This window comes from Miscanthus floridulus, chromosome 8, assembly GCF_019320115.1.
Source record: "Miscanthus floridulus cultivar M001 chromosome 8, ASM1932011v1, whole genome shotgun sequence".
Classification (NCBI taxonomy): domain Eukaryota; kingdom Viridiplantae; phylum Streptophyta; class Magnoliopsida; order Poales; family Poaceae; genus Miscanthus; species Miscanthus floridulus.
In genome coordinates, this window is record NC_089587.1 from 85594490 (window position 1) to 85738668 (window position 144179).

The 144179-nt window shown below is 45.8% G+C and overlaps 4 protein-coding genes and 1 pseudogene across 4 annotated transcripts; 2 read left to right on the top strand and 3 right to left on the bottom strand.

Moving 5' to 3' along the window:
• Positions 1-42377: 42377 nt before the first annotated feature.
• Positions 42378-44467, bottom strand: LOC136476874 (protein CUP-SHAPED COTYLEDON 3-like). The gene is made up of 2 exons (XM_066474845.1): positions 43790-44467; positions 42378-42887 (listed from the first exon to the last, which is right to left on the bottom strand). The coding sequence occupies exons 1-2, from the start codon at positions 44300-44302 to the stop codon at positions 42378-42380; spliced, it is 1023 nt and encodes a 340-aa protein (XP_066330942.1). The 5' UTR covers positions 44303-44467.
• A 3454-nt stretch (positions 44468-47921) lies between these two features.
• LOC136469514 (kinesin-like protein KIN-7I) lies at positions 47922-48966 on the top strand. The gene is made up of 3 exons (XM_066467681.1): positions 47922-48059; positions 48128-48265; positions 48826-48966. Exons 1-3 carry the CDS (start codon positions 47988-47990, stop codon positions 48964-48966), a joined length of 351 nt encoding a protein of 116 aa, XP_066323778.1. The 5' UTR covers positions 47922-47987.
• A 21329-nt stretch (positions 48967-70295) lies between these two features.
• Positions 70296-71267, bottom strand: LOC136476876 (uncharacterized). Its single transcript, XM_066474846.1, has one exon. The coding sequence runs from the start codon at positions 71111-71113 to the stop codon at positions 70601-70603; it is 513 nt and encodes a 170-aa protein (XP_066330943.1). The 5' UTR covers positions 71114-71267; the 3' UTR covers positions 70296-70600.
• Positions 71268-82940: 11673 nt separating this feature from the next.
• On the bottom strand, positions 82941-83644 carry LOC136476877 (uncharacterized). The gene has a single exon (XM_066474847.1). The coding sequence runs from the start codon at positions 83503-83505 to the stop codon at positions 83038-83040; it is 468 nt and encodes a 155-aa protein (XP_066330944.1). The 5' UTR covers positions 83506-83644; the 3' UTR covers positions 82941-83037.
• A 23572-nt stretch (positions 83645-107216) lies between these two features.
• On the top strand, positions 107217-110004 carry LOC136476872 (putative wall-associated receptor kinase-like 16; annotated as a pseudogene).
• The last annotated feature ends 34175 nt before the right edge of the window (positions 110005-144179 follow it).

Sequence of the window (144179 nt, forward strand, 5' to 3'; positions counted from 1 at the left end):
CGTTGTGATGGTACCACAGCCGACGAGTACAGGGTCAATCCTTCAACATCGGAGACCTAGTCCTCCGCCTCGTCCAGAGCAGCAAGGATTGTCTCAAGCTCTCCCTGCCATGGGAGGGACCGTACGTCATCGTGGAGGTGCTCCGGCCAGGCGCCTACAAGCTCAAAACCATCGACTGTGAGGTCTTCGCCAATGCCTAGAACATCGAGCAGCTATGTCACTTTTACCCTTAATAAACACACACTTTCTCTTATCAGTATCATTATCGAACTCCCCAACCTTTAGTAACACCTGACCCCAGTAATGGTGGGGGGTCGGGCCTCACTCGGGGGCTAATAAGAGCATATCTATCTAGTAGACAATCTCTGCGTCCGACCCTTTCTCACGATTAAGACCCAAAAGCGAAGTTTGTGGAAATGAACACTGAGTAAAACTGGTCGGACTGTGAGAAACCTATGGCTCGGCGGCTATGGCGCCTTTGCTTACTAGCGCAATCAAAGTTTTTTCTGCACCTCAGGCTTTTTGGCCTTAGCCACTAAAAGAATCGATACGCGTTTAAGAGTCTATCCGCCTAACAAACATTCTTTGTGCCTGATCCCCTATCGCATTAGGACCTAGGAGCTATGGTTGTAGGAACAAGCTCTAAGTATAACTGGTTGGACTGCGAGAAACCTACGCCCCGGTGGCTATGGCCCCCTTGCTCATCAGCATGATCAGAATTTGCTCACCCACACCCTAAGCGTTACGACCTTAACGACAGGATAGGGTCAGAATGCACTAACCTTTTTATACAAAAAGGGGAGAAGGGCTAAAAAGCTGTTTTGCTACAATGAAATTTAAGAGGTTGCCCATTTATTACAAGTTCTCCACCTTGCTTATCTGTCAAACTAAATTCTTGCACAGGATGTTCTCATCCTTTATCTCCATAGGTAAGTCTTGTCTCAACAGACAACACTAGTCGATCGAACGGCTTTGGCACTGCCAAGAAATGGGTAGGGAGTGGCAGGATGCCTATGCAGGTTATGCCGACCCCATCACGAACGATGGACCCAGATCTCGCTCGATCATATCCGGTAAGAGCTCCCCGAACCCATCACTCTGACCATCGAGGTAAATCCTATGCCTAGGTCGATCAAATGGCTCAAAGCTGCTGTCGAGAGATGGGCCACCCTTACTTTACATGCATTAATTTCGCTATCAAGCGTCCGACCCTCCTCACGTTAAAAAACTAGAGGCAAGGTGTGCGGAGACAACAACTGAGTAAAGTTGGTCGGACTACGAGACACCTATGCCTCGATGGCTATGGCGTCTTTGCTCACTAGCGTGATTAGAGTGTTTGTCCCCACACCCTGAGCTTTAGCCTCCACCTTCTTGGGAAGGGTTTGGAGGGGCCTACCTGTAGAATCTCCATTGAGGAGTGATCGGTAGGTCACCTAGATTGATCGGACGGCTCAGGCTACTGCTGAGAGACGGATAGGGAGTAGTGGGATGCCCCATGCAGGTTATGCTGGCTCCATTATGAACGATGGACCTAGACCCCACATGGACATATCCGGTAAGAGCTCCCTAAACCCGTCACTCAAGCCATCGAGGTAACTATACCGACCCCCACCTTTCTTTTTCCATTGAATGATCATTCATTCATCCATTCTCATGCATGCATTCATACATTCATTCATACATTCATCCATTCATTCATCCCATACATCCAAGCATTGCATATGCAATTGTTGCATCACAATGCTTCGCTGTCGCCTCACAAAGTGGTAGTCGTCTCATTCAATATGAGCGGCGACCGACCGAGGTTCGAAGGCAGGCCCATGAAGGGCTCTAGGCCACCACACTGTCAAATAGAGCCAGGGGAGAAAAACCGAGATGAGCCCTAGCAGGCCTTACTCGACCCCGCTCAGAAGCAGACAGGGACATCTCGACCTTTCTCATTAGTTTCTAACCTCGAGCTAAGCCCATAGAATCTCCATCGAGGGGAGGCCAGCGGGCCATCTGAGTCGCTCTCTAGAGTGATAAGGGTATCTGCTGGGAAGGCGGGTTAAGGAGTAGTAGAATACCACATGAGGGCTATGCTGACCCCAGTCAATGGATGATGGACCTAGATTCTACTCGAACATGCCCATTAGCGAGCTCACCAAGCGCAACACTCGAGCCATCTAGGCAAGTGTCATTAGCTCTAGCCCCTCTGGTTGTAGAAACTGAGGACGGGGTGACGCATGAAACATGGCCAACCCCTATCGAGCCCCATGAGGCTCGAGGGCTCGAGCTGCCTGACCCTAAATCAGGAGACCGAGGTTCAAAGGCTGGCCCGCGGAGGGCCCGAGGCCACCTCATGTCAAACAAGAGCTAGGGAAGAAAACATAGATGAGCCCTAGTGGCCTTCGCCCGACCCGCCTAGAAGTGGATAGGATCATCTCAGCCCTCTTATTAGATCCTAACCTCAAGCCAATCCCATAGAATCCCCATTAAGGGGAGGCCATCGAGCCACCTGAGTCACCCTCCGGAATGGCTAGGGCATCTGCTGGAAGGTGGGTTAAGGAGCAGTGGGATGCCCCATGTGGGCTTTGCTGACCCCGTCAGCGGATGATAGACCTGGATTCCACTCGAAGATACCCGTTAGCGAGCTCCCTGAGTATGACACTCGAGCCATCGAGGCAAGTGTCGTTAGCTCAGACCCTTCGGTTGTAGAAACCAAGGATGGGGTGATGCGTGAAACATGGTTGACTCCTACCAAGCCGCATAGGGCTCGAGGGCTCAAGCAACCCGACCTTAAATCAGGAGATCAGGGTTCGAAGGCTAGTCCACTGAAGGGCCCGAGGCCACCTCACATCGAACAAGAGCTAGGGGAGAAAACATAGATGAGCCCTAGCGAACTTTGCCCTGACCATGTCTAGAAGCGAACATGGTCATCTCAACCTTCTTGTTTGATCCTAACCTCAAGCCAAGCCCACAGAATCCCCATTGAGGGGAGGCCATCGGGCCACTTGAATCGCCCTCTAGAATGACTCGGGCATCTGCTGGATGGTGGGTTAAGGAGGAAGTGGAATGCCACATGAGGGCTTGGCTGACCCCTATCACAAACGACAGACTCGAGTTCCACTCGAACATGCCCGTTAGTGAGCTCACCGAGCGTGTCACTCGAGCCATCGAGGCAAGTGACATTAGCTCAACTCCTCTGGTTATGAAAACCGTGGACTGGGGCGATGATCACAAAGACGAGCCAACCCTCGACCTGGACCCCTGCTACTGTGTGGGGGCTCAAGGAAAGTTGGACTCACAAGGAGACCAAACGCGCGGTTGTAGAACTATAGCTCAGATCCTTCGGGAGGGGGTACGTGTGAAAATAAGAGACGCTTTCTCCTACTAGTTTCGCTATCCTCTCCTCTATCTTTAGTGAGACCCAACCCTAGCAACGGTAAGGGGTCGGATCTCACTCGAGGGGCTGATAAGGGAATAAATACACCCTTTCTAACACAGTCGTCCACGTTTGACCTCTTTCTCACGTTAAACCTAGTAGCAAGGTCTACGAAAACGAATGACTGAGCAAGGCTGGTCGAACGGCGAGAAACCTATGCCCTAGTGGCTATGGCACTCTTGCTTACCAGCGTGATCATAATTTCCCTCCTACACCTCGAGCTCTATGGTCTTAATAAATAGAAGGGTCAGGAACACACCAAAACAAAAGGACAAGTTTGTATAAGCATTACAAAAAGATCAGCACTGGTCCTCTGATTACAAAAGTGATCAACCTATTGAACTAACTGACTCCTCTTGGGGAGAACTATGCTTCTGATCCTGTCTGCCAGGTCCTACAAAAGGGGAGCCACCACTGTCTCCATCTCCTCTAGCTCATATCGTCTCCAGGTCGATGTTGTCCCCATAATGAGAACAAGCAATCACGAAGGATTGATTGACCCCAGTGCGAAGCACATTCCTCTTGAGCTGGCGCACCTAGGCTATGATCTCAATGGTGCGGGCCGCCAGCGAGCTAGTCCCCTCCGATCGTACCACCTCAAGGTCATCGCAGACCACTCTGAGGGCAGTGCTTAGGATACCGAGCTTGTCACTCTCCACCTAAAGGTTCCTCCTCACCTCGGCAAGGTCTATGGCTAGCCCGGCAAAGGCACTCTCAGCCTCTAGCTTCTAGGTCATCGTGGTTCCAAGCTTAGCCTAGAGGGAGCTGACCCTTTGCTGCATGTCGCCGCGCTCTTGGTAGGCCTAATCACGCTCGCAAAAGGTCCTGGTCATGCTCCTCGTGAGCCACTCCATGCTCCGAGCGAAGCCTCTCCAGGGTTTGGAGCAGCTCATCCCACTCCTAGCATAGCCGAGTGACTGCCATGGCATCTAGACTTGCCCTCTTCTCCAGGGCCACGAGCTTCTCCTCGGCTCCTAGCTTCAGCTCTTGTTCCTTCTCAACCTCAGCCAGAAGGTCAAGGATCCACCAGCGGGTCTCGGTGTCCTTCTAGAGCAGCTTGTCTCGCTCCTTCCTATCATTGGAAGCCTCCTCATCATCCCTCCATGATCTCACCAATAGGGCCTCGAACACCCTCTTAGCCTCGTTAGCATGACGACGGGCTTCAGCCACTCACGATCGAAGGTTGTCCGCCTTCTCGACAAGGGGAGTCAGCTCGGACACCCTCTATTGAGCGACAATAGGCCAAGCGGTCACCTCCCCACGTAGTCGTGCCTCCTCGACGAGGTGGTCCTAGTTTCCTTCTATTCATGAAGGAATCGAGACTTCCCTCGGCTGCGCAATAAGGGACTAAAAGGAGATGATGGTCAGAATACAAAAAACATACAGAGAAAGAAAAAAAGGCAAGAAGTAGGATCAAGCAAGTACCCAACCAGAAGGTATGACAACGTCATGTAAGGCACCTCGAGCGTGGTCCAGGGCCTCGAGCATGGACGCAATCCCCACATCGAGGCTCTCCCGCTCCATTCTCTTTGTGGCATCATCGAGAGTGAAGAGCTGTCAACGTCGGATCCTCCTAGACTCACCCACCGAAGTAAGGGCTCGCTCCTGCACAGGCGAGTCGCTGCCCACCAGCGTTAGGGCTAGGGATGGCTTCCCGCCGACCCCGATCACCGCCAACCCTCCTCGCTGTGATGTCCCTACTAGGACACTCCCTCCGATGATGGAAAGGGTCAGTGGTACGGACTGCTAACCCCTCTCCTAGCACCACAACCTTCAGGGACCCCTCAAGTGGCGTCCCCCTCCATCCATCCCATGCCTAGACTCCATCACCTAGGCCACTGATCACGTGGGTCACGCTGGATCCTTAGGCGCGGCCACGATAGCACCTAGCTATGACCCGTCTATCACAGCCGCCGCCACCTTCGCCTACATCAGCGGGGTTCAGTCCGGCTGCATCACACCCATCGCGGTCGGTAGCCCCATCTGCCTAGGTCGGTAGCGGTATTGCCACCATCGCCAGCTGCTCCACGACCTCCGAAGGTGTCCCTTGAGCCCCCGCGCCTGCCCATCCTGCTGAGGGCATGGGTACCACTGGGGGCAGCACCTGACTAGCCGGCGACACAGTCACACCAGCGCCGCTCCCACTCGAAACAGGTGTGATGCCAGCCAACGGCTATGGCCTCACTTGAAGGGCGACGTTCTTCTTTGGCACCAGCACCAAAAGATTATGTTGTCTCCCACCGCTGTAAGAAATGAAAAGCATAAGTCACAATGAACTCTGACTAAAATAGGGAAAAATAGAGGAGCTGATGACTCACCGCGGCGCCATCAGGTGGTAGATATGTTTGGGGGGTGAACCCCCTGATCTCTGCTCTGCCTTGTTAGGGCGAGGCCATTTGAGCCCACCCCCTGCTCTTAGGCAGAGGGGCTCGATTCCCTTGGATTTTGGGGCGCGATGGAGGAGCCACCCACCTCTGTTGGCACCTCAGGCATGGCGGTAGAGTTGTCCACCCCTGTTGACTCCTAGGGTAGGCCGATGGTATGGTTTGTCTCTGCCAACTCCCTGAACGTGTCCTCCCCTCTGTGGAATGGGAGGGGTCCTGACTCCTACAAGGATGTGTCAAAACCTGTTAGCACATCCTTGTTCTCTTGGTCGTCCCACTCGATGTCATCGACTACCTTGTCGTCATCCCTATTATCGTCATCATCATCACTGCTGGTGTCCTCCCCTCGCTCTCGCACCTACAGCTTCCACTGCTTCTTCTTCCTCTTGTCCTCCTTCGCCTTCCTCAGCCCCTTGCCCACAATGTGATTTGCCGCCCTCATGGACGAATCCCTCAGCAATGGCGCCAGGTGATCCATGAGGATGAGGTCCCTCGGCTGGTCCCGTCCCTTTCAAAGTTAATATCAAGAGGTCGAGAAGTGAAAGCTCTAGTTTGCTTTTGGTGAATTGATGAAACCCTAAGTGCTAACCTAGTTTATCAATGTGATCATGAGATAGGTAGCACATTCCAAGTGGTGAAGAAAATGAAGATCATGACATGATAATGGTGATACCATGGTGGTGATCAAGTGCTTGGACTTGACAAGAAGAAAGAGAAAAACAAAAGGCTCAAGGCAAAGGTATAAGTGGTAGGAGCCATTTTGTTTCAGGTGATCAAGACACTTAGAGAGTGTGATCACATTTAGGTTCAATAGCCGTACTATTAAGAGGGGTGAAACTTATATTGAAATACAGGTTATCAAAGTGCCACTAGATGCTTTAACTCATTGCATATGCATTTAGGATCTAGTGGAGTGCTAACACCCTTGAAAATGTTTGTGAAAAATATGCTAACACACATGCACAAAGGTGATACACATTGTGTTTAGCACTTGGGAGCAAGGGTTCAAAACTGCATCGGCAGACAGTCCGACTGTGCCACCGATGCCCTATATAGAAAAGACAGGGTTTCATAGAGTGCACCGGGCACTGGCCTTGGTAGGACCGGCGCGTCCGGTCATTGACAATAGTTGGGTGTGGTCTTGGTCAAATGACTGGATGCTGCACTATAAAGGTGACCGGACGCGCAAGGCCTGCGTCCGGTCATGTGTGATGTATGGTGAAGTAGGCGATGCTGGAGTTGGCACACGGGCGTAGAGCAGATCGGACACTGGTCTATGTCCGGTTGTGTAGCACCGGACACGTCTGGTCGCAAAACAGAGGCTCAGGGAGCTATCTGGAAATGACCAGACTCAGGCGTAGCAGTGTTCGGTCATCCTAGCAGTGCATCTGGTCATGACTTAACCATTGAGATCAGGGTGCTTAGCATTTGAAGCGAGGGATGACGTCGTGGCCATCCATTGACCGAACGTTGGCAGGGTGCGTCCAGTCGCCCCGATTTCTCAGTGAATAGAGTAGCCAATGGCTATATTCGTGGAGGCTCTCTATTTAAGCCCCATGTCCAGCTCAGGCTCACTCTCTTGGCCATTTACATTGACATAGCAACCTTGTGAGCTTAGCCAAAGCTCTCCCACTCATCTCTATCATTGATTCATCATCTTTGTGAGTTTGGGAGTGAATCCAAGTGCATTGCTTGAGTGTTTGCATCTAGAGGCACTTGGTGTACATGTTTTGCTGTGGTATTAGCTTATTACTCTTGGTGGTTGCTGCCACCTAGATGGCTTGGAGCAGTGAGGATCATCGAGTAGAGGTTGGCGATTGTCTCTGGCTCCGATCGTGGTGATTGTGAGGGGTTCTTGACCTTTCCCCGATAGAGAGCCAAATGGTACTCTAGTAAATTGCACGTGGCTTGTGTGATTCTCATCTTGTGTTGGTTGTGCGACACCCTATTGAGGGTTTGGCGTGTGATGCCAATTGGCATGTGAACCTCCAAGTGAGTGAATCGCCACAACGAGGACTAGCTTGTCGGCAAGCAAGTGAACCTCGGTAAAAATCATTGTGTCATCATTTGATTTTGAGGTGATTGGTATTCATTCTTATGATTGATTGGTTCATTCCTCTACTTGGCGGTATAACCATCTTGCTCTCTCTCTATCTACATTACCGCAAACTAGTTGTCAAGCTCTTTAGTGTAGCTAATGTGAGAGCTTGTTAGTTTGGTTAGTGTAGCTCTTTAGTTAGCCTTTGAGAGCACACTAACTTAGTGTAGTGACATAGCCATTGTGTGGATAGAAACTATATAAACTAGAATTGTGGTAGGTGACTTGCATTTTTAGTAGGCTAGCGTAACACTTACTTTGCCTGATATTTGTCTAACCGGTTTATTAAGTGTTGTTGTAGAAATTTTTAATAGGCTATTCACCCCCCTCTAGCCATTAGGACCTTTCAGGAAGTCAATTGAAGAGGAGGTATGAGGAGAGGAAACTTATGAAGATGACCTAGCCCTGGCTTCGGCCGCATCGGAGGATGTCTCAGCACCAAGTAGATGAAATCGAGGAGGGTGCCTGCATCATCCTAGAAAGGCTCCATCACCTCCTTGATGCATTGCACGACCTCGGAGCAGGGGAGCACTCCCTCGGCAAGCACCATTTTGTTGAATGATGCCTTAGGCGCCATCACGTAAAGTGGGAGCACGCACATCATCATCGATGCCACCCTCCTTGTGTGGTAGGCCCCAATGACACCTGACCCCTTCAGGCCGCACTCCTTTAGGATATGGATGGTGGTGATGTGGTCCTGGATCTTCTTCTTATCCTTCTCTGGGACACCCCACTTCCTCCATGACTTCGGGGCCTCTTCGATCAGGCACTCAGTGAACTCCGGCAAAGGGTCGGCGTCATCGTTCTTGAGGTAGAACCACTGCGAATGCCACCCCTTATTGGACATCGATAGACGCATCGATGGATACTCACTGACTCGATTGTTCTAGAGCTGGATGCCGGCGCACCCCATCAGCATGTGCAGTTCTTGCCTGCCACTCTTCTCCCTCTTCTTCTAGAGGGTGATGGCAAAGAAGTACCTCCACAGATCGAAAGTAGGGGCTAATCCCCAGGAATCTCTCACATAGGGCGATGAACACTGCCATATGCTGGATCCCATTGGGGTTGATATGCTATAGCTCAATCTTGTAGTAGTGCAACAAGCCCTCAAAGAAATTTGTGGGCAGGGGTCATGAACCCATGCTCATGGAAGTGGGCGAACGACACTATGTAGCCGTCAGGCTGCAATGGCAGCTCAGTCCTCACCGGGTAGCAGCCGCTCCTCGGCTGAAGTCCGCTCACAGAGAAGACCACAATGGATGAGACCTTCCATGTGCTAGAAGGTGATGTTGGAGCGGCACCACAGATCTATTGGAGGTGGGGACTGTTGGATGCAGGGCTCGATGGTGGTGGGGATGTAGAGATGGGGGAACCCTAGGCAATTGGTGGGGGTGGTCGTGGCTCTAGAGGCAAGGATGAAAGGTGTGGAACCCTGGGGGCAAACCCTTTTGGTTTTATAGGGGTGATGGATGCAAGGAAACCAACCGTCCACCTAGATCTCAGCGCCTGCCATGATCTGCCACAACATCCCATCGTGGGAAGTGCGCATGCAATCTCTGCCCACCCCCTCGAAAAATTCGCCAGACATTTTGCTTCTCCGAATGGGCCATGACTCATCATGAGTAAGAAGAATACGGATCTAAAAGCGTCTCTGTGGCCCACTTGGGCCCAGAAGTTCATAGGTCGGCCCATCGACGGGCTCGACAACCACTCCAGGCACCTCTAGGGTGAGAGGTGGAAAGGGATGGGCCCCGCTAGTGGCCAGTACCTGGGCACCTGAGCGCCACGGGCATCTCGGCCCATGATCGAGTCTTGGCCAGTTATGATCCATGGTTTTTCTTCAAAGAAAGAGGAAAATCATGGCATCGCTCGGCCCCTCTATTTTTATCAGAAAAAATGCTTGAGGGAAGACAACCGCAAAGACAAACCTGATCCTCAAACATGCCCCTGCTATGGGAACAGGGCTCGAGGAAAGGAAATCACCATCCCTAGGTCACATTGTGGGCAACAAAAAAAGGCCAAGGCCTTCAGAGTCTCCCCTATTTGGAAAAGCCTCCGAAGGACTTTTCTACTCCTCCATAGGCTCAAGGGCTACTGTCGGGGACCAATACTAGGGTACCCTAAAGAGGAGCTAGTAACCATCAACATTGATTCATCCGAGCGGTCAAGAGCACGACTATAGCTCCAACCGACCCCTAGGTGCGCACACTCCGCCTTGCTCGACCCCTGAGGGTTGGCTCTACCTCGGCCGACGCCGAGGCCATGGCCTATGTCTCGTCCTACCCCTGAGGGTTGGCTCCACCTTGCCCAACACTGAGGCCATGGGCTCTGCCTCACCAGACCCCTTGAGGGTGGCTCCGTCTCGCCTAACACCGAGGCCATGGGCTCCTACCTTGCCTGACCCCTAAGGGTAGCTCTACCTCACCCGACACCGAGGCCATGAGCTCTGCCTCGCTTGAACCCTGAGGGGTGGCTCTACCTTCGCCCGACCTCTAAGGGCAGCCTCTGTCTCACCAGACTCTAAGGCCATGGGCTCTGCCTCACCTGACCTTTGGGTTTGGGTTTTGCCTCATCTGAGCCTTGGGTTCGCGCTCCACCTCTCCTGGCCTCTAGGAAGGAACTCCGCCTCACTCGACCTCGAGGCCAGGGGCTCCGTCTCACCCGATAGAGACCCATACCACCGCCAATCACTCCAGGTCCAAGTGTACGAGCCTAGGGTCAAAGCTTTGATGCTATGGAAGAGACTTGGCACTGCCCTGATATAACTCGTGGCCGTGATGGGCCATGGATTCACATCAAGAATAGTGTCAGGGCAGTACCAGTACTAGTTCTAGCCTAACCCTCGTACTGAACACTGACAGGTGCGTCAGTTCACCATGACAGTCCACCAAGATGAAGTGGTGCGCCATGACCGGTAGACGACGCATGCACATGGCGCCAGTGATGGACAGGGCCATGATGGGAAGTTGTCCCTATTGATGTCTATAGGGTCGACGGGACCTACATAAAGGAGAAGAGGGACCCTAGTGGTTCTAGGGGACTTCTTCTCCTTATTTCCCTCCGTTGTAACCCCTGCTTTCCCTTGGCCTATAAAAGGGAAAGCAGGGCATCCCATTAAGGGGCATCAGAACTAGATCGGACCATCGATCCCATATTCGAGCACATCCAAGCTTGACTCAAATCTAAACTGATCAGAACTCATCGCAACACACCACCAAAGACTTGGGACCCATCCCTCTCTCGACCATTTGTAACCCCTACTACGAACTTTCAGTGCTAGTAACATGAGCATCAGCAACGAGCTGGATGTAGGGATATTCTACCTGAACCAATATAAACCTTGTGTCCTCTTAGCACACCATCCAGGACAGACATGCAATATTACAAATTTACTTGTTGGTGGCAACTCAAAACACCGACACGAAGCTTGTTATTATGAAAATGCTCAAATTTGGGCATCCGTCCTTTCCAGACATGGCACGTGTCCATTTCGCTCCCTCCCCGTCGTTTGGCTAGTACTCCTACTAGAGAGTACAAGTAGTATATATTGTACTTATATATTAAAAAAAGAATCACCAATCCTTCTTCTCTCTTCGTCTTCATCTGACACAAATTAGGCAGTAGCCAGGGCGTAGCTCCTCCTAGCGCCTCCTCCATCCTTTCGGCTTCCTCCTCCCCACCATAGCGCATTGCGGCTACTCGCACTGGCACCTCTTCATCCCTGCCTGCTTCCTCTGCCCCACCCCAGCGCCGTGCCCCGAGCTCATTGCTAGAGCCAGCTACTTTTTCATCTTCTCCACCATAGGCTACAATCCTACTACTAGTACTATAGTACAGTGAGGGGCGCGCTAGGAGATGGCACTCCTCAGCGAGGCCCCTCTTGGTGGTAGCCCTCCTCGACCTCCCTGCTCGACCAAGACTCATCGTTGCCACTCCAGCGCCTCTGCGTAGGGCGGCCTCCATCTGCTTCCTTTCCTCCTCTCCAATCTATATCGCAGTTCCCCACCAGGTAGGCCGTGGTCGCGTGGCGAATGCTGTGTTTCAGTGTTTCAAACATTTTTTACTTTTGTTTCAAATATTTCATCTGGATATTGCAAAAGTAAATCTGGATGTTGCATACGTTTTCAAGTGTTTCATACGTTTCAGACCTTTGTTTCAAATATTTCATCTAGATATTGCAAAAGTAGATCTAGATGTTGTATCTGTTGCAATGACAAAATTCACATACAAAATACGCATGTTGCAAGCCTATGTTTTAGGTGTTTCAGACATATGTTGCAAATATTTTAACTGGATGTTTCAACAGTAGATCTTAGTGTTGCACATGTTGCAAATGGCTATACATGCATGTTTCAATTGTTTCATCTGTGTTAGACGTATGTTGCAAATGTTTCATCTGAATGTTTCAAAAGTAGATCGGGCATTGCACATGCTGTAACAGGTCGGTGGTCAGCGGACAGCGACCTACCATAGGGCTTCGGCTCCTACCTCGTGCATTTCTTGTGTGGCGCGCCTCGCCCTCTCCTCTCCTCTCCCTCTCCTCCCTTCCCTTCCCTCCATCTTGCCATGGCAGTTCAAGCTCAATCAATGAGCGCATGGATGTCTGGCAGGCGCAGCAGTAGGCATGGGGGTGGGGGGTAGGGGGAGAGCGAGCAGGCATAGCAGGCATGAGCAGGCGCAGTAGGCGGGGTAGGTGCTACAGCTTGTGCATGTGGCAGGGTAGGCACAGGCGTCAAGACGGGTTCTAGCATTCGGACGCTAGCCATTCCCTTAATATTAATCCTATACATGCCGATCTATTCTGCTATTGAGTAGATCTGTATCCTAAAACCTGCTCCAATACGTTGCGCAACAAGAAAGCCCATTCCAACGCTTAAACCACTCCATACTAGGCCAAGAGGCTAAGCAATCAACGTGACATGGCTTGTTCATTTGGCTGATAAGCCATGGCTAAAAGTACTAGTTGACTGATTTGTTGTGAGAGAAAAATATTATTCCTTGACTGAAAAAGTACGACTTAGAAGCCTGAGCGAATAGGCCGTTGGATGGAGCCAATCGCGGCCGTGTTGGTGTCGCGCTTGGATTTCCCTGCCCTGTCCATCTCCAATCTCACCTTGTTTCCTTACGGTGGGGAGCCTATGCCTATGCGTGCCCAGATTATTTGGCTAGGGTTTTGATCTAGAGCCGAAGTTATGAAGAGATATGGAGACAGTGGGAGGAGATTTAACTTTTTACCATTAAAACAAATGGCACCTCCTCAAATAGCAGTTTAACAGGATGCCAATACATGTTCTCCAGCACCGAGAGAAAATAGCCTACAAATTTACCACTTTTGCTTGCGTGGCACACCAGCTCCTCATGCCAGCGTGGATTCAAGTCAGCAGGAATGTGTGCAATGTCCCTCCTACCCTTTTCCTCTCCACCCACGTAGCTGGCATTTTCGCCTCGTGCTCCTAGCGACCACGACAACTCGCGCACCCAGCATTGGCCACGCTGGTAGCCCCAGGCACCTACAGCGCGACACCTCATGCCCGACGGCGGTGGTGCTCTGGCCAGGCGGTGGCGCACTGCTGCCTACGCCCTGGCTCGGTGATGGTGCGCGCGCTCACACCATGCCTTGGCAGCTCGTGCCCTAGCGGTGCCCGCGCTCGAAGCCCAGAATGCGGCAGCTCGTGCCCGACGACGGTGGCGCTCCGGCTAGGCGGCGGTGCCCGCGCCTAGGCCCAACGACGACGATGACACCCACACCTTGCATGACGCCTGTAATAACCAGCTCTCTGGGCGGGTGCCCGACGCCATGCGCGCCACATTCGGCCTTGCCTCCTTCGCCGCCAACGCTAGCCTCTAGAGGTCGGCGAGGTCTGTGAGACTATGACCAAGCACCAAAGCGCGTACTCGTGCGCGTAGAATGAGCCGCGAGTGACGTGCACGCTATGAATGAACCCAGGGTGCGTGGCCACGCAACACGTGAGCGCGCACACTATGGGGACGTCGGAGGTCCCACCGGCATTGTAAATCAACCTGCTATCAGCGGACGCGACCTGGCCATCCACGACCACCAGCCCACACACGGCGCACGTGTCGATAGCTGTGGACACACGTAGTAGTAGCCGCGCCACCACGGCGACGCCCATCCGCACATTGCTCCATGGCCAACTTCGTCACCCTCCTGGTACTAACCACGGGCGAGGGCGAGGACGGCATCGCGTCGAGCTCTAGCTCGATGGCCTCGTGCATGGTGTCGGCTTCCCTGACCAACATGCAGTTCTGGCCCAGCGGGCATGCGTGCAGCCGCTCTAGCATCACCGCGCCGATCGCCTCTGTTATGGAATCTAGCAACCGGCGTCTGCATGCGCGCGACATGGGAGCTCCTCGTCGTTCGTCAGCTTCGTCGTCCATGGCTTCATCATTAGTGTCCAGCTGGCTGCAGACCTCGATGGCCTTGTCGTGCCAGCTGCTGTCCGAGGCCACTGACGGCAACCACGTAGCCACCGGAGGAGCTCCTCGCCATGTCATCGGAGGTGCGCTTGAGGGAGAGGGAGGGAGGATCGCCGCCGGGAGGGGAGGACCGCGAAGCTACCTGCTGCTCGAGCGCGAGCGTTGGCAAGGGAGGGAGGGAGAGAGAGAGTGGAGGGAGGGGAGAGGGTGCACCACAGGGAGGGTAGCACCGCCGAGCTACGTGAGAGAGGGAGAGTGGAGGGAGAGAGGCGCGCCGTGCGATGGAGAGATGGAGCCACGCCGTACGATGAGAAGGAGAGAGCAGGGGCGGGAGAGACATTTGACTCCCGTATGCTGACTTGGATCCCTGCCGGCGCGAGGGCTGGCGTGCCACGTGAGCAAAAGTGATATTTTTGTATCTGTTTTTGGTTTTTGCTGGTGAAAATGTAGCGGCAACTATTGAGATGCTATGGTGCCAATCTTTATAATGGTAAAAAATGAGGAGGAGGAGGAGGAGGAAGCCCCGATCCATTTATGTGGACGGAATGACGTCTTCTAGTTTCCTCACTCACGGAGACAAGATGACAACCCCAACTTCTCCGACCGCGCCACGCGGGCTGCCGCGCTCCGTGTCGTCAACGGCTTCATCGACCCCGCCATCATGCTCCATGGGCTGCCAGCCACGCACGACATTCAGGCGGTGCTCCGCCTCCACCTGCCCCCAACAACGCCACGTTCGAGGACGACCACCTCAGCGAGCTTCGGTGCCCCTACAAGGTCACCCGCGCCGTGCTTAGGCCCCCCGTCACCCTGCACTCATGGCCGACGCTGCTCTCTGCACTCCACTGGCTCACCCTCTTCGTCTCCTCCTCCTCCTCCATAGGAGACAACGGTCTAGTGGAAGCCTGTTTCGCTCGGGCGGCACCTCCTTCTTACTCTACACCACCCAGGCCTACTACAGCTTCATGTCTATGGACGATGACGCTGTCGCGGCCCTCGACAAGGAGTACACCTAGATGGCTGGGGAAGGATCTGCTGCAATAGTTCGTGCCCTAGAGAAGGAGGCCTAGGAACTCGAGACCGAGGTGAATAAGCTCACCTCGGGCCCCTCACGGCGGCAAGCATTGGAATTAGAGAAGGAGGTCATCATTGTCAATGCTCAAAAGTATGAGGTAGTGGCAGAGACCTGGAAAACTAAGCTCAACGAAAGTGAACAGGTGCTTGGGGATTTGGAGAAGGAGCTGGAGGCAAAAGTGTCCGATGTCAAGGCCACTACGGCTAAAAATCAGGATCTGTTGGGGCAAGTCGGTGCTCAGCCCCTCAATGTGAGTGATGTTAAGAGGATGCACAGGGAGATGAAGGTGGTTGAAGATGACACTGCCAGCGCCGAGAAGGGGACATCGGCACTAGAGGAAAAGGACTAGGAACCAGGCCCACAAAAGGTATGAACGTTCCTAATCCTCAATACCTCAACAAATTGAATAATGTGGACTGGACATGGACATTAGTATATAAGATAACTAGAGAATAACCCGTGTGAAGGGTGGACCTGGTGCAAGCGGTAGAGTCTTACCGCCTGTGACCGGAAAGTTCCGGGTTCGAGTCGCGGTCTCCTCGCATTGCACAGGCGAGAGTAAGGCTTGCCACTGACACCCTTCCCCAGACCCCGCACAGAGCGGGAGCTCTCTGCACTGGGTACGCCCCCTTTTTTAGAGAATAATTCGTGCGTTGCCGCGGGAACTTTTAAGTCAATTAGATTAAGTATTCTGTATTTGGCTATACAAAACAAGTGCTTGTTGAGTAAATGGCTTTTAAAATTGTTGAATGAGGATGGCATGTGGCAGGAACTTTTGAGGAATAAATACATAAAAGATAAGACTCTAGGGAGTTGTGTCAAAAAACCAGCAGACTCTCATTTCTGAAAAAGCTTGATGAATGTCAAAGACACCTTTATGGGCTTTGGTTCGTTCAAGGTGAAAGACGGGTCGCAAACCCGGTTTTAGGTAGACACTTGGTTGGGAAATAAATGTGGCAGAACCGCCTAATTTAATGCCTCATAGGAGTGCTTGTCTTCCATTAGACACTAAGCACTCAGGGGAGAACACTAGATTACTCGATTCCGTCGGACACACCCCAGGGGAGAACCCAAAAATCCACATTTTTACCACCAGAATCACAAATGAGAGAATAAAGCTTACATCATTCGTAACCATTTCTTACCTCACTTTTAATACAACATCAGAGTATAATATTTATTAATATAATAGTGGAATGAAATCATATTATTAGAGTTATAAATATTTTAATTGAACAGTGGAATAGAAACATGTGATCAGAGTTACAGCGGAAATGAATATCTATTAATGACAGGGTGAAGTATTGATATATAGGCTACGATAACAGATTATGAAACTTTTGTTTATAAAAGTATTTGGTGAGAGTTATAAATAACAACTACAATCACAGCGTAAAGGAAATCCTCGCTGAGCCCACCAGGAGGAATCCACACACAAAGGTCAGCTCTAGCATCCACCTGTCACCTGCAACAGGGGGAATAAAACCCTGAGTACTCAATTGTACTTAGCAAGACTTACCCGACAGGAGAAAAGAAAAGACTCCAAGGATATGCAAGGCTATCTGGTTTGTGGGTTGCATTTGCAAAAAGCATTACTGAGCGTGGGTCCTTATATTTGGTTCTTTATTAAGAGCCGCATTGGTTCATTAACTAACCATTCTATGTAAGCACCTGTGCTACTTTCAAGCAGGTGGTAAGCAATCAGATTTCCTTTGTCCATCTTCCATCCTTCATCTTTCAGTTCTTACTATGATGCTAAACCGTAGACAAGCCGTACCATATCGCTCGGCGATTCGTGAATCAATGCCCCCAGCTGGGTACCCCGAAAACACACGCCCCGCTTGTACTCTAGGCACAAGCAGGACCAACCCACCACTCTCTTGTCTCGGGTGTCCAGGTCCCCGTCCAAACTGGGACTCCAAGCCCCCGCCCCTGAGTCCCGGACTCAGTGCGGTGCAAGGACCTCCTCTACCAAAACAAAACCCTAACAGTCGGTCCGGAAAGAGCCGGATCCACGACAAGAGAGCAACAAGTCTTCTAAGCGCCCATACACAAGTATGTGCTCAGGATAATAAGTCTGTGACCTGCCTAGAGTCATATGCAATGATCAATCCTTAACCGACCAGATAGGGAAAAACGGTGTAACCAAGCTATGACCCGCCTCCGCGGCGACACAACTTCTTACACCCACCAATACCCAAACCATATCCCTGCCCGGTCACCATTTTCCTTTCCACCATTTTATATTTTCCAAGTGATAGTAATCCAATAATATATTTCCTATCTCTCGCGAGTGACAGGCAATCACTCGACTTCTACCGGAGTCCTATAGCATAGCATTCTACATGATCCTATCATACTAGTAAGACTCATAGGATAAAGATATATATATATGTAAGTGGGTTTCATTCAACTCCTTAAAACTTAATGCACAAATATAATTTAAACTGCAGAAAGTAGGGGTTATGCACCGGGGCTTGCCTGGGTAAGATATATTAAAAAGTTAGTGTCTGCATCTTTAGATCATCCACCATCAACTGGATAGAAGGTCTATTGCCTCATCTCTTGGAGAGAATACCATTACACCATCTTCGGATTCCCAATCATCCTTCGATCGATCCATTGATCCATCATCGTATCTATATGATATGCATGTGATGCAATGCAAAGATGTAATTAACCAACTGCAATCATGCCTCGTAAAATACGATTTACGCCTCTCAAGTTAACGTGCTAGTTCTAACGCTGGTCTATGTATCCATGTTGTCGAATGAGACGTTATTTCCCAACAACTATTTTAGTTATATAAACCGATGGTGTTTCTTTATTTTATCCTATCGATTTAATCATTATTCGAAATAAGACATCATTATCTAATTAGCAACTAGTTATTCCGGAGCTACAAAAATTACGGTGAGTAACTACTATTGCTAGGAGTCTACTATACAAATTTCAGATTCAACAATATTACCAATTTACCATACCAATTCCTACAAGTTCACCTTTTCGTAATATTAGTATTAATTATCTCTAATTAATTATATAGCTTCCTAAGAACATTATCCCCTATGTGAACAAATCATACTAGCAGGTAGATCACGATTTTAGAAGACTACAAAACTGGTTTGGCATTTTTATGATTTTTCTACACTTCATTCTCAATTTTTGAAAGGAACTAAATTAACAAAAACTAAAACAACGCAACAAGACTAGGCCCGGGCGGCCAACTCGGCCCGCAGGCGCACGGCGGCCCAGCAGCTGGAATGGCCGGTCCACGCGGGCGCTGCTACGCGCGCAGCGGCTGGCCCAGCGAGACACGATGGCCCAGACGCACAGGCTTCCGGCTGGCCCAGCAGCACGGACGAACGCGGCCCAGCGCGCGGTAGTGGCGCGAACGGCCCAGGTGCGCAGTGGCGTGGCCCAAGCGCCAGCAGCGGCCCAGCCAGGCAAGAGCAGGCCCGCCAGACGGCTTAGGCGAGGAACTCGGCCTGCGAGAGCAGACTGGCCAAGGCCCAGGCGGGGCACGGCCAGCGGTGACCGGCCGGCCCAACATGCGGACGCAAGCTGGCCCATGCGCGGCTAGCCCAACTAACCCGGTGAAAACGCAAAACAGACCCTGCGCTTTCTCGAAACTAAATAGCAGTCCAGCGTGTACTATTCGTATGAGTCATGTATTTCGCAATAAAGACCCTGCATAATATTTGGCTTGGATTCATACCCTTCACTCCCACTCCAACAACAGAGCACAGGCAGAGCAGCTCCGGCCGGCCACCAATCCCGGCCGGGAAGGCACGGCGGCTATGGAACGGCGTGGGGAAGGAGTGCGCGGCCGGGCGAATAGCGCGGCGCACCCGGCGGCATGGAGTTGCAGTCGTCGAGGAGTATGCGGTGGCGCGAGATGGCTCCACGGCTCCGGCGGCCTAGCGTGTTCGCGCGCATTAGCGGCGGTGGAAGCGGCCATGGCGCTGCGGTGCGACGGCGGCGCGTCGCCATAGCGGGCGCTGCAGGAGGAGCAGCGGCTACTGCGGCACGGCACGGATACATGAGCTTGGGCGTGCCTGTGGGTGCGGATGAGGTGCCTAGAGGGCAGCACCGCGGCGTAGCAGGGCCAGCGCGGGCCGAGGGCGCACGCGGACGGCGGCGTCGGCACGAGGCAACAGAGGGAGGCAAGCTGAGCGGTTCGGCGCTGCGGCACGGGAGGAGCTGATTAAGGGGCAGCGCAGCGTGGAGCAGCAGTTAGCAACCATCGGCAAGCGGCGTTGGCATTTGGTAGCCGTGAAAAAGAGAGCGGCGCGCGAGAGGGAACGGGGAGCTGCGCGGTACTCCCTCCATATAGGAAATAAAAGTCGTTTAGGACATGATTGTGCTTACCAAGGTGTCATTAATTAAGTGGTATTTTTCCATGTTTACCCTTATTAAATATGTCTGTGGGTGACTCCTAGACGAGAACGATTCGTAGCTGGACTGGTCAGGTGGGTGGGACTTGAGGCTTGCGGGCAGGGTTCGACTCCCTTGGCCGGTGTTTTTTTTGTTTTAACAAGATTTTGCATGGGTCTGTGGAAAAATTGCATGGCACTGTGAATGTGCGGGTGGGATGGTTTGGCGCGTCGGTAGGCTGGTTTGGGCGCGTTATCTTCGATTTTGGCCGCTGTCGCTCTTGTTTTCTTTGTTTGCTGCTATTTTTTCGCGTTTGCTTCGTTGGCGCTCACGGCATTTCAATTCTGGCGTGCACGAGTACAACGCTTGGAGTCCTACTTATTCTATTTAAGACGCTTCGACGCTTGGAGTCCGACGCTTGCATCTACTACTTGCACGCCTAGCTTCTTCCTTGCACGCCTAGCTAGCTTGCCTGCTTCTTAGCTTGTTGCTATCCTATACGACATGGCTTAGCTCTTGTTCATCTACTTCTTCCACTCTACGGCACAATGGCTAATTTCCTTCCTGCGTTTGATCTCAACGTTTGATTAGAAGACGATGACGACGGCGACGTTGCATTTGATCTCAACGACCCTCCGTTGGAACATGACAACGGTATTACTTGTTCGTCTCTTGTCCATTTTCTACCGTGCTATCTCTTCCTCTCAATCGTTTCTCATATCAAAAGGACTATTGTTACAGGATTTGATTTAAACTTGCCACTAGATGAATTTGGTGCAGTCGATTTCAATTATCTACAAAATCTCGATGGTACGTTATTTTTTCCATATTATTTACAATATGCACATGCCGTGGCTATTACTATTATGCACATGCCGTGACAAATAGATGAATGTGCTTGTTTTTCTCACTACAAATAGATGAATGTGCCCATTACTTCGATCACTAGAGAAGTGATCAGAGATTTTATGATCAACCAAGTGTTGCCTGCCATTCGAGCTAAGTGGCCAAGAGAGGATGTGGGCAAACCAATCTTCATTCAACAGGACAATGCACCTTCCCACTTGAAATTGGATGATCCGGATTTTTGTGAGGCCGCTAAGCTAGGAGGATTCGATATTCGCCTAATATGTCAACCACCAAACTCTCTGGATTTCAACATTTTTGACTTGGGTTTTTTTCGAGCTATACAAGCAATTCAATATAAGAAGAATGCAAAAACAATAGAGGCTCTAGTTCTAGCCGTGCAAGAGGTAATTTGCCCAAATTGTTCACACATGTTTCAATGTTTTCTTCCACAACAAATTTGCCCATTCATTCATTTCTTGCACACTTGTTTTGTAGGCATTCATGGAGTACTCGAGCCGCAAAGCAAACCGAATATTTCTAACACTACAAGGTGTTTTGATGGAAGCTATGAAGAAGAAAGGTTGCAACAACTTCAAGATACCTCACATGAAAAAAGAAACATTGGAAAGAGAAGAACGTCTGCCAACTTGCATCCCTTGTGATCCATCATTGCTACATGAAGCTAAGGCTACTCTTGCTGCATGAAAAAATTAGAATGATGCTAGTTAGCTTAAGTAGTAGAGTCATTCTCTTGTAACAATTAATTAGAACTAAATTTAGCCTGTGCTACTCTTGCTGCATGTAACAATCAAACCATATCTTACCGATGCTTTGGCATCATCCTTTCTCGGCAGCAACCAACCATAATGCTCGATGAAAAGGTCGCAGTCCACCTCGATGCGGCCGGCAATGGCGTCACTCATGTAGTCCGCGTGGATGAGACCGCAGCGACGGCATGGCCTGAACCGCGAGTGTGCACGATTCCATGCTTTGCGGTCCTCATGGACAAGACCGCAGCGACCACAAAGAAAAGCGCCCGGCGGCAAGGAATCCGGCACGATGGAGTCCGTCGCGATGGAGTCGGGTGCCATCTGCAAGTCCGGCATGGAGTCCGTCGTGATGGACTCGGCCTCCTTGGCCTCCGCCACCATCGCGATGGAGTTCAGCGTGATGGAGTCGGGCACCATCTGCAACTCCGGCGTGATGGAGTCCGGCACCGCCTCCATCTGCGAGTCCGGCACCACCTCCATCTCCAAGTCCGGCGTGATGACCTCCTCCGGTTCCTGTGACTCCGGCGGGATGACCTCCAGCGACTCCGGCGTGATGACCTCCGCAGCGACTCCAGCACGATCTCCTGCGACTCCTCCGCACCCGTGCCGCCAGACTCCACAACGAGCACCACCTGCGCCGCCGAACTCCATGGCAAACCTAAACACTAAGCCGCGGACGAGCGTGAGAAAGCGAGGGCGAAGGCGAGTAGCACCTGCGCGAGGGCGGCGCGTGTTTACTGCCTTGACGCAAGCGACGAAGCGGGCGGCGAGTGTGCTGGGAGTACTCCGTATTAACGAAGCGGGCGGCGAGCGTGCTGGGCATCGAACGGAGAACCAGCGGGCGCGTGGAACAAAGCGTCGCCAGGGGCAAACGCGTCCAAAACCAGCCCCTCAAGCCAGAACGACTTCCTTTTGCATGGATGTAGCGTCGCCCAGAACGACTTTAAATTTGTATACGGAGGGAGTACGTCCAATCTCATAAATGTGGTGTGGGACAGTGGCCTGTCACAATGTGGCCGGCAGTGACACGCCTGCTCACGCACAGAGCGTGAAATGGCACGACGCGGCAGGAGGTGACGCGATGAGACAGCAGCAGTAAGGAGTTGGACCGGCCTGCATGGCATGGTCATCACCGTGCCCGTGACGCTGCTGGAGTTTAGCTGTCCGCTGTCCACGCCAATCAATAATATACGAAGCGTGGAGATTTGGGAAGGCAGTTCTCACAGACAACACGGGAGTGGACCACGGCACGCGCTGCTGGATCGCTGGTTGCTTCTCGCTGATCTGACTGTGCAGTGTGGTGTCGTGGACCGGTGGTGATTGATGCGTGTGAGAAGTGACGGTTTCTGGCGTAAATGCACTGAGCTGAGCAGGGAGCAGGACCACGTGTGGCAGCTACTGGTACTTGTTGTAACGTGTATATATATAACGGTTTACTACTTTAGTTAATCCGTAACGTCTAGGCATAAGAAAATTTCAGCAAGCTCGAATTTAAATTTGATTCAAAAGTTATATGTATATGTATATTGTTCTATTTATTAATGGATTTTATTTTATTTATAAAAGTTGCTTTTCATGCTTAATCTAACATAACATACCGTTCGCTGGCATCGTCGTTTGACATTCCTAAATTATTTCTACGCATTGCGTATTTTAACTTGAGCGTTTATTTGAGCCCACGAAACTAAGTCACACATGATTCGCTTATCGTTTCACGTACGTTTTAAATTAAAAACTATGTGGAACTTGTTTCGAAAATTTGACTTAGGCTTAAATTACGGTGCTAAATAAGCTCGTAACACCAGGGGTGTTACAAACCAACCCCCCTTAAAAAGAATCTCGTCCCGAGATTCGAAACTGGAACCGAAAAAGGGGAAACACGATCACATTACGTAGATCAGGGATTATATGAAATATTACACGACTTCGAATACTAAACCACATGGAGATCTAGGGATACATGGTTACGAGCAACTTGATACATCCGAGATCTAATCCAAAAGTCGAGATAGACGAGGACAATGAAGAAACAACAAGATAATGATTATCCAAAACATGGCGTAGCACCAACAGATCCAGAAACAGTCGACTGAGAAGTAAAACATCGTGAATCCTAAGGCCAACTAATCAAGGGAACTTGAACTTCTTCGACGAACCGGATCCTTTCTTCTTCTCAGCTCACACCATCACCTCAGACAGACGAACCGAGCTTCACAACATCGCCTAGATTTCGTAGCTCTGCTGTGAAAGCGAGAGGAATGGGGATGAAGAAGAAGAGCAAAGACCAAGGGTAACTTATAGAGGCAAACAGAGAGGGGAAACAACACGTCGAAGGTGGATGCGGCAGGGATGGGATACACAGACGGTGCATGCTGTGGAGATAAGGTCGGAAACATGGCGTGCTTCCTGCGCGAGCGGCGGAGGGGGAAAATAAAGGAGAGTAGAGGAGGTCCGGCGGTCGTGTCACCAAAAGAAGAAAGAAAGAGAGAGAAGTGGGGGGGTCTGGTACGGGGACGAGGCGCGAGTCGGGAGCCGACCGGATGCTGGAAAAAGGAGCAACGCACAGTACACAAAGATGGCGAGCACTGCACGATGCCGTGGCCACGCGAAAATGAGGAACTAAAGACCCGATACAGACAATGTTCGTAGGGCACGCAGCGAAATGACCCAGCATGCGAAGCACGGTCAACTAAAAATAGGGTTGGAACATGACGTCCACTCTGACTTTTCTATTACTCCCGGCTATCCACTATTAACCGTCCTTACTATTCTTTTTCTTTCCTTTACTCGACCACATCTATCTTTCAAGTGGACTGGGACCATGTCACACTTTCTTCCTCCAAAACCATCTCCTCTAGGTTACTAGAGAGAACACCTCTGCATCAACCCGTTGTGGATTTCCCGTTTGAACACCTGAACATTTCCAAGGAGAATTTTTTTAAAACAAAACGGTACAACGGTGTAACCTGGTACAGGTACTTGGTCAACAACCTCGATACCAGCGTGTGCCGAGCAGCGTCACCATGTGGCAGCTGTTCCACAAGGAGCCCTCGGTGTCGTTGCGGCACCATAAGCTATTAACCAGGCAACTACTACCAACTTACACGCCATGAAGGCAGTGGGGTCATAGACCATAGAGTAAGGGGTATCGCAAGGGAAAAATTCAAACAACAAAGGTTTCCCTCCACAACAAGGGACAAGGAATTCAAATCCAACGACGGATTTGTTTTAAAAAGATTCAAGTGTTCTGTTGGGACATCCAAAGTTAGTCGATACAGTGTCCAATAACATCCAATCACGGCTGATCTGCTTGGCATCTGAATGGCAACTTTTCTTGTAACCCACTTGATATCACCCATGAAACTCTTAAGCACACCTAACGAACTTAAGGTAGATGAATGCAATAAACACAGCGAATAATTAAAATGCATGTTCGAACGGCCTTATATGGGTACAAATTACAGGCATTCAGGCTCACATTCATAGCATAGCATTCACCTACGGTCGAACGATCTCAACAACTACGGACGACAACAACGGCAAGAGTACAATATCGGGGACAGCAACGAAAAACACTACTACTACGGGCACAACATCCCAAGGCAACTAGTCTACATCCTTGTGGGACAACGGCTAAGCGAGAGGAATCAAGGGTTCTTCCTCTGACACTTCGGAGGGTGGAGGTGCTGGCGGTGCTGCAACACCGGTTCTTCTTCTCTCGGGCAGGTGGATAGGGATCCCTTCCAAGATCGGGGCATCCTGCCTTCCAACATCCAACGTCCTCCGTTCGGCCCTAGTGACAAGATAGGCCACTCGCAGCTGATGAACATGCCAATCTTCAACCTCCTTCAGAGCTTCCAACATGGCAGTCTCTCGGCTCTCAGCAGCTGTAGCACTGGCATGCGCTTCAGCGAGCTGCACCTAGAGCATCCGGTTGAAGATCTCAGCTTCCTCGGCGCGCTGAAGGCACGCCCTTAGCTCCAAGGCTTGATGGTCGTACTGCTCATCTAGAGCGAGTAGGTACGTGGTCAAGTGCACCATGGTGGGACTGTCCTCTTGAACATCTCGTCCTTGCAAAGCCTCCATGCGGGCCCTCCATGCCCGCCGATTCTTATCCAAAGGAGGAAAGAACCGCATGGGAGTATGAGCAATGGGCTCCTTATAGATCTGGCAGAGGTACCGCAAGGCTTTGTGGGCCACAACCTGGTAGGTGTCGACGAAGCGAAACCCGGTTGTGGTCACACTCTAGGCTTCAGTGAGGTCAGGGAACTCCTCACTCTTTGAAAGCTCTAGTTTGGTTTTGGTGAATTGATGAAACCCTTAGTGCTAACCTAGTTCATCAAGTGATCATGAGATAGGTAGCACACTTTAAGTAGAGAAGCAAATAAAGATCATAACATGACAATGGTGATAGCATGGAGATGATCAAGGGCTTAAACTTGAAAAGAAGAAAGAGAAAAACAAAAAGCTCAAGGCAAAGGTATAACTTGTAGGAGCTATTTTGTTTTGGTGATCAAGACACTTAGAGAGTGTGATCACATTTAGGTTTGATAGCCGTACTATTAAGAGGGGTGAAACTCGTATCGGAATGCGGTTATCAAAGTGCCACTGGATGCTCTAACTTATTGCATATGCATTTATGATCTAGTGGAGTGCTAACACCCTTGAAAATATTTGTGAAAATATGCTACCACATGTGCACAAGGTGCACAGGGGGGAAGGGTTTTATTCCCCCTGTTACAGGTGACAGGTGGATGCTAGAGCTAACCTTTGTGTGCGGATTTCTCCTGGTGGGCTCAGCGAGGATTTCCTTTACGCTGCGATCGTAGTTGTTATTTATAACTCTCACCAAATACTTTTATAAACGAAAGTTTCATAATCTGTTATCGTAGCCTATATATCAATACTTCACCCTGTCATTAATAGATATTCATTTCCGTTGTAACTCTATTCACATGTTTCTATTCCGCTGTTCAATTAAAATATTTATAACTCTAATAATATGATTTCATTCCGATGTTATATTAATAAATATTATACTCTGATGTTGTATTAAAAGTGAGGTAAGAAATGGTTACGAATGATGTAAGCTTTATTCTCTCATTTGTGATTCTGGTGGTAAAAATATGGATTTTCGGGTTCTCCCCTAGGGTGTGTCCGATGGAACCGAGTAATCTAGTGTTCTCCCCTGAGTGCTTAGTGTCTAATGGAAGACAAGCACTCCTATGAGGCATTAAATTAGGCGGTTCTGCCACAATAAACCTCTTAAAGATAAATTTTCTGCGTTGTTTAATATTGTAAGAAGAAAACAAGACTCTGTGGCACAGGTTCTTAGTTCATCCCCACTAAATATTTCTTTTCGCCGAAATTTAGTGGGTACGAACCTAAGGGATTGGCACAGAATTGTTGCTTCTTTACACGATGTAAACTTACAGGAGGAAAGTGATGCTTTTGTTTGGGCGCTATATTCATCTAGTCAAGACTTCTATTTCGTTTTGTTTATTCGTGTGTTTGGCTGTAAGTTGGAGACTCTTTACAGCTCGCGTGCTAGCCTACGGGCTGAACTTTGTAATAATTGGTCTGATTCTATCGGTAGATAGATGAAGCCGGATATAAACTATCCTTTATTAAAAAAAAGATTAAGTATTCTGTGCAAAAAGAACCATAAAACCGATTACAGATTAAATGTTTTACACCTCGATCTGAAAGGAATGAAGTATGTGTTACTCCTAAAATCGTACAAATCTACGATCAGGGCATTCCTCCTTTGATCCTGTCCTTCGATCCTCCCTGTGGGACCAAATGGATAAGCTGATTAATTAGCAGGGTTCTGGGAACATAAATATTTTAGTGCAGTAATTTTTTTTTTTGGTGAGGAAGCCGAGGTTATGGATTAGTAGAAGATGCAAAGAACTTGGGTTGTGTAGGCAATAGCTCCAGTGATGGAGGTGTATCAATCGACGGGCTGCTGTGAATGGTTGCCTGGTTGTGTCAGGTGCATGGTTGAACCATGCTTGCTCGTAGTTTTATAAGAGTAGCACAGGGTGGAGATGGTGGGGTTTTTACATCAGTTTCAAAGGGAGAGTTAAATGCAGTCTCCTTGGCTTCTGCTGCTCCTTTATTAATTGCCTAGTAAGTAATGAATGAGGCTTAGTGGGAAGCCGTTTCAGGATTAAGAATTGATATGGTATTTCATTGCACATAGTATGCATTTGCACGCGAGTAAGGTGAAACGGAAAAATTGCACATTTGCATGTGCACGCCGGAAAGGTGAAGCGGCAAAGGTTGGACAAATGCAATTTTTTTCCATTGACAAATAAGCTCTGCATGCATGAATACGATGATGACGTGGATACATGAGAAGCCAGGTAAATCCTGTAGTGGGGGTCTCTTATTTAGGTACAGGAGATAGACAGCGGTGGATCCACGAAATATTTTAGGGGGGGCTGAACAACACTGCTGCTCGATCTTAAGTCTCAGCCCCCTACACTATAGAACTTTGCCTAAAAATTCATGGGGGCTCCACGGGGGGTTCCTGCTCCGATATGGGTAGGGGGCTCGAGCCCCCCGGCCCCACCGTTGGATCCGCCCCTGGAGATAGGAGATTTTGCCGGACAAACAAATTGAACTAGGTGGAATATGAACCAAACAATTAATCCTGTATTTTTTACACTGAAACTTATTGAATCACTGATTTTGAAGTCCAGTGATTAATTTCCAAGAATTTTTCGGGGAAAAAACATTTAACTAAATTTTGGGGCTTTTGAATAGCCAGCTGACATCATTTTGTTTGCTGTTTTTGTGTTTCCTAAACAATAAATCAAACAGGGTTAAAATGTTTTTTTTAACTGTGGTTCTGTTGTTTGTATTTGCTCTACTAGCTCCTTTTGTTAGTTTGGTTTGTATTACGTCCTCATTTTTACACTTGTGGGCCACTTTTCAGGTTGAAATCTGGTATTGATTTTCAGTACATGATACATGCAAAAGGATCTTCTCCTGCTGAGATGCTAGGTACTTACAAAACAGTACTGAAACAAGGACTGGTGGCTCACGCTGACGAGAACAAAAGGATCCGTCTCTCAAATCTTGAAGAAGTAAATGATCTACAGAAGCAGATGCAAGGAAATGTTAAAGTCCTAGAGGAGGAAAGGAATAATATTTCCAGTCTACAGGCAACAAATGATAATGTCAGTTCATCCTTTCAAGCACTACATTACATTTATAGCCTATAGAGTAAATGTGATATGAAATTATGGTGTCCTTCCTCTTTTATTTGTTATGTTTATTCTGAAATTACTTTGCAGTATTGGGCAAATGATAGAACGCATCACACTATTGGAAAGACCTGCGCTACAATTTTCTGTATATGGTTAATGGTTATTGACCAGACTATTAAAAACATCATCAGGGAATGCTAAAGTTCCCAATTTTTAAAAATTTTGTTTACTTCAGCTATATATTTTAGGTGACCAATTTTTTCTAGTGATATTGTGATGATATATCAACAAGAAAATCAGTCAGATGTTGATGTAGTTTCTAGAGTCAGTTGGTTCAACTTGATAAAGCTTTACTTCTGGTCCTTTTAGTAAATTATTAGCTGGATTAACCAGTAATCAAGCCTTTTCGAGCTGATATTTACTAAAATCAGGAAGAGTAGTGCTTTCTGCTTTGTACAATTGGGACTGGGCCCTGGGCATATTCATACATCAAATTTGTGGTGAAAAGGTCCTAAGTATTTGAATCAACCCATCATGATTAATTGGCGCTGTTATTGGAAATTGAAGCTTGGATTTTACACCATGGATTATACTTTGATGTGCTGTGATTTGACTTGAGGGTTGTGATTAGAGAAGCAAGACAGTGGGCATAATGCCATCATCAATTTGTTAAAAGTTAGGCAATGTCATGCCCACCTTTTATCTCAATTTTATATTTAGGCATGAAACTTATGGTGAAGTAAGCACGAATAATGGCTTCGACTTGTGAAAATTCATTTGTGCTGTCAATGTAAATTGGATTTTGGATTTATGTCTTCAATTATACTGATGTGTTGTGATTAGACTTGGGGGCTATCTTACCCCACTCGCTTTTCATGGTGATTCTAAAGTCTTAAACAATTATCGATATGCAAAAGTGCTTGGCCTGTCTTTTACCATACAGCTCAAGTTAACCTGGACTCTTTTATAGAATAATTATTGCAAAATAATAAAGTTGAACCTCTTGTATCTGCTTGTTATCTAGATGGTTGCTCGTTTGAATTTGCTGGATCGTGAAATGACAAATGATGACTCAAGATTCACATATGAGGCTAGACAAATGAATGATGAGTTGGTGAAAAAGAAGAATAGTTTGATTTCTGTTGAAATGCAGGCTGATGATTTTTTGAAGGTACTTCTTACCTTTTGTTTTGTTAATAGAACACATTCCTTTATTAGTCTAGCACATTGGAATCAGATAACTCAAACGGAATTTGATTTGATAGATATCGGAGAAGAGGCACCAAGATGCAAGACTCAAAGCTGATAAAGAAACTCAGGCAGCTGCTAATGCGCTGCGGGAGCTTGTTGATTCCATGGCTGAACATAAAGGGTTCATAGGAACAATAATTGCTCAGAGGAGGAAGGACCTCCATTAAGCTGAAGATTATATAGCGTCTTTGGCATCTAGGTAATGGCTAGAGGAAGTTTGGTTCATTTGTTGGTGGTGCCTCTATTTTGGTCTGTTGATTGTAGCACTCTTGCTGGGATGAGCTTCACCTGTGGGATACATGTTCCTGTACCTGGTATAGTATATTGGAAAGGCAAGTAGATTTGTTAAGGTAAGTCAAGTGCAATTGTGATTTTGTGTTGCTATTAGAATGCAATGACTGCTACCTTACAATCTGTTGAATCCAGCTGTTCAATTGCCAACACTGCTAATATGAAAGCTACCTTACAATCTGTTAAATCCAGCTGTTCAATTGCCATTATTGTCTGGAAATTCTCTGATTATGCATGGCCTATGCCTGTCCAGTGTGTGTGTGTGTCCATGCCTCACTCAAATTAAATTAAGACGTCAGACCAGTCTTCATTCTAGTATTTGGAAGCTTGCTCTGTGGCACCTACCTAATCTCTATCTCTATCTCTTCTATCTATACAACTATCTATACAGACTGACTAGGACCCATCTATCGCCGCGCGTGGTAAAGCCGCCCGTGGGATTCCCCCCTCCGCGTGATGTGTGGATTAAAAACTACGCCGCCTACTCTCCTGTCAGCACCTCCAGCTTGCTGCCCTCTTCTGCCGCGACCTCCCGGACGCCGCATCCGCGGATCTCTTCGACCCTGTCCCCTCTGCCGTTGAGTGCGCTGCCGCCGCAGCGCTTGGCTTCTCTGTCTCGAGCCTCGACGATGGCACTACAACGCTGATGCCCATTTCAGAATGGAAATTGATGGCTTGCAATAGGATCTAAATGTTTTGCTGGCATTGCCCTTCCGCAGCATGCGCTCCCACAAGTCAGCTCCTTTGCTGATGGGAGAGGCGCCATCGATTTGATTAGTACTCATCTGTTAGCATCCTGTTAATTATAAGCAGAGTTGGTTGTGAATGTGTGTAGTACTGGATGGTAGATTAGTGGTACAGTGGTACTCTTTTCAATTCAGACATTGTCGTATAGAAGCAGAGCAGTTTTTTTTCCTTCATCGTGGTGGTGTCACTTCCTGTGTGGGATATTATGTTTGACTTTTCTTCAAGCTCTTGATCTCGACTACTGAAATTTGCTGCATAAATTAGATGGGCTATTGCTTTCATTCCTTAGCCTTCATTGCCCCCAAGATGTTCGATAAAATTCTTGTAACATGGATTTCAGGGTTTGTACGGTGGCTGCAATATGCAATTAGTTGTCATATTACTGTTGGGTTTATACTCTCTCCGTTTCAAATTATAAGTCGCTTTGATTTTTTTGGTACATCCATTTTGTTATGCATCTAGATATAATAGTACTGAAGTTTGATGCATTATCCTCTTTCAGTTACCTAGCAGTGCTTTTAATTCCTTTTGTGATAAGATGACAAATTGTATTCTTTGATGCACTGTATGCTTTAGGAGTGATCGAGTGCTTGTACTCACAATATTGCTGTATTTTATCACCTCATTCTATAGCATGTCACTGCTTCACTTTGCCTACCAATTATTCACCTCAAATTTACAAACCAAGGATGTTTCTTCCCTGTGGTTCCTCCGTAAGTAGGTAAAGGGTGAACACATGGAAAAGGGAACTGGGGTGTTCTGACATATGTTTCTGAAGATACCTGCCTGCCAGGCCCTAGAGTTAGATGTAAATAACTTTTGAATGTTTCTAAATGCTGGAAGCATCTTTGTTGAATATAACCAGACAAGGTTTGTGAGCTTTTCCAATGAAGCTTAGGTAGGTTTCCTGTGAACATCAATAGCTGCATGCTTCACGTTTGAAACTTCTTGTTTATCTTCATGAGGTGGTGCTGGTTATTATGCTTTGTGAAGTATATATATGATCTTTGTATATTTTACTAGCTGTATGTATACTCGTGAGTTATTCGGTTCATTTCAAAGTACTTAATCACAATTCACGAGCTTAAGTTATCCATACAATTAAACCTCCATGTTTTGTAGACAGTGAAATATTCTCGTTCCTCCATTGAAATTCCATTGATCCGCTAATTGTTTTGTTGGTTGAGAGAAAACTTCATTGGATCCAATCAAGGTAGTAGTTCAAACGCGAAGTATTATGCTTGAGAACCACCTCTGGACGCAGTCTTATGTTTGGAGTTTCATTTTCTTCAAGAAGAGGTACCGTACTACCACACCATGCACATTGCATGCGACAGTTGAACAATCCTTGGTACAGTTTCAATGACAATAGCCTGTTCGTTTGGCTGTGGCTCGTCGTAAACGATCGTAAATTTCTAGCCAAAACAGTATTTTCTCTCACACAAATCAGTCAGCAGTACTTCTTCACGAATCAGCAACGATATGAACCAGCCAACCAAACAGACTAATGCAACCGAGTCTGCACAGTGGATGGAGCTGGTTTGCCATGTACAGTAGGCGTAGTACTCCATAGCTTCAGGCGGCGATGGCGCGACAGGTCAGTGGCCGGCGGGGGTTGATGGACAGGACCGACAGTTCGTAACTAGCCGAGGGCGGGGGCCGGCCACGCCACCCACATGCAAGCGTTCGCGCCACTGCCGGCCGGCCGCCGACAGCAATTTGACAAGAAGGCGAGGGATCGCCGATCGCGACGCGACCATCGCATTCAATTCTATCGCCTTGTTCGTTCTCTTGTCGTTTCGTTCGTCGCCTGTCAGCCTGTTCGGGAGACCGTATCGTATCGTGGATTATTTACTGCTGGCTGGTTTGGTGTGAGAGAAAAACATTGTTCCCGGCTGGAAATTTACGATCGTTTACGAGCAAGCGAACAGGCTGTGTATATCCACTCCTGCACTGCACTACACTGCTCGTAGGAGTGTACTGGTTGTTGTTGATAGGTGTAAATTAAAACCGTGAAAGCCAAGGGGTAATTAGCTAGCTAGCACTGTACAGTAATGTTAGTAGCTTAGTTTCACTTCCAACGTGAACCTCACTGTATGTTTTTCAACGAAGGACATGTCACTTCAACGGCTCAACCGACTAGAAATACGGGGCGGATCTACGGTAGACGATAGGGGCATAGGCACCTACTAGATGACTGTCAATTTTTTTTCCCTTGTCGTAAGTTTGACTATATTTCTAAAAAAAAATGTGTGTAATATTTGTATCTTCAAATAAATTTATTACGAAAATAGATTCAACAATCTATCTAATAATATTAATTATATATCGTAAATATTTTTATATAAAATTAGCCAAAGTTATTTCTCGGGAAACGAGAACGATAGTTATTCAGGGACGGAGCGAGTAAAAAATAGTGATTATGATCAATTTCTCACAATATACATGTCTCCACAGAAAAAATCTTTACACCTATATATTGCCCTAGCTTTGTTCATACCTGTACATAACTTTTACATACATGACTACATCAGTGCTTTGCAAGTCTACTGATGGATTTATTTGCACCTGTATCTGAGTTTAAAAAATTTTGTTCGGTTTCATGAAATTAGAAATCTATCTCGTGCCCGAAATGTATTTTTTTGTATGCACATCTCTGCACTCTGATTTCACCCCGGTCCACTCGATATGGATCATGACTTCTTCCTCGGTGTCTCAGGTTCGTACCTCCGCGTCTTTCTTCTCAAAGGGAAAGTGGACTGTATATATTTCCTCCGTTCTTAAATTATATAATTCTTGTTCTTCGATAAGTCAAATATTTTTTAAAAAACTAACATTTACAATACCAAATAAGTATTATTAGATTAATTGTAGAATTTATTTTTATAGTATACCTATTTAGAGTCATAAATATTAATAATGTTTTATATAAACTTAGCCAAAATTAAGAATAACAAGTATTATTACATTTGTCATGAAATGTTTTTAAAACATACCTACTTGGAGGCTTAAATACTGATACGATTTTTCATAAACTCAGTTGACCATAAGTTATTTTGACTTCGACCAAACTCACAATTTCATCATTTCAAGGCTGGAGATAGTACCAACATATAACTCAAAAGAGAGGTTTTTTCAGGAAAAACGTCAACATCACACCCCACATAGACTCTGTCGCCCCGTTCGCTTGAGCTACTTTTCAGTCATGGAACAGTATTTTCCCCTCATAATATTTTAGCATAAGCATCAGCATAAGTCAAATTTCAGCATAAGCGAACAGGACATCGATACCATCCTAAACTAATTATGTGTTCAATTTAGTCTCAACTATTTTACTTTGTCCAATCTACTTATCAACCCCCTATTAAGATTTGCTTTTATATTTTTCTCAAGTTATAATTTTGTATGATAATGGCTAGCACCATGACTTATGTTAGAAAATGCAATATGATTTTTCATTATTATTTTTTGTATGTCATGGCATCCGGTAAAATTGATAATGTATTTCTTCTAATATAAGTTACAAGGGACATTGCCACCTCACAAAATTTTAAACTCAAACTCAACTCTGTTATTCATTCAACCACTAGGGCAAAGAAATACGAAAGAATTCTTTGGATGAGAGAACCGAAATAGGAAGATGATCCTATCAAGACAACACCCCTCTCCGACCACCGAATAGACTTGTTTCACGGGTTTGGTGTGAACCCTCTTAGCCCGACAGCCCACAAAACCAAAACAGACCAAACTGCCACTATGGTATTGGACCCCTTTGCTAAAAACTGGCAGAACCATACCTACCCTTATCTCTCGATCACCATGGCATGGGTTCATCACGAGGTGAGTAAAGCAGAGACATGTGACACCATGCTCGTCGACAACAAGCAGTAGCGGACCCAACAATTGATTATAGCATGGGCAAGTCTCACTGTGTTGATTAGGTCACGTGTTTTGGAGCTCCTAGCAAAACATATTGCGATGGAATGCAAGAGTGCACCGACATCGGAACCCGGGAAGGCACCTAGGGTCGCTGGGCCTTGGGTTCGTCAGTGACAACAAGGCGATCGCTCTAGACCCCGGTGGTGGTGCCCTCATGTACGACCCTCGACATCCACGCCATTTGTTCCCTACCTACCCATGTTGTGCTTAAGTACCTCATCCTTTCCCCTAGTCATTGATGAAGGCATCAACATAATTGATAGGCTCAAGAATACCTCATGGACCTAGGCCTTCCAGGCTCTCATCTACACCGTCGCAACACCGCCAGAGTCAGGTAACTAGAATGGGTGCTCCCTCTCGCCTCTGTTGTCGCCGCCTCCTAGCATGCATGACAATGACCACGACCTCACCAGCATCGGCAGCTCACGAGTATGGTGTCTGCATGTAGGGACAAAGCCTATGTGATGGCATTGTTGATATTGGGCTACTGACCCAATCTATCTAGCAAATAATCAAAACAGATTAAGCCATCTATACTACTAAACCCAACTCGTCTAAACTAGTCCTCAATGGTTTGGTCTTCAATTCTATCAAGAACTACTTATAACTGTCTTAAGTCAACTATTATAAGTTTGATGATGTCAACTAGACCGCCTAATAATCATCGTACAATAGCTTCATGTCCATTTTTTATTCGGAACGCCTAGCGCTCGGATGGGACGTCGGGGCCAGATACGGCTCCGACACTTGTGCCTTCCCGCGTCCACATCGTGCCCAATGCCCCATGTGCCGCCTCAGCACCCGCACCCCGCATGGGGAAACCCACATGGGTTGACCCACGACTGGGGTGGTTGACCCACGTCTGCGCCCCAGCAGCATCGACAACCACTGGCTATGCCATGCAATGCCCCAATCTACTTTTGCAATATCCAGATGAAACATTTGCAACATACATCTAAAATAGATGAAACATTTGGAACATACAATTGGAACACCATTGCAACACGGGCAACATCCTGATCTACTTTTGAAACATCCAGATGCAACACTTGCAACATACAAAAGAAGACAGATGAAACACTTGAGACATACGTTTGAAACATTTGCAACATACGTGTACAAAAATCGGATGAAACATTGGGATAGACGCGTGCAACATATGTGCACAACCATTGCAACATATGCAACACCCCGATCAACTTTTGCAACATCCACATAAAACAATTGGAACATACATATGAAACAACTGAAACGCTTGAAACATGGGCTTGCAACATGTGTGAAAAAGCATCCAAAAACACTCAAAACACAACATCGTCGCGCGGCCATGACCTACCTAGTGCTGGTGGGCAACTGCGGTGTCGTAGGCTCACCAGATGGTGCACGCCCGCACTCCACCGCCATGAACGTCGTCGGTCGCTGGAGAGGAGGCGCTGCCGGATCTAGGGAGGGAGCCGTCGGCCGAGGTAGGAGAGGGTAGCTGCTTGCTGGAGCCCATCGGCCATGTGCCAACAGCTTGCTCGAGCCCACTAGCTAGATCTGGTGGGACGCGGGGGAGGGTCACGACCGCCATGGAGTGGAGGAGGGGACGCCATGGTGACTGCCAGACTTGAGAGAAGATGCACATGGAGGAGGGGGCCGCTAGATCCATGGAGGGGAGGGGAGGCTATGACGCATTGGAGGGGACGCCATGGCGCTCGCAGCAGTGATTTTTTTGAAGAATGAAGACTATAGGGTCCGTGTAGGATCTCTGGTTGGCCTAGAGGAGGGTGAACAGGCTTGTGAAAACAAACACTCAAACTTTTATCAAATTCACCCTACGACACTGCTGCTCTAAAAGGCGACACTGTCGGGCTAGAACAACGGCACTACCACACCTACAGACAACTTCGAGTCACAGTTCAAAATCCATGAACAAAAACTTAGATCGGAGAAATTTCCTAGCTTACGGCAGGTATGACAATCATAGATCAAAAGCTAGAAGTAGTAGGAACACCACACACAAGTAGATCGACTAAAAACCCTAGAAATTACCTCAACTACAATATATCATGCAAGTAATGTAAATCAAGCACAAGTGACACAATAATTTATTACATGGTTCGGCTCGCCACCAAGGCTTGCCTACCTTCACGTTGTTGAGGTTAGCCACTAAGGCTTAGGGCTTTACAACTCTTCCTCGTTCTCAAGTCAAGAGACTTAACTCTTGAGATGAGGGGTGAGTTTACTAGCTTCAAGAGATGGTTACAAACCTCCCAAGGCTACCACACAAGTTGGATAGGAGCCAAGCTACAAGAGTAACAAACACAACCGCTGACCAAAACGTGAACCAAATGCTCTTTAGAGTTAAGGAATCAATAGAGCTACTCTCTAATCGAGTTTTGGACCCTTTTCCCTCAAGGATTGATGAAAAAATCAATGGATTTGTTTGGGGGCTTGAGGTCAACAATGGAGGGAGAGAGAGAGCTCCTTTTTTGTTTTGGACAAGATTGAATGAGCAGGAGCCAGAAGAGAGACGTTGGAGAGGAAGAGGATGGGTATAAATACCCCCTCAGCCCCAACGGTCAGTGTCGCGGCTTAAGTGCGGCAGTGCTGCACTACGGCAGCGCCTCTCTTCAAGTGCGGCAGTGCTGCACCACACAAGATAGCAAGGGTAAGAGTGAAGTGTAGACTATCTTGGCTGTGAATCTGAGGATGTATGTGTATGTTTGATCACTTGGTAGCACATATTAACTTAAGCATTGTGTCCCCCTTTATAGTACGGTTTTTTTTATACTCAAATTCAAAATATAAAAGAATTTAAACCTCCTTTGAGTTTGAAGCCATTTATATTTGTAATTGGGGCCTCCTCCATTTCGTGTAGCATCCTCGAACATGAATTCTCTACTTGTCATCTCGATAAATCTCATTAGTTCTCTAATTACGTGGTCATTATCAAGAAAACCTATAATTAGGGCTTGATTCCACTTTCAGTACTTTCAGTCCGTTCCAGAGTGAGCAAGAGGCTACGACTATATGGGGCTCAGTGCGGGCAGGGTCCGTAATAGAGCGGTGCGACTCGCGCGAGGTCTGTTTGGATGGACGGACAACCGAACAGGAGCATTACCGTTTTCGATTTCATTGTGTTTGTTAAGCTCGATCTTGGCGTAACAAGTCACGTACAGTGGGTTGGTCAAGACCTGAGCTAACAAAAGAAGCTTAGTGGATAGAGCCTGGATAGAGGTTTCGGTGCTTACAAAAAAATTCTCAGCTCATAACGTTCTCTTATTTATATCTATATCTATACCTAATAATAAAGAGGCAAATTTTTCTGCCATTTTTTCGTCCATCCATTTTGTTCGTCCACTTCCCCTTAACTACCGGTAGTCGAGAGTTTCTTTCGTCTGGATTTATATATATAACACGTGCTCATACGAATTAGAATAGCTATTGTCTAGAGCGATACAGAGTCCGATTCCAAAACGTATTGGGTTGTGTATGGTCTATGTTTAACCAAAGGTCCATACTCATGAGCAAAAAAAAGTCCATACCCAATACGATTACTATATATAGTAAATTTGATTTTTTTTCCTTTTTCTATTCTGTCATCTATTTGGCCTTTTTCATTTTTTAGATTATCTCCAATCAATTACTGTATCCGATCCGTTTTTTATTTTCGTATTCATTCCACTTCTTTTTCTGATTTCCTCTTTTTGTTTTTTCTTCTCCTTTTTCTTTTTTTTTCTTTTCTAGACTATCAAGTCTGTTTCATGCCCTTTCCCATATTATTTTGCAGGTCATTTTTGTTTTCTCGATTCTCTCATGATTTTTCTTATAGACATAAAAATAAATAATAAACACAATATTATTGATATTTGGATCCTTCATCCTTCCCTAATCCTTAATAATCAAATATTCCTACTACTAAATTATTGATGTAATTTGATTAAGAATAAAAGTTATTCTTATTATAACCAAGATCAGCTAATGGTCTAATTAATTAAATCATGAACAGAAATCTTGGGTAGTTTATTGTCCGATCTAACCGGGAAGCGGCAACAGGGGTTGCGCTGCTAGCAGATATGGCGCTGCGGGAGGCGGTGGCGGCGAGGTGGCCACGACGACCTGTTGGGGGTGGGGAGGCGAGCGGAGAAGAAGAAGGGGGTGGGGAGGAGGTGGCGGACACGGCGAGGTAGCTGCCGCCGGCGGTAGCGTCGGCGAAGCGAACGTAGCCACTAGGGCGGAGTCCTAGCGAGCGAGGTGGGCTGCCTGCAGTGATTCCTCTTTTACACTGAACTTTCCGCTCTTTCATGGATAATTAAATATGTTTATATATTTGATTAAAAATAATATATGTTTATATATTTCTACTTATTTTGCACAGCATAAGAAATTTGCTAATTTGGCTGGCATTATTCCAAATTGCACTTTTATAGACGGTCTATGTTCTAATATAATTATTGCTTCATTGCTGATGGATTAAATACAAAATATACATGTTTTTAGTAACTCAGTAGAGATATAAATTTTGATTTTCTTCCGTTGTAACGCACGGGCATGCTTGCTAGTAACTATAAATGTGTGGGCAGTCCGAGCCTGACCAACTTTACCCGTTGGATGGTTGTGGCATGGATTTCTGGGCCCAAAACAACTGGACCTTTTCAAGCTCAGCCTGGCCCGGTCCAAAGTCCCAAAAAAATGCACGGGCCGTTGGGTTTGCCGGTCTGGGCTACTGCGACAAGCCTGGTAGCCAGGCGGCTGACAGCAGCAACTGGCAAAGCGCGCGGCGGACGCAGAGCAGCAGCGGCCAGCGGAGATGCAACCGCTGCCCAATGCTTCAGAAAGGAGTAATCAATCCCGGGATGCCCGATTAGGGGTCACGTCGGGGCCGTCCCATCGCCTGAGGAGAAGGAAGAGCAGAGCACCACGTCATGATGCGTCCATGCTTGCTGCTGCATGGCTGCACCTCGCACTAGCATCGCCACCGGCCGGATCCCCTCCCCTTATTCCTATGCAAGCCTACGCCTACGCACACCATCACCAGCAGCTGGCCTGGCTCCCTAGTGCTAGTGCTGGTGGTAATAGAAACAGCTTATTGCAACCCGTCAAATCATCCCCTCCTGCTCTGGCCTGGACGCGTCGCGGCGTCGTCCAACGACGAGCCGGCCACGGCCCGTGGCCATCCATGCACGCAGCGGCGAATGCACCTGCACCTGCATGCTCTGCGTCTCGTCGTCTCTCCTCGCTCTTCACGTCGTCTCCGTCCATCCATCCATCACTCATCATCACACACACACTACTGCTGCTTGTTTTTTAACCTTAGCTTTCCTTCTTTTGTTAGCTCTTCCACGACGACCTGGCTCCAACTGCATGCATTTGTATGCATGCGTGAAAGAACGAATAAATGGATTTCTGCACGTCCATACTCCATAGCAGATGTATACGCAGATCGATCAGGCTGGCTGCTGCGGGTGCCGGAGCACAGCACTGCGTGTGCACGCACACGCCCTGGCCTCGAGAGATCTCGCACCAGAGACCAAATCCTCACCGCACTGTGCGAACAGAGCCTTGGTACATGCACTGTTCATGGCATATACTGATGAGTGTACTGCAACTGTGCTAGTATGAATGACTGAAGAAACAAATGCACCAAATACACAGTGGACTATACATTTTGACGGAGTACGTACACATGGGCTGGCTAGAGCCAAGCCAATAAATATTTGAAGCATTTGCGATGGATATATACACGCATGACATGAGTGCACATAGAGATTGAGAGAGCAACAACCAACAAGTGCAGTAGTCTACACTCTCCTGTTTGTAACATACAGTACATAGCTTTTTCTTCACGATCGTGCCTTAACATATTTTTCATTAAGCAGAAGAGAATACAACGACACAACTACGAAAGAACCCTCGTAGCACAGAGTTACAAAGCACCACCAAGGAGGTGGCAAGCAACCTAACAAACCGACCCAATACAATAGAGAAAGAAAAGGCGGTAAGAAGATGACTCTCCCCCTCACATACAGAACTTCCCAAGTTCACCCGACTCAGCCTTATAGTATGTATGACCAACAAAAAGCATTAGGAGAGCTAGCCAAGGCAGAAACATCCTAATAGCAGACAACTTTGCAATATCTCACCGGAGACGGATCGGAGAGACGGTCGCTTGCCTGTGTAAAGACTATCCATTCAAACATGGACTCACTAGCGGAGAGGGGGGAGCCCCCCACCCCAGCGGCGAATCTAGACTAAACTGCTGCCGGGGTCGCACAGATTCATGAACTCAATTTGATGGGGTCGTAGCTGGCCGGAATACGCGGGGTTCCACTGATTCGTACAAAGTTATCGGGGTCGCATGACCCCGACACATGCACTGTGGCTTCGCCGCTGCCCCACCCCCACCACGGTCCCTACTGCCCCACCCCCACCACGGTCCCTACTGTCTCTATTGAATTTTTTTTAATTTGACTAAATTTGAAGAAAATTAGTACTGCTACCTTCCCCACCCTTCTCCAAAAGTACATTAAAAACACATTTTTGGCTCCACTTTTGTATGGAATTCTTACGAAACACTAGATCAGATAGTTCCATCTACACTTGGTGGAGAAGGGGAAGAGCAAAGATGGACAAACATTTAAGAAGGGATTTTGATGGGTTGGCAATTTATTTCTGGCGGAACATTTGGAACGAACATAGCAGGAATACTTTCCATCAAATTTCAAAAGACCCAGATGGTGTCGCCCAATGGCAGAGCTTCTCATAGGCCAATAGGGGCCATGGCCACCCCTAAAGTTGTGTAAACTTCTCATTAGGGCACCGCAATGGGTGACTCATAAGCTAACTACAAGCATTTTTTTTCATATTTTAATACAAGAGAGTGAAAAAACCTAGCTCTCTGCATGATTTAGGTTCGAAGCTCTGCCACTGACATCGCCTACTTAATCAAAGAGGTAGTGAAACAATATCATTTAGCCAAATCAGCCTTTTCTTAAAATGTGTGATATCTTTTTCGTCTCTTTTTTCTCCCTTCTATTGTGCTACCTGGGCCCATATGATAGGTGAAGGTTGAGCCAGCAAGATGTAAAGTGGTTTGTTGTTGTTGTCCAATTTTATTTATCTTCTAATAAAAAATACCCAAAAATGCAGTAAAACTCTTTGCCGTCCTTTAAAAAAACATGCTTAACGAGACGAAATTGGGACCAGGATATATCATTGCATGCTAAACAAACAGACATCTCGATACATTTTAGCTAGTACCATGCACACTTTGCATGTGGATGGATCAACACAGTACGTAGTACAAGCTAAGCACTGTTCTGATGATCCAAATGCATGCATGCAAGTCATAAGCACACATGATTTCATAACAACGACTAATGATGCTACCGAATATAAGATACTATGTCTAATAACTACAAGTGCTTGTCGAAATATGACACTTGGAAACTGACGCTGCAACATTACAGGCCAGGTAAACCGATGGATCATCAGTGTTCAGTAGGGTAACCCTAAGGAACCAACGGTCCGGATCATGCGCCCCTGGGCGTTGCAGCTGGGCCCATCTCATAAAGGAACCCACCACCGTGCTGCAGGTAGGCCTCCAGCCAGGTAGGTGGCGGTGGCGGTGGCGGTGGCTCCTGTGGACCGGCGTTGACCCCGACCTGGGGCGGCGGCGACAGGGCCAGCTTGCCGGCGACGATGGGGGTGAAGGGAGGGAACGGCGGCGGCATGGGCAGCACGGCGCTGTTGCTGCCGTTTGCCGGCTCTGGCTGCATGCAGGCCGCCGCTGCTCCGGGGAAGACGACCTTGCCATGGTTGCTCGGCGGCAACGGCAATGGAGGCGGCTGCATGCTGGGGTGGCCGTGGTGGAAGGGGATGCAGCCGCTAGGGTTTGGGAGGGGAGGCGCAGTGGGGTCCTGCTGGAAGCAGAAGCTGGAGGGGTCCATTGCCATGGGAAGGTAGTAGGGGCTCTTCACCATCATCAGCTTGCTGTACTGGTCGCCTGCCTTGTGCAGTATCCTGCAGATCACCCATTCCTCCTGCATGTATAAAAAGATTCAGCAATTCATCAGTCAGGAGTAGGAGTATAGACATAGAGTATACTAGTAAAAGATTATTTTCTGTCGATTGTGATCCATATCCAGGGCACAAGATTCATCAATAGTGTATCTGAGAAGGTGATCTCTAGGCATAAAACACAGAGGTAGTACATCAGTGTATATAGTATTTATATTTTTCTGAAATTTCAGAGTATATAAATGTCCTGCTGAATGAACAACTTCTGAAGATGGCACATTTGTTTTACAAATTAAAAAACGGGAACCCACAGGAGCAGCACATTGGATGCTCATGCTACTAGTTTATCTTGGGGACATTCTATTCATTGTATTGTACAGCGGAGATTTGGAAGGGAGGCATGTCAGTGTTTGGAGATATGCCAGGTACATCCATGATCCATGCTGCTGCGGCTGAAGCTGGGCACAAGAACTGTGGTTGTTGTACCAGTGCATTATCATGCTTACACCAGCCAGTGTAGTGGCATTGATGAATGCACAGGAGGAGTACTCCTGCATAAAGCACACATCTATCAATCTGCATGCATATGTCACCCCAAGCCCTCTCCTTGTACTGCTATGATGCATACGGAGGTATCATGCATGCCACATTCATTGCAGCCAGGATATCTGCGACTCCTACTTCTTGTCAATGATATCACATCTCTACTACTGTCACACTGTTGCGTTTTCACGGCATTCATTCAAAGAAGAATCATTGAAAGCAGCACAGAAAAACTGAAAAGATCTGCCCTGAAACCTTAAGGAATCCATTCATGCGGCATGGAGTAATATAGCTACTCTAGTTGCGTCGTTTTAGTTTCAGAAACTCGAGAAATGAATCTGCCCTGAACAAATCGGTTCATTTCATGTAGGAGTACACATACCTTGCAGGGGCGGCGAGCGGCGGCGAAGTCGCCGTCGAGGCGGTACTCGTGGAGGACCCACTTGGTCTTCTCGCCGCGCGGCGCGCGGCCCTTGTAGAAGACGAGCGTCTTCTTCATGCCGAGGAGCGCGCCGGTGGCGGCGTTGAGCACCTCGCGGTCCTTGCCGGTGGCCTTCCAGTATCCGGCGCCGGTGGCGCGGTTGGTGCGGAGGCCCGTGGGGTACTTGCGGTCGCGGAGGCTGAAGAAGTACCACTCGCGCTCCCCCATGCGCGCTGCGTCGGGGAGCTCCCACGGCTCGCACCGGTTGAGGTCCACCTCGGCGATGTCGATGCCGCAGCAGGCGCCGTTGAACACCTTGGCGGCCAGGTAGAAGGTGACCAGCTCCTCGTCGGTGGGGTGGAACCGGAACCCCGGGGGAAGCCCGTGCTCCCCTCCCGCCGCCGCCATCTCCTCCCCGAGCAGCTCCCACAGCGCGTCGCCCATGGCCTGGTGGTCCTGGCGGTGGTGCTGCATACACGGTGCTATGCAGCTAGCCACGTACTGAGAGCGATCTGCTGAGAACGAAGCAGGGAGAGAAGAAGGATCCAAAGGGGGGAAAGAGATTTGCCCGAGAACCCTATACCCTTGCCAACCTCACTCTCACTCTTTTCTTCAAGATGATGAGAAGAAGCTCTGACTCTAAGCTGTGGTAGTGTGGTGTGGTGTGGGGGGAGAAGCCAATGCAAGGGGTGCTCTTTATAGTGGGGAGCTTGCTAGGTAGCACCATGCTCCTACCTCCATGAGGACCATGAACATGAGAGCTCTGCTCTCTCTCTCTCTCTCAAAAATGGAAAGGTTGAAGGAGGGCGATGGACATGGTGGCACCTGGCATGGGCCCAATGAGGAAACTTGATGGAGCTTAACGCCTTAACGGGAAACTGTTGCACGTCGTAGCAACGTCCTAGCTAACACCACCGGCTAGTTCCAAGCTATACTACCTATGAGTAGCTAGCTCTAGCTGCTGCTGCTTCTGTAAAGTCTCAGCTACGCCCTGTGTGCACACAGCAGTTACGTACGTTATGCGTGCATACATGAGCATACATACATGCATGCATTGACGCAACGCAACTTTTGAAGGCGCCGTGAGGAAAGGACGACGACGAGGGAAAACGTACGTACTCTACACACGCATGCACGTTCATTCATCGCCGTGCAATATAGGTACGTACATATGTGCATGTGTGATACAACACGTATAGTACAGCCGTCGTGCTTGAACGGGGAGCGTGTACCGGCATATATCTGAACAGACGTATACACGTGTGCGTGCATGCATTCGTATAGGCAGACAGCGACGTATGTGTGTTCCGGATATTGAGGGATGAAGGCAGTAGGGTGATGAACATGCATGTACGCAAACTGTGTACTTCCCTTTTTTCGGGGTACTATGTAGTGTCTACTACTGCTTGCCATGCCGATACTAATTAATAATCCTTCGCGCTCGATTGGGCATGCATACGTACTCCTGTATCACTGCTGGAAAAACGAATTGTTCCGTGGATGATAAATTTTTCTGTGCGTTTGTTTTGGTATGCTGTGGGTTTTAAAATATCCCCACAGAAAAATATGAAAACCCACAGAATAATTATATGATTTTTCTGTGCGTGACAATACACACACGGAAAAAATCAGCACTCACAGAAAAATGAAAATTATTCTGTCGGTTCTTTAAAAACGCACAGAAAAAAGATATGTACGCACAGAAAAAATGTTATTATTCTGTCGGTATTTTAAAACACACAGAAAAAACGTACACACGCACGGAAAAAAACCAAGATTTCCTAACCCTAACCCGCCGCGGACTCGCTCGGCTCCTCACGCACGCACGCTCCCCTCCCTCCCCTTCTTCTTCCCCGCCGCAGCCCCCCCACACTCCCCTCCGCTCCTCCCGAACCCGAACCCACACCCGCCCATCCTCCGCCCCCTCCCTCTCCCCCATCTCCCCTCCCTCCCCTTCTTCCTCAGCGCGGCCGGTGCCGCCCCCTCCCTCTCCCCCCTCCCCTACCTTCTTCCCGAGATCCGGCGCGGCCGGCGTTCCCCGGTGCGGCCCCTCCCCTCCCGCTCCCCACCAGCGAGATCCGGCGGCCGGTGCCGCCCCCTCCCTCTCCCCCCTCCCCTACCTTCTTCCTCGGCGCGGCCCCTCCCCTCCCGCTCCCCACCGGCGAGATCCGGCGCGGTCGGTGCCACCCCCTCCCTCTCCCCCCTCCCCTACCTTCTTCCCCGGCGCGGTCCCTCCCCTCCCGCTCCCCACCGGCGAGATCCGGCGGCCGGTGCCGCCCCCTCCCTCTCCCCCCTCCCCTACCTTCTTCCTCGGCGCGGCCCCTCCCCTCCCGCTCCCCACCGGCGAGATCCGGCACGGCCGGTGCCGCCCCCTCCCTCTCCCCCCCTCCCCTACCTTCTTCCCCGGCGTGGCCCCTCCCCTCCCGCTCTCCACCGGCGAGATCCGGCGCGGCCGGTGCCGCCCCCTCCCTCTCCCCCCTCCCTTACCTTCTTCCCCGGTGTGGCCCCTCCCCTCCCGCTCCCCATCGGCGAGATCCGGCGCGGCCGGTGCCGCCCCCTCCCCCCCCCCCCCCCTCCTCCCCTACCTTGTTCCCCGGCGCGGCCCCTCCCCACCGACCAGATCCGGCGGCCGGTGCCGCCCCCTCCCTCCCTCCCCCAACGGCGAGATCCAGGGAGGGGGCCCGGCGGCGGCGCACCCCAGGCGGCGGTGGGGACGGCTGCGCGGGCCAGGGGTGAGCTGCAGCCACCTGGCCGAGAGCGGCAGCGGTGCCGATGGTGCGGTCGTGGTGTCGGCGTGCCTTTTTTATTTTTTTATTAGAGCTTCTGTTAGCTGTATAATTAGCGAGTAATTTAATTCGTGCTTTGATGCTTTGCTTCCGTGCTGCTTGAGAATTTCCTAATTGTTCCTAGTGTTTTAGTAGTATGATATCTGGTTGTTTTTGTTCAATCAAGTTGAGAAAAAAAAACATGTTCAAATTGTTATCCGGTACTTGGACTTTCAGTATAACATATCCTTGATGGTAAATTAACTGAACAAAATTTGCAAATGTTTGCTCACTACAAGTTAATCTGTCATCATCTGTGTGGATTGATATGCTTTGCTCTTTTTATAGACAAAATCAAACTTCATCTGCAGTGGTTGGGGTTCACAGTTTGTGGATGCATATATAGCATGTCTTTCTTTTTCCAATTGTTGCTTTGCCTATCAGAACTATTATGTCAGCATATGCCTCTATGGTAATGCTTGCCTTGCTCCATTGCGTTAGTAGTAGTTGTCCTATAGATGTAGCTGCAGGATCTTGTTATTCTTATGATAAAAAAATCTAGCACCTTTGGATGGTCAGATTGGTGACGCCCGTGGAAGTTACTAGTATATATCAACCTGATCAATCATTTTGATATGTGATATTTGCGGAGCTGAGATGATATGAAACCCCAGTCTCGTGCCACGCCGCTCTCCCCTTCCCTAACTATGCCTTGTGACTTTTTTTGTTTTGTACTACTCTTGAGTGGCTGTGATGAATCAAGTTTCCATTAGAGAACTTCTGCACTTTAGCACCTTATGAGCTGGTACTTGGGATATTTTGTTCTGTTTGCTGCTTAACTAGGATGGCTTGTACCAGTACAAGCAACCAGTTCTGTGGCCAGTTCAATTCCCATTAGAGAGAGAGAATTAAATTAAGTTCCAGGTGCCTTTGACATACTGCTCTCTAATGGGTAAATCTGAGCCATTTCTCGAGTTCTTTTGCTCTTGTTATTTTGCTCCAGGTGAAATATATGTAGTTCTTGTGCTTTTGACATACTGCTCTCTAATGGTCTGGTAAGTCAAATTGATCATAACAATTGCTGGGCTCGTTGGGTACTTGGTTTAATGCGGGTGTATCTTTCTGCCAAAGTTATTACAGTTTATGTCTACTTGGTTGAAATTCAATTACATCTTACTTGGTTGACGACATTAATGCACTTAATCACAAGGCACTGTACTTACTTGGAAATTTCTTGTCAGGATCTAGAAATAGATGGTGATGTGGAGTTTCTTATTTTGGCTAGTGATGGGCTCTGGGATGTGGTGCCAAATGAGGTTAGTATGCCATATACCAAATTTGGTACACGTATCTGCGTTATTTCTTTTGAGTAATATCCCTGTTATGCTTTTGATATGGATGCGGAAATTTCTTCTTTACAAGAAGCCCTAGTCACTTCAATTGCTGAAAAGGACGATTTGGGAATGGTAAAACTCTATACTTTTATCCATTTATATGTTATGTGAAATAATTTCATTTTCTAAAATGAATGCAGCAACTTACTGATGCCCTTTTGGACATGGAATCTGAAAGATCAATTTGGACAGCAAAGGAGAAAGAATACCTAGAAGCTAATCATAGATTGAACATCTGCCTTGATGAGAACCACAAACTTTCAGAAGATTTGATAAAGGTACCTTTGATAGGGTTGCATGTTTTAGTTCCCCTAATGTGTACGCATTGGGAGTATGTTCGCTGATAAATATTAATGCTTTAGTTTGAACACATCCAATTTATCTTTAGCTTGGATTGGGAGTATGTTCGTTTGCAAAATTATTGTACAAAAATGAAGCCTGAAGTTATCAGCGATCAATGACATTCGACATTCATATTGGATTTTGCTAGCTAGAAAGTTTTCTTGAAACTGATTAGTAAGCTTACGTGGAAAAGATTTACTGATATAGGGACAAATTGATAGTAGTGCCTCCACTGGTTATTGCTTATTCAACCATTAAATGCTCACGAAAATGCATGCATACCTGGCATAAGCTCCTGGCATGTGTTTGTATTTTAGAAAAGAAAAAATCATGGATGTGTGGATCACAGTACTTTCTCTAGTCGTGTAGACATGCATTGATGTTTTCCTTGACACAATTTTTTCTTGTGCACATATAACAAAACTAAGAGTCAGCAGAAGCTTCACTCACTGTTTCTTTCCTTGTTTGCGCTGATTGGTGCATATGGTTGTTCCAGCATGCTGTTGCATTTGTGAAGGACGAGGATAGCCCTGAGGCTGCAGCCCGGAAGCTTACGGAGATCGCCTTCAGGCGTGGGAGCAACGACAACGTTACATGCATTGTTGTAGAACTGCTGATTTGTGTATTATTTGAATGATGAAACCTTGTTGGTCATGCATAGAAATTACTGTATGAAAAATATATATTTTAATATGCTGTTGCTACTGTTTTAAAATAATTTTTTTGTGTGTTTAACTCCTTTTTCCTGTGAGGCTGGCTATATAGAAATATTTTTTTTTAATCTGGGCGAAATCAATTTTTCTGTGAGTTCACTTAGACCGACAGAAAAAAACATGTGTTTTTCTGTGTGTTTATTTCTTTTTTCTGTGTGGATTAACACACAGAAAATTTAGTTTTAATCTGGGCGAACGTAATTTTTCTGTGCGTGTAACACCCACAGAAAAATTGTTTCTGACGGTGAACCCACAGAAAAATTTGATTTTTCTGTCATTATATTTCTGTGGGTATTTTTCTGAGGGTACACCGTCAAAAAAATATTTTTCTAACGGTATTCATATTTTTCTGTGTGTTTTCGCACACACAGAAAAATGCAAGATTCCAGTAGTGTATGCGCTATTTAGCATAGCGCCTCTTGTTCGTCCTTCGTGCCATGTTTAACTGTTTTGGAGCTACGACAAACAATACTAAACTGCTTAAGATATAACTATACACTAGTAGAGAACAGACCTTTGATCCTCGATCAAAATGGGCTCTAGTCCCAGAATTTTTTGCGCCCGGGACTAGAGATACCTTTAGTCCCGGTTGGTGGCTCCAACCGGGACTAAAGGTCCCTGCCCAACGGCTACTGCGCCAGACAGAGGTGGCAGGGACCTGTAGTCCCGGTTGGAGCCACCAACCGGGACTAAAGGTATACTTTTACTCCCGGTTGGTGGCTCCAACCGGGAATAAAGGTCTACTCTCGGGCCGTGGCTACGCCCGGGGTTGGAAAGTTACCTTTAGTCCCGGTTGGATCCATCAACCGGGACTAAATGTTCTCCCTTTATAAATCGGCCGTCTTCTCCTTCCTCCCCGAGCCCAAGCTCAGCACATTTTGAAGCTCACTGCAGTAGTGTTCTTGCTTCCTCCCTCCCTCCATTGTTCCTCCATCCATTCTTCGATTCCTCCGTCGATTTCTTCGATTCCTCCGTCGATTCTTCAGTTGTAAAGGTTACCAATCTCATACTCTCATTTTTTACCATTTTCTTATGCCATTTTGTTCACTATATATATTTATGGTTCTTTATTGTGGTTTTTTTTTTCATTTGTAAGCAATTTGAGCTCAAAATCACTTCAAGCTTGCATATTTACATGAAAGAAGGTTAAAGTATATATAAATATAAAGTTAGAAAATAGTTAGAAAATTATAGCAAATCCTTACTAGTTGAACTTGCGGACCGTGTTCAGGTCGGCGAGGATGTTCTCTACCGAGCGGTAACGGACGTCAAGGAGGAGCTTTGATTCTATGAGGGAGAGCGACAACGGTCGTGGAAGACCATGTTCCCTTCCTCGTAGAATCGGAGCTCTTCCTTGACCAAGTACGGTGCCGTCCGGTGGAGAAATGCTCGTCGAGCTGATCACGTAAGCAAGGTCAACTAGTACGGATGGTTATTTATTCACATGTACCGATATCGTCGCAGTAGTCTGTCAATCACCGTACCTAAACGTAGTATATATAAATATAAAGTTAGAAAATAGTTAGAAAATTATAGCAAATCCTTACTAGTTGAACTTGCGGACCGTGTTCAGGTCGGCGAGGATGTTCTCTGCCGAGCGGTAACGGACGTCAAGGAGGAGCTTTGATTCTACGAGAGAGAGCGACAACGGTCATGGAAGACCGTGTTCCCTTCCTCGTAGAATCGGAGCTCTTCCTTGACCAAGTACGCTGCCGTCCGGCGGAGACATGCTCGCCGAGCTGATCACGTAAGCAAGGTCAACTAGTACGGATGGTTATTTATTCACATGTCCCGATATCGTCGCTGTAGTCTGTCAATCACCGTACCTAAACGTAGTAGTCTGTTATGTGTGTACATTCCCATTCTTCTGTTAATTTGCGGAAATATCATATGAATTACTTACCTGCCGCAGTAAAAGACGAGAACACAATGACCATTAAAAATATCATTGTTTAGAGATCTAGATAATTTTATAGTTTGTTAATTTTATTTGTTTATAAAAGGAGGAATTTATAGTGTATTAAAAAATGAGTATAGAGAGTAGATGGCAACTGCTTCCGGGTCCTCGGCCTCTCATGGGTTTCCAAAGCGACTTAGGCCGGGTCTTCCTCTCATTCCATGCGGCAAGTGTCGTGATGAGACGAAGATTGTGATGGAGTACCGAGTGAAGAAGGAGGGTCCCAACAAGGATCGTATCTTCTACAAGTGTCCGGATCGCAATGTGAGTTATTTTATCGTATTTAATGATTATGGTTAGTTTATACCTATTTTCATGATGGTTGTGATTAAAGTTCTAATTTTTTGTTTTAATTTCAGTGGAATGGCAGTGGACGATGTTCAGACTTCTACTGGGAGGAAGAGTATGTTGAACTCGTGCAAAAATATCTTGCACAACAGCCAGATAAGGCGGCTAATGAGGCAGTGATCCAGCCGAAGAAGCCCAAAGATGTTGCACAATCGGGGGATCTGTCTGTTTTAGTTGAGATTGGTCGCGAAATCCTTGTGCTCCTGAAATGTATTTTAGCTTTAGTTCTTTTAGTGGTAGTTGGGATTGTCTACATTGTAGCGATGCTTTCATAAATTTGTATCTTTTGTGGTGGCACGCATGTTGTATAAATAATTAATTATGATCTAGGTTTTAATATGATATTTATGTCATGTAATGCAGATGAGACGTTATTGGATGTATAATGCTGATCGCCGCTCCCAAGAGTTCATTGACGGCGTGCATTCTTTGTTACGTGCGGCCAAGGCAAACAAACGCGATGGTTTCATGTGCTGCCCATGTGCCATATGTAAGAATACGGTGGAATATCCTTGCTCAAGGACTCTTCATTCACACTTGTTCAAGTCGGGTTTCATGTCAAACTATATTTGTTGGACAAAGCACGGAGAAACCAGTGTTGTAATGGAAGAAGGTGAAGAAGAACAATGGGATGACAATGATATTATTCCTGATGGTGCGTGCTTCAATGATACTGCAATGGGAGAAGCTAAAGAAGAGGTAGCCGTAGAAGATGAGCCGGCTGATGATCTTTGTTAGGTCATTCATGATGCACAAAGAGAATGTGAAAGTGAAAAGGAGAAGATCAAGTTCGAGCGGATGCTAGAAGATCACAAGAAATTGTTGTACCCAACTTGTGATGCAGGGCAGAAAAAGTTGGGAACCACACTAGAATTGCTGCAATGGAAGGCAAAGAATGGTGTATCTGACAAGGGATTTGGAGAGTTACTAAAAATCCAAAAGAAGATGCTTCCGAAGTACAATGAATTGCCCGCCACTACCTACGAAGCAAAACAAGTTGTCTGTCCTATGGGGCTAGAAATAGAGAAGATACATGCATGTCCTAATGACTACATCCTATACCATGGCAAAGAGTACGAGAAATTGGATGCATGCCCGGTATGCCATGCGTCGCGGTATAAGATCAGGCGAGATGACCCTGGTGATGTTGAGGGCGAATGTCCGCGTAAGAAAATCCCTGCCAAGGTTATGTGGTATGCTCCTATAATACCACGCTTGAAACGTCTGTTCAGAAACAAAGAACATGCAAAATTGTTACGATGGCACAAAGAAGACCGTAAGGTAGACAATATGTTGAGACACCCTGCTGATGGGTCCCAGTGGAGAGCAATCGACAGAGAATTCCCGGAGTTTACAAATGACGCAAGAAACTTAAGGTTTGCTTTAAGTACAGATGGTATCAATCCTTTTGGAGAGCAGAACAGTAGTCATAGCACTTGGCCTGTTACTCTAAGTATCTACAACATTCCTCCTTGGTTATGCATGAAGCGGAAGTTCATTATGATGCCTGTGCTCATCCAAGGCTCGAAGCAACCTGGCAATGACATCGATGTGTACCTGAGACCACTTATTGACGAACTTCTCATTTTGTGGAATAAAGAAGGTGTACGTGTGTGGGATGAGTACAAACAGGAACACTTTGATCTGCGAGCATTGTTGTTCGTAACAATCAATGATTGGCCTGCTCTAAGTAATCTTTCAGGACAGTCAAACAAGGGATATAATGCATGCACATACTACTTCGGTGATATTAGAGGTGTATTCTTGAAAAAATGTCAAAAGGTCGTGTACCTTGGCCATCGTCGATTTCTTCCTGCAAATCACCCCGTAAGAAAGAAAGGCAAGCATTTTAAAGGGAAGGCAGACCACCTGACCAAGCCTCGCAACCGAACCGGTGAGGATGTACTCGATATGGTCAATGATGTGAAAGTCGTCTTTGGAAAAGGACATGGAAGCCAACCTATTCCGAAAGACGCTAACGGTCACGCACCCATGTGGAAGAAAAAGTCCATATTTTGGGACCTACCCTATTGGCAAGTCCTGGAGGTCCGTAGCTCGATCGACGTGATGCACCTGATGAAGAATCTTTGTGTGAACCTGCTAGGCTTTATGGGTGTGTATGGAAAGCCTAAGGACACATTTGAAGCACGACAGGACCTGCGTTGTTTGAGAGAAAGAGATAACCTGCATCCAGAGAAGACAGATGATGGACGCCATTACTTACGTCCTGCTAGCTACACTCTAAGCAAAGAGGAGAAGGAAATCATGTTTGAATGCTTAAACAACATCAAGGTACCATCTGGATTCTCCTCGAATATAAAGGGTATTATAAATGTGCCAGAGAAGAAATTCTATAACTTAAAGTCCCATGACTGTCACGTTCTCATGACGCAATTACTTCTAGTTGCATTAAGAGGAATTCTACCTCCAAATGTACGTCTAGCCACTGTGAAGCTATGTGCATTCCTCAATGCAATTTCTCAGAAGGCAATTGATCCAACTGATCTAGCTAAACTACAGAATGATGTGGTTCAATGTCTCGTCAGCTTTGAGTTAGTGTTCCCTCCTTTCTTCTTTGATATTATGACACACCTCCTAGTTCACCTAGTCAAGGAGATTTTCACTCTCGGTCCTGTGTTCCTACACAACATGTTCCCCTTAGAGAGATTCATGGGAGTCCTGAAGAAATATGTTCACAACCGTGCTCGCCCAGAAGGAAGCATCGCCAAGGGCTATGGAACAGAAGAGGTCATTGAGTTCTGTGTTGACTTTATTCCCGACCTTGACTCGATTGGTGTTCCTAAATCGAGACATGAGGGGAGACTAAGCGAAAAGGGGACACTAGGGAGGAAAACATATATTGGTACGGATGATGATTATTTCAATAAAGCGCACTACACAGTTCTACAGAACTCCTCTTTGGTAGATCCGTATATTGAGACACACAAGGATCTCTTACGATCCGAGTTTTCAGGGAAGACTGAAGCTTGGATTACGCATAAGCACATGGAAACTTTTGGCGGTTGGTTGTGAAAAAAATGTCAAGGTGATGAGAGCATCCATGAGCAACTGTATTTATTGGCTATGCAACCATCATGGCATATCGTCACATACAAAGGGTACGAGATAAATGGGAACATATTCTACACAGTAGCCCAAGATAAAAGGAGTACCAACCAAAACAGTGGTGTCCGCATAGATGCCACAGACCCGAATGAGAATAAGCAGACATATTATGGACGCATAGGTGAAATATGGGAACTAGAATATGCACCTACTTTGAAGATCCCATTGTTCAAGTGCCAATGGGTCAAGGTGACCGGAGGCGGGGTAACAGTAGACAACGAGTATGGAATGACAACAGTAGACCTTAGTAATATTGGGTACAAAGATGAACCATTCGTCCTTGCCAAAGATGTGAATCAGGTGTTCTATGTCAATGATATGTCTACCAAACCAAAAAGAGGGAAAAACGATAATGACTCAACCAAAGAGCCAAAGCGTCACATAGTTCTTTCAGGGAAAAGAGTCATCGTGGGAATTGAGGACAAGTCGGACATGTCAGAAGAATATGAAAAGGATGACCGAATTCCGCCCTTCAAAGTGAACAAAGACCCTAGCATCTTGGTAAATGATGAGGACACTCCATGGTTACGAAGCGATCATAACCAAGGGACATACGTAAAGAAGAAGTTCACTGCTGTGCCCACTTGATGATATAGTGATTTAATATAGTGTGTGTTTGAGATATTATGTAATAATTGTGAATTCAGATGTTTATTATGTCATGTTTCAAATTAAATCAATGTTTGATTTGGTGGGATTTCTCTCTCAAAAAGGTAAATTAGGATACTGAGTGATGAAAAATTAAAATATTAACGTTAAAATGATGTGAAAACAAATTTCCTGTCCAAAACCAATAGTTTTAATAATTTTAATTAAACACTACATTTTTGCATTAACGAAATAATAAATATTAGTTACATTATGTTTTATAATTCTAACAAAAAATAAAAAAAGTTAGGTTATCGATTTTTCCTATGTGCAATAAACAAAAAGAAAATTCATATTTTTAACAAAATAATTTTATGCCTTTTATTTAATTTACTATGTATTTAACAAAAACTATTGCATTTCTATTGTATTTAACAAGACTATTGCTTAAAACAGGCGAGAAACGAAACTGCAGGCCACCTTTACTCCCGGGTGGGAAGCCCACCCGGGAGTAAAGGTGGGCTGCAGTTTCGTGGCCCGCCAAAAAAAACCCTTTACTCCCGGTGCGTGTTACCAACCGGGAGTAAAGGTATACCTTTACTCCCGGTTGGTAACACGCACCGGGAGTAAAGGTACCTTTACTCCTGGTTGGTAATACGCACCGGGAGTAAAGGGTTTTTACTCCCGGTTGGTGGCTGGCACCGGGAGTAATTCTCTCTGATATATAACATCCTGCGCCTGGCGCAGATCGATCCGCTCGTCTTCTTCCTCGTCGAACACCGCCGCCCTCTTCTTCCTCGCGCCGCGTCCGTTCGCCTTCCGTGACACCGGCGCCGCCGTCTTCTTCCTCGTGCGGCCTCCACCGCGCGCGCCCGTGCCCCTCCTCCGCGCGCGCCCGTCGCCCTCCACCGCGCCCTCCTCCGCGCCCGAGGCCCTCCACCGCGCGTTGCCCCACCGCGCCCGAGGCCCTCCACACTGCCGAGCTTGATCGAGGTGATATATTCGTCGATCTCTTTGTACATTCGTCCGAGCCCTCCACTGCCGAGTTCTAGATCACGTCGAAAACTACAACTTTGGTGTAAGCCATGTCAACGCTCGAGGTCGATTAAAAATTCCAAATTTTGAATCACAAAATCTAGGAACTAAAAATGAATATTTGGAACTCTAAATGATTTTAAATAAAAACATATCTTAAGGCAAGTTTTGAATATTTGGATATTATATGGATAAATTAGCAAGTTTAATTAGAGTGTCAAAAACTGCATTTTATGGTACAAAAATACATTTTAAGATCACTGGGACCTGAACTCATGACAAGTATAATTAAGGACCACCAATGAAATTACTTTAGAAATTAATTAGATCGATGTAAATCCATGGCTTGTATAATAAACACGCTATATATTATTTGAAAACAACGCTACGAACCATCCGCTAATGAACTTTCGTTACAAACTCCTCAGGATGGCAACCATTGTCATTGTCACTAAAGCTGAAAATGATCCAGCCCATCAACCGCCATATATTCATCACTATATGATATGCCATTATTCCAAGATGCAGTTTCAATAGAAGAATTTTTTCTATCTTCATAGATCAATGTTTGTTAACAAAATTTTATCCAAATATATTCATGTAGGGTCTTTTTTTTGAAGGATTTGTTGTAGGATATATAATGGTCAAATAGGAACTCAATTTTGATACCCAGTTTGTAAACTAAGCTTTTTTTAGTTTATCAAAAATATCACATGTGATGATGTTAGCAGTTTTGGTTGGACTTGCATGCATGGCTACAGACAAATGAAGGAAAACTTCAATGTTTCTTCATTTGTGAACTTTGAATATACAGATATAATATATTAATGTTGCTAAAGTAATATGAGCATTACATATTTTTTTCCGGGAAGACTATCTTCAAACTTTATATCATAGCATCAGAGATCGCCTGTAGAAGAAGAAAATAAATTCTTATCATTTCGAAAATAGTAATGGTTATATGAGCAATAAGACACATATACTTACATTTCATAATGACTTATACTTACATAGAATTTTCTCATATGATGAATGACTACATGGTTCACATGGTACATAGGATCACAACATCACGCACCGACACCGCCCCGGCCCGCCTCACGTCGTCGTCGTCGTCAGCACGCCGGCCCGCCTCACGTCATCGTCGTCAGCACACCGGCCACCGCGCCGACACATATATATACGTCATTTGTATTCATATGCATTTCGTCCATGCGTTTCTATGTATACGGCGGAGCACCGCCACCCTCGTTCACCCATGTGTACAGACATATATACGGCGGAGTGGAGCACCGCCACTCTTATCACACCGCCCTATCTCGTGCCCTAATTCACCCTAGTACCGACGTAGTTCGTCCTAGTGTGGCGAATTGCGTCCGTGACCGAGGGGCAAGATTTAATAATGCATATTGTTTGTAGATTTTACGCATGTAATAAGCAAAGATTTGACGTACCATATATTGGTTTTGTTTTTTGAAGCTAGATGGCCGACCCGAGAAATATGGATGAGGAGGAGTTGATGATGAATTTGATCAACACTGGCACTCAAGTTGCCAGCGATGATGGTGCTAAAAATAACGTGCAAGAGGATGCAGATGATGGGAGTCAGTACTTAGCTCTTGAACAAAATGAGCAACAACATATTGGCCAAGTATATATTTTTTATTATTAGCTATATATATTATAATATGTCTTATGTGTGCTCATGACATTAAAAATAATGTTTATGTTTTGTAGCCCTCTGGATCGACATCAACAACTACAACGAAGAGTAAAAATGTTCGAGGTCCCAAAAAGCCATTGGAGGGTCGCTTCATCATCTCGGAGTTCAATGTGGATACAGGAGAACCAGGGGGGCCGAATAAAATGAAATTTGTGCACCACTGTGGTTACCTTGTACGGGACCGGCTCCCGATTAGTACCCGTGAATGGAAGAAGAAGACCAATGCTCCTCATATCAGTTTTGTCTCTGATCGTGACAAGGCGTTAATTTGGAATGATGTCTTGGTACATTTCACGCTCCAAACAGATGGTTATGATGATATAATAGATGGTGATGAATTGAAGGAGCGAGTTAGGGATTGGGCAATGAAGAAGATGGCCACCCAGTTTCAGACTTGGAAGAAACACCTATACACGACGTATGTCAAGAAGAACATAGCACCAGATTTTACTGTCCCAGGCCCGATCTCAAAGCAGAGGCCCTATTGGGATGAGTTTGTACAGTACAAGACTTCGGAAGAGGGTGTGAGTTGGGTGATAAAGAACCAACGTAATGCCCAACAGAAGACATACCACCATACCTTGGGATCAGGTGGCTACCCGACTGTCATTAAGAAGTGGAACAAAATGGAAGCGGACCTTCTTACCAAGGGTATCAGACCAGAATCACTCGAGTGGGGAGAACATGCAAAGAATTGGTTTTTCGCTCATGGGGAAACACTAGACCAGGAGACAGGGAAGTGCGTTTATGGCGCAAGACTGCAAGAAGCAGCAGAAAGATTGTTTTATGCTCAGAGAGCTACTGCTAGTGGTGCGTTCAGGCCCAACAGAGAGAAGGATGAGCTGACATACGCCATCGGGACTATTGAACATGGTGGCCGAACTAGAGGCAAAGGAAGTGTCTCGTGGGAGCATGGATTCCCTTAGGACAGACCTTCCTACAGAAGTCGCCAGAGAAAGAAGGAAGAAGAGGCACAGCGGCTCCAGAGGTTGGAGGAAGCGGTGCATGAAGCACAGGAGCGGGAAAAAAACCTTGAAGCGAGAATGCAGGAGGAAATCAAAAGGCAAGTGCAAATAGCAGTGAGTGCAAGCAAGCAGGCATCAGAGCCAGGAATCAACATTAGCCAATCTATTCAGTTGAAAAGCAGCTGCGCTTCCACGGAGATACCAAATCAAGGGGACACAGGACTGCGCTTCCCTGTGGATGACGTCACTGAACCTTGTACAACGTGTGAGCTACACATTCCGAAGGAGAATTCCACAATCAAGGTGGCTATCGGTCTTGTTAATCCTATCGACCGAACCAAGACACCAAGGATTCATGGGAATATAATCCAAGAAGGATATGCTACCATCTCGGTAGATAAAGCTGAAAAAGGTTTTAGTGATTTGCCTCTTGACATTCCTGGAGGTGATGGCGAGAAGACTCTAGGAGAAGCGGAGAAGACATTCATTCTATGGCGCAAGCGCTACATCATCATTCCAGGGATGTCGGCTCCACCTCCTCCTGAACTACCTCACCATAGGTACGTGCGGATGAAAACACTACATCATTAATTTATATTGGCTTAAATAATTAACAATCTACTCATAATAATATGTCATTCCTTTTTTTGTAGCAGATCCTCCCCCAACCTAAATCTAATTGTTCAATCGCCAGATTATCATAGTGCTCTGTACGATGACATTGTGTTGGAAGACGAGGCTGCATCCACACCATCTCCAAGGAGGTCTCCAACGCCGCAGCCGCCACCTCCAAGGAGGTCTCCAACGCCGCTGCCAATACCTCCAAGGAGGTCTCCAACGCCTCCCCCGCCCCCGCCTACCAAGAAGCCTAGCAAGAGGCCAGCCCCTCAAACAAAGAACCAGTCCCCGCCTGCAAAGAAAGCCACCGTGAAACCAAGGGCTATTCCCAAAATAATATCTGAAGAGAAGAAAGAAGGAACTGATGCATATAAAAAAGACATGTCTAGATTCTATGACAAACTTAAAATGAATCAAGAAGCAAGGAGAAACCCAGAGAAACCGTACTTCTTCGTAGCTCCGGATATTCTAAGAAAAAAGGTGACTTCTTACCAGCAACAACAGCGGGAATCTCGTAAGCCGTCCAAATCAACGTTATCAGACTATGACCGCACTCTCACCAAGTCAATTGAGGCGGCACAGAAAAAGAAGCGGGCAGGGAAAGGAGTTGCCCAACTCGGACAACAAGCGCACCAATCAATCCCCCCGCTAGTTGTTGGTAATGAATATGGTTCGAATTTAGGATTAATGCATCAGGCAAACATACCTCCGGATGTCGATTTGGATCACCTTGGTGAATTTCTTGATGAGACTGGTCTCGACCTTTACCAGATGTTTGGTGATGGAAACATTGAGAGTGCGGCGGAGGTTGATATTTGGAAGAAAAAATTTGTACTAGGCCAGAGTCTATACAACCCTCAAGCCTTATCTGATCTGGGGACGCAAATGTACCTGCTAAACAAGTGGTACATGCAGGCGTCTACCAGTGGAGACTTCTGCGTTGGTGTCAGAATTAGAGACGAACATTGGTTCCGTGGCGATGATGTTATGTATGTTGACTTTGCAGAATTTCATCAACTATGCCACCTGACCACTCTGGACAAAGTTATCATTAGCTGCTATTGCCTGTAAGTAATAATTCTTTCGATCTATTATTAAACTCATCATATGTGTGTATATGCATATAAATTATCCTAACAAGTACTATATATATGCAGATTTACAATGACAGAGCTCAGAAAGGAAGGCTGCAATGAAATTAGTTTTGTTGATCCCCATATAGTATTCAAAGACCCAATTACTCCAAAGACTAATTGGAAGTCTGAGTCAGAGAGTAACATCATGAACTTCTTAGTGAACCAATGCCACAAGAAGGATATACTCTTTCCCTATAACTTCAAGTGAGTGTTAATCATGTCGATCATAGCCTTAATGGCTCATATGTTGATTCTAGTTAATTAATGAGTGTTATGCGTTATATCCTATAAACACATGCAGCAATCACTGGATATTGATGGACATCGATCTGGTGAAAAGTCACTTGATAATCTATGACTCGATGAGAAAACCATAACAAGACTACCAAGATATGATAGATATTATCCAGAGGTAATTTCGGGATCTCTAGCAACTATATATACACACAAACATGATGATTAACTATATCTGATGACGTGGCAAATTTTTTATTGGGCAGTGTTTGGAAAACCTTTATTGAGAAGCAACACATGGAAAAATGCAAAGCGCCACTGAATGTAATCCCTTTGAAAGTAAGTCCCCTGAATCGCATCATCTTTATTAATTAAACATATAGCTTTCACCGGATCACCAGATTGGATGACAAATCTTTTTCTCGTAAAGTGGTGTCTGAGGCAGGAACAGGGGAACAACTACTGTGGTTACTATGTTTGCAAGTTTATCAAGGTGCTCTCCCAAAGAACTCCTACAGAGAGACTCAAAGTACGTTAAAAATACACTATATATTCATTTAATTATTATTATTGATTGTGTTACTATGTCTTTATATATATATATATATATATATATATATATATATATATATATATATATATATATATGTATGTACATATATTAATTTATTTTCCTTTAATTCAAACCTGTAGACTCGATGGTTGGAGGAAAAGGTCATATGGCAAGACCAAATCAAAGCAATTCAAGAGTCTATAGCCGGATTTTTTAATGAGCAGGTCATCGATTCCAAGGGCGAGTTCTACTTCGACCCAACACTGCCATTGAAGCCAAGGTAGAGGATGAGAGGAAACTTGTTATGTCACAACAACTATAATGCAATCTTTTGTAATATATGCACATGAAATAATATAATATAAAATACACATATGCATGCATGCATGTAAATATATATATGATGCATGCATGCATATATATATATATATATATATATATATATATATATATATATATATATATATATATATATGCTTGAATTGTGTGATTTAATACGTTCATTATGCTTGAACCGAAACATACTATATGCGCGTATAAATGTATAATTAGCAGCGTACAATACAACTTCGAAAACCTATTTTGAAAAGAAAACAAAAAAATGAAAAGAAAAGAAAAAAGAAAAAAAACCTTTAGTCCCGGTTCGTATTACCAACCGGGACTAAAGGTGCCGGCCATCGTGGCATGTCAGGAGGCACCTTTAGTCCCGGTTGGTGTTACCCACCGGGACTAAAGGTCCTCCTTTAGTCCCGGTTCCTGACCCGGGACTAAAGGACCCCCTTTAGTCCCAGATGCTTGCTCCCGGGTGGGGAACCGGGACTAGAGGGGGTTCCCCACCGGGAGTAAAGCTCGGTTCTCTACCAGTGATAGGCGTACTACGGTAACCGCTTCTCTTATCTCTCATGGCATTCAGGCGGCTTTCAGCCTGCTATTATATTTGCTCTAACACACACCGCTGTACAAGTATGTACTTAACTGCTTAACGTAGTCTAGTAGTAGTAACTATAGGCCTAAGCTAGTTGCACAAGTACTGCTGCCAAGTTGCATGCACCACCTTTTTGTTTGCACCATGAAAATTTCTGAAACCCCACACACGGGCCATCCCCATTCCACTCACATGCACACGTTTGTGTACGGTGTTACATGGTGTGTCTTGGTGCGTTTGTCTCTGGTTGCGCATTTATTTTGGACTACCAGAAGAAGGAATGGCAGGTCCTGCTGCGGCACGCATCGGGGTTTGGGGGAGGACGGTGGTGCTGGTGGACGCGAGTTTGCATGAGGGCGGCAGTAAATTTCCTCCTGCTGCCGTACGCCGGCCGCGGAATCCCAGTCCTTGCTTTACCATACCAGCTCGATCCCTCTCAAAGTCTCAAGCTGTCAAAACTCAGGGTCCATGCTCCTCCATTTCACAGCACTCTACTCTCTAGCTCTAGTTGGAGTATAGCTGATGGAATGGAGGCAATGCATCAATGATCGATCCATCGGTTCTATTCTATGACAATGCATCAATGATCTAGCAGCTCTTGCAGTTGCACATACACTTTAGAATCTCTCCAAGAATGTTTAGAGGCCGTCGGCCGGATCGGAGTGTGTGTTCATGGAATCATGGCGGTCGATCCATGTTGTTATTCTTTTGGATCGAATCATGTCCCTGTTTATACTGTATATACTAGGCCACTGCATGAATGAATGACAAGAGAGAGTGACTAGCCCTGGAATGGTGACAAAAAGGCCTATGCCCTAGAATAGTGTACTAGTTCTAGTCCTCATGCTTACTACTACTCCATATAGTACTACTACATTGCGTTTCCATGATCAGACGACGATGCTTCATGCCCGGTTTTGCATGCCAGGGTCCCAAGGGAAGGGACGGAGGAGGAGGTACGCTCCAGCACAAGGGAAACTAGGGTGAGGCACTGCGACTCTGTGCCGGGCGGCCGGCCGGGCCGTGTGCCAGTCCACAAAAGTTTGGCGCCCCCGAGGAGGAAGAAGACGACGACGAGGACGACGACCTGATTCAGGCCTTGTTTAGATGGCCTCAAAATTCCAAGTTTTTTCACTCTCTCTCCATCACATCAATTTTTGGACGCATGTATGGAGCATTAAATATAGGTAAAAAAAATAACTAATTGCACAGTTTGGTTGTAAATCACGAGACGAATCTTTTGAACCTAGTTAGTCCATGATTGGATAAAGTTTGTCAAATACAAATGAAATATGCTACCGTGTCCAGATTGCAAAAATTTGCAATCTAAACCAGGCTTGAGAGAGGTTGGAAGAAGCAGAGGGGAAAAGAAAGGTGGCCAGACGTGATTCAATTCTTTGGCCTCATTCTGCCTGCACCGCGGCCGCCCGGCGCTACTTCCGAGACCGAGAGGGCTAACCTGGAGTAGCTAGGACGACATGCGTGCGTGCGTGTGCGTCCGTTCCTGAATGGTGAATGGTGAAAATATTTTAAGGTCTTTAGCTAAGCTAGGTGCAAAAACATATGACCTAGTACTGTGTAGGAGAGAGTAGGAGGCAATAATTTGCTAATGCTTGCCCCAATCATTGGCGCATTGCCATTGGCCGTTGCGTCGTCACAAACTGGAGGAGTACTCATGGTGGATCGATGGAGCTAGTAGCAAGGATATGTATAGCTAGGCCATGAACTCCGTAGCATAAACAAACCTAGGAGTAGTAAAGAATTCAGTGTCCAACTGCGTGGCATTCCACTCTAGAGAACTGGTACTAGTCACTCCTGCGTGGCAACAAGTACCAGCCAAAGCCTTCCAAACCAAAGGTGCTAAACTTGCATGGCAGATATTTGCATTGGCAGGTATGCATGCAGTACCCTTTATTTGGTATATAAAAAACTTGCCATATACTATATTGTGGTAAAACTTGGCTCGTAGTAAATGGTTGTATGATGTTTGGGCCACAACGGTCGGAAATGTCCAACTGGGTGGCATACTGGCATTCCTCTCTAGAGAACTGATACTTATCACTCCTGCGTGGCAACAAACATGAAAGCCTTCCAAACCAAAGGTGCTAAACTTGCGTGGCACAAATTTTCATTGGCAGTCATGGATGCAGTACTTTTTTTTTGTTATAAAAAAACTTGCCATATATACTTGTGGTAAAACTTGGCTCATAGATAACCGGTTGTAACGATGTTTGGGCCACAACAGTATGTAGGAAAATGTCCGACGCCCTAAAGGCTAAAGGTGCAGCAGTAGATTGCAACCAAACACCGGCATGGTAGGTGTGGCATGCCCCTGACTTGCGGCGTAGCATGTTGGTTCAACCAAACAGCGTGTCCTCAACCTTTTCATCCAATCGTCATTTCTAACGACAAGTCTTGCACTACGTACCTCACGTTGTTTCAAGCGCCTGAAAACTCAGATGTTGCGAGCACGCTGAGGCCTTATTCATTTCATCCCTAAACCCAAGGGGGTTGGTGGGGATTGAGAGGACTAAATTCCCTGCAAGTCAAATCCCCTTCAATCCCGTCCAATTCCCTCTAATCTTCTTGATTTAGGGATGAAACGAACATGGCCATGTGTTAGGAGAGGAGGGGCTTCATGCGTGGATCGGAGGATGAGCGGTTCTGGCTTATACTAGAAAGGTTGAAGACGGTGCTCTAGTAGTTTGGCAACTGACATGTCACCTAATGAAAACGCTAAAATCAGGCCAAACCTAGGACGTGTTTGGATCACTTGCTTGAGATTGCTACGCGTAAGAAACCGAAACATGTTTGGTTTCTTTACTTGTCTGTCTCGTTTCCTGTGCAAGCAGGGTTTTTCTTGCTAGCTTGGGAGATCCAATTTAGCTCGCCTATGCTGGCAAGACTAATCTTGTGGAGAAAATCCAGTGAGCCAACCAAGCATCCGCTAGTTTAATGGACTAAAGGTGATCTGTGTTTTATAAAAGGGTAGGAACTATCGTGTTCCTACAGACGAGGACGGTACTACGGTGGCTTCTCCTGTAAGTACAGCCGACCGTGCAAAAGGCAGCGTCCGAACAGGAACAGTAGTGCGCGAAGAAAACCATGGGGCACACGGGTGAGCACGACTGCACGAGCATGCAAGAGAGAAAGAAAGATCGCAGGCGGACAGCCAGAGAGCCAGACGACGTACTGCAGCTAGCCTGCTGCAGGAGGATGCAGGGCGTGTACAGTGCAAATCAGGCGCGCACTGTTGCTCACTCACTGTTGGCGCTGCTGGCCCGGCGGGCGGGCGGAGGAGGACGAGATCCAGCCAGGAACGCGAAGGAAAGCCCATGGCCATGGGGCGCGAGGCCGCGGAGTTTGTTGGGTGCAGTGCGGCGGGGCAGCCTTTAATCCGCCGCGGCGTCGCAGGCGCCAAACTGCCACCACGCCCACCAGGGCCATGCATGGTCCATGGGCGGCGGCAGCAGCAGCAGACCTAGCAACTACTAGCTGCCCTCTGTGCGTGCTGCGTGAGAGAGAGGTCCCACGTCCGTCGCAGGCTGTGGCTGGCTGCTACGCCTGCAGCAGGTCTCGCAGTTGATGGGCAGCAGGCATGGCCACGTGCGAGAGCGGCGGGCGGAGGTGACGACTCGGGGGCCGCCCGCGGCAGGCCAGGCGAGGGGACGGACGCTCGTGCGCTCGCGCACGCGATCATCCAATCGTCCCACCCTGCTCTACTGCTGCCGCTCCAGCTTTCTCGCCATGCGCTGCGCGCTGCCGCAGTGCCGCGGCGTGCCGCAGCCCATCCCATCCGGCCACGGGCCATCCCGCTCGCCTGCCTCGTCTCTCCCCCCACACATGCCCTGCCCCCGCACAGCACTGCGCGTACGTGCTCCGTGCCTCCGTCCGTCCGTCCTAGCTGCAGCAGCGCCGTGTGCATCCACGTCCACGCACACTTTGCTCGAGCGAGCCAGCCTGCCGCCTGGCGTACTAGAGAGGCCAGGCCAGGGGTTGGACGGCAAGCAAGATCTCCGACTGCGAGTCACCCCGTCACAGTACCTGTACTACGTGTCTGCCGTCCTTAACCTGTAGCGCGCCGCGGCAGTTCCGTGTCCGTGTGGCACCGCTCAGACCACTGCCGGTACTGGTGGCTGGGTTTCCTGCCTTCCGGCCCCGGCCGCCGCCCAAACGCAGCGACGTGCAGCCAGCCTCTGAAGCGCCGAACCCAGCAAGCAACCCTGCCATTCGTCTGTGCTTTCTTCTTCTTCTTCTTCCCTCTGTTCTCTTTATCTTTCTGTTAAGTGCCTGTTTAGTTGCACTTCATTTTGCAAAAATTTTCAAGATTCTCCGTCACATCGAATCTTTAGACGCATGCATGAAGCATTAAATATAAATAAAAAATAAAACTAATTACACAGTTTAGACGAAATTCACGATACGAATCTTTTAAGCCTAATTAGACTATGATTGGACACTAATTGCTAAATAACAACGAACGTGCTACAGTACCATTTCGCCAAAAAATTTGCAAACTAAACCAGGCCTAAATGTAAAAAAAGTACTGACAGAATCGCAGAACGGATAGGACGACGCCAAATCTTCGTCTTTTCCATTCGAGTCCGTCGCCTAACAACAACAGAAGCTAGGTTTACTGCCTGATCAAGTGATCATCCTGCTCCCAGCATTCATGACACTCCGACTGCGACTGCGAGACCGATCGATCGAGTGCGAAACCAACAATGCCAGCAGGAGAGGCGAACTGGATGCAGCAGATCGATCATCCAAGGCAGAGCCGCAGAGAGACGGGGTGGGGTGTCTGCGTGCGTGGCGCAGCGCAGGTCCTGTCATGTTGGCATTCAAGGCTCGGAAGCTTTTGGAGCCGGGATGGAGGGATCGCTGGCGGGCAGCCGTGTCTGGCCGCTCAGGTGGATTGGGGGGAGAGCTGCAGGAAGGGAGGCCGGAGACCTGCCCCCTCTGCATGGCGCCCTGCTACGCCTGTCAGAGACTGCAAGTTTGAAGTTTCTTCTCGCATGCATGCATGCATGCGTCAGGGAAGACGTGCGCTCAAAACTTTTTTAAGGAAATTAAGTAGTACTACATAGGATTTAGGTCCCGTTTAGATGCGAATTTTTTTTGGCTTTTGGCTACTCGTTTGTATTTGGTAAAAATTGTCCAATTATGGACTATTTAGGCTTAAAAGATTCGTCTCGCCAATTACGGGCAAACGTTGCAATTAGTTATTCTTTTTACCTACATTTAATGTTCCATACATATGCCGCAAGATTTGATGTGATGGGAAATCTTAAAAAATTTTAGATTTTAGGTGGGATCTAAACAGGGCTAAATGATTGGAGTGCTAATACTACTTCAGGCCGCCTGCAGTTTGCAGGCAAATCTTCTGTGAACGTCGTCGAGAGTCTGGGAAGTAGCTAGTGCATCTTGCCAAATGGACTACTGCCTACTGCTGTATTTGTGTGCCACTCACATTCGTTTCATGTGGCAACCCGAACACCTAAAAAAACGAACCCCTTTTTATTCCTTTAAAAAATGAAACATGGAGAAATTCGTCTTGTGTTTCATGTGGCGTGATAGAGTACGTCCTGATTTTTATTTGACAAATGACACCCAAGGACAGTTTGTACTTGATTTATATCACGGAGCGACCAGTGCCCGAACAGCAAGACGTTGCTCCCGTGCCTGCGCCCGACGCACGATCAGACCCGCGCTCAACGCACGCCCGGCGCTCGACGCACGCCTGGACCCGCGCCCATCCGGATGGAGCTTCCCACGCTTGCGCCCGATGCACATAGAATGGAGGCCCACGTCCCATCCCGCTCGACGCTCCGCGCCCTCTCCAATCGCACTCCACACCCCGGCATCCTCCGCGGCATCCCGTCCCCACCGCTCTCGTGTCCGTGGCCTCCATCTTCACCACACCAGGAAGCCGCAACAGCTGGACCACTGAGGGCTGAGGCTTCCTCCACACCTAAGATCTACTTTTGCAACACTCAGATGAAACAACTACAACATACGCCTAAAACAAATGAAACATTCGGAACATACACTTGCAACATAGCTATTTGCAACATATGTAACATCTAGATAAAACACTTGCAACATACGTCTAAAAACAGATGAAACACTTCAACCACGCTCTTGAAACATGCCGTATTGCCATAGCAACATATGTAACATCTATATCTACTTTTGCAACATCCAGATGAAACACTAACGTAAATTTAAAAACATCTGAAACATTTAAAACATACGCTTGAAACATACGTGTACAGCCATAGCAACATATGCAACATCGAGATGAAACACTTCAAACATACGTCTAAAACAAACACTTGAAACATAGGCTTGCAACATGTTTGAGAACACCTGAAACACAGCGTCGCCGGCAGTCATGACCTACCTGGTGGGGAACTATGGTGGCGCGGGCCTCCCCTTCCTGCTGACGGCATGAGGTGGATGGGGCGCAGGCACAGGTGCAGGCGCATGCCTCCCCTGTCACCCCTTCCGCGACACGCGAGGTGGATGAGGGTGTGGGCACGAGCGAGCAACGACGCGTGGGCGGGCAAGGCATAGGGCGCACAGGGCCCAACGGTACAGGCGATGTGGGCGGGGTGCGTAGAGCAGTCTGTCCGGACGGGATGGACACCCGTGGCATGTCATTATTGTTTATATGAATAAGAAGAAAATAAGAAGCAGTGTACAAAAGACCATGCTGAAAAATAAAATTGCAATATAATTTGACAAAAAGTCTTCTGATCCACCACATCTACCGCAAATCTTGCTGGTTTATAAAGTGTACATGCCCGTCTATAGAACCACTGCATACAAGCATTGGAGAGGACATGCCCAGAGCGGCTGGGAGCCCAACCAAGATATGCTCATGTGCCACCATTCATCTACACAACTACAAACATTATAAGTCCTTCACCAATACAAGATGGCCCAAAGAGCCAAGGAATTGTTATTCGAAATAACGTCGTCATTAGCAAGTGTTTGGTAGTAGTCCTCTAGACTTTTCTGGATGATTTTTTTCTTCTCATTTCCCTAGATCTAAATACATTTATTTCTAAAGCTTCTAGATATATTTTCACGAGCTCTAAATATTTTACTTGGATTCTTCATATCCCAACCTATTTATATGATTTTTGTTGAAAGATTTATATGGTTAGAGACACTTTCAATGGTTAGAAACCTTCAAGTATATTTACCAATTTTTTTAACCTAATAAAAGGAGAGAAAGCTTCCTTCAAAACCACTTAAAAACCGGGCACGGAGGTAATTTGAACGGTTTTAGACTTCAGAGGTTTTAGAGTTTGTGATGAGGACAAAAATCCTAGTACGATGATAGCTGAGGGAAGTAAAATGTATGTTTTCGTCTTTTCGAGACTTAACGTTGGACTGCCAGTTGCGCCTGCCTAAATTACAGTAATAGGCCTATTTTCCCACAACTGGGCTACTGTGAGGGTCGTCAAAACGGGAGAAAAGCGACATATTCTGGATTGTCAATTGTGGCCTCTCCCAACCGGTGGAACGGCCCGTGTCCTCGGCTGGCCCCCCCTCCAGGCCTCCATTCCACGTGCTGACGTGCGTGCCCACGTCGGCGAGGTCGCGTGCCACCATCCCTCCGCGGTCCGCGGCCTCCGCACAGTCGGGCGGGCGTCCGGTTGCTGTCTCGGCACCGATCTGGCCGGACCGAGACGGGGGGCTGTGGTAGCTGTAGCCCTGTAGCTGCCATGTCGCGCTCCCGCCGCTGCAGCGAAAGGGACACTGATGCCGAAGCGGATCTGAATCTGAACATGCACCTGCACCTGCACCTCACAAGTCACGAGAGGACGGATGATGATAGGAAGAAGATGAAGAATCTTCTCTGCTCTGCTCTGATCATCTCGACTGCGTCGGTGCTTCAGATCTCACAGATGCTTGCCGCGGTTCCATTGCTCTGGACCGCGTCGAAAGGAATTACGACAGATCATTTTCATTTGCCTGCCCGTGGATCGGATCGGACTGGATCCGTGGCGTGTTCTTCATTCAAGGAGCAAGACTGAAGCAAAGTGGCAACGACGGCCAAAAACAACGAAAGAACACTAGTTACATGTTCGTGGTCTCCTGCTCGCGGCAACGATCGATCATCTTTTTTTTTTCCCGAGATCGACCGATGCCATCATACACAACATCACCATACTGCAATTTAATACTATACTATATGGATTCCATGTACACCACCACAAAATCATCAATTGCTTTATTGCGGCAGCTCGATCGATCACGGCAAGCAAAGCAACAACAGTGCCGTGGGTGGCGGATCCGCCCGCCATGGCTGTCCCACCTCCTCCTCGATGGCTCGACATTACGCCTCGCCGTCGTCGAAGTTCTGCTTGTAGCTGATGGAGTCGTACCCGAAGTCCTGCGGCGCGGCGGCCTTGAGCGGCCGTCCGTCGCGCCCCAGCAGTCGCCGCGCCCCGGCGCGGAGCCTAAACAGGACGTGCCGCCACCCACCGCCGGCGCAGCGGCACCTGCCGCCCAGCGGCCGCGCCTCATCGTCGTCGAGCTCCAGCCCGCGAGGTGCGAACGGCGCGGTCACCCAGCCGAGCCCCCACTCCCACCACCGCCGCAGCGCGCCCGCCGCCGCCAGCGCCTTCACGGAGGGCATCGACCGCGCGCGCCGGAACGCCGCCACCGACGACGACAGCGACAGCGACGGCGGCGGCCTCACGTGCACCGAGAACGAGGACATGCGCCGCCGCAGCCCGATCCCGCCGCCCCCCGCCTTGGTTCCCGCGGCGCCGGGCGTGGTCACTGGGAGCTGCTCGTCCTCGCTCCGCCGCGGCTTGATCGTCTCAAGGATCGCGTCAGTCGCCATTGCGCCTCGACGACCACCGCGGCGTGGATCAGGGGGACAGGGGGAGAGATCTTGGACGCGGAGGTTGGCCCTGGTTGGTAGGCGAAGGGGTGAACTGCTGGCTTCTCAGCTCTGCCTGGGAATACTGGGTGACTGAAGAGCTGCAGCAGCTGTGTTCCTATCGTGCCAACTGGATATTAGTTACACCAAACCATGTGTATTTAGTACTATTGTAAACTGATGCTACTACACGTGTAGATTTTTTTTTCCAGTAGTAAGAAACGAACTTAAGCGTTACAAAACACGGGAAAATATAACATCTTTTATCCCAAAAAAATATGCAATTCTAGAATCGTGTCAAATATCTGAAGTTTAACTCAAATTTTGTATAAAATGATACCGATATTTATCATATATAAATAAGTGCTATTATAAATAGATCACAGCGAGAACCAGACTGGGATTCAGCGTCATTACGTGGTCTCTAAAACAACAAGCTGTTCCTACTAGTACATGCGTAAAGCTTGTGTTGCAGCATGCGTAACGGGGAGAAAATTTAGAGAAAAGAGCCGAGGGCAGGCTATAAACTACGCTAACTTCTGACAGAGTTTCTGAATAGTTAAACAAGCGCCGTTGGTCGTTAACTTCTGAAGCAGCAAGGTGAACAAGCGCGAGCTCCAGTCTCGCATCGCATCGACGCATGGCATGGCATGGCATGGCATGATGTCTGCAAGCGGGGCGGCAGGGCGTGTCGGCGCCTGACGCAGAATACCGAGGACGTTGGTGGGTCGTTGTTGTCTCGCGGGGAGCCGCGCCAGTGCCCGTGACCGTGCCCGTGCCCGTGCCCGTGCCCGTGCCCGTGCGTGCCCAGCCAGACGTGCCGCCCACGCGGTCCATGTGATGTGCCCATCCACTCTACGCCGGTCCCGGACGGACCGGGTGCGCCGACGCAGCAGTGCCGGCCCTAGGTAGGGCACGAGGTGCGAGGATCGAGGAAGGAGAGGTTTAAATCCAGGTATATATACCTCCAGGTCATATAGTTTATTAGGCATTAGCAAATTAATAAGAAGAGAGACATAGAACTGGTCAGGCGGTCCAAAAAGATAACATCGGTATTTCTTTTCTAGTTTCATTTCCTACGGCCCTCGGGTAGAGAGGAGGTGAGGAGTCACGCTGCACACAGCATACTCTGATCGTGAGTTCACGACGTGCGCCTTACACACGCGGAGCTGGTGAGCCGCGCCGCCACGAAGAGCTAGACTACCGGAGACACGGACACGGCGCACGAGGACGGCGACCAAGCAGGGCTCTACGACGATGACATCTTAATTCTTGGCTTTTTATGAATTACGATCACCGATCAGTTGTTTAGGCCCAAGATATTTTTTTCTTTTTTCTTTTTAATCCAAATTAATTATTTGTATAGTATTCCAGACTTCTAGTGCTTTGTACCCATATAGTCATATTTTTCTTTTAATTTAGGTGTTAGAATTTTAGAATGTTACCTAAAAAACATTTATCATGGGTGAGAAAAGAAAACAAATATATTGTTTTTTTATTCTATATTGTTCCTAGATAATTATCATACGTCTACAAATATATTGCTTAATCTATATTGTTTTCCAATAATTATCAGACATGTTAAATTAAAAATATGTTATTGAATTGGCTTCGTTTTGCAAGTAAAATTAGCACCTATATATTATAAGATTTTATACATGGTCAAGGAGTGTTGCGACGAGATCACCGAAATGCCCTTAAAATCGTAGGACAGGCACTGACGCAGCTATCGCCGGGAAGGAAACAAGCAGTCACGGCTTGTGCGTCCCGTGGTGTAGCCACGTCCCGTGGTGTAGCCATGTGCCCATGTAGGAGCAGTATACGTACTAGGCGTACATATACCCTCTCGCAACAAAACAAAAAGATTTTACGAAACGTTGAACTCCCTACTAGGAGAATTCACATCGTTTAGACTAGGGTGTACAGTACCCTTTTTTTAATATCATATTGTTTCAGTTTTACCGAGGAAACATAGGCCGGTTTGATAGGGCTTTTGTCTCAGTTTCACAAAAAGAAACTATTTTTAGCTCTTCCTACAAGCTTTATCCTAAAAACTGTTTTCCAGATTTCCCTCACATATAGTTTCCTAGATGAAGTTGGGTGAAACCGAAAAATCTAGGGAAAGGCTAGCGCACGGATGTCCGAACGCCCACGGCGCACGCCTGCTTTATATGGGGTCCCGCAGCGCTTGATGCCCTGTGCTCACTCCGTGTCCCACGCTCGCTTCCATCTGATCTACACTCGCACGGTTTCCCACGCCTGCCGTCGTGCCCCCTCCACATCCACGCGCATACAGGCGGGCCCAGCAGCTGCAGTAGGCGACAGATTTATATAGGGTCCACTGCAACATGTGCAACACCAGATCTACTTTCGCAACATCTAGAAAAAACATATTTACAACATACGTCCGTAACAGTTAAAACGCTTGCAACACACGTATGACACACGAGGGAAACATGTGTGTAGACATTACAAAACATATGCAACATCTAGATGAAACACTTAAAACATATGTGTAAAAACATATGCAATATCTGAATGAAACACTTGCATCATAAGTATGAAACATATGCAACACCTAGAAAAACACGTGCAACATCCGTCTAAAACAGCTGAAACATTCAGAACAGACGCTTGCAACATACGTGTATAATCATTGCAACATATGCAACATCCCAATCTATTTTTGCAACATCCACATGAAACACTTGCAACAAACACCTGAAACACTTGAAACATACGCTTGCAACAGATAAAGAAAGGGAGTGCGAGGTACAGCCGGAGAAGCCCGCTCCGGGTTTGGCCACTCCGGATCTCGTTATGTCACGAGCTGAGGTCAGGCGTCGTGGCGACGCCAGCGTCCACACAGTGGCCATGACCTCCTAGTGGGGAACAACGGTGTTAGCAGCACCTTGACTCAGCGAGGGATAGTGCATGATGCGCAGGGGCGAGACTGGGCATGGCGAGACAAGGCGGGAGTGGGCGCGGTGGGGACGGAGCATGGCGCCCGCGGCAGACGTGTGAAAGGTCCTTATGTGGTTTTGGTAATTGAGTGACAACCTAGGTGGACTAATTGTGTTTATGTGAGATACACAGGTGATTAGTCTATAGGTACATGTGTGTGAGCAACATATGCCATGAAGGTGGATATGGCTCAGAGATATTGCAAAGCTCACACATGTGATGATGAAGGAGCTCATTGCACATGAGACATGATATTGAGTCATGTGATCAAGGTGGAGAAGATCAAGACATGACTTGGCTTGATAAACTGGTTGCAAGCGTGAAGGGCAAGTTGGAGGCTTTGGAGCGATGGACTGCGTGGCAGTGAAGCTTGAGCAAGACTTGGCGCCGATGGATGAAGGCAACGGTGAAAAGCAAATAAAATTAAGATCGATGAACCAATATAATCATGTGATGATATAAAGTGAATCATATCATTTGGTGATTGGTTGGTGCATGTGTTGCATCAACAATGGAGGAGATGGAATGGAATGCGCAAGGCAAAGGTATAACCTAGGGCATTTTATTTCACCGGTCATAGATGTGTAGAGAAGTTGATGATCGGGTTTAGGATAGATGGCCGTACTGTCAAGAGGAGCAAACTTGTTTGCATATCAGTCATCTAGTGCCACTCGAGTGATCTAACTTTGTATCGTCGCTAGGATCAAGTGGCGTGGCAAGTTGAGTGGCTAATCCCTAGAAAATATTTGTGAAAATATGCTAACACACACGCACAAAGGTGATACACATTGTGTTTAGCACTTGGGAGCAAGGGTTCAAAACTTCACTAGCAGAGTGTCTGTCTGTAGAGTGCGAACACTCCGACGGTGCCACCGGCGCCCTGTATAGAAAAGATAGGGTTTCACAGAGTGCACCGGATGCTGGGGTCCTGCGTCCGGTCAGTGGCAGCAGTGAAGACATAGGCGTCGGTCTTTGACCGGACACTGAGTGGGTGCATCCGGTCCCACTGATGTGGCAATGCAGAGAAGAGGAGAAGGACCAGACGCTGATGCTCCGTCCGATCATGACCGACCGGATGCGTCCGGTCGTAGTTGAGCATCTCTGACACCTTACTAGAAGTGACCAGGCGCTGGGGTCCTGTGTCTGGTCATACACTGTGCTGCGTCTGGTCACAACTTAACCATTGAGGTTGGGCGCTCAGTATTTGAAGCCAGGGATGACGTGGCAGCCATCCGTTGACCGGACGCTGGCAGGGTCCGTTCGGTCGATCTGACTGGAGCGTCCGGTCACCCCGAGTTGTGCCCAGTGAAGGGGTACAATGGCTCTATTTTCGTGGGAGCTATAAATAGAAGAGGTCTCAGCCTTGGGCTAGTTACTGAGCACCTTGGGGGACTTTGTGTCCATGCTTGAGAGTGCTTGGGAGCCCTCCATCTCACATATGCTTGATAGTGATCATTCAATTATGTAAGAGAGCGATTCTAGCGCGATTGCATCATGAGGTTGCATCGAGTGGCACTAGGTGGTCGTCTTGCAAGTCGGTGGTGCTTATTACTCTTGGAGGTTGCCACCTCCTAGACGGCTTGATGGTGGTCTCCGTCGAAGCCCGCAAGAAGCTTGTGCGGTGCTCCGGAGAAGAGCTTTGTGAGGGGTATTGTGCTCGCCCCATGGGAGCCACGAAAAGCAACTCTAGTAGAGTGTGTCATTGAGCTACCCTCACTTTCGGGGTAGGTTCTTGCGGTGCCCAACACGCGGGCTTGGTGGGTGATGCCAATTAGCTGTCGAACCACCAAGTGAGCGGTCGACACAACGAGGACTAGCGTGTTGGCAAGCACGTGAACCTCGGAAGAAAAATCACCGTGTCAACTTTGTTCTTCCCGTTGGTTTGCAATCTCCTTTCACAAGCTTGTAATTACTTTCACATACATTGTGCTTGTGTAGTTGCTCTTGTATTTAGTTAGCTTATGTAGCTCACTAGTTACCTTCTTGCTTGTGTAGCATAAGAAGTAGCTCCCTTACGTGGCTAATTTGGTTTGTGTAATCTTGTTAGTCATATTGCTTAGTTTGTGTAGCTAAGTATTTGTGCTCTCTAATTTGGTATTGGTTGCCTTGTTATCGAGTATTGCTAGTGAGCTTAGGAGCTTTGTGCTTTTGCTTACTAGCATGTGTAGGAGCTCACTCATTGCTTAAAGTACTAGTAGCATAGGTTTATGTGACCTTGCTTGTTGAATTGGTTAAGTGAGCTCTAGCTAGCCTGATATCTTAATTGCTTAATTAGGATCTTTGCAAGGTGCTAGAGAACATAGATAGAGGGGTGTAGTCTTGGCTAGACCAATAGATTTAGTTCCATACTTGTTTCGATTAGCCGGCGCGATTAAGTTTTAGAAACAATTATTCACCCTCCTCTAGTCGCCATCTCAACCTTACAACATGTGAAAGGTCCTTGTTTGGTTTTGGTAATTAAGTGACAACCTTAGATGGACTAATATATGTTTGAGTGAGATACACAGGTGATTAGTCCACAAGTACATCATGTGTGAGCAACCTGTGCCATGGAGGTGAAATAGCTTGGATATGTTGCAAGGCTCACACATGTGATGAAGGAGCACATTGCATATGAGACATGACATGGAGTCATGTGACTAAGATGGAGAAGATCAAGACAAGACTTGGCTTGATAGACCGGTTGCAAGCGTGAAGGGCAAGTTGGAGGTTTTGGATCAATGAACCCCGTGGCGGTGAAGCTTGAGCAAGAATTGACACCGATGGATGAAGACAATGGGTGAAAAGCAAGTGATGTCAAGATCGATGAACCAACAAGGTCATGTGATGATATGAAGTGGATCATATCATTTGTGATAAGTTGGTGCATGTGTGGCATCAGCATTGGAGGAGATAGAATGAAATGCGCAAAGCAAAGGTATAACCTATAGGGTATTTCATTTCACCGGTCATAGGTGTGTAGAGAAGTTTATGACTGGATTTAGGATAGATGGCCATACTATCAAGAGGGGCAAACTTATTTGCATATCTATCATCTACTACCACTCGAGTGATCTAACTTTGCATCGTTGCTAGGATCGAGTGACGTGGTGAAAAGAGAGAAAAATCCTTTGACAAAATATTCATGAAAAGGCTAACACACATGCACGAGATGGTGAACACTTGGTGGTGTTAGCACATTTGCAAAGGTGTTGAAAATGGAGAAGAAAACTGTGCTAAAGTAAACGGAGGAGAGCACATGCATTGCAAAGAAAGAGAGGGAGCCTTGTGTGTGCTTAGCCTTTCCTTCATTGTATGCACTTTGAGAAGGGTAAAATTAGACAAGCATTGCATGCACTCTAAGAGAAGGAATGTGTGTTTGCATGCTTGCTTTGTTGACCTTGACCAAGTGAAAGGGTGCACCGAGTGAAGTGAAAGGAATGTGTGGCTGCATGCTTGGCACCGCCGTGTCTGGTGTGCATCGCCATGCATAGGGCGGTGCACCGCCCTAACCTGCCCGGTGACACCGCCAGGGCACCACCCTAATTTTACACAGACTAGCTATTTCGGGACTTCGGGAAAATGGGCACTGCCACTCCCTGTCCGGTGGCACCGCCCTATTTTTAGAGAGTGGCAAAAAGTGGTTTTGGTCACCGCCGTGTCTAGGGCGGTGCCCCACCGCCCTATCCGGTTCCCACTGACAGCCAACGGCTAGTTTGAAATAGCCATTGCATTTTGACCGTTGGGCGCCGCCACCCTATGTCCGGTGCCCACACGTTGTCCGGTGACCTCGGAGAAATGTGTTCCAAGGCTCCAACGGTTCTTTTTGGCTTGGGGGCTATAAATAGAGGTGGAGCTCGAGCTTGGCTGAGGTGGAGCACCTTGGGGATGTGTTTCCCTTGTGTGTGCTTGGTTTAAGAAGCCTCTAACTCACTTGTGCTTGCAAGAAATGCGAATCCATTGCGAGTGAGTGATTCTAGTGCGATTGTATTGTGAGAGTGCATCGAGTGACACTAGATGATCAAGTTGTAAGCCGGTGGTGCTTGTTACTCTTGGAGGTTGCCACCTCCTAGACGGCTTGGTGGTGGTCTCCGTCGAAGCACGCAAAGAAGATTGTGCGGTGCTCCGGAGAAGTGATTGTGAGGGGTGTTGTGCTCACCTCGTGGGAGCCACGAAGAGCAACTCTAGTTGAGCGTGTCATTGAGCTACCCACACTTGTGGGTAGGTTCTTGTGGTGCCCAACGTGTGGGCTTGGCAGGTAATGCCAATTAGCCACCGAACCACCAAGTGAACGGTCGACACAACAGGGACTAGCATGTTGGTAAGCATGTGAACCTTGGGATAAAAATCACCGTGTCATCCTTGTCTTCCCGTTGGTTTGCATCTCCTTTGCACAAGCTTGTATTTACTTTTCATATACATTGTGCTTGTGTAGTCGCTCTTGTAATTAGTTAGTTTGTGTAGCTTGCTAGTTACCTTCTTGCTTGTGTAGCATAGAAGTAGCTCCCTTGCATAACTAATTTTGTTTGAGTAACCTTATTAGTTACATTGCTTAGTTTATGTAGCTAAGTAATTTGCGCTCTCTAATTTGGCTTATGTAGCCTTATTATTGAGCATTGCTAGTGAGCTTAGGTGGCTTTGTGCTTTGCTTACTAGCATGAGTAGGAGCTTCCCCATTGCTTGAAGTACTAGTTGCATAGGTTTGTGTGACCTTACTTTTAAAATTGGTTAGGTGAGCTCTAGCTAATCCGACACCTTTGTTGCCTAAATAGATCCTTTTTAAGGTGCTTGAGAACTTAGATAGAGGGGTGTAGTCTTGGCTAGACCGATAGTTTTTATTCCATATTTATTTCGGTTAGCCGACGTGATTAGTTTTAGAAAGGACTATTTACCCCCCTCTAATCCGTTATCTTGACCCTACAATGTGGCATGGCTCGATGTGGGATGGGGGCACCGCTGCGCAGTGCCGGTCCTAGGATTTTAAGGGCCCTCCGATGATCTCGTTGCAACGGCCCCTCTTGACCATGTATAAAATCTTATAATATATAGGCGCTAATTTTACTTGCAAAACAAAAGCCAATTCAATAACATATTTTTAATTTAACATATATGATAATTATCGAGGAACAATATAGATTAAGCAATATATTTGTAGATATATGATAATTATCGAGGAACAATGTAGACTAAAAAAACAATATATTCGTTTTCTTTTCTCACCCATGATAAATGTTTCTTAGGTAACATTCTAAAATTCGAACAGCTAAATTAAAAGAAAAATATGACTATATGAATACAAAGTACTAAAATTCTGGAATACTATACAAATAATTAATTTGGATTAAAAATAAAAAGGAAAAAAATACCTTAGGCCTAAACAACTGATCGGTGATCGCAATTCATAAGAAGCCAAGAATCAAGATGTCGTCGTTGTGGAGCCCTGCCTAGTCGCCGTCCTCGTGCGCCGTGTCCGTGTCTCCGATAGTCTAGCTCTTCGCGACGACACGACTCACCAGCTCCGCGTGTGTAAGGCGCACATCACGAACTCACGATCAAAGTGTGCTGTGTGCAGCGTGACTCCTTGCCTCCTCTCTATCTGAGGGCTGTGGAGAAAGGAAACTCTGAAAGAAATATCGATGTTGTCCTTTTGGACCGCCTGGATAGTTCTATGTCTCTCTTCTCATTAGTTTGCTAATGCCTAATGGACTACAGGACCTGGGGGTATGTATACCTAGACTTAGGCCCCTCCTCCGCTTGAGCCATCGGCCGTCGCACCTCATGCCCTACCCTAGGGCCGTCACTGCCGCTGCGAGACGGCTTGGGGCGGGCGGATCGTGCGGTGAGTCACGACAAGCAAAGCGAGGAGTTAGAGATTTCTGTCGGCTATCGTAGTGTAGATGGAGTAGATGTAGGAGAGAGCAGAGATGGGCTGGCCGATCGCTGTGCTAGAGCGAGCGTGGAGCGGAGCATTCAATTTTTTTTAAGATTCCGAATATATGTTTTGCGGTATTATCGAAAAAACTATTCTCCCAGTTTTCCCTCTCTCTCTACTATGTTCGGTTTTACCAAACGATTTTTTTAAAATTAGTGTTTTATAAAATCAAAGAAAAAAAAGAACTGCTTTACTACTCAAGCTGATGAGCGGCCCTAACGGCCTAACTAAACGAAACCAATATAACGCAGAAATGGGGGGAGACGTCTTTGACATTTTGGGCCTGGCGGCGACCTTTTGAGTAGAGGAAGAGGACCAACAACCACCTGACTTGCCTGAACTGACGAAGCGAAAAACTCACGGGCCATAACGTCCCCTATATATTGGCCTGTCTAATGGGCTACGGCCCACGGATTCTAATCCCTTGCATTCTTTTTTCTCATTCATATGCAGTATCGGAATTCCAGAAAATCCCCCCCCCCCAACTTCCGGTCCAAATAATTTGATTTAGCAACATGGGTTGCGTAGATAGTATGAGTAGCTAGTTTTTTTCTTCATTTTTTTTTCTTAGAAGCCATTTCTGAAAAGATATCTTTATTAAAGTATGGCATCGACAGATTTTGTTCAACTTGCCTCTAATAAAATGATATTGATGTTGCGAATTGATCATAAATCAGTTGATTAGGTTCCTTGTGGTGGAACCTGCCCACCTGGGTTTAAATCCTCGACTTGGCACGGGTGCTCGTATTTTTCTCGATTTATTTATTCCAGGATTTAACGTCGCTATGCATTCAGTGGTAGGCAACGTCCCCGTCGATGGCGAGGTGCATGTGGAGGCGCCTGTGGTGACTTCGTGAATTTCAAGATCTCCTGGCTCAGTCCTTTCTTTGATCAAATACATAGGGATTGGAGTACATAATTCATCGCCACATAATCGTTCAAAACACAATTCCTGGTGTGTTAATTAAACCATCTCTTTTAGCAACGGTTGCAAACTGAGTGAACTTGTGTATAATGATAATAATGGATTCTAGGTTCTTTTCACACCACATTTAAACTTTTATGTAGTTAGTACTAAAATGAATTTATTTGGTGCAAATTTGTGAAATATGTTTTCCCTCCACTCCCCCCTTTCCCCCTTAGGGTAACTCACTAACACCAAGAGGCACTTCAAAGTGAGGCCTCAAAAGTCAAATATTGTGCGTTGTGCCATGGATAGTTAGCTGAAAAGCTCCCACAACTGAAGCCTAATAATCTAGATATCCAAACTTTGGAATATGCCACATATGCACTAGGTCCGCTTCGATCCAATTGAGCGTGTCTTCTCGGGGCGCCCACAAACACTTTTGCTCATCTATGCCCCTCTGTTTTCCAGCCATCGGTAGCCAGCAACAACTAAGTGCATAGGAGCCATGTACTTATTGATTATGAGTTCAGTTTATAAGTTTGATCTTGTTTTGTTGTCTTCAATGTCGAGTTGCGGAGTTGAGGCTCATAGAAGATTAAGCTGACATCTCATGCGATACCATGTTCTTCTCATTCTTGAACTTAACTCTAGAATGTTGTGTCCTATGCTCACTTTCATTTATATGCATCGAATGTTTCTTTGTGCAAACAATTTACCTATGTTCCTTACCTTTTTTAAGCTCTATGCATACTTCTTTGTTTTATTTTATTTTAAATAGGTCTTAGTATATTCCTTTACTCACAGTGTCAATGATAAGTTGTTGCAATTGAGGCTCTATTTATGGCTACTTCTTGCCTCGGGAATCCAATGCAGACGGGGAAATTTATGATCCATATGCCATATGCATGATGGCTGTGGCAGACCCTTGTTTTTTTTCGTGACCATACTTGAGAATGTTTTTCATTAATAGGGTAGTGGCATGACCCTTATGTTATACGAAAAACTAAACGATAGCCTTCTGCCATGTTTGTGTTTTGATATGATCTAAGAACCTCTTTATGTAACACCTTGATGTTGTGTCCAAACTTGTAAAATGTATGATACTTGATTTCTCTAATTTCTGTGTGTGGTGGGACACATGCGTGATCTGCTTACAAGGATGCATCTGTTCGGCTGATGGTTTCTGCGGCTGATAAGCCGACTGAAACTGATTTGTTGTAAGAGAAAAAAAACTGTTCCATGACTGATAAGCTAGGCTGATAAGTTCAAGCAAACAGGACTAAACAGATGATAGTTCGGTTTAATGTAATTAACTAGATGGTCCTCATAGTTCTGGCGCTACACTTTGTCCATGCATATGCAATTGTGCTAATGTGCAAACAACTTTTTAAAACACCTCAATTTATAGTGTAAAATTACTACTACTAATTAGTATGGTATTTGAACTATTTTATTATAGTTTATGCAACTTTATTAGCACTCTCTCCGTTCGAAATTATAAGTCGCTTTGGCTTTTAAATATTTGAATTGAAAACCTATCATGTTATTTATTGCTTTGAATACTGGATTGCGTTGCAAAATGTACAATTATTTATAATATGGTAAATGAATTTTATTGAAAACGCATAAGAAAGTGTGGCATACCTACCTTTGGTAACCCTCCACTGAAGAGTATATACGATGCAAAAGTCATCACTCTGTCTCGATCGATCAACATGCCGTGGTAGGCCGCAGGCGATGAAGCAGGACAACAGCAAGGTGGAGATGCACGAGGCATAAAAATGTTTTCACTAGTTCTGCTATGTTTTGAGTAGTTTTCATTCGCATGGCAGCATGGAATTTGTGCTAATATCACTTTCCACACTGGCGACTAAACGAACTCTGCTTCTTCTTCGTCGATGAAATGACGAAGGGCAGTGAACCTGCCGTTTGTGCATAAAAAAAGTGTTTTTCCCCACTATGAACAAGCACGACCGGAATATTTTCACATTCGATCGAAGAAAGTAATTAAATGTCGAACAATCCAGATGAACACGAATAGAAAATTCTGAACAACGCATCCACGATCCGTCCACTTCCAACACAGAAACAGTTATCAGTTAGCTAGTGGATGGAGCTCGGAACGGAGTCACCGCCGGCGGCGTTCACGGCCGCGCCGCCGACGCTGGCGCGGGGGAAGAACGCGCCGCCAGGGCCGGCCCAGGACACGCCCTCGTCGGCCTTCCACGCCCCGTCGTCGAAGTTGCGCGCGTAGCTGGCGGAGTCGTACCCCACCCCGGCCCCCGTCCCGGCTGCCGCGCCCGCCGCCGCGCTCCTCCTGCCGCCGCCCTTCCTCTCCGGCGCGGCCACTGCCGCCGCGGCGCCTCTTGCGCAGAGCCCCGGCCACGCCAGCCTCCGCGTGCGGCCGGCGCCGCCGCCGCACCAGTACCGCCGCCTCGCCGCGCAGCTCAGGCGCACGGCCGCCCACCGCAGCAGCACCCACGCCCTCGCCCGCACGCCGCCGCCGCCGCCACGTGGACGCTGGCTCTGGCTCCCCTGCGAGAGCAGCCGCTGGTACGTTACTCCGCCCATCACGAGAGCTTTGCACGCGCCGTGCTGCAGCTAGCGCGAAGCTGTCTTGACGCGGTGCGCGAGCTGGGAGATGCGGGCGCGCCACCTCGTATCGTAACGGCGGGAGAAGCGAAGGTGGCGTGCCGCCTGTGGCTGTTTTGTTTGCGCGCGTGCAGTGCAGGGGCAGTTTGTGGGTTTCCGCGTGGTGGACCGCGCCGCGCACCGCACGACGGTTTGGGCCGGGCGGTGCAGGTCCGTCCGTCCATCAACAGATGCACATCGGAGGCTCAGGGCCCACATCAGCACCACCGATTGTCTCCAACTACCATTTCTCCCTGGTCCACTTCAATTTTCTCATAAAAAAAGTTATCCTGTTTTCATCTCAAAAGATATATACCTTATTTCTTAGGTGTGGAACCATTTTAGCTTGTTAGTTTGTAGCTCAAGTATGCTTCACAGAGATAGGGTGCAGATATACTACATCCATTGAGAAAAGAATGTAACTTTAGTTATGTCTTTAAACTTTCTAAAAGCTGACCAAACTTATAAAAAAGACCATATATTTTATGACCAATGCAGCGGCAATTATATGGTATCATAAATAATATTTTTTATATAAATTTGATAAAAAAATCAAAATAGGTTAACTCATCATTTTGTTAGAATTGTACTATTCTTTTGTGTGTGCGTGTATGTAAACGTATTCTTTTGTGTATGCGTGTATGTAAACGTTTGGTTCCAAGGTTTGCAAAGAAAAAGGTCTTTCATCTCGTCAGCTGCTGCACCTCTGCCCCCTCCTTTCGGAGTGGCTAAGGCTGAAGTCGCAGCCATGGCTCAGATTGAGATGACGAACGATCTGGCTACTTTCAAGCATGAATGAATTCGACGTACTTCCTCGGTCCTAAATTATCTGTCACTTTTAGTTTTTATGCCGCAAGTTTAATTTGATTTGTAGAAAATATGTGCAACATTTGTTTCTCCAAATAAATTTATTAAAAAACTAGATTCAAAAATCTTTCTAAAGATATTAATTATGTACCACAAATATTAATATTTATTAATATATATTTTGTCAAAGTTGTTTCTCGAGAAACGAAAATAACAGATATTTTGGGACGCAGAGAGTACCTATACATATCCAAGATGTTGTTCTCGTCCATCAGGACGGGACTTTGCTGGTATCAGGTGGTGATTAAATCCAGAAATAAAGTTTAGGGATGTCACACCGGATGTCATATGGGGATGTCACATGGAGTGTTTAGATACTAATAAAAAAATAAATTACAGAATCTGTCAGTGATCCGCAAGACGAATTTATTAAGACTAATTAATTCATCATTAGCACATGTTTACCGTAGCACCACATTGTCAAATCATGGATTAATTAGGCTTAAAAAATTCGTCTTGTAAATTAGTCGTAATCTGTTTAATTAGTTATTTTTAGTCTATATTTAATACTCTATGTATGTGTCCAAATATCCGATGTGGTAAGAAGTAAATTTTAAAGAAGGAACTAAAGCCTAGTAAGCTCTGTCAGGAATCAACATTTCATTCATAAGCCTGCAACTGATAGAGCGGCCGGGGACCACTGCCACCACACTCTCGATGGCACTGGCATGCATGTGATTTGAAGGCCCGTTCGGCTGGTAGAATTTTGACTGAAACTAGCTGAAAAATACTACTTTAGCTGAATTGTTCTGAGAAAAAATACTATTTTAGCTAAAAAAAAGTTAAACAAGCTAAATATAGGGTAAGCCGAATATGACCATAGGTTATTGGATGGAGGCTGCAAGGCTGCAACACGATGGAATCTGGAAATTATTGTGACCGTGACGATGCGTGAGGACGGCCGGCGAAGTCAGCACCAATAATGCTGCAACTGCATCACACATCATGCTGTAGCGTCGCCTCGCCATGCGAGGCTTCCCCATCTCTTCGTCTCCATGGAGACAGCTAGCGGAGCTATCATGATTCCTCCATTGAGCAGTTAGCAGTAGCTGGCATGCAAAGGCAAGTCTTGTAAGCAAGCCTTCCATGTCGTCTTCTCCATGGAGACGTAGCCATCGACAGTGACGAACAGTGTCTGCTGCTCTCTGAAAGAAAGCATGGTCAGCTGATCGGTTTGCAAGCTGCCGGTTGTTGCATGCTCGTGTGGGGTGGGGCCACGTGCTCACTGATGTGGCCAAACGAAATTGCTTGGGTTCAGGTTTAGACCTAGCAGCCCCTTCAGATTGGTTGAGAAACCTGTTTGGATTTATGTTTCGGATTCAGACACCCCGAGGTATCACCGTATCAGGCAGAGTGTCAGCCTTTGGTTCAGTTCACACACGGGCATTCTGATTTAGGTCCGGTTTAGATTGGGGTTAGGAATCAGTATTTGTCATTGTAGCACTTTCGTTTGTATTTAATAATTATTGTCCAATCATGGCCTAACTAGGCTCAAAAGATTCGTCTCGTAATTTACAATCAAACTGTGTAATTAGTTATTTTTTTATCTACATTTAATACTCCATGTATGTGTCCAAAAATTTGATGTGATGGAAAGAGAGTGAAAAAACTTGCAATCTAAACAAGGCCTTATGCAAAATTCACATGAAAGAACATCAATATTTATGGCACCAAATAGTTACAATATTTTTTTCTCGATCAAGCCATAGCCCGTTTTTTATTAGGAGGACAGGAAAGTTTTAAAGTTACACGACATAGAAAAGATCTGGTTGTTCCAAACCCACTGGTAAGACGCTAGCGTTCAGGACCAATCAAGAGTATCGACAAGCTAGAGGTAGACCCTAGCAGCTACGACACATTCAAAGGACTATACGGCAATATAGTCTAAACGTGGGTACAACAAGACAGCGTTAGGAATGCTTAGCCTACTCAAACCACAACGACACCGGTGCCTCACAGTACCCGCCGCATGGCTCCCTGCTTACTAGGGGACAGGGCCCTTTGAACGTCCGCTGAAATTCTTCGAAGGACGCCTCGTCAGGGCCCTATCAACCAAAAGCCCGGTCTTTTCATGAGCACCTTCCTTGGGCCTCTGGCTTCGGTTCTCGGAACTTGCTTTTGGCAGCTAAACGGGCGCTGCGCTTGGGGACGATGCCATCATCATCAGCAACCTTGGGATCCTTGGTGATGTGCAGCCTAGGTGGGGACGAAATCAGCGGCTGCTGGAGCGGACGTTTGAAGGCTTCGATGAAAGACTGCACAATGCTTCGTCCTCCGAGGAAGCAACAGCAACACGCACAGGAGATGCAGGCCCCATTGCCGGGGCTGCAGCTGTTCGGATGACAGGGAGCGAGGCGACGAGCTCCACTAGCATCGGATTATCCGCAATGTCCCGACCGGCTTGTCCCGCGTCGAGGCGCAGTGACAACTTCAACGGATCTAAACCGGAAAGGGTCCCGCAGGGCATCCCAACACGACGTGGCTTACCGTGGCCGGAAGGTGTCGTAGCTACAGCAATAGTGTTAGCCATGGCCACCGTCTGGCAGCCTGTGTCAACTGGTGAACCCTTCGGTTGCTCTTGCACCGCAGGAAGCTTATGCTTTCACATGCGCTTTTTCCGATGCCTTCGACGTCTGTGTCGGTGACCACGGACTAACGAGGCCAACGCGACACCACCGGAGACCAAAGAATCGCCATGGGTCGCAGGCCGAGCTGCACCCACAGCGTCGCCGTCTGCGACGATGGAGGTGTCAGGTTGGGAGCCGCAAACAGAGCGACGGGCCTGATGACCACCGTTGCCCATGGCCACCGAGCCACCATGGCGTGGTCGGTTGCAGTCACGTGCAAGGTGCCGAAAGCACCGGCAATGCAGGCAGCGTGGAGGCAGCTGCAGGTCGTCACCCGATGCGTCGTGGAGAGGCAGTTGAAGCACTTGCCGCGCAGCTCCTCCGGACGTGTTGGAGCAGTGTCCTTGGTCCGGCGCGACCTTCCGAAGGGTTGCATGCCAACACTTTCTGCCATCCATCTGCATCTTGGTGCAGAGAGGCGGCGCCGAGAGAAGGTGGGCACCCGCGGCCCAAGTCTCTAATGGACCGGCAAGCGCCGGACGCCATCGTTCCTGCTGCGGATGGGTAGCCCATGGATAAGCTGCGGACACGGCCGACGACGCTTGCTCCGCGCAGCCGTCTCGCCGCCTCCGCCTCGGCCGCGCGTCCCCGCGGTGGCGCCGTCAGGGCCTTGGACCACGACGGAGCGTAGTCGTGACCGTACAGGCGGAGGCAATGCCAGACGAGGCTGCCGGTGAACGACGTCGAGGTAGGTGGGAGCCTTAGGTGAACTGTCCTCGTCGGAACAGTCGAAGGAGTCCTCGGCCCAGCGGCGGTACTTGGGGCGGCCCTATGAGTCACACCCCGGAACGAACGGAGGTGGGAAGGGGGAGAGCGAAGAGGAAGCAGGCAACGTCTCCGGCGCCGAGGCAGACTACCCTTCGCAGGTGCCCGTGGGTCCCCCGCCTCCATCTCCGAGGTCATTAGTGCAGCCTGCGCGGCGGACGCTCCACGGCTGTTGGCCACGCATCCCACGCTCGCAGCTGCGGCAGTCGCGCATCCTCCCGCACTGGGACTGCCCGTGCAGGAACGAGCCACTGAGGGCGCCGTCGACGAGGTAGTCTCGCCGGAGCCGTCTGCCTCGGGTCCCTCGCATGTGACCACGACGGCCGCGGAACCGCCCGCGTGGAAACATTCCGCGGACCCAGATAATACGCCAACCGGAGGAAAAAAATAAATATTTATTGAAAATGACAATGAGAATCATCATTGACTTGGAGTTGGCGTGTTCGCGTCCTATTTGATCTCAATAGGAAGACTAAATTCACGAGTCCGCATCCTATACGAATTTCTCGTAGCTCACGCGTCACGGTTCAGTTAAAAAATCATGACCCTAATGCAACGCATGAGCATATATGTATAAGAACAAGGGAGTAAACAAAAGAGAGATCATGAGTTGGCAGAACGAAAAAGGGATTTACACTATTTTTAAATACTTAATTGTACAGAAATGCTCTTATTATATCCTTGGACGTATCTATCAATCTGCTTTACTCGTATTATTGTTTCTCCAGCAAAGTTCCTCCTGGCATACATAACAAGAGAATTATTCATCATGGTTTATTTTTCTCATCAAGATGCACGTATCCTAACTACATCGACCCAACGAATACAATGCTGACAATTATAAAACCTAACCACTACCGATAGAAGATTAGTAAGAATCGATATCTGGTCAATCTGCATCTCGCGCTCGACCACCATGAGCAGCGGCAGGCACGTTATACCGATTTTTTTTTAGCCTTTTTTTGAAATTTTTTTCACAAATATGTTTCTGTAGGTATGTTTTTAAAATCTGGACCCTCGGCGTCATCGTTGGTAGCGTCGAGCTTACACGTTTCGGCGCCATAGATTTTGGGGCATAGGTCTTGGGCTTGACGCATATATGGCGGTGACTTGGCAGGCACATTGACGCCGTAGATCTTGGCGCCGAGCTTGACGCCGTGGTTATTGGCATCAAGCCATGTCTTACGTATGGACCCTCCCTTCCTTTCTCTCTTCCTCTCTCTCTACCGCTCCTGAGCCAGCATCGCCAGCGCTGCCGCACCGCCGTGCCCGCCGCCACGCGTAGCCGTGCCCGCGCTGCCTCGTCCGTCCCGGCTCGCTGCGCGCATAGGCGCTCCGTCCGGCGACCCGGGGCGCGACACGGCCCCTGCTCCGGTCCCGACGTCCGCGTCCGGTCCTCCGCGTCCCCGTCCTGCTCCGATCCCGTCCTCCGCGTCCCCGTCCTGCTCCGGTCCCGACGTCCGCGTCCGGTCGCATTGCCGCATTGACTTGGATAGGTAAAATTTTTGAATATGCATTGTAGGTACTTAGTTAGCTTAAATTGTAGTGCTACATTGATTATTTGGTAGTTTCTAGTAAATTTGATGATGTATGTAGTGGATTTAGTTAGTGAGATAGATATAGTTAGATAAATATAGTTAGATAGCTAGTGACATAGGTACATAGATATAGTTATTAGATAGCTAGTTGATTTAGTTAGTGAGATAAATATAGTTAGATAGCTAGTGACATAGTTATTTAGGGTGTAGTTAGTTAGTATCTATTAGAGAGGTACTATATAGCAGCTACTTTGGACTAAACGAACTGTATTTCAATTTTTGTTTGAACTACTAGATGGACAACCTAGTGAGTATATATCATGGAGGCACCGTGGAAAGAGATCACTATGAATATGTTGAGATGCAAAATGTGCCTGTGTTATTCAATGAGAAGTCATCATTTAGTGAGTTTGTTGCAAGGGCTTGGGAGGAGCTACATTGTCATGAAGCTGATGATGATGATGGCATCACAGTGGAGGGCGTACTTCACTTAGGTTCCCCTCCCAACATCCTAAGGAAGATGATCCCAATTGGGTGTGCAGATCAGTGGGAGAACTATGTGAGATCGGCTATGAAGTGCCAGTTCCAAAGTTTGGACGTGGTTGTGCGTCGGGTGTTAGTTGATCCTATCCCTCATGGGTTTTCCCCACCAATAGGTCAGTAGGCACACTTCGACCCTCCCGTCCCGGAACCTGATATGGATGTGGAGGTTGCACCTACGGTTCCCGATGCTCAATCTGCCCCTAATGAGCAAGTTGGAGATGCTTGTCAGACTCATGATGTTGTGGTAGATCCTCCTTGTGAGATCCTTTAGACACAGAATCATCCGAGTAAGTGTCTTATCCGCATGGTTATTGGGAGCTTACCTCTTTCCTTACATCTATTTTTTTTATTCTTTTCTCATTTTTCTACTTATGTTGCAGGAGACATTCCTAACAATGTGGATGTACCCACTGTTGCTGCGCAAGTGCACTATGGAGATGGATTCCGTGGCTCCAATAGTGTTGAAATTATGAATGATTTGGAGCCATATAAGATGGCAAGGGCTCTTGATTCTGATGATGATCATCCTGTTGGAGAGCTGACAGAGAGTGATGTTGAGATGCTGAGGCATATCTTTCTAAGCCACCATGATCCAAGAGTTCATGAGTTCAGCGATCTTGCTCATTCTGATCAGACGTGTGCAGAAGGATGTGATGATGAGCTCCTAGAAGCTCCTAAGGCCGACCCTAACATGGTAATTGAGAAAGGTAGGGTATTCAAGGATCTCCCTGCATTGAAGAGGTGGTTGTAGGCATTTGTAGTGATATGAAAGAGACCTTATAGGGTCTTGCATTCATATGTGGAGCGCCGCTACACAGTTGTGTGTGACAAGGAATGCTACCCATGGAGGATTTATGCAAGGAAGCAAAAGGTCACCAAAAAGTGAAAGATTATAAAAGTTGTCGGGCCACACAATTATGCTGACCATGTGCTGACACTGAAGCATCGGCAGTTGGCATCTACCCTCATTACCAAGCGGTTGATGGGAATATTGTAGGGAAAACCCAACATGAAGGTTAGGACAATTATCAGGATTGTTGAGGCGTTGTATGAAGGTTATGTGATAACTTATGGTAAAGCTTGGAGGGCTAAGCAATGAATGTGGAAGATGATATATGGAGACTGGGAGGATGTGTATAAGCAGCTGTCAGTACTTTTCAATGCAATCAAAGCGGTGAATCTAGGCATGCATTATGAGTACATCCCAAAACCAAATGCATGGAAGGATGGGAGGTAGATATTCTTCTGTGCTTTTTGGTGCTTCCCTTAGTATGTTGAGGCCTTTAGGCACTATTGTCTCATCTTCTCCATTAATGGTACGTTCTTGATTGGCAAATACCAGGGCACATTTCTTATAGCCATATCATGTGACGCGAACAGCAAGTTGGTTCCTTTGGCATTTGCTTTGGTTGAGAAGGAGAACAATGACAATTGAGGATGGTTCTTGAGGCTAGTCCAGATATATGTGGTTGGGCCTGGTAGGGAGGTTGGCGTCATATCTAATAGGCACCAAGGCATACTTAATGCCGTGCGAGAGCAGATAGAGGGGTATGCACCTTTGCACCATCCTTGGTGTACTCGACACCTTGCTGAGAATCTACTCTGGAAGGATGGTGTGAAGAATAACTTTGATATGTTCTAGGAGGCTGCTCGACAGCTTGAGGACATGTACTTTCAGAAAAAGTTGGAGCAGGTCAGAACTACATCAAATGCAGAAGGTAGACAATGGATCACAGGTTTGATGAGGGATTTGGACAAATGGACAAGAGCTCACGACGTCGGTGGATGGAGGTATGAGTTTCAGTGCAGCAACATGATGGAGTCATTCAATAAGTTGCTATTGGGGATACATGGTATGCCCATGAATGCAATCGTTCAATTCACCTTCTACAAGCTTGTTGCCTGGTTCAACGATAGACACATACATGCATTAAAGTTGCAGAGTGATGGAGAGATATGGACTCCAAAACCAAAGGCACACCTAGAGAAGGGAAATGAAAGGGCTGGCACACATGAGGTTACATATTTTGACCATGCCATAGGGACTTATCAGGCTGAGCATAGGGGCGGTACAACGTCTGACGGTGAGGTCTGAGAGTCAAGGATGCATGTGGTAATCCTCCAAGATTTCACATGCACTTGTGGTAAACCAAGGCAGTACCACTTTCTATGTTCTCATTTGGTGGCAGCAGCTAGGCATCACAACTTTAATATTGAGAGCAGGATACCTCATGAGTTCAGTGTCAACACGCTTGTGCACACATGGAGCCCCCGCTTCGTGCCTTTCTGGGACCCTAGAGAGTGGCCTTCATATGATGGGCCAAAGTACATTGTGGATCTAGCTTACCATTGAAACAAGCGTGGATCAAGGAAGAGGACGAGACATAGGATGGTTATGGATTAGATACCTGAAAGGACGAGGTGTGGGAGAGGAACCCCATTTCTTACTAATCCTGAGCAGTACGAGTGCGGCAAGTGCGGTAGACTAAGACACAATTCATGCACTTGCCATTGGCAGATTAGTGAGGTATGACTATTGGTTGTTTTCATTATTTCATATTTGTCGTATTCATTCAATTAATTATGCATGTCTCAATCTATGCTTGTAATTATGTCAATTACTTGTATATTTCTAAGTTTATGTTTCATTGTATATTGAATTTCTATTTCATTGACTTTTTTTGTAGGATGGCGCAATTCCACCTGCTCGACACGGTGTACAAGGAGACCCACCGAGGACATCTCATAGCGGAGGGGCAGATAATAATCTCTACGTCTTGTTCAAATTTTTGTGAGCGTACATGTGTTCGTGAAGTAACGGGAGACTATGTTTTATTCCATGCAGGACCTTCCACTCCTTCGTCCTAGAACCCACAATGGGTTCTTGGACATGCAGTACGACAATAGATACACTCCTTTCCTGCAAAGAGCTGGCCTAGATGTCATCTCTTTTTAGGTTCGTTATGGGTTATCCAAGTTCAACTCAGCGGCCATAACTACGTTGGTTGACAGGTATTATCTTCAATCATTGCCTCCATTCATGGCCATTTGTTCATGCGCTTTCCTTTTTGACATGTAATCTTGCTTTGTCTAAAATGTAGGTGGCGACCGGAGACTCACAACTTTCACTTGCCTTTTGGAGAGATGATAGTCACGCTCCAAATGTTAGAAGATGCTAGGTCTGAGGATTCACGGCAATGCAGTGACTAGGTAGTGTAGGTCAGAAGGTTGAAGAGCATGAGTAGAGTCCTTCCTTGGGCATGAGGTTGGCGAGCAAGGGGCTCATAGTTCTAGAGTTCTAATCTCCTAGCTTCGGCAAGAGTTCGCACAGTGCCCTGAGGAGGCAGATGAGAAGATAGTTGGGTACTACTGTAGGGTGTGGATCCTAGACCTGTTTGCCTGCATTCTCTTCCCCGATGCCATAGGTGACACTGCATCGTGGATGTGGGTCCACTGCCTCACTGACTGGGACCAGACAGGTAAGTACAGCTGGGGCTCTATAGTGTTGGTTTTTTTTACCGGTAGCTTTGTGAGGCATGTCGTCGGACTTTGTCCTCATCGTCACTTGGTGGATGCGTGTACCTGCTCCAGTTGTGGATGTGGGCTCGTCTACCAGTTGGCTCCTTTTTTGCAGCCTCCTCTCCATGTCTCTTCTCCATCATCTCCTTGTCCTCTACCTCCCACCTCAACAGTTTCTACATCCATTCCTTATCTTTAGGCTTGATCTTAGTGTCGATCCACTGCTCAAAATCATAGAGCGGTGGAGGGGTCTACAAAAAATACATGAAAGGATCAAGATGCCCAAGAGGGGAGAGGGGTAAATTGGGCTAATTCTAAAATTCTTTCAATAATTAAACCCTACACTTAGCCCACTTCACCCCTTATGCCTAGAATGTGTTCCTATAGTTCTACCGCACAAAAGTTTTACACCCTAGGTTCCAATCCTACTCTAGCATGGCAATTGTAATAATGTAAAGACAAAAAATGAATTGCTCAAATGTAAATGCTTAAAGTAAAGAGAGGAGAAGGAACACGGTGATATTTTGCCGAGGTATCGGAGAGTCGCCACTCCCCACTAGTCCTCGTTGGAGCACCCACGCAAGGGTGTAGCTCCCCCTTGATCCGTGCAAGGATCAAGTGCTCTCTATGGGCTAATTCTTTGACACTCCATCACGGTGAATCGCCCACAACCGCTCACAACTTGAGTTGGGTCATCCACAAGCTCCGCTGAATGATCACCAAACTCTTGATCACCACCAAGCCGTCTAGGTGATGGCGATCACCAAGAGTATGAAGCAATAACTCTCACTTGACCACAACAAGTCTAATGAGAAGGATGGATGTACACTTGCTACTCTTCTTGCACTAATGAGGCCTTAATATTGGATTCTCAAATCTCAATCACCTCACTAGGCTCTTGCTCTCTTTTGCACTCTCAAAGGTGTTTCTTAGCTGAACAAATGGGCAAGAGAGCTCCCTTAGACGAGTGGAGTAAGTATTTATACCCCCTCATTCAAAACATAATGTTTAGAGGTTGAGTCATCACTCTGCGGGGTGACCGGATGCTTTGGTTAGGGTGACCGAATGCTCTGGTCAGTTATCCCCGCCACTATGTAGAAAGAGCCGTTAAGTTCTGACCGGACTCTGACCTACGTCCGGTCAGCACTAACCGGACGCGTCCGGTCATGACAAATGCTCTCTGGAACCTTACTGATGTTGACCGAACGCTAGCACCCAGAGTTCAGTCACTTTGCTGTTCAGCGTCCGGTCAGTTACCGGATCTTGACCAACGTCCGGTCGGCACTGATCGGACTCATCCGACCAGGAATCTCTCTCTAGAATCTCTCTAGAGTTGACCGGACTCTAGCACCCAACGTCCGGTCACTTTTCACTCAGCGTCCAGTCACAACCAGACGGCTCTAGTTGATCAAATGAACTGATCAGACTCACCCTTTAGCGTCCGGTCACAACCAGATCAGCGTCCGGTCAGTCATTTGACCCTCTATTCACTTCCAACTCGAAATCATATGTGAATGAAGTTTGCTCCAATTGATCTTAGGGCTACTCCAGAGCTACCTAGTGCTAGATTTGACAAGTGTGCACCACACCTAACTCACTAGACTCACCTAGGTCAAGCTACTAGTCCATACCCCCTTAATAGTACGGCCAAAGGAAAAATAAAGTCCTAAACTACTCTAAGTGTCTCTTCAACACCAAATGACACTTAGAACTAGTCCATCCTTAACCTTGTCGTCCATCCTTTGACAATCAAAACGATTTCCATCGTAGGGGCATGACAACCATGATTGCCCAATCAATTACAATTGCCATGACCTAACTTAAATTGCCTCTACAAAACACATGTTAGTCATAGTAATCTCATATTATCATTAATCACCGAAACCCAACTAGGGGTCTAGATGCTTTTAATCTCCCCATTTTTAGTGATTGATGACAATACAACCTCGAGTATGTAAAAGAGATGAGGTTTTCAACATGCTTGGTTCATATAAGCTTTTGACAATAAGAGCAAAGGAGTTAGACATGCTTATATGACCCAAGCTAACATGGTGTACTCAATTGATATGAAATAAGCATGAGTACAAGAAATAAAGCTCATTTGAATCAGAGTAAAACGCGGAAGCAAGGCAAATGAGCATAACCAAGTGACATGACATATATATAAATCAAAGTAGAGAGCACACATGTCAGATAAGTATCACAATCACACGTATGTATTTCAATGCAAGAAAGTAAACGTGAATGCATAATGTATCACACATAAAGAGCCAAAAGAAATAAATCATATCCTCCCCCTAGATGTAACGCTCCCCTAGATGTATCGCTTCCCCTAGATCTAACATACTTGATCCCTCTCCCCCTTTGGCATCAAGCACCAAAACCTAAGGGTCGGATGGTGGGGTAGGAGCAGACGAGTTGGGCGCTGAGGTGCGGTGAGAAATCTAGAACTGTGCAGCATCATCCTCTGACCCTGAGCTCTAAGTGGTCTGACCCTCTATCACTGGAAGTGAAGCTGAAGTGGTCTGGGTCTGCTCTGGGACTAGCGCGGCCTATGACTCTAGAGATATCACTGTATTCGGTGGCTCTAATGATGCAACAGATGATGGGAGCGTCTCAGTAGTCCTAGTAACTGGAGCAACTATGGTAGGAGTAGGAACTCATAGCTCTGGCAGTGTAGGCTACCCTGTAAGCTCGCTAAAAGTGGCATCGAGGCTCCTGGAAACTGGGGTGTCGGTCTTAAGCATCGAGGAACTCTGAGGCAGAGTGAAGCCCGTAACAATAGGTGTGAAGTGAGGACCCTAGGCTATCACTGGCAAAGCAAACCACTGGGACACATGCTCTATAGGTGAAACAAACTAAGTAGTTGGCTATCCCTAACTTCGAAGCCCACTGGGCTGTACAGCTGGAGTCACTGAAGTGGTGGTAGGCTGGCCGATCTGAGGTGTAGAATGTGGTGGAGCAACCCCAATAGCAGTGATGACATGCTGCATAAAGCCAAGTAACTGCTACTGGATTAGGAGCTACTGCTGCTACATGGCCTGCTGCTGCTGCTGTATGGCTTGCTACTGTCTCTAGAACTCATCCTATCTAGCCTAAACTTGTGCTAGTGCAGCTGTGGTCTCCTAGGCCTAGCGTGCCTAATCCGGCCTCATCCACTCAAGAATTGCTAGAAGAGCGGGGTCTGTTTGTGGTGGCTATGGAGCTGAGCTAGAGCCACTGGCCTCTCTGTCATGTGGTCGAGGAAGCATCTGAGGAATAGCCTGATAATCATCATCAGAACTGTCACTAGGGTCACTCTCGACCACACCCTCCTGCCAAGCATCTAGCTCCTCCTCTGTCGCTGCAATGCCCCTGATGATCTCATCCTGCTGGGTTATTATCTCCGGGACCTCTGGGCGATGACTTGGCCAGCGAGGTGTCCTCGCACTACTATGGCGGAGCATCTAAGCCATGTTATAAGGAGGGAACTCTATAGTAGCACCTATGTACTCAACCATTGTCTCTAGGGACTTCTGTGTATCTGCCTTTCTAATCAAGAAGGTAATCCAGTGAGCGTATCTGTGACCTCTAAACCCCTCTGCAAGAGTGTCCTCCATCTCTGAAAGAATGACATTCCAAATATCAAACACTGTCTACTGCACCAGAGAGTTCACCAACCATAACTGAATGCAAGTCAATCCCTCGTGGTAACCCATCCTCGGGAGCAGAGTCCTCCTCATGATAGCATCAAGAAGCTAAGCTATAGGAGTAAGGTCTCATGGTGTCCTACTCGACCCCTCACCAAATGGCTCTGTGGGTGGCACAAGCCCTCCGTGAGGGCATTTGGGAGGCTCTGTCTGATCGTAGCAAACCTCGTGAAGGCGAATGGGTGACTTTGGAATCCTGAGGATCTCTCTGACCCTTGAGCTCTATAGCTTGTAGTCACGGACTCTGAATGCAAAGTGTATGAATATGTGTCTTAGGTCAATCCAAAGTGAAGAGTAGAACTCATGGACCCATGATGGAACATAGCGGCTAGTCCGTCCAAGAAGGTCTGTCAACCCTGGCAGATAAGATAGATGGGGACGAATCTGCTCGCCTGCTGCTGCAACAAGTGACTCAATGGAGCAAACTCTTTGAGATTTGAATGCAACTCCACTATTCAGATAAGCATTGTAGAAGTCCTCCTGCAGTGGTGTATAGAAGTGATCTAAAGCATGCTCATCCTGCCTTGGTGGAAACCAGTCCTCAAACTGCACGAAGCGAAGCTACTGCACTTGCTTGGCTGTGGCTGCCCTCAAGTCAAGGTGAGTCACCGATGGCGGACCCTATGGTCTAGGAGGTGGATGAGAGCCCCTCCTCTATGTCTTAGGCCTCGGCTCACCTGAGTACAAGTATGACTAGAGCATCATAGCCGTGGCTGAGGTGCCTGCTCTATCTCCTCGATCTGCTCTGCCTGCTCAGTCTGCTCAGCCCGCTGAGTATCCTCTGACTGCACTGGTAGCTGTGTCTACTGCTGTGTCTCCCCCTAAGGCTGACTCTCCTCTATAGTGACACGCCATCCTCCAAGCATGACAGTCCCAGCTAGACTACCATAAAGACTCTCAACCCTCTCGACGATGGCCCTCTAAGCTGGTGATAGCTGATCTGCAATATGGACACCACTCCTAGCTCCACCTCTCTCCATTCGCTCCACGGCGGCTACCACTACTGCTGCTCTCTTAGCCTCTACATCAATGAGCTTCTGCTTCTTTGTTGTAGTCTTCTTGGCCTTGCCTTTCTCCTGAGCAGTCAAGCGAGGCGGAGGCCTCAGATCCTCATCACCTGGACCACCTCCGGCATTCTTGACACATGCCATTGCTAGAGCTAAAAAGAACTACTGTCATGGATGAGAATCAACTGCTGACTGACACTCACGAGGCTTGGCCTCGATTAGTACTTGCGGGCTTGGCTCTGAGTTCACTAACAACTGCAAAGAGAACCACAAAAGCACCGACTCGCTACACGATAGAATAGATAGGATATATAAATAATCATAATATACATCTAGAGATGTAAAACCCTAAGAAGCAAGTAATGAATATGAAATTAGAGGCAATGGCTTGCTACCTGATGAAACGGTGATCAAAGAGCAAATGAACAGATCATGGTGCACCATCGGGTCGGCAATGGCTAGGGTTAGGGTTCTGGCACGACATGGTGTGACAGTCGAGCAATGTAGTGGGCATGGTGGATGGTGGCTAGGGCACTGACGTGGATGCAGTGGTGCAACGGCAGAGGTGGTCATGAGCACGACAGTGTGGGGCGCGGCTAGGCAATGGCACAAGCGGCGGTGCTGGCGTGGGCACGGTGACGCACCTGCAGTGTGGGTGCGTGAGCGTGGAGCAAGCGCGGCGGTGGAGCTGCGATGTGGGCGCGTGAGCATGGAGGAGCTACAGTGCGGGAGTGGGAGTAGGAGCGTGGAGCAGGTGCGACAGCGGAGGCGTGGCTAGGGCACGGGCATGCAGACCAAGGATGGCTGCGACGGCAAAGTCGGCGGGATAGTGTGGCGACATGGTTAGGGCAAAACGCGAGCATGATGGTTAGGGTTATATGGTGCCCCCATGACAGATAAGAAAAGGAAAGGAATAGAGTCCTAGATCCAATAGATTTCTACTAACCGGACGCTCTGGTGGCAACGACCGAACGCTGCCACCTAGAGTTCGATTAACAACAGAGAGGTCCAATACCTCTCAAGTCATGACCGGACGCATCTGATTACCTCTGACCGGATGTAGCCAGAGTCCGGTCGATCCTGACAATGCCTTCTTCGCTTGAATGGACGTAGGGAGACCATCTGACCAGATGCAGGATGAGCACTGGAAGCAGAGTCCGGTCCATCGTCCGGTCACTCTTTTTCAGCAAATCTTCAATGTTCCTTCGCGCTGCCTGTTCCCAATCAAGTCCCAACTTCAATAAGACCCAAATAAGCACCAATTGGGACTGATGTGAGTGACCTCTCTCAAACCCTTAATTTTTTCAAAATATTTTGCCTTAGGCTATACTTTTTTTAAGAAAATAGGCAATAAAAGGGTAATTGAAAGGAAATGACAAAGCAACATACATGCATATGCAATGCAATACTTGAAAGTAATTCTAGTTGCTTGTCAAGTTTGATCCAAGGTTAAGCTTCTTCACACGCTTTTCGGTGGTTATCTTAACCATGTTAGACAAGCCCTAAATGCATTACCAAAAATTAAACATGTTGTATATTACAATGCAATGCAAGGGACAACACAAGCTCATTTTCTAGTGAAGTTACTAAAATCAAGCACATTGAGCTCATTTCTCAACTGATAAAAAATAGCCTCATCTAGAGGTTTAGTGAAGATATCCGCCAATTGATTCTCGGTCCTTACACCTTCTAGTGATATATCATTTTTAGCAACATGATCTCTAAGAAAGTAATGGCGGATATCTATGTGCTTGGTGCGAGAGTGTTGAACCAGATTATTAGCAAGCTTTACCGTGCTCTCATTGTCACACAAAAGAGGTACTTTTTCTAGAACTACACCATAGTCTAGCAAAGTTTGCTTCATGTAAAGTATTTGTGCACAACAAGCACCCGCGATAATGTATTTCGCTTCAGTGGTGGAAAAGCCACACTATTTTGCTTCTTGGAGGACCAAGACACTAGTGATCTACCAAGCAAATGGCACCCTCCGGATGTGCTTTTTCTATCAATTTTGCAACCGGCATAATCCAAATCGGAATAGCCAACTAGTTGAAATCTAGCTCCTTTGGGATACCAAAGACTAATGCTTGGTGTGTGCTTAAGGTACCTAAGGATTCTTTTAACGGCAACTAAATAAGCTTCCTTAGGATTAGCTTGAAATTTAGCACACATACGCACACTAAATATGATGTCAGGCCTAGATGTGGTCAAATATAACAAGCTACCAATCGTAGAGCAGCAGAGAGTATGATCAACCATTTTACCTCCCTCATCTAGGTCAAGATGTCCATTAGATGACATTGGTGTCTTGATTGGCTTATATTCATCCATATTGAACCTCTTGAGAAGATCATTGGTATATTTCTCTTGAGAGATGAAAATCCCTTCTCTCATTTGCTTGACTTGAAAACCAAGAAAGAATGTAAGCTCTCCAATCATTAACATCTCGAACTCCTTCGACATTAATTCACCAAACTCTTTGCAACAATCTTCATTTGATGATCCAAAGATGGTATCATCAACATATATTTGACAAATGAAGATTTCTCCATCAAGCTTCTTGGTAAATAGTGTGGTGTTGTCCTTCCCAATAGTGAAGCCCTTCTTAATGAGGAAATCCCAAAGGCGTTCATACCAAGCTCTTGGGGCTTGCTTAAGCCCATATAGCGCCTTAGACAACCTATAAACATGATTAGGATATCTAGGGTCTTCAAACCCAGGAGGTTGATCAACATAGACTAGTTCATTTATGAAGCCATTTAAAAATGCACTTTTAACATCCATTTGATATAATTATATTTCATGATGTGATGCATATGTAAGGAGGATACGAATGGCTTCAAGTCTTGCAACCGGTGCAAAGGTCTCTCCAAAATCCAACCCTTCACTTGAGAAAACCCCTTTGCAACTAGTCTTGCCTTGTTCCTCACTACAACGCCTTGATCATCTTACTTGTTGTGGAACACCCACTTTGTTCCAATGACTCTTACACCTTGTGGTCTCTCTTCAAAAGTTCAAACTTCATTGCGAGTAAAGTTGTTCAACTCTTCATGCATGACATTTATCCAATCCAAATCTTAAAGAGCTTCTTCTACATTTTTAGGTTCAACACAAGAGACAAAATGAGTGATGTTCAATAAACGAAGCAAGTTTTTGAGAGCAAGTCATTACACCCTTTGAAGGACTCCCTATGACGAGATCTTGTGGATGAGCTTGTAGTAGAGGTGAATTTCTTCTATCAACCACTCGAGGGGGAGGTTGTGGAGCATCAATATCTTGAGCTTGTGCCACCATTTGATCATAAGAGACATGAGTATCTTTATTTTCTACTCTCCCATCTTTATCACCATCTTGTGGCACATTTGATGAAGAAGGTGGATCAATCACTTGTACATCATCTTCATCATCTTTAGGCTTAATGTCTCCAATCTCCAACCAGAATGTTCTTCATGGCCTCCCTCAATGGTTCATCACCTACATCATCAAGATTCTCATGTGCTCCTTGGGAGCCGTTAGATTCATCAAATTCCACATCATATGTTTCTTTAACCAAGCCGGTGGCATGATTAAATACTCGATATGCTTTGGACTTTAATGAGTAACCAACAAGAAAGCCAATATCACAACGTCTTTGAAACTTCCCTAGGTGTTGCCGCTTCTTGTAGATGTAGCATTTGCAACCAAACACCTAGAAAGAAAGAGACGTCTGGCTTCTTTCCATTGAGCAACTCATAAGGTGTCTTGCCAAGAAACTTTTGAAGCAATAGGTGGTTGGATGTATAACATGCGGTGTTGATAGCTTCCGTCCATAGAGCTTCAGGCGTATTATACTCATCAAGCATTGTTCTTGTAAGTGTGATAAGTGTGGTTTTTTCTCTCAACTACACCATTTTGTTGAGGAGTATATGTTGTGGAGACCTCATGTTAGATTTCAACCTCATCACAATAAGCTTCAATGTTTGTGTTGTCAAACTCTTTTTTATTATCACTTCTTATCTTCTTGAGCTTCACTTTAAACTTATTTTGTGCTCTCTTAGCAAACTTCTTGAAACATGATGCAACCTCGGTCTTGTCATGAAGGAAGAACACCCATGTATATCTAGAGTAGTCATCAACAATCACAAGACAATAAAGATTTCCTCCCAAACTCTTGTAAGTTGTTGGTCCAAATAAGTCCATGTGAAGGAGCTCTAGCACTCTTGTTGTTGACATGAAAGCTTTTGTAGGATGAGTGTTGGCAACTTGCTTGCCGGCTTGACATGCACTACAAAGCTTGTCCTTCTCAAATTTCACATCCTTCAACTCTCTCACCAATTCATTCTTCATAAGCTTCTTGAGTGAGCTCATCCCAACATGAGAAAGTCTTCTATGCCATTGCCACCCAAGTGATGTTTGGTGAATAGGCATGTCTTCAAGTTGGCATCTTCGGAGGTGAAATCAACTAGATATAGGTTGTTGTATCTAAATCCCTTGAATATAACTTGATCATCATCTTTCTTAGATACAACCACTTCCTTCTCGGTAAACAAGCATTGGAAGCCAAGATCACACAATTGACCAATGGATAGCAAGTTGAAGCTCAATGAAGCAACATATAGCACATTTGAGATTGAATGATCATTTGATATAGCCACTTTGCCCAATCCTTTGACTTTGCCCTTTGAATTATCACCAAATGTAATTCTTTCTTGACCATTAACTTCTTCATCTAGTGATGTGAACATACGAGGATCACCGGTCATATGTTGAGTGCAACCACTATCAATTACCCAATGATTTCCACCGGTCTTGTAGTTCACCTACACACAAGAGATCAAGCTTATTTAGAGAACCAAACTTGTTGAGGTCCCTTGATTTTCTCAACAAGTGACTTTGCAACCCAAATTTTCTTAGGTCTATTCTTGTTGGGAGGTCCTAAGAATATGACTTTCATTTTTCCACTAGGGTCCTTTCTAAGCATGTAATGAGCATTGAAAGCAAAGGGTCTAGCATGTTTGGGCAAGCGTTGTGGTGGTGGAGTTTGACACTCATGGGTAAAGTGACCTTCTTATCCACACTCAAAACACCTCTTTGGCTTTAGCTTTGATTTGTGTTGTTGTTGGTGTTGAGTTTGAGCCTTCTTCTCTTGATGTGCCAAGTACCCAATGCCACTTCTATCTATCTTCATGACGGTATTCATGAGTAGCTCACTTTAAAGATGTTGATCTCTTGTAAACTTGCTCAAGCTGGTCTTGAGATGTTCTTTTTCTAACTTGAGCTTCTTGTTCTTTTCTTTGAGTTCATCATGATTTTTCTCTATCTTTAGTCTCTTGTTCTCTTTTTTGAGCATCTCATTCTCAAGAGCTAGATCACTATCATGGTTAAGGTTCTATATCACAATAGTGTTGGTGGTTGATAGCTTTTCAAGATCTTTCTTGAGCTTCTCATTCTCATTCTTGATCTTGACATACTCATCATAGTTGTCGGACTCAACCACTTGCTTGCCTTTGCTACTAGAACCTTGCTCAATGCTCTCAATAATTAAATCATCATATGATGTAGCTATATCAATCTTAACAACATTGTTAGTAGCATCGTGTGGCTCATTGGATAAAAACTCATGAGAGACAACAAGATTATCATGATTAACTTTGAGGTTGGTATACTCTTCTTTTAGCATATTGTAGCTAGTGGTGAGCTCATTATGTATCCCCTTAAGTTTATCATATTTTTCTTTAAGCTCCTTTTTAGATGATTTTAGCTCCTTGAGTTTGGATGACATAGTTTTATGTTCTTCTCTAAGCTCAACACTAGCTTTTTCCGCTAAATCATATTTAGCTAAGAGTGAGTCATTCTCATGTTCTAGCTTTTCATTTTTAGCTCTTGTCTTCCTAATGATTTTAGTATATTGGTTAAGCAACTTGACAAGATCATCATAGGAAGGTGATTCAAATTCATCATCACTATCACCATCATCATTGCTAGCATGATCATCACCACTACTATCATCATCATTTGATACCTTTTGTTCACCCTTGGCCATAAGGCATAGGTGTGTAGAGGATGATGGCGGTGGTGTCGGTGAAGATAGTGAAGAGTCAATCACAATAGCGGCCACCTTCTCGTTCTCACTGTCATCATCGGATGAGCAACTTGATGAATCAATATCCGTGAGCCAATCACTGACGATGTATGCCTTGCCATTTTTCTTCTTCTTATAGAAATCCTTCTTCTTGTCATCCTTCTTCCTGTATGGCTTGATTTTCTTCTTCTCATCACCATCTTCATTACTTGAGTCATCTTTCTTGCGCTTGTACTTCTTCTTGTATTTGTCTTTCTTTGGCTTGGGGCAGTGATGTGCTAGATGACCAAGTTCTCCACAATTATAGCAATCCATCTAGGAGATTGGCTTCCTTCTATTGCTAGTGAAAAACTTCTTTTTGCCATCAAACTTGACACCATTCTTGTTGAGCTTCTTAAGCATCTTGGCGGTTCTTCTCACCATGAGAACAAGGCTTGTATCATCAATTTCATCATCACTTGAGCTCTCATATTCAACTCTTGCTTTTCCCTTGTTCTCTTGGCTAGCCTTGAATGCCAAGTCTTTCTTCTTGGTGGAGGAAGAACCATCTTATGGTGTGATGTGCATATACATTTCATATGCATTGATCTTTCCCAATATTTGTGTTGGCGTAGCGGTGGAAAGATCGCCTTGATGAAGCACGGTCACAATATGCCTATATTTGTCAATGGGGAGGACACTCAAGATCTTTCTTACAACATCGGATGGTTGCATTTGTATGAGTCCAAGCCCATTGACTTCCTCTACAAGGACATTCAAGCGTGAGTACATTTCATTAGCACTTTCTTTCGGAAGCATCTCAAATGAATTAAGCTTTTTCATAACTAGATGATTGCGTTCCTCACGCTCACTCTTTGTTCCCTCATGGAGCGCACAAATGTTCGGCCATAGTGTATGGGCGTCCTTGTGGTCCCGCATACGGTTAAACACATCTTTGCAAAGGCCTCTAAAGATAGTGTTTCTAGCCTTTGCATTCCATTTCTCATAATTGACCTCATCCCCTTGAAGGTGTGTGGGATCCTTAGGTTTTGGGAAACCTTGAGAGGCGGCTCTAAGAATTCCAACATCTAGAGCTTCTAAGTAAGCCTCCATGTGGATTTTCCAATAAGAAAAATTATCTTCCTCAAAGATAGGAGGAGGTCCATCCCTATGGGACATCTTTCTCTAGGCGGTTAAGCCTAATTTAGTGAGCACGAGGCTCCGATACCAATTGAAAGGATCAAGATGCCAAAGAGGGGGAGGATGAATTAGGCTAATTCTAAAATTCTTTCAATAATTAAACCCTACACTTAGCTCATTTCACCCCTTGTGCCAATAATGTGTTCCTATAGTTTTATCGCACAAAAATTTTGTACCCTAGGTTCCAATCCTACTCTAGCATGGCCATTCTAAGAATGTAAAGACAAGAAATGAATTGCTCAAATATAAAAGCTTAAAGTAAAGAGAGGAGAAGGAACACGACGATGTTTTGCCGAGGTATCGGAGAGTCGTCACTCCTCACTAGTCCTCGTTGGAGCACCCGCGCAAGAGTGTAGCTCCCCCTTGATCCGCGCAAGGATCAAATGCTGTCTATGGGCTGATTCTTCGACACTCCGTATTTTATTTACTTTCTATATAAAGAGAAAAAATAGTCATAAGGTGTATCCATATTTAGTTTGTGAACGATGTACAAGCATCCTTTTATTAAAAATCATTTAGAACTTGTATGGCAATTATATACACTCAAAATATGCTTCCATGCAAAAATTTGGATTTTCTGAACCACTTTTAGGTATTATTCGAATTATTTTGAGGTAAATAGAGATAGAAGGTCGAATTATTGTGCAAAACAACTAAATTTTCCATGTATCTCCACGACAAATGATTGAATGAACCGTATGAGCCCAAATATATTATTTTTTAATCTTATTAGGGGTACAGGTAAGTTCAATTTGGAATTTATTTTCGATAGACATGTAAAAATTCATTTAAACTATAGAAAATAGTAAAACATTTTCAAGATTTCTGAACTCCGAGAGAACAACTCATTTCGTCTATATATTGCGTATAAAAAAGTTTTAATAAGGTACATAAGACAAAAATTTATATGATAACAACGACTTTTTAAAAAATACGTATAACAAAGACCTTTTCCGAGCTAAGCCTGTTAGCGTCCAAATTTACAAACACATTATAAAACCATCGTAGGCTATGAGTTGTGTACTATAGAGGCAACATTTGAATGACCACCTCATGGACCTTCTTATGGTACTCAAGTAGGGTCTTGAAGGTGCCAAAGCTTTGCCCGGCAGAGATTGTGTGTTTTCTATAGCTAGTGTCCCTTCCAATCAGAGATAGATACCATATTCACGATTAAAAGATATCAGATTCACATTGTGTTTATTACATAGTCCAGTTGATACATGTCCTAGTAGGACTTAATACATGATTGAGTTGTCACTTGTCAGTGACTACATCTTCAAAGTCTGTGGCAGTAAAAAATTTCATTTTAATATAAGGTCGGGCGTGTGGCGATGGAAACTTCTGAATCTTGGAATGAGTCTTGTCTCCGACTTGGTCCTTCGATCTGTCCAGTTGCAACAGCTCGGATGGCAATGGGCCATATGCGGCCACTGCCTATCAAATGATCAAATCAATGGCGAGTTTTCACATGTTCTGGTACACTCGTTAGCGTCGAGGTCACTACAGAGCTGTAGTAGGTGCAAAGAATGGTAGAGCTGAGGGTGAATCGGTCAGTGATTGGGAGTGCAGTGTACTAGTACTGCAGTGGAGAAGTCGTTGCAGGGACTTGAGAAAAGTCGCCTGATTCCCAGTCTTCGAGGGCTACGGTAATGGAAGCACACTTGCAAATGAGCCGTGCCCAATTGGTGCTTCGTTTTAACGCAACCAATGAACTACATGCGCAGGAAGCCTAAACAAAATATACAAAAATAAATAAAGGTCAGTCCACGCTTGGCGCATGCCGTCATGGCGCGCGTTCGAGCTCAGGCCAGTCTCTCCATCATGCCTCTACTATACAATACAGCCTACTCCTAGCTAACCTACAGTGCTGTGAAAAAACACAACCCAAATGGAGTTCTTCTCACGGCTTCTTCTCGTCTGCCTTCTAGTGGCCGTGTGGGCGCTCGCTGCCACCGCAGCCGTCCCGGCAGCACCGAGTCCTGGGCCTGCCGGCTGCGCGACGATGGCGAGGTGCGGCGGCATCGATGTCCCGTACCCGTTCGCCTTGGAACCACAGTGCGCGATCCACGGCGACTTTTATCTCAACTGCACGACGGCTGTTGGCGGCACCCCCAAGCTGTATCATTCTAACTTGGAGGTGATGAACATCTCCGTGCAGGATAACAAGGTCTGGATCAAGACTTGGAATGTCTCGGCAGTGCTACAACGAAACGAATGGGTTGATATGAGAACAACGAGTGGATGGACCTTCGTGGCAGCCCTTCGTGCTATCAGCAGAGGATAATAAAATCATCGTTTTAGGGTGCAATAGTCTTGCCTACCTGGTCAGCGACATTGTAAGTCTTGATTCCACAGTTCGATCTCTTTATTTATACACACACACACACATATTACTTTCAGCTAATTTCTAACATATGAAATTCCATGTGGCTACGCAACAATATTCATATACGTAGTACGCAATCGGATGCTGGACGACATGCAACGATACAATCCCCAAGGTAAACGGCTCATGCTCCGCTACTGCAGGGTGCTGCCAGTTGGAACTCCCGAAGGGCGTGCAACAGTATCATGGATTTTTCAACTCGTTGTACAACACCACTCAGATATGGAGGGAGTACCCATGCAACTATTTCACTGTGACGGAAAGCACCCGTCTTCAACTTCACCACCCACTTATCTCACCACGACGGAGTTCTATGACAGAGATGATGCAAGGACACCAGTAGTGATGGAATGGGCGATTGCACAGAATACTACATGTGAAGGAGCCAAAATCAACAAGACATCTTATGCGTGTGTTAGCAACGATAGCTATTGTAGCACGAACGATGCGGGCTACGTCTGCAAGTGCTCAGATGGATATGAAGGCAATCCTTACATCGTCGGCGGATGCACAGGTTCATCTTCATGTCCATTATTTTCCTTAGTTTTTTCTTATCATGCGAACACAACATACATACATGTTTCAACCAAACAGTGAGTGGTTCCTCAAAAAGTTAATAAGATTAACCTATAGTCTTATGTGATTTCAGATATCAATGAATGCATTTTTCCTAACCGTTGTCCTGGAGAGTGCATAAATACACTGGGGAGTTTCACTTGTTTATGTCCACAAGGACAAAGCATGATTGGTGGCGTTTGCACGAAAAATCAGAAGTTAACATGGATGGCACCGGTGGTCGGTAGGTTCCTAAGAACTCGAAGGAATACATTATATATGTTTGTGTTGACTTGTGAACCATGTTCAGAAGTGCTCAGATTGTATCTATAACCATTCAGGTGCAAGTATTGGAGTTGTGGTTCTTGTGGTTACAATCACTTGTGCATGCTTGATCCAAGAAAGACGAAAACTACATCACATCAAACAAAAGTATTTTAAACAGCATGGTGGCCTACTGCTATTCCAAGAGATGAAGTCACAACAGGGAGTTCCATTCGAAGTATTCTCCGAAGAAGAACTGCAACATGCCACAAATAGGTTTGCTGAACAACAAGTCATTGGCCATGGGGGCCATGGAAAAGTTTATAAGGGAGTTATGAAGGGCGATATGGAAGTTGCCGTGAAAAGATGCATGACAATTGATGAACAACAAAAGAAAGAATTCGGCAAGGAGATGCTAATCCTATCCCAGATCAACCACAGGAATATTGTAAAGCTCCTCGGTTGTTGCTTGGAAGTTGAAGTCCCCATGTTGGTGTATGAGTTCATCCCAAATGGCACATTGTTCCATCTCATCCATGGCAACCGTACTCGACATATATCCTTGGACACTCGCCTAAGGATTGCCTATGAGTCTGCAGATGCCTTAGCTTATCTTCATTCATGTGCATCCCCACCAATCCTCCATGGCGATGTCAAGTCTACCAACATCCTTCTCAATGGTGACCTAACAGTGAAAGTATCCGACTTTGGAGCATCTATTCTAGCACCAAGCGATGAGTCACAGTTTGTAACACTTGTCCAAGGAACTTGTGGCTACCTTGATCCAGAATACATGCAAACATGCCAATTAACAGATAAGAGTGATGTTTACAGCTTCGGAGTTGTTCTCCTAGAGTTGCTCACACGCAAGAAGGCGTTCAACCTCCAAGGACCCGAGCACAAGAAGAGCCTATCTATGGTGTTTCTATATGCAATGAAGGAAAACAAGCTAGAGGATATCCTGGATGATGAAATCAAGAATAATGAGAATTTGGAGGTTCTTGAGGAGATTGCAGAGTTAGCAAGACAATGCTTGGAAATGTGCGGCGTAAATAGACCGTCAATGAAGGAAGTTGCAGACAAACTTGATAGACTGAGGAAGTTCTTGCAACATCCATGGGCACAGAAGGATCCCGAAGAGTTGGACAGCTTGCTTGGTGAGTCATCATCGTTGGTTAACTTAGGGGCCCTTAGTACGGGGAATTTCAGCATCACAAAGAGAGCTTCTATGGGCTTAGAATCAGGGCGTTAGTGACTACAACATACATTGTTCGTCGACTAATATTTACCTGCACGATAGATACTCTTCTTCCTCAACTCAGGTTTAATTTGTACTCCTATATATGTGTCATAGGACGGGTGGTTGTGAACATCCTTGATTATTGTAGATGCTAGAGATTACCTCTTTTTATATATTGAAAAATGTGTCATGAGTGAGGTTACATGTGGAGGATTACACTGGCCTGTAATGGAAAGGGCTTGCCACATCACGTGATCGGGTTGCCGGTTGCATGCTACATCGTCATGGGACCATGTCACTAGTCGATGTGGAAAACTCTGTATTGGGTCAAAACAGACCATGACCACATTCCGATAGGGATGGAAGTTAGTTTTAGACTTTAGTTTAATTTCTCATCACTGTGTGATGCACTTCAGGATCCTTGTGAATGGTGATTTAAGCATCTCAGGGCAGTTCATCCAAAGAAACTAATACACTTTGTTAGTCAAAATTTAGAGATTTCCTTAAAAGAATGAAAACATTGGTTCGTAATTTTGGTGCCCTCCAAAATAGTTTTTTTTCAAAGATAATGGAGACGTTGTAACTTCATACCACTTCAAAATAAATACATCAGACCATAATTATTATTACAAGTATAAATCCTTAAAAGCCTTCGATGAGATGCAAAGAATTGCATGAATCTTGACTCTAGAAGTTGGCATGCCTTAACATAAATGATTTCATTTTTTTCTATTTTATGTGAGTTTTTGTTAATTGCACTCAAATGTTCATGATTTAATTTCCAGTCTGTTGTAAGATTGCAAGAACTAAGGATTTAAAAGCGGAGTACTGGACAGCTATAGTATTACACTAAAAAATTCTATTGTAGGTTGTGAATAGAAAACACTTAATAACATAAATGATTATACTTTTTTCTATTTTTTCTAAGATTTATTACGTTGTCAATTAAATAGCAAAAATTCTATTGTAGCTTTCTTATGCAACAGTGAAATGCAACGTGGATCTCTAAACTTCTTTTTGTGTTTTAATCTGGGTTCATGAACTTTGAAAGTGACTATCTAGGTTTTCAACTTTTCAGCTGATTCATTCAAAATGTGAATTCATGTTTATTATTAGACCAAGAGTGAACTTAGAATGAATCATGTGAAAAGTTAAAGGACCCAGATGATCACTTGAGAGTTTGTGGACCCAAATTAATGAGAATGTGCGGAAAAAGTTTAAGGACAAACGAAGTATTTCACTCTTTCTGCAACAATAATAAAGCCAAATGATTAGTTATAAGTCAAACTGTAATAGCCAAATTATATAATAGATGTCTCATATTTATCTATAATTTTTTACGACACTACTTTTTATCCATGACCGATAGTACGTCTCTTTGGTATTTCACCTCACGTCCACTTGTTGCTATCTAGACTCACTATTACATAGGCTCTCTTTCCTAGCTTGTTGCTTGCATGAGAGCTAAATTCTCCTCCACACTAAAAATATATACTGACTACCTTGACAAAAAAAAAAAGATTATTATTGGACTTGCCCTAGCTAGGTGCCGGGTCTTGTCCAGTAGAGACATGCTTGGAATAGTGAAGAGAAGATAGATATCATATTCACGACTTTTCAAAAAAAAAAGGACATATCGTATTTACATGCATCACCCAGGCCTGCTGCACTGACTATGTACATGCTTGTTCAAAGTCCATGGCAGTAGCAGTCAGCAGATAAGGCCGGTTCGTGTGGCGATGGAAGCATGCAGCTGAAACTTGGAACGAGTCTTGTCTCCCACTTTGTCCTTGTATGTGTCCAGTTGCAACAGCTCGTATGGCAAGGGGCCATGCGGCCATGCCTATCAGTGCTCAGTTTTCACTCAGCTTGGAGTCTACTCGTCGAAGTAGATTCCTGGTAGAGATCTGTAGGTGGAAAGAATGATAGAGATGGCAAGTGAATGAATGGTTGGATGGGAGTGCACTGCATTGCAGTACAGAATACGTTGCGATGACTTAGAATAGAAACGTATATATGCCCCGAAGTCTTTGAGAGCTATCGCAACTGAAGCCTGCACTTGCAATTGCAAATAAGCTGTCCCAATTGGTGCCTCGTTTTAACGCACCAATGAACTGCCCCTGCAAGAAGCCTACCGGAAAAAAAAAATTCAAAAATAATGGTCAGTCCACGCTTTGGCGTAAGCCGTGCGCCACGGTAGTTAGGATGAGTAGAGCTCAGACTTTAGCTAAAACTGCTCTAGCTTCAGTTTTTCTGGTGGAGTAGTTTTCTTTAATTTCAGATAGCTATTCTAAAATAAAGAACATTTAGTAAAATAACTTCTCGTAAAAGTATAAAATGTTTGTTGGGACAAGCGTCCCGAACAGGGTTGAGAAGTGAAGGTTCCTTGGTGAAGACTAGCTGGACAAGGCCACTCGGGGGAGGTTTCATGCGAGGGTCACGAGGGTCTCATGTGGAGGTCTATGGACTAAGGTCCCGGACGAAGGCCAGTTGGACGAGATCCCCTAACGGAGGTTCTAGGTAGAAGACCCTGAACGAAGGGGCGGAGCGAAGGTCCTAGGATGAAGGTCTAGGGCAAAGGCCCGATGAGGGAACTCATTAGGGTTTTCAAAGTGAGTGGGAGAGGAGAGAGGAGAGAGACTCCCTTGCCCTCATGTTATTGGCATTATATAGGCAAGCAGAAGTTTATAAGCGACCCCTCGGTGGGGGTTGATTTTACATGCCACTCCAATGGCGCTAGTTGGGCCTCTTCTAGGGGACTTGGTCCATATGAATATGGCATGTCCCCACAGTGGCCCCTCATCTACTAGGTTATGGCAGGTACTACATTACCTAGTAGATGCTCATACTAGTAGATGCACAATACAACTCGAACCTTGGTTGCGAGGACTGCCCTTCGCAAACCACACGTGCAGTCTCACTAAAAACTCCATCCCAAAAACCCTGTGGGGAAAAAGGGCATGAAGAAAAGAGCACGTGCACGACTCTAACCTATACATGTACTAAGTCCTGAGGCGTCTACCTCTGAGTGCCTTGTTCTTCCAGATGTTTTCACCTTTGGGCTTCGGCTTCTTTCTGCACTTCTATGACATGGTTCGTTGGCTTCGCTTGGTGCATAGGCCTTCATCTTCAAGGCCTTCTCCTCTAATATCTTCTCGACACAAAGGTCTTTGGCTCTAAGGTCTTTTTGGCATGGAGGTCTTTATCCTCAAGCCTTCTCGGTGCGGAGGTCTTCATCTTCAAGGCCTTCCCAACGCGGAGGTCTTCCTCTCCGAGCCTTCTCGGCGAGGGGGCCTTCATATTTGAGGCCTTCTTGGCGTGGGAGTCTTCATCTCCGAGCCTTCTCGGTGTAGAGGTCTTCATCTTCAAGGCCTTCTTGACGTAGGGGTCTTCGTCTCTAAGTCCTTCAAATCTTCGCTCACGAGCGCCAAGCAAAAGACTTCACGCTTCGTAGTGGTTGGTCCTCCTATGCACTCCCCTAGCCCCTCTTGGCTGGCGCTCGTGACTGAATCCTTAGCCACGCTTGGTGTAGTCGATGTAGTCGTAGTAGTGGGAGTAGATGTCTAGATCGAAGTTATCGGTGAGTCCCTCGAGCCAGAGTGGTTGACGAAGGTGTAGTAGACCTTGGTACCAAAGGAGTTGACATAGCCCCTCGAGTTTGGCGATAGAGGCAAGTCATTGTAGGTGTTGATGTTGAAGGTGTCGATGGAGGCTCTTGAGCCGTTGTAGTGGGTTAAGATGATGGCGAAGCCCCTCTTGCCAATGTGTTGGTGGAGGCCAGTCGTAGAGGTTCATTGACTATGTTTGTGAAGGCCCTCTTGCAAAAGGTGTTTGGTGGAGGTGATGTTGGTGTAAACGTCGATGGTGTCAGCAAAGCCCCCTCGTGCTGACGTGTTGGCGAAGGCGAGTTATCATGGTTTTGCTGAAGGCCCTCCTAAGATGGTGGTGAAGGCCCTCCTAAAAAATGTGTTTTGGCGGAGGCTATGTTGGTGAAGTCACCTAAGATGGTGGTGAATCCCCTCATGCCAAAGAGCTTGGCGAAGGTGAAGCCGATGTAGACGTCGACGCCGCGTGCCGAAGGCCGTAGAAGTCACGTGAAAATGCGCCTGAGTTGATAGGGTGCATTTTTCAGGGACTTAGTTTAAGCGTCATAACTTCGTTGAATATCAACTTGCTGGCAAGTTTTTCAACACTCAAAAAGACATTGGTTTTCTACTTGCTGCAAAAGATGGTTAGTCATTTCACATAATATGTAAGAGATGAAGTTTCTTTTTGAAGCTTTTGAAAGAGCGAAGGTCCCGATGTCTGATTATGGACATGTCTTTGTCGGGGGAAGCTTTTTGAAGCTTTTGAGAGTCTCTGAAGCTTTTTGAAGCTTTTGAGAGTGGTGGCCCCGATGCTTGATTTTGGACAGGTCTTTGTTGGGTTACCAGCAGTGCAATGCATTTATGCAATGCATGTATGTATGTGATGATGCAAGTGAATGCATTTGCACAAAAATGTTAAAAGGGGTAAACATATCATGCACCCTACAAAAATGATGGTTATGCTTGGACAAAAGATAAGCTCTGCATATAAGAAATAATAATGCCCTCGAATGAGAGGGTTGTAGTTTTGGATGGCTAACAAAGGCTGCCATTCAAGAACCTACATGGGTATAGATGTGACTTATAACATTAAATATAAAAAAGATCAGTTCCCTGTGAAGGTTAGCTCAGATAAAATTTGGTTGATACATATTATAAAAACCTAAAAAAATCAATACAACCTGCGGAAAAGAGGAAAACATATTGGTGTTAGTGGGTTTGAAGGTTGGGTGGCTATCGAAAGTCAATTTTAGATGGAGTCTAATTGTTGGTGATGTCTGATGGTTGACGAAGTCTACTGACAGACGAAGACTAATGGCTGACGAAGGCTACTGAATGACAAAGGCCAATGACTATCGAAGGCTATTGATTGATGGTAATGATAATCAATTATAGATGTAAGCCACTTATTGATGAAGTCCACTGACTGACGAAGGCCCTAACTGACAAAGGCCAAAGACTATCGAAGGCCAATAAATGATGAAGGCTCGTCTGATGATAACCAAATATAGATGAAGGTCCTTAACTGACGAATGCCACCAACTGACGAAGGTTGTTGGCTGATGATAACTAATGATAGATGGAGGTCACTGACTAATGGAGGTCACTGAAGCATAAAGGCCACTAACAGGTGGTAACCAATGATAGGTGAAGTCCACTAACCGACGAAGGCTGTTGACTAGAGACGACAATGACTTGACGAAGGCCAAATGACTGACGAAGGCTGCTAGCTGAAGAAGGCCACTAACTAACGAAGACCAATGACTGATGAAGTCTACTAACTGATGATAACTAATGATGGAAGAAGGCCACTGATTTATGAAGGTCACCGACTGATGAAGTCTGATATCTATCGCAGAGCAATAATTGACGAAGGCCGCTGACTGATGAAGGTCAATAATTGATGAAGGGTGTTGATTAAAGAAGGCGAGGCCAATAACTGTGAAGGTCGCTGATTGATGAAGGCCAATAACTGATGAAGGCCACTGAATGATGAAGAATCACTGACTGATAGAGGATCACTGAAGTATCTGACGATGGTTGAATATTTCATGAGAACTGTTGATTGATGGACAGTACTAACCGATGCAAATTCAAGAGCTATTGGACACACTACTAAAAAAGTCCACATCTAAGACGTTTCACTTTTGTCATAGTAAAGGCCAAAAATGTCATGGAAATATATCTGTGACGAAGTTATGATGAAATTATGTTTGTCACCTTTGTAGCGTAATAACTGTTGCAAATTGACGATTTGGTGTATTTTATCATAGATATCATTACAAACATGATGATTTTGCCCCCGTCACTAAACTGTTTCAGCTGATGTTCCAGCGTACACGTGTATGATGGAGAGGTCGACATGTGTATGATGACAAGGTTGACACGTTTATGGCAGGGAGGTTGACACATGTACAATTACATGGTTGACATGTGGCGTTCTCTTGTGCATTTACATGGCAGCACGAGGCAGATGACGTGGCAGCACATGAGAGATGACGTGGCATGTGTTACATAATGACATTTGTTTTTTGTCATAAAAATTTGATGAATTTAATATAATGCACATGCAGTACCATTCGTGCCCAACCTCAGTAATCATTCTAGAAAAAGAACTTATTTTCACACATCCAGCACAAGTTCATAGATCAAGCACAAACATAGGTTTATACTTCACAAACTTAATGTTCATCCAACCAAAGTTCCCAAACACAGGGGAACCCCACAGTTCAAAAGTTCACACGCATCATTGGTTCACATCATTGGAACCACCAGTTCAGAAACAAATCAGTTCCCAAGCAAAGGTACCAAGTTCATGTGGCAGAACCGCCTAATCTAATGCCTTACAGGAGTACTTGTCTTCCATTAGACACTAAGTACTCAAGATAGGACACTAAACTATGCAGTTCTGTCGAGCACACCCCAAGGGAGAACTTAAAAATCCATATTTTTCCATCAGGATCATAAATGAGAGAATAAAGCTTACAACATTCTGAAGTCATTTCTTACATCACTTTATTATAGAACCAAAATATTACCTCAATTTATTATATCAGTGGAATATAATAATGTTATCAGAGTTACAGAGGAAGCAGGGTTAACTTAATGACATGGTGGAGCATTAACCTAGCAGACATTTTTACACAAGAGATGCTAGCAGATTTTACATCTTTTCCTATAAAAACCTTTCGTGAGGGTTATAACAAACACTACGGTCGTAGCATGAAAGGAATCCTCTTTCAGCCCACTGTGAGGTCGAGATGGCGGACTAGAGGGGGGTGAATAGACCTTTCTAAAATTAATCGCGTCGGCTAACCGAAACAAGTGCGGAATTAAAACTATCGGTTTAGCCAAGACTACACCCCTCTATTTATGTTCTCTAGCACCTTCCAAAGATACTAATTAAGCAACAAAGGTGCCAGGCTAGCTAGAGCTCACCTAACCAATTCTAGAAGCAAGGTCACACAAACCTATGCCACTATTACTTTAAGCAAAAAGGGAGCTCCTACACATGCTAGTAAGCAAAAGCACAAAGCCACCTAAGCTCACTAGCAATGCTCAATAACAAGGCAACCAATGCCAAATTAGAGAGCGTAAATACTTAGCTACACAAACTAAGCAATGTGACTAACAAGGTTACACAAACCAAATTAGCCACGCAAGGGAGCCACTTCTATGCTACACATGCAAGAAGGTAACTAGTGAGCTACACAAGCTTAACTAAATACAAGAGCAACTACACAAGTACAATGTATATGAAAGTGATTATAAGCTTGTGTAATGAGGATGCAAACCAATGGGAAGAACAAGGTTGACACGGTGATTTTTCTACTGAGGTGCACGTGCTTGCCAACACGCTAGTCCCCGTTGTGTTACCTGCTCACTTGGTGGTTTGGCGGCTAATTAGCATCACCCGCTAAGCCTCGCCCGTCGGGCACCGCAAGAACCTACCCCGAAAGTGAGGGTAGCTCAATGACATGCTCAACTAGAGTTGCTCTTCGCAGCTCCCGCGGGGCGAGCACAATGCCCTTCACAAAGCTCTTCTCCGGAGCACCGCACAAGCTTCTTGTGGGCTTCGATGGAGACCACCACCAAGCCATCTAGGAGGTGGCAACCTCCAAGAGTAACAAACACCACTAACTTGCAACTCAATCACCTAGTGCCACTCGATGCAACCTCACGATGCAATCGCACTAGAATCGCTCTCTCACACAATCAGGATGATCACTATCAAGCATATGTGAGATAGAGGGCTCCCAAGCACTCTCAAGCATGGACACAAAGTCCCCCGAGGTGCTCAGCCCTAGCCATGGCCGAGACCCCCTTCTATTTATAGCCCCATAGGCTAAACTAGCCGTTACACCTTCACTAGGCGTTTTTCAGGTTGATCGGACACGCCGGTCATATCGACCGGACGCTGGACCTCAGCGTTCAGTCAACGGATGCTCGCCACATGTCACCTCCATTCAACCTCAGTCACTTGATCTCAACGGTCAAGTGATGACCAGATGTAGCTGCTCAAACTGACCGGAACGCAGAAACCCCAGCGTCTAGTTGTTTCCAGTAATGTACCAGTCACGACCAGACGCATCCAGTAGGTCATGATCAGACGCAGCATCAGCGTCTGGTCCTTCTCCAACTTTTCTATGTCGCCTATGTCACTGTACGCCAGCCTGACCAGATGCACCCTACCAGCTGTCCGTTCACTTCCAGTGCCAGCGTCTGGTCGAAGATCGACGCCTGCAAGCTCTCGGCCGCCACTGACCGGACGTAGGACCCCAGCGTCCGGTCACTGCGTGACCAGCATCCGGTGCACTCTATGAGACCCTGTCTTTTCTGTATAGGGCGCCGGTGGCACCAGTCGAAATGTCGGACACTCCGCCGGTGGAGTTTTGAACCCTTCTCACCTCTGTTCCATCGCCGAGTTGATTCACGTCAACTCCAACTTCATCTCCTTTATAAATGTGCCAACACCACCAAGTGTACACCACTATGTATATGTGTGTTAGCATTTTCACAATAAAGGATTAGCCACTCAACTTTCCACACCACTCAATCCTAGCGACGATGCAAAGTTAGATCACTCGAGTGGCACTAGATGACCGATATGTAAACAAGTTTGCCCCTCTTGATAGTACGACCATCTATCCTAAACCCGGTCACAAACTTCTCTACACACCTATGACCAGTGAAATGAAATGCCCTAGGTTATATCGTTGCCTTGCACATTCCATTCCATCTCCTCCAATGTCGATGCAACACATGCACCAACACGATCAACAATGATATGATCCACTTCATATCATCACGTGATCATATTGGTTCATCGATCTTGACTTCACTTGCTTTCCACCGTTGCCTTCGTCCATCGGCGCCAAGTCTTGCTCAAGCTTCACCGCCACGTAGTCCATCGCTCCAAAGCCTCCGACTTGTCCTTCACGCTTGCAACCGGTCCATCAAGCCAAGTCTTGTCTTGATCTTCTTCACCTTGATCACATGACTCAATGTCATGTCTCATGTGCAATAAGCTCCTTCATCATCACATGTGTGAGCTTTGCAACATCTCCAAATCATTTTCACCTTCACGGCATATGTTGCTCACACACATGTACTTGTGGACTAATCACATGTGTATCTCACATATACACAATTAGTCCACCTAGGGTTGTCACTTAATTACCAAAACCACACAAGGACCTTTCACCCACCAGGAGGCTTCCACACACAAGAGTCAGCTCTAAGTAATCTCCGATCACCTACAACAGGAGAATAAAACCCTGAGTACTCAATTGTACTCAGCAAGACTTACCCGACAGGAGGAAAATAAAAGACTCCAAGGATATGCAAGGCTATCTGGCTTGTGGGTTATTGCATCTGCGGAAGCATTACTAAACGTGTGTCCTTATATTCAATTTTATTAGCAGTCATCATTAGTTCATTAACTAACCATTCTATGTAAGCACCTATGCTACTTTCAAGCAGGTGGTAAGCAATCAGAACCATTTTAGCACCCTTCAAGTTTCAATTCTTACTACGGTGCTAGACCATAGCCAAATCATAACGTCTCGTAGAAATGGTGATTTGCGAATCAATGTATCCCAGCTGGGTACCCTAAAACACATGCCTCGCTTGTACCCTAGGCACAAACGAGACCAACCCATCCCACTCCAATCGAGGGGTCCATGTCCCTGTCCAAACTTGGACTCCAAGCCCCCACACTTGAGACCCGATCTTAGTATGGTGCTTCGACCTCCACCTTTCCCCGTCTCTAATCAGTCGGTCCAGAAAGAGCTAGAACCTGCGACAAGAGCGTAACGAGCCTTCTCGCTCTCATAAGCAAGTATGTGCTTAGGATAATAAGTCTGTGACCTGACTACCATCCACAGCAACGGACGGTCCTCGATCAACACAGGCGGAACAAGTGCAATCTGAGCCTCTCTCGAATGCCTAACCAAGTCCAGATCCCAAGTACCATTCCGCCCGATCTCCAATTATCGTCCTGACACACACACACACACATATATATATATATATATATATATATTCCATGTGATAGTAATATGATAATAACAACAATAATATCTTTCCTATTTCTCGCGAGTGACAGGTAATCACTCGACTTCTACCGGATCCTATAGCATAGCAATCTACACGATTCTAACATACTAGTAGGACTCATAGAATATGGATATATAAATATGCAAGTGGGTTTCATTCAACTCCTCAAAACTTAATGCATAAGTATAAAATAAAGTGCAGAATATTAGAGGTTATGAGCCGGGGCTTGCCTTGGTAAGATATAACCAAAAGTTAGCATTCCATCATAGTGACATGATCATCAAGGCACCATCTTTTTCGCTACTTCAATCGACTCCATGATCCATCGTTATTCCTATTATGATACACGTGGATGCAACACAGAGACATAGTTAATAAACGGTAACCACAACTCATAAATATACGATTACGCTCCACAAGCTAACGAGCTAACTTTAATGACTAATGTACTAGGCTACATATCCACATCGTCAAGTAAGGCTTTGCCTCTAGAAAAATGTTTTAGTTCTAGAATAACAAGGTGTTTCAGCATTTTATTGATTAAATATATATTTTTAAACTAGGGCTCATTTAGCTACCTTAGCAAACTAATTATTATGGAGCTACAAAAAATTACCAGTCAGCACCTAATAATGTGAGGAATTTACTATGAAAGTTTCAGAGTCAACACTGTCACCAGTTTATACCTTACAATATTAAGCATCTCAAATTAATTAGATCACTTCTGAAAATATTATAAAACTATGTGAACAAAATATACTAGCAGATAGATCATGATTTTAGAAACCTACCAAAATTAGTTTCACAATTTTTGGCCAACTACACAAATTTATATTGAATTTACAAGTTTACCTTAGAAACTAAATTAGAAAATACTTAGAAAATGAAAAAGGGCCAGGCAGCAACCCCATCTGGCCTAGCAGCCCAGCGCGGCGCGGCCACACTGCGCGTCATGGCGGCCTAGTATGGCCCAAGGCCGGGTGTGCCTACGCGGGCGTGTTCATTTTGCAAAATAGGACTCGTATTTTTAGACAGTTAAGCAACACAACAAAACACTATTACAACAGATTCAAGTTTTGCACTTAGGCCCCTGGAATGTGTCGCCTTCGCAACGGCACGCGACAGCGCGACTCTGGCCGGCATAGCATGGCCACGCTAGCCTACCGAGGGCTAAATCGGCGCATCCATCAGACCTGCTAGGACCCCCAGGCCAACGCGTAATGGTGAGAGGTAGCAAAAAGTCCAATGGTGTGCTACTCAACCCTAGCCTCGATGATGGTGGATCCGTACAGTGGCACGAGCATTTTGGCAAGCCTACGTCCTCATAGAAAGGTAGAGACGGTGGAGAAACATCAGTAGCTCACTGTGATGTATGCTATAGTGATGGTTGAAGCAAGGAAAAGCTGAGGTGGTCTAGCCACGTGCGCCCGGGCATGGCGGCGACACCTCGAACCGAACATCGACGCGTCACCATATCACCGATGAGTTCCCTGGCCAAAACAGTGTGAGCACCGGATAGAGGGAGTCAAGGCGAGTTCAGGGTTATGAGCAATCGAACTGCTACCACTCCTACATGCCTTACCTCCCAACCAACCAATTTGATGGCGCCCATGGCCAGCGGTGAGCAAAACACCAAATTGTGGGTCGGTAGTGATCGACCGAGCATGAGGAGAACAGGGTTCATAGCTGACTACCTATGCCACCCACTGATGCAGGGAATTGCGCTGTGAAGCCCAAGCTGGTGATTTTGAAAGGAAGCAATGGTGTGCTGCCGCTGCTATGTTGTGGACAGCGGCCTCGAATTAACGTGGACCAGCCACGACATAACGAGGGCACAACCGCGTGGGGACATTACCATGGAGGCAGTAATAGAGGCGCGTCGGTGAGTGAGGGGGATAACGATAGAAACGAAACAAGCAAGAGCTCCAAGCGCAGCACACCAAGGCCACAACGGCGCGTGAGCGGCAGGGCACTGGGGGTGAGATCGTAGTGCTACAAAACAGTAGAGGTAGGCAGTGACTCGGTGGGTAGGTGAATTGGACAGCGAGACAAGCACCACGATAGCTAGATGGTGACTCCCACGGCGTCGGCTCGGCCCCGTGCACGGCTAGACCTACAGTACGCACACGGCAGAGGTAGTGCCATCGGACAGGGCCAAGCAGCGACACGGGTTTGTAGAGGGCGCGGACGTGATGACAATGCGACGACGCCGACAGCAGGGACATGCCCACGCGCCTAACAGCGAGAAGGACAACAGCAGAACCACAGTGCGAGGTGGGAAGAGCGGCAGCGGGGGCAGTAGCGTGGCGGCTAGCCATAGCAGGGCGATGATAGCGGACTGCTAGGGCTGGTTAGGCCACCCATGGCCAGACAGGCCAATCAGGCTTGGCATCACAGCGTGCAGAACGTGGCTACGTGAGGTGACCGCGCGCACGAGCCAGACATATGACGTGCACGAATTTTAAAGTGAAGCAAAGGATGCCAATCATCTCAACCGAAGTTCAACCAATCCTACTAACCTAAAGTCGACACTACCAGCTAGCTAGCGGAGCAATCGCTATGACCTGAGAGCAACGGAGAGGGAGATAGGGAGGTGCCAACATGAGTTCATCACGCTGAACGCCGGTTCGCGAACCGAGCACCAAACCATGGTTCACAGCACGTTCTAAGGACGTTTGAGCAATTTTTATGTGAGCAACGTGACATCCCATACAACTTTGACCTACACCATGCTCATGTACTCACTTTGATGCAACCAACAATACCTAAACATGCAGCTAGGAGTCATAGGATAAGGATATATAAATAGGCAAGTGGGTTTCATTCAACTCCTCAAAACTTAATGCACAAGCATAAAATAAAGTGTAGAATATTAGAGGTTATGAGCCGGGGCTTACCTTGGTAAGATATAACCAAAAGTTAGCATTCCATCACAGTGACATGATCATCAAGGCACCATCTTTTTCGCTACTTCAGTCGACTCTATGATCCATCGTTATTCCTATTATGATACACGTGGATGCAACACAGAGACATAGTTAATAAACGGTAACCGCAACTCTTAAATATACGATTACACTCTGCAAGCTAACGAGCTAATTTTAATGACTAACGTACTAGGCTACATATCCACGTCGTCAAGTAAGGCTTCGCCTCCGAAAAAAATGTTTTAGTTCTAAAATCCCAAGGTGTTTTGGCATTTTATTGTTTAAATGTATATTTTTTGAACTAGGGCTCATTTAGCTACCATAGCAAACTAATTATTATTGAGCTACAAAAATTACCGTGAGCACCTAATAATGTGATGAATTTACTGTGAAAGTTTCAGAGCCAACACTATCACCAATTTATCACAAAAAATCCTACTAGTTTATACCTTACAATATTAAGCATCTCAAATTAATTAGATCACTTCTGAAAATATTATAAAACTATGTGAACAAAATATATTAGCAGATAGATCATGATTTTAGGAACCTAACAAAATTAGTTTCACAATTTTTGGCCAACTATACAAATTTATATTGAATTTACGAGTTTACCTTAGAAACTAAATTAGAAAATACTTAGAAAAGGAAAAAGGGCCGGCAGCAACCCCATCTGGCCCAGCAGCCCAGTGCGGCGTGGCCGCACGCCCCTCGTGGCGGCCTAGTATGGCCCAAGGCTAGGGGTGCCCACGCGAGCGTGCTCATTTTACAAAATAGGACTCGTATTTTTAGACAATTAAGCGACACAACGAAACACTATTACAATAGATTCAAGTTTTGCACTTCGGCCCCTGGAATGTGTCGCCTTCACAACGGGGCGGTCCCTGGCATCCCCGTGCATGATAGTGCAGCTTTGGCTAGCACATCATGGCCACGTCGGCCTACCAAGGGCCAAATCGGCGCGTCCATCGGACCTGCTAGGACCCCCGGGCCAACGCGCAATGGTGAGAGGCAATGAAAAGTCCAACATCGTGCTACTCAACCCTAGCCTCGATGAAGGTGGATCCGTATGGTGGCGCGAGCGTTCCGGTGAGCCTACGCCCTTACAGAAAGGTAGAGATGGCGGAGAAGCATAAGTAGCTCACCGCGATGTACGCTATAGTGATGGTTGAAGTAAGGAAAAGCTAAGGTGGTCTAGCCACATGCGTCCGGGCACGACGGTGACACCTTGAGCCGGACACTGACGTGTCACCATGTCACTGACGAGTTCCCTAGCCAAAACAGTGCGAGCACAGGATAGAGGGAGTCAAGGAGAGTTTAGGGTTACGAGCAATCTGTTTACACCAAGATTTGGAAGAAGAATTGCTAGAACTCAAAAGCTCCTAAGATCATGTCATCAAGAAATTGATTGCATGAAGGTCGATATCAGCTCATTCGAATGCAGCACTGGAATTGGCTCTCTTCAGATAGCGCCAGCAAATGACGACAAAAGCTACAATCGGCGCTGGGAAGAACATGTTGGACTCTACAAAAAGGGAAAGATTAGGGTCCAAGTTATCTTAAATTAGGAATGTTTTCTCTTAGGCCAAAAAATTGAGATGAGTCATGCTTAAGTAGGATTCATGTGTAGGTTCCGGGTATAAATATTGGACCCCAGCTATTGTAGAAAGATACACAATCAATCAAATACAAGTTACTTACTTTTTTCGGCTCCGGCCACCCCTTAGGAGTAGGAGTAGAGTAGATGTTGGCGAGTTTTTTAGCAAGCAGGGCTGCATCGGTCTGGGCGACCTCTGGCTTGTCTGTAAGTACCATCATGGCTTATACTTCTGTTCGTATGGCTGCATCGATCCGGTCAACTTCAACTGTGACTCTAATATAAGCTAGTTATCAACTCTTGTTTCGTTCAAGTAAGGCTGCATCGATCCGGTCGACCTCCACTGCTCGAACTAGATTAAGGTCAAGTTATTGGCTCTATCTAAGGGTGGCGTTCTTTGGATAGATTCATTAAGTTACCGATATTGCTTAATGCTTTCATTATTTATTTCATTACCGCAATATCACTTCGCTCGATTGGGATTGATCTAGATCAGCCTTATATCTTCTTTAACCCATCGTTCATTAATCTAAACTGATCTAATCTCCACCTAAAATGATGAGTTATATTTTATCGGCTATTTTATGTCAGTCTTGATCGTGTATAGTGTGCGGTTAAGGCATGTCTGGTCTTGAATAGATCTATTGGCTAACAAAAACCGTTCTATGGCCTATTATCACGGTCTGTGTGATTCTGCCTCACACCCCACTGTTAGCACTGTGGAGTAAGGATTGTTATTTGGTAGATCTGTTCCTAATAAGGCATGACCTTAATTGTGCGCTATGCCTGAATTAGCTATTTTAGCCGATATCGAGTGTTTTCACATATGCAGTTCACGCCACGAGACCGTTGAAGTAAAGATAGGTTGAAAGATGTGTTAGCCCCATGATCTTATTATTGTATTACGGCCTACATGATTCTGCCTCATGCCCCACTGATATTAGTAATAAGTTAGGGTCATCGAATTTATTGTTATTTCTATGGCCTACATGATTCTACCTCATGCCCCACTAGGCCACTGGTCATAGCGATAGATGAGATCTAATATGTTCAGTAGATTTATCTCTATTAAATAGTTAAATGATAATGGGCTGAATTTTCATATAAAAAAGGGATTCAGTTACTTGCAGTCATTGGCTTAGCATAAACTAATTAGTGTTGGCATCCTATTGCCATTGACTAATATTTATCTAAATAATGATATTCATCCTAAATGATAACTGATTTTTCTTTCATAACTCCATAAGCTTTAACTGATTTATTCTTATGAGTATGCTAGAATCGGCTATTTAGTCGATCTCATTCCACATCGGCTCTCAGAGCCACACATTCGGAACTATCTGTCAACACCGACATGTTCTGCCTTAAATTATTGATTAGCTTTCTCTTCTTATCAATTGCAGGGTTAAATTAATTGGCACATCTCAGGAGGAGTGCGCAGGATCAATAATCCTTGCGTTGAAGCTAGGCGGATCTCCAGCTCCATCGAGCAGACCCTTCTGGCTTGCTCGTGTGCCCCGGCATGGGATGAAAATTTTGTGCCGACACATGTTCTGGCACACTCGGTGGCACCCCACAATCATCATGGCGGCTTAGAACAACATTGACATCCTTATGGTACCTTATGAAGACCTACCTGATGGAGATAAAGATGTCATCGGCAAAGATATAGAAGAATTTCAGAACAAGTGTTTGTTGTCCTACACCAAAATACGTGACAATACAATTGTTCAAAAATATCCACTACCTAGAGTTCTGTTGCATGGGCAGACAGATGAAGATGAGACTAAAGACAGACATTTCTTTACAAAAGCTATAAACAAGTCTGTTCATGATGCTATATCGAACCATAATGAAATTTTCTTGAACACATTCCATAACACCATGAAAGAGGTATTTCATGGGTTTCTAGTTCATCAGGTTGGACCAGCTTATTACAACATTCCACATTCCATCGACTCAAGAGACTAATCAAACCGATACTAGCCCTTAAGAAGCAGCACCAGCTAATAATGATGATATCCAGGCAGTTCAGAGTTCATCTGAACAAGCTCAAGGTGTTACTACAAATCATATACAGTATAATCCTAGATCATCAGTGCAGCATGTGCAACAGCCTGGCGAGGCAAGGTCAGAACTAGGTGATTAATTTTAGCACATCAGGCCACATACCATCATTGGCTCAAAAAATAGCACCATCAATCCAAAGGATCCATAGAGATATAGATCCTAATGTCTATAATCAAAGACTTCAAGCAGCGAATCAGCAAAGGACCCAGCAGATAGAGATTCTATAGGGGTATCATTATGGCACAGATTATAACACCCTTCATATGATTCTGAATCTAGGGTATCAAGGCACACAGGATTTCAATCCACGGATGGGTCAGCAAGTGTAGAGAAATCCAAATTCACATGCTGATGAGTTGTTGCTAAAGGTGACCGAGATAATGAAGAATCAGTTCGGTGTGAAGCCAAAAGGGCTGACCTTCTCGTACAAACGCCCATATCTAGAATGGTATGATTTGATCGCTCTTCCTATAAATTATAGGCTCCCAGAGTTTGCTAAGTTCACTGGCCAAGATAGCATAAGCACAATAGAACATGTCAGTTGGTATCTTACACAGTTAGGCGAAGCATCCATTGAAGAGGCCCATCGAGTTTGTTTCTTCTCCTTGTCCCTGTCAGGGCTAGCCTTCACTTGGTTTTCATCACTGCCAGCCAACTCCATTGCCAATTGGGCTGACCTAGAAAAGAAATTTCATACATATTTTTATACTGGGACTAGAGAAAAGAAGATTACCAATTTGACAACTATAAGGCAGAAAATTAACGAACTGGGCACTAAGTTTCTTCAGAGGTTCCAAGAGACTAGGAATTTGTGCTTCTCGTTAAATTTGGCTGATGATCAGCTAGCCGCTTTGGCCTTTCAAGGGATGCTACCAACATGGAAAGAAAAATTGCTGGGACAAGAATTTGACAACTTGGGTCAATTGGCTCAACAAGTGGCGGCGCTCAATAGCTAATTCCAGAGTATGCGCAGAGATACCCGATTCTAGAAGAGTACCACAGTGGCCGAAGCTTATAATCCATATTCGGTTGATGATGGCTATGAAGATGAAGAAGAAGAGGTTGTCCGTGGCTGAATGGAATTGGGGCAAAAAGACAGTAATGGTGTTAAATCCTTGGGGAAGAGGAGTCGAGGAGAGCTATGACTTTGACGTCACAAAATCAGACAACCTCTTTGATTTCTTGCTTGAGAAGGGACCAATCAAGTTGCCCGATAATCATGTTATGTTGCCCCCTGATAAGTTGAAGAATAAGAAGTTCTGCAAGTTCCATAACGCTACTTCTCATTCCACTAATGAATGCCGAATTTTTCAGTAGCATATACAGAGAGCTATTCCGCAAGGAAGACTCAAATTTGATACGCATCGAAAAATGAAAGTTGATGATGATCCTTTTCTAGGAGATCAAAACATGGTCAATGCTAGGCTGTTCAAAGGAATGACTAAGGTCCTGACATCAACCAAATCAAGAGAAGCTGGAACAGTCGATCCCGAGATGCAAATATCAGCTGACGAATACAGAGAAATTAGAAGATGTCGTGACAAGCAAAAGAGCCGATATGAGCAGGGAGAAACATCAAAAGGTGGGGCGACAAAGTCACAAGTTACATCTCAAATTCTATTGAATAAATGGTAGCGACAGAAGGAAAAGGATTATCAGTGTTGGTTAGAAGAGCAAGAATACCAGCGTCAACAGGAAAAAGAGAGGTATGAAAGAAAGCAAGCTGAATCACATTGGAATTGTCCTTTCTTCAGACATTGCTGGAACGAAGTTTTGAAGTTGCCTACCAGGAATAACTGTCCAGAGTGCAGTGATCAATATTGGGAGTTTAGGCAATCTCAAACCAGTCGCCGGTCTATCCATGCTCAAGATGCATATCATCATAATAACATAGATCGACGCTTAAAAAATGGAAGTACTCATGATCAGCTTGGGAAAAGAGTTGTTGATCAAAACTGGGCGGATTATGAAGAAGAAGGTAATGAAGAAAAATATGTTTGGTAGGAATGCCAATGATGTCTAGGAGGTTTGACAAGAAGCCAGAAGAGAAGGGTGCAACGCCTAAGGAACAGAGAGTTGGAACAGGCTCAAGCATCTGAGTTCAGAGCTTCCGATAGATCAAGAAGTTTATTTGGATTTTGATAAATTGGAGTATGAGGAGATAGTTGCCAAGTTGATGGTTATACAACAAGCAATATTTGATAAACCAGTCAAGCATCGGCATTTAAAAGCTTTATATGTGAAAGGTTTTGTTGATGGGAAGCCGATGAACAAGATATTGGTGGACGGAGGTGCTTCTATTAATCTCATGCCTTACACCACATTTCGTAAACTTAGCAAGGGACCTAGGAGATCTAATTGATACTAACATGATGCTTAAGGACTTTGGGGGTAATGCGTCTAAGACCCGGGGGGCAATGAACGTTGAACTAACAATCAGGAGTAAGACTCTACTGACCACGTTCTTCGTCGTCGATGGAAAAGGGTCATACAGTTTACTCCTTGGTCGTGATTGGATTCATGCGAACTATTGTGTACCATCGACCATGCATTAGTGTTTGATTCAATAGCATGGAGATGTTGTCGAGCTGGTTCGTGCTGATTAGTCTGTGAGTATTGCAACAGCCGATCCAGTCTTCTAGGAACTAGGAGACTTCGAATGCTTTTCTAGCAAGATATGGGAAGGAGGCTTCATTAGAGTTAATAATGAAAGCCAACAACCGATCTAAGCAGTTGGCTTTGAAAATTTGTCTTAATGGATAATCCAATAGATGGTATAGATGGTAAACCAGGACATGGCTTCACATCGGCCGATGAATTAGAAGAAGTAGATATTGGTTCTGGAGATAGACCTAGGCCAACATATGTAAGTGCCAAGTTGGATCCTGAGTATAAGTGAGAGTTAGTTGATTTATTAAAGGAATTTAAAGACTATTTTGCTTGGGAATACTATGAGATGCCTGGTCTAGACCGATCAATTGTTTAACATTGGTTGCCAATCAAACCTGGATATCGGCCGTTTATATAAGATCCAAGGAGATTCAACCCGAACGTGCTTGATGATATAAAAAAAGAGACTGAAAGGTTACTGGAAGCAAAGTTTATCCGACCGTACCGATATGCAGAGTGGATATCGAATGTTGTCCATATGTATAAGAAGAATAGAAAATTAAGAGTTTGCATCAATTTCAGGGATCTAAACAAATCCACACCCATGGATGGTTATCCGATGCCAATACCTGATATGTTAGTAGATGCAGCAGCTGGGCACAAGGTTATTAGCTTCATGGACGGCAATGCAGGATATAACCAAATTTTCATGGCTGAGGAAGACATAGCAAAGACCGCTTTCGGGTACCCTGGCGCAATCGGTTTATTCGAGTGGGTTGTGATGACCTTTGGTCTGAAGAATGCTGATGCAACTTATCAAAGGGCGATGAATTATATTTTTCATAAGTTGATCGGTAGGATTGTTGAAATCTACATCGATGATGTGATGATAAAATCCAAAGGGTACAAGGAGCATCTAGCTGATTTGCGGGAGACTCTAGAATACACAAGAAAACATGGTCTAAAGATGAATCCTAATAAGTGTGCTTTTGGAGTGTCAGCTGGACAATTCTTGGGTTTCATGGTCCACGAGAGAGGAATCAAAGTTGGTCAAAAAAGCATAAAAGCAATTAATGAGATAGTTCCCCCGACTACTAAAACAGAGTTACAATCTTTGCTTGGTAAGATTAATTTCATTAGAAGATTTATTTCAAATTTGTCGAAAAGAGTTCTGTCGTTTTCTCCCTTGTTGAAGTTGAAAAATGATATAGAATTTAAGTGGGATGACATACAACAAAAGGCGTTTGAAGAGATAAAAGAATATATGAAATGTCCACCTGTGCTGGTCCCTCCTCACCGAGGTAAGCCTTTTAAGTTGTACATATCGGCTGATGACAAAACAATTGGATCGGCCTAGATGCAAGAGTTTGAAGGAAAAGAGCGAGTTGTTTTCTATCTGAGTAGAAGGCTCCTAGATCCAGAGACAAGATATTCTCCCACTGAAAAGTTATGCTTGTGCTTATATTTCTCTTGCACTAAGTTCTGACACTACTTATTATCGGCCGAATGTACGGTTGTTTCCATGGCTGATGTGATTAAGCACATGTTGTCAATGCCAATACTCAATGGGAGAGTGGGAAAGTGGATTCTTGCGTTATCAGGAATTTGACTTGAAGTACGAATCGGCTAAAGTAGTCAAAGGACAAATAATGGCTGATTTTGTCACCCAGCATCATAAGCCAAGCATTGATTATGTAGAGCCGGTGCCTTGGACATTATTCTTTGATGGATCATCATGCCAGCAAGGTGGTGGCATTGGTATTGTTATTATTTCGCCTCGGGGGGCAAGTTTTGAGTTTGCTCTTCCAACTAAACCAATGATTACCAACAACCAAGCGGAATATGAGGTTATTCTTAAAGGACTTCAGCTTCTTCATGAAGTAAAGGCCAAAGCAATTGAAATATTCAGAGATTCATAGTTAATTATTAATTAAGTTGATCGGCCTATATGAATGCAAAGAAGATACTTTGAAAGAATACTATGATGAGTGCCAAAAGTTGCTCAAGAAATTTCTTCATGTCTCTTTTCAACATATTTCGAGAGCACAAAACCAAGAGGCTAATCATCTAGCTCAAAGTGCATCAGGATATCGAGTGTTTTGAGAAGTTTTGAGTAGTGAAACCTCGAATGATGATTGGAGAGTCGAAATAGCCGATTACCTTAGAAATCCATCACAGAAAGTTGCCAAAAAGGTAAGATATAAATCGACTAAGTATGTTTTGACTGGATGATCAGCTGCATTACAAAACAATCAATGGGGTGTTGCTCAAATGCCTAAATTAAGAGGAAGCTAGGGTGTTGATGGGCGAGGTGCATGAAGGGATATGTGGAGCTCATCAATCGACTTATAGGATGAAATGGATTATTCACAGAACTAGATATTTCTAGGCTAACAATATTGGAAGATTATTTTGAATATTACAAGGGGTGCCAGGACTATTAATGTTTTGGTAATGTCTAGAAATCGCCTGCATCGGCCATGAATCCAATAATCAAGCCATGGTCGTTCCGAGATTGGGGAATTGATTTAATTGGCTAGATTTTTCCACCCTCAAGCAAAGGACATAAGTTCATATTGGTAGCAATAGATTACTTCACTAAATGGGTTGAGGCAATTCCTTTGAAAATGGTAACCTCAAAGAACTTGGTTGATTTTGTCAAGGAGCTCATTGTGTATCGTTTTGGGATTCTTCAAACTATAACTACCAATCAAGGGACAATGTTCACATCAGAAGAGTTCGGAGATTTTGCTGCCAGTATGGGAATCAAGCTACTAAATTCTTCTCCTTACTATGCTTAGGCTAATGGCTAGGTAGAGGCATCCAATCAGATTATGATTAAGCTGATCAAGAAAAAGATTAAGAAACAGCCAAGGAAGTGGCATTCAACGCTTAATGAGGTACTATGGGCATATAGGATGGCCTATCATGGATCGATTAAAACATCGCCTTATGAACTTGTGTATGGCCATAATACAGTTCTTCCTTGGGAAGTTCAGACTGGATTGAGGCATGTTACATTGCAAAATGATTTGTCAGCCGAAGTCCACAAGAATCTTATGATAGATGACTTAGAGGACTTGAGTTGCTTCTGGCTGGATGCTCTTGAAAATATCGAAGCCAATAAACTGAGGGTTGCAAAATATTACAATAAAAAGGTTAAGATTAAGCAATTTTTTGAAGGAGACTTGGTCTGGAAAGTGAAATTGCCGATCGGGTCAAAGGACAGTAAGTTCGGTAAATGGTCACTTAATTGGGAAGGACCTTATCGGATCAAACGTTGTGCGCCTAGTAATGCTTATATTTTGGAAACACTAAGAGGAGAGGAAGAATTTGGCAGAGCAATCAATGGGAAATATCTAAAGAAATATTACCCTAGCGTTTGGATTAATACTTGACAACCGATTTGTTCAGTCGTCGGCTCTAATAGCCGATATCAGAAAGGTATCGCCTCTAGTGCAAAAATAAACCCGAAGGGGTAAAAGCCGGTATGATGTGTATCGCCTATAGGAGCAAAGCAAACACGAACAAAGTGATGCATATAATATGAAGTACGAAGCAAAGAAAAATCACTCAAGACGGAGAAATTGTTTGCTAAATATCACCTATTACAAACTACGGGCTAAAAACAGTTTGGTTACTATATCATCGACCTAGGAAATAACGGCTACAGAGTTGGCAGTGCTGAAGAAATCCTCAACCAGGCGCTCATGATCCCTAGGGTGTGCCATGATTGGAAAATCATGGGGAAGGAACCGAAGTTTGTGGCCAGAATGGGCTCGCGTAGCAGCCAACGCCATGGCGGCACCATGATGAATGCCATGCAAAGCGACCTCCTTGACACGGTTTGGGATGTCGTGCAAGTGAACCACCGGGACGGCACCTATAGCATTGACGAATCATGCCGCATACTCCACAGCCAATCGGAGGCTTTCTAGTTGAGTGGACAAATCTAAAAAGATTCAAAGGGGAGATGATCAGAATCTTGAAGATAAAATTGAGAGGAAGCAAAAGTTATGATAGATATCTCATATGTGATTCTAGCCTCGGCCTTGGCCAACCTATACTCCACTAAATCAGCCTTGGGAGGCGATCGAAATCGGACCATGGCCAGAGCCAATTCTGTGAGGGAGAGATAGTCGGTGAGATTCTGGACATGCCTGTCGATGGAGGCGAGTAGGTCATCATTGTCAACCCACCTCCTTAGATAGTAGGGAAGCTGGTGGCGAGCTGTTGATGAAGAGAACCTCGAAGGCTGAATGGAGTCGGCCCTATGCCCTAAAGTAGTGAGAACATCATGAGTTGCACCCTCCTGGTGATTAAGGTGCTAGTGTGATGACATAGCTCCATTGAGGGCCTCCTCAGTGGACCTCTTGCTGTTCTCCATGATCTCAAACCTATGGGGAAGTAGAAACCGCACTAAAAACACGAAAGGTTTGAGATAAAGTAGGATGTTTTTTGATCCACAACCGTGGCCCATATATATAGCCCGGGAAGGTGAGAAGATAGATTTCGCTGGGGGTGTGGAATTGAAGTCAGATATGGAAATGGATCAACACTCTAGAAATTTGGGGGACGGATAACGAAGAGATAATAGATTCGAAATTATTGCTTCCCATAATTACAAAATATCATGGGATGGATACGAAAGATTTACATTGACCAGCGATCAACCCACCAATGCTTCTTTGGATTGAAGGGAGTCCGGATCCCCACAAGGCCAAAGGTCATCAAGAACCTAGTCACATCGGCCCATTGATAAAATTATGCCAGAGAAGGGGAAAAGCTGCCTGCCTAACAGATGCCCGGCTGATTTCTTGGTGACTAGGGAAACTGTGGGAAAGAAGCCTTGTGGCTTTCCTGATGGGCATTTGATGGAGCAAACAAGGGAAAGGTGTCCACACATTTTAGCCCTTGCAAACACTAGAACAGCTCTGCGAGCATGGAGAGAAGACTCAGGTGATATCACAAGAATTCTTCTAACCACAGTAGCTGATACTCTTGCTCGACAAGGCGCTAAGATAAGCGACACAATCACCATATGCACAAGAATTCTTCTAACCACTCAATATCTTCATGGCAAAAAGATAGACCATGGAGGGTCAAGCGGAGTCAGAGACACTCGAGGAAGCAGATAGAAGAGAAACATAGCTAAATTGTTGAATTGCTCTCGCCAGAGTCAGATAGACATTTTATAGTCGGCCTAGAAAGATGGATCCAAGCGCCCGTGAAGCAATGATGCTCTCATAAAAGTTTTGAAGCATGGGCTCATAAGCTGACATAGACGGTGACAAACAGTAGACCCCTAGATCAAGATTCACTACCCATGACTACGGACCTATCGGGGGTACATACATGATCATTTTGGAATAAAATTTACTTTTATCCCAAAATTGGAGGGCATGTGTTTACACCAAGATTTGGAAGAAGAATTGCAAGAACTCGAAAGCTCCCAAGATCATGTCATCAAGAAATCGATTGCATAAAGGTCGGTATCAGCTGATTCGAATGCAGCACTAGAATCGGCTCTCTTCAGATAGCGCCAGCAGATGATGACAAAAGCTACGATCGGTGCCAGGAAGAACATGTTGGACTCTATAAAAAGGGAAAGATTAGGGTCCAGGTTATCTTAAATTAGGAATGTTTTCTCTTAGGCCAAAAAATTATGATGAGTCGTGCTTAAGTAGGATTTATGCATAGGTTCCGGGTATAAATATTGGACCCTGGCTATTGTAGAAAGATACACAATCAATCAAATACAGGTTACTTACTTTTTTGGCTCCAGCCACCCCTTAGGAGTAGTAGAGTATATCTCGGTGAGTTCTTCAGCAAACTGGGCTACATCGGTTTGGCCGACCTCCGGCTTGTCTGTAAGTACCATCATGGCTTATACTTCTGATTCGTACGGCTACATCGATCCTGGTCGACCTCCACTGTGACTCTGGTATAAGCGAATTATTGACTCTTGTTTAGTTCAAGTAAGGCTGCATCGATCCGGTCGGCCTTCACTACTCGAACTAGATTAAGGTCAAGTTATCGGCTCTATTTAAGGATGGCGTTCTTCGGATAGATTCATTAAGTTAGCGATATTGCTTATTGCTTTCATTATTTATTCAATTATAGCAATATCACTTTGCCCGATTAGGATTGATCTAGATCCGCCTTATATCCTGTTTAACCCATCGTTTATTAATCTAAACTGAGTTAATCTGCACCTTAAATGATGAGTTATGTTTTATTGGTTATTTTATGTCAATCTTGATCGTGCATAGTGTGCGGTTAAGGCATGCCTGGTCTTGAATAGATCTATTGGTTAACAAAAACCGTTCCATGGCCTGTTATCATGGCCTATGTGATTCTGTGTCACACCCCACTATTAGCACTATGGAGTGGGGATTGTTATTTGATAGATCTGTTCCTGATAAGGCATGACCTTAATTGTGCTGCTATGCCTGAATTGGCTGCTTTTAGCCGATATCGAGTGTTTTCACATATGCAGTTCACGTCATGAGACCGTTGAAGTAAAGATAGGTTGAAAGATGTGTTAGCCCCATGATCTTATTATTGTATTACGGTTTGCATGATTCTGCCTTATGCCTCAATGATATTAGTAATAAGTTAGGGTCAGTCGAATTTATAGTTGTTTCTACAGCCTGTATGATTCTACCTCATGCCCCACTAGTCATAGCGATAGATGAGATCTAATATGTTCGTAGATTTATCTCTATTAAATGGTTAAATAATGATGGGCTGAATTTTCATATAAAAAAGGGCTTTGATTGCTTGCAGTCATTGGCTTAGTATAAACTAATTAGTGTTGACATCCTATTGCCATTGACTAATATTTATTTAAATAACGATATTCATCCTAAATGATAATCAATTTTTCTTCCATAACTCCATGAGCTTTAACTGATTTATTCTGATGAGTATGCTGGAATCGGCTATTTAGTCGATCTCCTTCCACATCGGCTCTCAGAGCCACAAATTCGAAACTGTCTAGCAACACCGACATGTTCCGCCTTAAATTATTGATTAGCTTTCTCTCCTTGTCAATTATAGGGTCAAATTGACTGGCACGTCTCGAGAGGAATGCCTAGGATCGATAATTCCTGAGTTGAAGCTATGCGGATCTCTAGCTCCATCGAGCGGACCCTTTCGGCTTGCTCGTGTGCCCCGACACAGGATGAAATTTTCATGCCAACACAATCGAACTGCTACCACTCCTACATGCCTTACCTTCCAACCTACCGATTCGGTGGCGCCCATGGTCGACGGAGAGCAAAACACCAAATTACCGATCGGTAGTGATCGACCGGGCTTGAGGAGAACGGGGTTCGCAGAAGACTACCTATGCCACCCACTGATGCGGGGAATTGCACTACAAAGCCTGAGCTGGTGATTTTGAAAGGAAGGAATGGTGTGCTGCTGCTACATTGTGGACATCAGCCTCGACTTAACATAGATTGGCCAAGACATGATGAGGGCGCAGCCATGTGGGTACATGACCGTGGAGGCGACAACAGAGGCGCATCGGTGAGTGAGGGGATAACGACAAAAATGGAACAAGCAAGAGCACCAAGCGCAACACACTAAGGTGACAATGGCGTGTGAGCGACAGGGCAGTGGGGACGAGATCGCAGTGCTACAAAATAGCCGAGGTAGGTAGTGACTTGGCGGGTAGGTGAATTGAACGGTGAGACGAGCACCACGACAGCCAGACGGCAACTGTCGCAGCGTCGGCTTGGCCCCGCGCATGCGGCAGAGGCAGTGCCATCGGACAGGGCCAAGCAGCGGTGCAGGTTTGTAGAGGGCGCGGACACGATGGCAATGTGACGGCACTAGCAGTAGGGACACGCCCACGCGCCTGATAGTGAGAATGACAATAGAAGCACCACAACCGAGGCGAGAAAAGTGGCAGCGGGGGCAGTAGCGCATTAGCCAGCTGTAGCAGGGCGATGATAGTGGATCGCCAGGGCCGATCATGGCCACCCATAGCTAGACAGGCCGACCAGGGCTCGACATCACAGCACGTGGAACATGGCTTGCTGTGCAACACTGAGCGGCTGCGCGAGGTGATCGCGCGCATGAGCCAGACATATGATGTGCATGAATTTTAAAGGGAAGCTAAGGATGCCGATCATCTCAACCAAAGTTCAACCAATCCTACTAACCAAAAGTCGACACTACTAGCTAGCTAGCGAAGCCATCGCTATGACCCGAGAGCAACCAGAGAGGAAGACAGAGAGGTGCCAACATGAGTTCATCATGCTGAACACCGATTCACGAACCGAGCACCAAATCATGGTTCACATGCGACGTAACCACAATGCTCAGCACCAGGGCACTACAGAGGAGCCCAACAAGCACAAGAATAAACAAGCTAAGTAGCTCTATTACCTGAGTTGGGGTTCAAGATGCGCTGAAGGATTAGATCATTCGCTTCTTGTTTCTTCTTGAACTCCTCCATCTCTTGCTGGGTCCTGAGCACAACTTCTTGGGTCTTGGCCAATGATTCTTCTATTTCTTCACCTTTCTTCTTTAGGGTGTCGAGTTCTTGTTGAAGTAGATCAGTCCGTATCTTCTCTGCCTATAGCTATTCCCGAAGTTGTGCTTCTCTTGTAGCTGATGCAGCAGATTTTGACCCTGGTATTTCAAGACTAGCATTCTTTAGGAATGTAGAAGCAGCAATGGTTTGTGACAAGACCTTGGAAATAATTTCAGTACTAGATCTTGGTGTCTCTAAACCTTCAACAGGTTGGGCCAACATATTTTCCATGGCACTCTACAACATTAAGATGCAAAAATGATAAGTTAGTTATACATAATCCATGTTACAAGCAAAGATATGAAAATCATCAGAGAACATATATATATATATATATATATATATATATATATATATATATATATATATATGTGTGTGTGTGTGTGTGTGTGTGTGTGTGTGTGTGTGTGTGTGTGTGTGTGTGTGTGTGTGTGTGTGTAAGCACTTGAGCTGAATTTACATTAACTTGTCATGACACATTACATATATGAACATCCTATCCAATAACTTCCCATTTCAGCAAGCATATGAGCGTAGATATGAAAATCATCATAGAACATATAGGTGTTATATATATATATATGTGTGTGTGTGTGTGTGTGTGTGTGTGTGTGTGTGTGTGTGTGTGTGTAAGCACTTGAGCTGAATTTACATTAACTTGCCATGACACATTTCAGATTTGAACATCCTATCCAATAACTTTCCATTTCAGAAAGCATATGAGAATCCATGCACACAAAACATATAACTGCATATATAGGTGTAAGCCTATATAAACATCTTTTCTATGTACTAATCCTGGCCAGCAACCAATTTCACAAGCATAGATAGGACCATCCACACACATCATACAAATGAGCATCCTTTCCATGTGTTAATCCCATCCAGCAACCAATTATGAATATAAATTGACATATGTACTCAACCCATCTAGCAATGATGTGTAGGGACTTACAACTGTCACTTTGACTTGATCCGTCATACCCTTCTTCTTGCTAGTATGGCATTCCTTGAACATCTCTACTGCATTGACGTCTCGTTCCTTGTTTTTCTCCCTCTGTATTTAGTTTGAGAAAGAAATGTAGAAAAATAGCTTTTATATCTACACAAAAGCAGAAAATGTATTGTACCAGATTTTTAGCACTTACATATGTGTACAAGTGCGAGATGTAGCTGTGAGATCCCATCGACTGATGGTGTTTGACCTTAGTACAGTTGTGCTTGTTCTTCGCAGCTACTTCCTAAAAGGCAAACATGTAAGTTGCAGATAACATAGACAGAACAGAGAAGTTGTTGTCTTATGGCACATCATACCTTCCCTTTTGGACTAGACCACTTAGCCATGAGTTCAAGCCACTGGTCATCAGTCGGACTCGAAATAGGGGAAGTTGTTTTGACTTGATTAGCCGGGACACCGATGAAGTACTTCTTCTTCAATAAATATCTACTCTGGCATACCCTAGATTGGAGTAGATTAGTGTAGGCTTTCTTTGTTGGCTCATTATTTTCATCAACTACCAACCTAGTCTGTAGAAGTCAATAAGCCATGAGATTTAGCTATTAGCATTTGATACAATGACTTATGGAAAGTACCAAATAGATATGGAAGGTATCGATTTACTTACAGATAACTGGCCCATGAATTCTTTCAAATGGTTTTCTTCATCCTTCTTGTATTCTTTCCAATGAATTAGGATAGTCATGTTGGACCTAATGACAAGTCCAGCCTCTGAAGCTAGCTTAGCAGCTTGTACAGGTTTCTCAGGTCTTTTCTTCCCTGGAGTAATTTCAATCGGCAACCTTCTTCCCATAACCTTTGTCATATTGTCCAACAATTTCCCTTTGTTGGCGGTCTTGGTTGTCTTGGAGCACGTCGTGGACCTACAAAGTTTGCGCTGAGAGTGTTAGAGTAGTTCACAGTTAAATCAAAGAATGTGAGAATGCATGATCTATTACTTGCCTTCAGGAACAGTCTCTAACTGTTCAGAGACAGCATGTTCATCAGCATTAGTTTGCTCATCAAAAGCAGACCAATCTAGAACAGAACTAACGGGATGATCTTCTTCCTTGCCTTGCACCACAGGGGTTGTGTCATTGTTCTCGGGCTGTGGATTTAACTGGTCCTCAGCACTATCTTGTTGGAAGTTGGTGTTGTACTTTTTTCCTGACCTTGTTGAAACTCTAGGAACTGTATCGCTTCCTGGAGTTGCCCTCACCCTTTTTGTTCCACCTAGAGGCATTCTGGTCTTCTTCTTCTTGGTTAGTCGACCCCACTTGTTGTTGTTGTTGTCAATTTCCTAACACATAAGGGAAAATTTGTTATTAGAACTTGAATGAAAATAAGTATCAGAATATATATCGGATAGCGTGATGCAAAAACCCCCAACCAAGATTGAGAAGAGACCTTTTCTACGCTAGTATTAACACATTCATCATCGTCTTCTAGCCCTCTTCAGCTCTAGGAAGATATTTGGATGAATCTGACCGCTCATCAGGACCATTCTTGTGTGTTTGCTTGTTCGGATTCTAAGAACTTACATTATGAAGACAAGTGGCCAAGGTAGGGAGACACAAGGCTACCATTTTCTTGTTGTTCTCCTTGATTTGCAAGTCCCGAAGCCATTCATAGTACCCTATTTGTAAACAAATTTTAGTCCAATTGATCCCTAAACCCTAAACTTAAACCCTAAACCCTATCTAGTAGAAGGCCTACCTAGACAACTAGAAGATGGTGCCACACAGGGGAACCAAATATGAAGAACAAAACCCTAAACCCTAAAATGAGAAGCACTTGGCAGAACCTAGGCTCGGGGGGCAGTGATGTGGTGCGGCCCATTTAGGCATCGTCGATGGTTGCCTCTGGTGGGGTGGACGCCGTGGTGTGGCTCGGCGAAGTGGTGCGGCTCCTACATCTCTGTCTCTAGTGGGGTGGATGTCGTGGTATGGCTCGCTGAAGTGGTGTGGCTCCTACGTCTCCATCTCTGGTGGGGTGGACATCGCAGGTCATGGCTCCTCCGTCTTTGTCTCCATTGAATGTCGCACTTCTAGGTTGCGGCAGAGTGGATCTAGGCAGCGGATGAGTGAATCTAGGTGACATCGTAGTGGTTGTATGCGAGGGCGTCAGTGGAGTGGCTCTAGGACTGTGACGACGGCGGTAGAGTGGATCTAGGGCGATGACGGAGTGGATCTACGAGGAAGATTGGTGGAGTGGAGTTAGGGGGTGGCGGCAGAGTGGGTCTTGGAGGCCAGCAGTGGAGTGGATGCAGGAGGAGGTGTGGTGGTGGAGTGGATCTAGGAGGTGCGGCGGCGGCGAAACGGGCGAAAATGAAATGAGGTGGCTGCGGCTAGGTCTTGGCCCGATGGGAGGGGATTGACAAATATATAGTCCTCGGTGAAGTTACTATTTTGTCCCTGGTCTACTGTTTTAGGAGCCGCCATGCTAGAGGGCAGTAGGGGGTTTTCGTAGCCACCAAAAATTGGGCGGGGAGAAGCGTGCCAACGCCAGAAGCGTTAGGCGGGAGCTAGAAAGCATTTTTTAGAATAAAACTAAATGTTTTTTTCTTTTTGTGTGTTTGTACTATTGAAGTGTAAAATGATATTTGTTTGCACAAATTTGACATCAATTTCTATGTGTTTGGGATACAAAGTATTTTTGAATATAATGATATTTTAATGGTAGTATAGTAGTTTACAATGTTGGTTTTTAGTACTTGTAACCTTCTTTGATATATCAAGGACAAATTATAGACTCATTAGATGTGAAAGATGAAAACCTTCTCTGGTGTACACATTAAATGTGCAAGATGATAATATTTGAGGTCTCAAATTATAGGGAGACATACATGATCTATTATTTTTGTAGCTATATACACATACACATTGTACTTAACTATAATGTGTGTGCATGAATGAATTTAAACACTTAATAAGTTGATTAGCACTTCATAAGACCACATACAATGTGTGCATGAATGAGTTGATTAGCACTTCATAAGATCATATACGACATGCATATGCTTGGATTACTTCATAATGCTTTGTTACTATATAACACACACACACACATATAGCTAATATGCACTTCATATAGCTAAGCACTTCATAATATAAGATCATATACATGCTTGGTTATATCAACACACATAGCTATATGATGTGTAAGATCGTATGAACTTCATATACATGCTTGGTGTACTTATACACTTGATATGGACCATACGATGAACATTAGAGTACGAGTTTTACAATTATTGTACTTTAATGTAGGACTTGAACATTGCATTGAAAATCCGGTTCAGATTAGATTCAAAATGAGCTGAAATCATGGATTTGACCACAATTTGACCATCATGGACCCACCAGTCAGCCTCACCCCATGCTAAACCAAGTCTAGACATATGAAGGGCTGACCCCGGTGGACCAACCCTGTTAGCCTCTAGTTCTAACGGTTTGATATCCCCCAATCCCTCCCCAAATCCCCGAATTCCCCAAATCATCCAGGCGCTGTCGGAGTAGCTTCGATGCCTCGCCGCTCAACACCGGTCAGCACCCGCACCCGCCGTGCCCCCCCACCACCGACAACCACCCGCCATGCCACCTACCACCATCCTCCACCGCTGTGCACCCACTCCATCGATCACCTCAGTCCACCGACTAGGTTAGAGCCCCATGGCAACCACCGCTGGCTCAAGCTCATCGCGAAGCTCCATGGAGCGATCTAGGGAGCGGTCTGGGGAGTGGTCCTCGTACTCCTCTCTAATTCCCTATCGCCATCCCCCCTACTCGTACACACTGGCTATCAACTGCTACTGCGGTTAGAAGACTCCCAAGTGGATCTCATGGAGTAATGGGAATCCAGGAAGGAGGTACCATTCATGCTACAAATATCAGGTGAGTTCAATTTACATTGTGATGGGGTGGTTTGAATCTAGGAAATAGTCTATCTAACAATTTGCTAAATTGTTGTGGATGCAAGGATGGTGGATGCAGTTTTTGAGTGTGGTTGGATCCTAAGCCAATAGATCATCAGATCGAAATCCTTATTGATTTGTGAGATGCAGTTAAGGCCTTGCGTAACTAGAATGAAACTCTAGAGCTGGAGAAGAATGAACTCAGTTTTTTGCTGGATGAAGCACATGTGGAGAATGCCAAACTGGTGATGGATAAGGAGGAGGCCAGGGCACCTGTGAAGGAGCTTGAGGCCAAGGCACTTGCCAAGGAGCTACAGGCCAAGCTACATCATACATGCTCCTATGCTCAAATTTTTGGACAACACGCCAATTTTCGCCAAACTATGTGTCCTACACATAGAAGACCTTTTTTGATTGAGTTGCTAATATAAATGGGTCTGACTTATACCAAAACCTCTCTATATTGATGGATCTAAAAAGGCCATCATCTCTAATGGTTCTAGCTTTGCCATCTTGACTGAACCATCCACACCAAAAAAGTACCACAATTCGAATGAATTCCAAATTGGAGTTGTAGCTCAACTCAACTATCTCTTTGAGCTGACCATAAAATTCAGTCGACACTCCGTTATGTGTTCCATCCACCAGTACACCACTATTTTGTGTCTGCCTTTATCTTTCATGGTCGATAGTGTTGTATCGAACACCATTCACACTGCATGATGCCCATAATTTCACTCTAAGGTCAGGACGACATGATATTGCATTAGCCCTTCACTAACCTCTTCACGATTATCCTTCTACAACATCTTGATCTAATAAGATAACAAAATAAGTGAAAAATTGAAATATATGAAAAAAATAATGTAGGACAACATATGAAGTTAAAAATAAATCTTGAACCACTTATACGACTCCTAAACCAAGCAGGAAATTCCTTTTCCAACCTATTCTCAACATCATGGCCACCTTCTTTCTCTAACTCTTCTCTAAACTTGCTGCACACACAGTTCACAATATGTATTGGTCATGCATGTTTAGCATAGTTGTTTATTAGCACACACAATTTTGAAAAAACACTCACCTTAAATATGGCTCTACCTCCTCACAGTTGTTTAGCACATACCAACAAACTTGTCAAATTCTTTGTCCTCAAGATATGTCTGCCTATTGGCTCCCAAGAGTTTAACACCATGCTGGAAGATAGAGAGGTTAGCATCTGATGCTCCCTGATCCCATTTGTCATCATCTCGATTAAATCTAGTGACAACATCTTCCATGTACCTTGAGCAAAAGGTCAAGGCCTCATTAGCTATGTATGCCACAGCGATGGATCCTTTAGGTCTAGCCCTATTCCTCACATACCCCTTCAAAGTGCCCATTTGGTGTTCGATCGAGTACATCCATCCATATTGGATAGGACCTCTTAGGAGTGCTTCATCAGGAAGGTGGACAGCCAAGTGGACCATCACATCAAAAAAGGCAGGAGGAAATATTTTCTCCAGCTTGCATAGTATCATAGGGATTTCTACTTTTAGACGTTTGATTACATCAACCTTTAGTT

Coding starts and splice junctions, on each gene's coding strand:
- LOC136476876 (XM_066474846.1), bottom strand. CDS start 71,113: ATGGCGACTGACGCGATCCTTGAGACGATCAAGCCGCGGCGGAGCGAG.
- LOC136469514 (XM_066467681.1), top strand. CDS start 47,988: ATGGATGCGGAAATTTCTTCTTTACAAGAAGCCCTAGTCACTTCAATT. Junction 48,060..48,127: donor AAAAGGACGATTTGGGAATG/GTAAAACTCTAT, acceptor AAATGAATGCAG/CAACTTACTGATGCCCTTTT. Junction 48,266..48,825: donor TTTCAGAAGATTTGATAAAG/GTACCTTTGATA, acceptor TGGTTGTTCCAG/CATGCTGTTGCATTTGTGAA.
- LOC136476874 (XM_066474845.1), bottom strand. CDS start 44,302: ATGCAGCACCACCGCCAGGACCACCAGGCCATGGGCGACGCGCTGTGG. Junction 42,888..43,789: donor CCGCTCGCCGCCCCTGCAAG/GTATGTGTACTC, acceptor TTATACATGCAG/GAGGAATGGGTGATCTGCAG.
- LOC136476877 (XM_066474847.1), bottom strand. CDS start 83,505: ATGGGCGGAGTAACGTACCAGCGGCTGCTCTCGCAGGGGAGCCAGAGC.